Source organism: Sebastes fasciatus, chromosome 17 (assembly GCF_043250625.1).
Source record: "Sebastes fasciatus isolate fSebFas1 chromosome 17, fSebFas1.pri, whole genome shotgun sequence".
Classification (NCBI taxonomy): Eukaryota; Metazoa; Chordata; class Actinopteri; order Perciformes; family Sebastidae; genus Sebastes; species Sebastes fasciatus.
In genome coordinates, this window is record NC_133811.1 from 26,437,434 (window position 1) to 26,549,455 (window position 112,022).

Consider the following 112,022-nt stretch of genomic DNA (forward strand, 5'->3'; position numbering starts at 1 on the left):
ATAACTAATTAAAACCAAACTTATCAGAAAAATACACACTACAACACTTAAACATATATCAACCTGATGAGAACTACCTAAAATGAATTTGACGCGTACTTTGACTTTTTATTTTTTATTTTTGCCCATGTCCCATCGGCTAACATGGAGGGAGCTGGCTTTATGATGTATACTGCAGCCAGCCACCAGGAGGCGATCCAGATGTTTTGGCTTCACTTTTGGGGCGCTGTCATGTCGTCCATCTTTATATACAGTCTATGCTTCAAACCCTTTCAGGTTTTCACTTTTGAACATCAAATACACACACAATTTACTTCAACTGCTTTCAGTATTTACACTTGCACTTAACTAAAGCTGACATCGTCTTTCAGTTTACATTCTTGAACTCACTAAGTTCTTTCAGGACTTCCACTTCAACTGACACTTCCAGCTCAGTTCATCACCTAGACTTCGTCTAACATTTCAGCTCCTTTCAGTGTATGAGCTCCTCTAAAGTCCCACAACTACCACTGTTCATGTGCAGTACACTTCAATTGCTTTCAGTGACACTTCAAGCGACACTTTAACTGACATCGTCTTTTAGTTTTCACACTTGAACTGACACTTACTAATTTCAGGACTTCAATTTCAATCGACACTTTCAGCTCAATATATCACATACACTTCGTCTGACATTTCAACTCCTTTCAGTGCTAGATCTTCAGCTGATCTGCACTTTCACTTCAACTGATACAGATGTTGTGATTCAGTCAATGCAAACACTTAGATTGACACTTAAATTTCATTCAGTGCTTACACTTAAACTGAAACTTCAACTTCTTTCACCAAGAAGTTTTATTTTGAAAAGCCTGGAGCGGAAATTGACACGTGTTGACGGACAATCATAGGAAAACACACGAAAAATAAGTTGTTCAAAGTCGTACTGAGCGTCACGAAAAAAAATGGAAATTTGTGTCCATGTAGACGAATCAACAGACACGAAAAGATTCCATTTTGTGACTATTTAAACTTCTTAAAGTATTTGTAATTCAACCGCCACTTTAACTTCAACTGTTTCGGCATTTCAACAAATGTTAATGTTAATTTCAAGCTGCAATATTTCAGCAACATTTCAAAAACATTATTTCTTTTTTTCTAATGTAAAAACCAAAATTAATATTGGTAAATGTCTGAGTGTTTTGAACCCGAGTTATTTTTCATTTCCCTCTTGAGTGAGTTTGGCAGGACATTCGCAGAAGCTGAGCTGTTGGCCGCCCTTCCATGTCTTCTGTTGTTGTTTTCTGGAGGCCTCAATGGGATGGGTAGTTTGTGAAATGACAGGACATGCCAACAAATTGCATCACTTCTGGCTCGGCGGCCAAGGACAATGCCATGCCATATGCCAATCGGGGGGGTCATGGGTAGAGGGATGAATGGGTCTCATTTCCATGTGCTCCCTTCGAAGCCTGACCCCCCCCACACACACACACACCCGACTCCAAACTCTCTGTTACAACCACACACACGCACACACACTCACACCCAAAAAGCCCTGTCGGGAGGCTGCCTTGGCCAGTGGTGTGACACAGACATACGAGCTGACACATCAGCCATTAGCCAAAACAAAACATCCAGAGATTCATTTCAATACGCGGGCGGGCTGGAGGAGCGTCATTGTCTCTGCTGATCTTTCTGTTCCTGCAGTCGACAGAGTCATCAGAACGACACTGTACACACACAGATTATCTTCTGTTACTCAACGTCTCATCAAGACACAAATAGTCACAAGCTTGACTTTTTCTTCTGAAAACTTTTTATTTTGTATTCAATCTAGTTTCTACTTTGCATTTATTTTAGGTTTACTTTCTTTTTTGTATCTGTTTCGTACCAATTTTGTATCTACGTCCTCCTTTGTATCTGTGTTGTATCTATTTTCAACATACTTCCTACTTTGTATCTACTTTGTGTCTATTTTGTACACTTTCTACTGCATCTATTTTGTGTGTGCTTTGTATCAGATTGTACGTACTTTCTACTTTTGTATCAACTTTCTAATTTGTATCTATTTTTTAAATACTTTCTTCTTTGTATCATTTTATCTACTTTCTATTTTGCATTCATTTTGTATCTGTTTTGTATAGATTTTGTGTCTACTTTCCACTTTTTTATCTACTTTGTACTTGGTTTCTATTTTGTCTATTTTGTATCAACTCTCTAAATTGTATCTACTTTGTGTCTATTTTGTATATACTTTCTATTTTGTATCAGTTTGTATGTACTTTCTACTTTTGTATTGGTTTGGTTTCAACTTTTTATTTTGTATCTATTTTATATCTACTTTCTCATTGTTATCTTTTTTGTATACTTTCTACTTTGTATGGTTTTATCTACTTTCTATTTTGAATAATTTTGTATCTACTTCCTCCTTTGTATCTGTGTTATCTATTTTGAACATACTTCCTACTTTGTTTCTATACTTTGTGTCTATTTTGTACACTTTCTACTTCATCTATTTTGTATATACTTTTTATCACTTTGTATGTACTTTCTACTTTTGTATTGAATTTGTATCAACTTTCTATTTTGTATCTATTTTGTATCTACTTTCTTTTTTGTATCATTTTATCTACCTGTTTTGCATTAATTTTGTATCACCTTTGTTTCTGTTTTGTATCCATTTTGTCTACTTTCCACTTCTTTATCTATGTTGTACTTGGTTTTGTACTTTATCGATTTCATATATACTTTCTACTTTGTATCAGTTTGTATGTACTTTTCTACTTTTATATCGGTTTGGTTTCAACTTTTTATTTTGTATCTATTTTGTATTTTCTTTCTGCTTTGTATCATTTTATCTATTTTCTATTTTGCATTCATTTTGTATCTTCTGCCTCCTTTGTATCTGTTTTGTATCTACTTTGTATACATTTTGTTTCTACTTTCCACTGCTTCATCTACGTTGTACTTAGTTGGTACTTTGTCTCTTTCATATCTATTTTGAACTCTCTACATTGTATCTATTTTTGATAGAATGCTTAATGCAAATATTGAAGTTGATTCATAGAACAAATATTGAAGTTGTTGTATTAATCTTCTGTTTGGACTAAAGTTAGATAATTACTGACAATCTATTGTGATTTATTTTTTGGTTTTACCAAAACAAATACTAAATTATTTTTCAAATAAGATATCTAAAAGTCATAGTTACTACTACAAAATGATTTCAGTGAAATTTCAGTATTTTTTACCAACAATTGCTCTGATGTATTTTGAGATATCATTACTATCATTCCTGTTCCAAATGATCTTGTTCTGCAGTAGGACAGCATCACATTTCGTAAAGTTCACTCCTAACTGTGTCTCTTTTCTGTGTCTTTGGGATCACAGATTTAAATAGTGTGCGGTAATTTGACCAGGGAGTGAGGAGCAGTGATTTAGGAGCTGTTTTTTCGTTGACATGATACAAATGAGGATGGTACTAGAAGGTCAAGCATCCTGCGCCATCGCCATAATCGTGCTAATTGGGACAATATGTGCGTGATAAATCACCGCGGCCTGGCATCGGATCCTCTAATCGCTTTAATTTTGTTTGTTTTTATCATTACATTCACCACTGTCAGTTCAAAGTGAGCTTTTTTTATTGTTTTCATTGTTTAAAGAGATGAAGTTTTGTTGCTGACCATATGTTTTTTAAGAGCATATGTTCTGCTGAGGGAGGGGAGGTGGGTCGGGGGGAGGAAACTGTGAAAGGGTTTTAACCTTCTACGTGGGGGGAAGTTGTGCGGTTAATACTCCAGCCACCTCTCCACTGGGCCGGTGCCAAGTGTTCCTCCAGCCTCGGCTCTATGAAGGGGGGGGGGGGGGGGGGGGGGGAGGACGAGACCCCACAGATGCTTTCTCTCGGTCCCCTCTACCTCGCAGCCAGATGCCAAGAGGATAAACTCTGGTAGCTTCAGGACCACAACATCAAGGTTGTGTCCAAAACCGGAGCCTGCGATATTAGTCATGGAGAGGGCGTGATGTATGATGCCAGTTTATGTTCTGGCTCAACAACATCTGAAATCACAAGACAATACAACATAAAACAAGACAATAGAATGATAATTGAATATAGTAGTAACGTAATTAACGAGAGAGAAGACGGAGAGCGCGTCAAAATGTCTGACTAAACTTTTACTTAAAGCTGAAGTAGGCGAGATTAGAGACAATATGATTAAAAAAAAGTTATTTTTATAATGCGATTGCTATATCGTGACAGACAGTAGTTCATGAAACAGGTAACCTGAAAAAAAATCATGTGCCTCTGTGTCCTCCGGTGCTCCTAACGGCATCTGCAAGATTTCACAGACCGGAGGAAAACAAGCAGTAAGAGCTGATCTGAGGTCTGCTGTCCAGCTGCCGTCTATGAGAGCCGGCTGTCAATCACTCGCGAACTCCAACCAAACGGTCAAACTAGGCAGCGCTGATCAAATATGAATCAATATTATGTTACGTTAATGCCTATTTCTCTCCTCAAATGTTTTCAGAATCATCTTGTAGTGCACGGTTTAGCTGTAAAATGAGAAAGTTTGTGACGCGGCCACCATTGTAAAATCTGTTGAAGGAGCGCCAAGTACCAAGCACAACCAATAGGAACCGTCTCTCTCTGAAATGACCTGTGATCGGTCATCATTAGATTTTTTAAAGCCTGAAAACAGAGCCATGAGGAGGAGCAGAAGTCTAGTTATCTCTCAGAACACTTGAATTACAATATGCTGAAAGGTTATTATGGAATTTTTGCCAAATGATGCCAAAAATATTCTGCCTGGTGCCACTATTTAGGCAAAAAAAAAAAGCTGATTGACTTTGGTGACAGGCGTGGTTAAGGTTCAGATTATTAGCCTAAAGTTTATGGCTGTTATAACCATTAATAAACATTTTGACCAGATGAAAATCGACCTCAGATCAAAACATCTATTCAGATTTGTGTTTCGGAGTCGGCGTGCAGGTGTTACTCTTCTCCCCAGCGCTGTTTTCCAACTGCAACTTGCACCTGCATGCAATGTGCATATAATTACGCTCCTTCTACACATACAAATGCAACAAACGGAGCTCAGTTAAGAGAGTAATTGGAGGCTTCCAGCTTTGCTAATTAGCCGTTTTGCAGAAGTCTGCCCAGAAAGTTGTTGCTGTGAGAAAATCAGAAGAGCAAATACGGGATATTGAGCGTAGAGAAAGTACCATCTTTCTTTGCTAAAGCCTGGCTGGTTTAACTTTTTCTTTTTTTTTTTTCTTTTCTTGGCAATTTGATGTGAACTGATGCTTCCTCTGGCTCTGCGTCTGTCTCGTCAGAAAAGCTGTCTCACACAAATGTGGGAACATGTATAATTCATAATTATACATGCAGATTTATTCCATCAATCTTACATAATCTTTTTCTCTCTTGTTTTTTTTTGTTTTTTACAGATAACTATGGGGATGGAGGGAGGGATCGGGGTAGACAGGGAGGAGGGGGGGAGACCTGTGGATGATTAGCTTCTTTTTGTCCTCTGTTTTTTCTCTGCTTTATTTTCCCTGAGAAGATTAAATATTTCTGCTTGAGAAAATCTTTTTAAGCGGCCACTGACTGCTGTCCTGGCCCCCTCTGTCACTGCCTGAGCACACAGGGTCCCCCTCCAAAAAACCCACAGTTCTCCCCCATTTTGTCATTCCAAAATGTGGTGAAAAAATGTAATCTTCTAACAAAGAATAGAAAAGGGTGGCTATAGAGGAATTTTTTTCTGCAAGTGGCCTCTTTATTGGGTGGGGGATGGGGCTGGCGGAGGGCTCCTTCACAGTATCCACACACAACAGGGCTCCAATCTGTCAAATAATTAGCCAGTGTGGGAGGACAAAGGTTTTTATTTGCCCGAATTTCATACATCACTGCTTGAATACATCATCACTGTATTGTGACGGGTCATGGGAACTTCAGCTCGGAGACGGAGAGACGGAGACACGGAGAGGTCTAGAAAACTGATAATGAAAAGACCAAACTGAATGAGGGATCTATAAAGATTTATGTCGTCGCTTTAAAGATATCGTAGACAAGTTTTTATGTTAATCTGAAATAGTGCTCGTTTTGAAATGTTAGCACAAAACTACTTAGAAAAGCTGAGTTGAAGCCGATGATTGATCGATTGAGTGATTAAAAACTTTATTTATACAAAGCAAACTCTCCAACAAACTCTTTTAAAGAGTTTCCTGTTTAGATTTGTCTATCGCACTTTGCCAAAGGCTAAGAAGACGTCTTCAAATTGCTTGTTTTGTCCGATCAACGGTCCAACAACCAAAAAATATTCAATTTAAAGCAGCAAATCCTCACGTTTCAATAGCTGGAACCAGAAAATGTTTGACAAGTTTTGCATAAAAACATGACTGAATTTTATCAAAATACTTTACACTTATGTTTTTAATCGATTAATAAACTAATAATTTCAGTTCTAACTGGCTTTCGTTGCATGTTGATATTTATTAATCAGAATAAAGACTGTTTTAAATTAACAATACATACAGAAAACATTTCACATTTCTTTTTATATATTTGTTTGATAAATAAACAATTTATTTATTTATATTTATTTAAATATATAAATATATAATATAATTTAAACAATTATTTACATATTGTTGTTAATTCATTTTGTCTATCAACTAATCAATTGATTGACTAATGATTTCATAGAAAACACAGTAATCAATTAAAGATGACAACTAAAAAATTAAAAGTGACAATCAGCTTGTGATGGTAATCTTTCGATGATTGATGCAAACTGTGAGAGAATAATAATAATAAGTGTCCAGCTGAGATTCTCAAACACTTTGGGGCCCTTAAAGAGGAGAACATTTCACAAGGACCCCCTCATAATTGTAACACCAATTAAGCATAATACTTACTACCATTTATACTCTTAGATGCTGTCGGAACTATTTGTATTCTAAAACTTTTCAACCTTAATACTTCATAGTGATAAACAGAAACACATTTCAATTTGAATCATGTTAAGATAAGATGATATCATCCTTTATTAGTCCCACAGCGGGGACATTTTTAATACCATTTATTTACCTTTAAACAGAGGGGGATTTTTATTCAAATTGCATTTGGACTCAACAGCATTTATAGCCTTTATTTCGAGTAATTGATGAACAATTTCAGAAAATGAAGAGTAGCAAGACTGATAAATAAATCCACATATTTAAACTTACTAGTTTAAAGCTGACTTCCAATACATGCTTCAACTTAAAAAGAATGAACTTATTGCTGTATATGTCACAAACATACTAACGTGAGTGGAAGTAATGGACAAAATATGCTTGTTTTATAGCTGCAAATTGTCCCCATCTGCAGTTTTAAATGATGCAGCACAATTTTATAATGAATAGCAAATTATTTTGCAGACTCCCTGACAGAGTGCCATGGATCCCACTTTGAGAATCACTGACAGAGGGGACAAAAAAACACTGACACAAAATGAAAAGAGGCTCCTCAGATTATAGACTATTATGGGATTGTTTTACCTTGAAACAAGAGTGCAAACATATAGTCTCACCTGAGGGTTATTCAACAATTTGCAAAACATAATTAATTTAAAAAATAGTCAATAGTAAACACTATTGATAAAGACTTCCATGTGACCCCTCTGACCACAGATCAGCACGACTAATTCAAGCAGCTCCTCTCATTAAGAGCAGAGGCGTTGCAGTGACACTGGAGTGAAGTATTTAGTGTTGTATGAGGAGGAGGAGGAGGAGCGCTGCTTCATCCTCCACCACCATGTGTGTTTATTTGAGGTGTCTGTCAAAATAAGCTCTGTTCTTTTTAGATATTTAGACCAGCGAGTCGAGGATTGAACTGCAATTGAAACTCTTCTTCTGCGGTGGTTTTAAAATCAGAAGTTAATCAGGAGTTGATATTGTCTGCTTCTTCTCTTTTCACCTGTGAGTTCCTGTGTGAGGGGGAATAGATCCTCTGTGTGGCCATTGTTTGGTATGATTGCACCGGTCCATCACACGTTTCTCTGTAGGATTAGATTGATCCGCTGGCTGGAGGTGAAGTCCTGGGTGTCTGTACTGTACCGAGCAACACAACAACCAGGAGGGGTTTGTGGTCCTGCAGCTGCTTTTGTCCTTTTCTTTTTTTTTTTTTTTTTACAGGGAACTGAAATTAATTACAGGTTTTAGGCAACTGGGAGTCATTGTGTGTGTGGTGGTGTATTTTTTGTGTTGTTAAGGGGGTCTCTGCAGGTGGAAAATGTTGACTTGATAACCCTGATGATCCTTTAGCCTTAAGATATTCCTTTATTAGTCCCACAGTGGGGAAATTTACATTTTTTTTTAGAAAAACATATAAAAGGAAATACTAAGTCTCTTTAAAGGGGACACATCATGCCCATTTTCAGGAAAATACTTTTATTTTCGGTTTCTACTAGAACATGTTTACATGCTTTAATGTTTAAAAAAACACATTATTTTTCTCATACTGTCTGTCTGAATATTCCTGTATTCACTCTCTGTCTGAAACGCTCCGTTTTAGCGCCTGTCTCTTTAAGACCCCCTCCCAAAAAAGCCCAGTCTGCTCTGATATGATTTGTCCCCTAAATCGACTAATTTGAAATTGCATTTTCATCAAATAGCCACGACATTGCCATCACGTCATCTGTATTAGATCTTGGCTCAGTGTGTTTTTTATGTTAAGATTTCACTTAGCTTTACATCAGAACAGAGCTGGTTGAGTCTCGAGCTTCTGCATTTTTTTATGTAGATATAAGGCCCACACATGCACACTTTTAATATCTGCCATGTAAAGAATATTATTTACAGTATGTTTCTGCTTCCACCAGGACTTGCAACACTGTAAAATGCTCCCTTTAAAAGTTCCCATTTGATTTTATTACATATTACATTAGAGAAAGTACAATGCTTCGAGCCCCTTTTGATACATTCGCACCTGACTGAGAGAACATTTTAAAGGTGCAGTGTGTAGGATTTCGTGACATTTAGCGCCGAGGTTGCAGATAGCAACCAGCTGAAACTTCCAAGCATGTAGTCCAGGGGGTCAGCAACCTGCAGCTCCGGAGCCACATGCGTCTCTTTAGCTCCTCTCCAGTGGCTCCCTGTGGATTTTTAAAAATGGAAATGAATAACTGTTTTTTGTTTACATTTTTATTTTTATTTATCATTGTTGTAGGTCTATGGTACGATGATACGATGGAGTATTAAGGCCACTTTGAGGAAAAAAATTAATCTGAGATGTCGAGAATAAAATCATAATATTACAAGAATAAAGTCAGAAGTTTACGAGAAGAAAGTTGGAATATTATGAAAATAAAGTTTTAATATTATACGACTTTTTTTCTCGTAAAGGTTTGACTTTATTCTGGAAATCTCAGATTTGTTTCCCTCAATGTGGCCCTAATACTCCGTAGTACATTGTCTCTTTGGCCCTCACTGCATTAGACTTATATACTATAAACTAAGACTATAAACTGTGTTACCTTCATCTCAATGCTCAAATGTTTTGGGGCTCCAGACAGATTTTTTGGCCTAAAATGGCTCTTTTGATAGTAAAGGATGCTGAGAACTACGGTGGCCGATGCGAAAATGTGAAACTCTGAATGTCCCTCTCTAGAGCCGGTGTTTGGTTTGTCCGTTCTGGGCTACTGTAGAAACATGGCAGGCGGCTCCATGAAGAGGACCCGCTCCCATGTGTAGATATAAACAGCTCATTCTCCTTCAGCTGAAGGTAATAAAAACACAACAATTGTTATTATCAGGTGATTACCCTCTTAAGATGTTACACACTGTTCCTTTAAAGTCCCAGTGAAGCGGAAGCTACTGCGTCTCTGTACTGTGAATATTCCAAAGTAAAGAGAGGGATTTAAATCAAATCCTTCGCATTTGATTGGACCGCTAAAATGTGGGCGGGCTTAGAACGTAGCGTGATACGGAGCCTCTACATACGCCTCCCTTGTTGCTAAAAGTCACAGATTGTTGATGGATAGATGTCATGATATTATTGGTTGGTACTAGCTTATGTAAGCACGAGTCATATTTTGTTTTACAGAAAGAAAAGATGATTGGATTTTGATATGAAAATATTTTTATTTTTTTTGCATATATTGTTAAATAGGTGCATAATGTGACCGGGGTGTGATCTAAAAAGGCATTTTTCATTTCATCTTGATTTTAAAGGAAGCATTCAACAGTGTTGAAAGTCAGAGATTGTGTGTTTTTGCAAACTGATTCACTGAATCATTTTGTTTAAAGTTTAAAATAAGATCATATCATTACGTTTTTCTGGTTTGATGGAGTTTTTTTGGGCCTCTTTAAAGCACATTTAATATTTTTGTTTGTCTATGTTTACAGATGATGACGTTCTTCTTGACTCCTGAAATGTTGATATTTGTTTGTATGGAGTCATAGGAGTGCCATAATACAGAATAAACCTGTAAAAGAAAATAAATGTGGATACATAAAGTCAGTATGTAGTCCAAGCATAGGGATAATTTTGGAGTGCATATTGTGTTTTGTGAAAGAGGAAGAACAGATTGTGAACTTTATAATGTCACATGTTTTAACACGTGAACAATAGCGATGCTGCACTTTTCCAAAAGATGTGTTAACATTATTCCGGCCTTTTTCTTCTTCTGTTTATTGCTCTGAATAAAATCATGAATAAAATCCAGACTGAAAAGCGGAGCCCATAAAATCAGAAAGTTAAACACACTCCTAATTGTCATGTGTGACTGAGTGACATTCTCAAATCTCGTCTCGGACTGAATGTTTTACTTTCTCCCTTCGTCTTTTCTCTCTCTCTCTCTCTCTCTCTCTCTCTCTCAGACTGATTTATATACACAACATGTTGCACAATGGGAGCCTTGTTTGCTAAATGGGATAGCCTTAATGGAGACTTATATTTCCAGGATTATATCTGTATTCAGTTGCAAATGATTTGGAGGGTGGAGGGGGGATGGAGGGGGGGGTCGTTTCAATACTCTTCCTCTGTCTATGAATAATAGTATCATTTGAATTAAGTGGACACCTGGTGCAGTGGGTACGGCTCTGAGGCGCGCTGTTGACCCGCTACCACTGCCAACTTCCCTTTTTCCCAGCCTGTCCTTATCCGTCCCTCCGAGCCTCCAATTTCATTCTCCCTCCACAAAATGCCACACACTTGTAACTTTAGTCTCCCTTCGGCAAAAACTTGCTCTCTCCTGAAAGGCGAAGGAGGGAAAAAAACTTTAAGAGAGAGAGGGGGAGGATGGGGGAGAAATTCTTATCAATCTCCTCTTAGATTTGGGCAAAGTCATTTGAAAGCGCGGTGTAATGTTTCAGGGAAAACTTCCAATTAAATACTGTAAAAAGATAAAATAACAGTATCCCGGACCTGCCCGTCGCTGCTATTAAAGCCCCCTTTTGTTGATTTATTGTACATTAGCCACTGAGCCATGCAGGCAAGGGGACATTTCAGAAGGGATTCTATTTGTATGCATCCTGCGTCGGCTCCACACACAATCAGGCCTGTATTGCGTTTTGCAAATTTATACCAGGATGTAGGTTTAGAGTGTTTCCCCCCCCCCACCTCTCCCTCCCCTGAAAGAAAAAAGAAAGTTTTTCAAGTAAGTGTCTGCTTTCATGAGCACAAGTGATTGAGGCTCACAAACAAAGCGTTGTTTCTAAACTCACAGATGTACAGCCCCGCCGTAGCTTTGTCCTCCGCCCCCGAGAAGCATTCATAGATTTCTATTAGAGCACAACATCGGATTGTTTGGAAATACTTTTAGAGTGGACATCCAATAATAACCCCCAAAGCTTTCCCAGGGCTGTATTTTTCACCCAAGAGGAGGAAGGAAAGAAAGTCTTTTCTGCCCAGATATCAGATAAAAAGGAAGTAGCCTGCTTTTATTTTCATTCTTTCCTCGTGATTTGGCTTTTGTGCAACGTCCTGAGAAACTAATGAGACTTTTCTAACCCAAACCCTCCTTCAATCAAGAGACAGCAATAATATTTGGCACTTTAAACTTTCAATGAGATCAAGATAATGTGCTGGTTTCAGATATTTTATACTTTGCTTATTTCCTAAGAAACTTAATGAATATTTGTAGTGAAGGAACGTACATTTACTTTAGTTGGAGTTTGCTAGAGTGTTTTCTTATCCTTTATAATTCTACCCCACTACATGTCCAGCGTAGTCGCGCAGCAGTTTGTGAAACAGTCACATGATTTAATGTATTGATGCATACAGTAGACACAAATTTCACATTTTCTTTGTGATGGTCAGCACAAAATCAGTTCGTATGTAATCCACATAATTGTGAACCGGGAAGTATAAAGAGCGACGAACGCCACGTAGGGAGGAGGGCGGGGGGGATTGGTGGGTCAAATAACACATGACATTCGCTCAGGAGACCTGCGTTCATGTCCCGTGGGAAACCACAAGTCAAAGATCATTTATTTGTCACGTAACAATCTATTATTTTTATTTTTTTAACCCAAACCATGATCCTAAAGCTAACTAGTTTTTGCCACATAACTTCCGTACTTAAGTTACGCCACTTCCGGTATTATTATGACCCAAACCACAATCTTTTCCTAAACCTATCTAGGTTGGTTTGTTGCCTAAACCTAACCAAGTCGATCTTTTCCTAAACCTAACCAAGTCAATCTTTTCCTAAACCTAACTAAGGCGTTTTGTTGCCTAAACCTAACCAAGCCCATCTCTTCCTAAACCTAACTAAGTAGTTTTATTTTGAAAAGACTGAAGCAGAAATTGACACGTGTGTCACGTGTTGCTGGACATTTATAGGAAAACGCATGAAAATGTTGTTTTGAAAGTCGTGCTGACCATGCCAGTTTTTCCTTGCCAAAATTTTAAGTTTGGAGCGTTATTTAGCCTCCTTCGCCACAAGCTAGTATGACCTGGCTGGTAACAGTGGATTCCTTAGGAGCCCGCTACAAAGTCCAAAAGTTTGATCGCATTAAAGAAATTAGTGGCGTTAAAACGAATTTGCGTCAACGCGTTATTATCACGTTAACCGTGACAGCCCTAGCATTGATGCATCAGTTCTAACAATCTGCCATTTTTCTGCAGAACGAGTACTTCTACTTTTTATACATTAAAAACATTTTACTGATAATACTTCTGCACTTTTACTGTTGGAGGATTTTGAGGACTTTTATTTGAAATGCTGTGTTTTTACATGAATGTGTTGGTACTTTTACTGAAGTAAAACGATCTGAGAACTTCTTCCCCCGTTGGACATTTAACTAAAAACAACATCCAAATAATGCAGACAATTTGAACATAAATCAACTAATAGTGCACGAACATTTCAATTAGTTTGTCTGAAATATGTTGACATAAAGGTTATTTTAGTGATATTCTGACAACAGATGACTCTTTAACTTGAAGAAAGCCCTGATGTCAGACAGCTCAGAGAAAACACAAACACACACCTTCAGGAAGAGGTAGAGGAGGACGGTCATGTTCGAGTTAGATGACAGAGGAACAATTATCCCTCTAATTCTCTTGTCGATACAGTTATGTCTTATGCGGTCGATGGACATGTAGTTGTTATCCCTGGTCGATGCCGAGACACTTCATAACACACGTGAGCGTGATAGAAGCTGATATCCTGCGCTGACACCTCCTGATCCCCATTTAGCTATGATTGCAGGCGTTGGCGTGAATCTGGTTTGGCTGGTTATGGATTAGCTACTTTGGCCCCTGAAGTGGCTGCAGTTGATGATGTGATTAAATCAATGATCATCTCTCCGAAGGCTCTTTGATTCCTTCTCGTTTGGCTGCGCAGCAGCACAGAGCAGCAGCGGGACAAATTACACACCTCAAAGGCACGACGCGCTCACTGTCTGGATATCGAAATTAAAAAAAAAATTTATTTAATTTTAAAGGAGTGTAAACAGTACATCATGTACAAGTAAGAGATTGTAATGTTTATAACATTCAGGGTTTTGAGGGATCTTGGCAGGTGATCATTCTTCACCTTGTGTGATCATTTAAAATCATTTAAACTCTAGGCCCACTTGCAGTCCAGTTTTTTGAAGGGATTTTCAGAACTTTTAGGATTTTTCATTTTTTTTTTTTTTTTAAAGGATTTTTAGATTTTCGGGGTATTTTTAAAGATTTATAAGATTCCTAGTTTTTTGTTTCAAATTTCTCTTTAAAGCTGAAGTAGGCGAGATTGGAGCAAATATGATTTAGAAAAAAATATTTTTATAAAACGGTCGCTATATCATGACAGACATGAAACAGGTAACCTGAAAAAAATCATGTTCCTCAGTGTCCTCCGGTGCTCCTAACGGCATCTGTAAGATTTCACAGACCGGAGGAAAACAAGCAGTAAGAGCTGATCTGAGGTCTGTTGTCCATCTCCCGTCTATGAGAGCCGGCTGTCAATCACTCGCAAACTCCGACCAAACGGTCAAACTAGGCAGCGCTGATCAAATATGAATCAATATTCTGTTACTTTAATGCCTATTTCTCTCCTCAGATGTGTTCAGAATCATCTTGTAGTGCACGGTTTAGCTGTAAAATGAGAAAGTTTGTGATGCCGCGGCCATTGTGAAATCTGTCGAAGGAACGCCAAGTTCCGGTCACATGACCGGAGCACAGCCAATAGGAACGCTCTCTCAATGAAATGATCTGTGATTGGTCAAAGTCTCCCGTCACGGGGCTGGATTTTTTAAAGCCTGAAAACAGAGCCATGAGGAGGAGCAGAAGTCTAGTTATCTCTCAGAACACTTGAATTACAATATGCTGAAAGGTTATAAGGGAACTTTTCACACAATGATGCCAAAAATATACTGCCTACTACAGCTGTAAGGATTTTTTATTGAAGTTTTGTAATTTTGGGGATGTAAGAACTTTAGGGATTTTAATAGCTTTTAATGTATTTTTTAAAGGATTTTTTGATGCATTTAAAGATTTTCAGGGTTTTTAGTTAATCGTTTAAGATTTTTTATTTTTTTTATTTTGGACTTTTTTTTTTTTAAGATTTTTGGGAAAATGTTTAGTTTTCAGTTGTTTTTTTTGGGGATGTTTAAAGGGTTTTATGACTTTTTAGGGACTTTTTAAAAGGTTTCAGGGTTTAAAGGTAATGGAGTATTCAAATTTAAAACTTATTTATTATTTGCCAAGGGAGTTTTAGGTTTTGCTTAAGGATTTTTAGTTTTTTGGGGGGAATTTCTAGAGATTGATGCAGACTTTTATAGCTTTTTTTTCCGATGTAAAATCGTCTCCAACGTAAAATCTTTTGTCATCAACTTCTCTACGTCTTTTAAACACATCTCCTCCTTTGTGACTGATATCAGTCTAATAATGAAACTCAATGCATTTTACCAATATTCTTTTCTTCACGAAAATAAGTTATTTTGTGCAGTCGAGACTTGTTAGCATCCTGACTAAATCTGCATCATTTCAGTTGTTTTACAGTTGTAAAACGTTTCTTTTCCTCCTCCATAGACGATGACTGAGCACTGCTGCAGCTCTGCCTCAGTGTTGTCTAGACTACAGGAAATGCAAAATTGCATTTGTTTACAGCCTTGCGGAGCTCAAGGCGGGTGGTGGTTTCAAAGTGCAGCAGCCGGCGAGGATGGCAGAGAGCTGGTAGAGAATCTGCAGCGAGCAGGCCGGATATGAGAGAGGGCTGGTCTGCAGGCAGCCAGTGAGGCCAGAATGAGCTGTAAAACTGTTGTAAAGCAGATTGGACTCTTTTTTTACAGTTTGCTTCGCATGACATTTGTTTTTCTCTCTCTCTCTCTCTCTCTCTCTCCACTCCCCCCTCCTATCTCCTCCCTCCCCTCCTCTCTCTCTTTGAATGGACCGTTTGACGCACATTCTGCCATTTTGTGGCGCAGTCCACCGTGTCATTGCTGCAAGAGAATTAGAGAGTGATGCAGGTAGAAACAGAAACGTTTACTGGGTTTAACTGAGGCCACAGTGTGTAAGAAAATCTGTCTCTTTCTCTCCGTTTCATTTCTCCGTTAACACCCGCCCAGGCAAAAAAAGTGACAGCGAGCCTGGGCAGTATCATGATATCAGCCGGTTCCTACGCCTCAGGACCAGACATAACACAAACATAATCCCGATGACAGATACTGTCAGCTGTCTGGCTGTCTGGCTGTCTGTCCATCCAGCTATTGATTATCCTTCAGCAGGAGGTCATAAATGACCCATGATCATCTGGCTGAAAAACATATTCCCAACATCTGACCTGTCACTAGAGGTTAATCAAATAAACCACGCAGGCCCTACGGAGCATGACTTTGCAATTATCCGTAACTTGCGCCTCCCGTGTTGCTTTTTATTGCATCATTAATACGTGGGAAGCCGCGATGACAGCTGAGGGTGATGGCAACTCTAAAAAACACTGCTTGGTGTGTTTTAGTTGCGTTAACTTAAAGGGGCAACATGCAAAATCTGATCTTTTAAAAGAACGTGTCACGGCTTTAATAGAGGAAGAAATAATGCCAACAAATGACAAGTTTACTGTCTATCTTAACTCCAATCTCGACAGTGACTTTCATGCCAAGATATTTATTTATTTATTCATAAGGAGACGGACGAAATCACCTCATCATCTGCTGTGATGGATGAGGATGCTGTTGGGAATAAGAGATGTTAATATCAGAGAAAGGAGGATGGAGGGATGCCGTCATTCTCTTTATGTCTCTTCCCTTCAGTGCCGCCTCCTCAAGTTTGTTTGGATGGAATTAAGTACGCTAAGAAGAATATGTCATAACTTTAACAAAGGCAGCATTTTGCGTGTTTTTTCAGAAGGGCGTGAGAAATTTAGACTGTGACAAACTGATGGAAACTTGAGAGGAAATTGAAAATTTCCCTCAGAAAAAATGTGGATGCTGGTAAAAGTTGTTTTTTTTGTCCCCATTTCTTAATATTTTGTGCAATAAATACATTCTTCACCATATCCAGTGTATAGTAGGAACATATTGCACAGATTTTACATCAATTCATTTCAATTCAGTCCAACTTTATTATCATATACAGACAACAAAACATAGTCTTATCATTCTAAGGTAGTCTAAAAGTACCTAAAAGTTATCACTTGAAATGTGCACTGTTTATATCCACAATTATTTAGATTTGCACAAGTCTACATTTAGATTCTCACTGTTTAATTAGCATGTTGATAACCGGCTTTGCAGAATCTGAAAACTCCAGAAATCGTTAGTTATTTGGTAACTGTGGCTCTTAAACTTTAAGGATTGTTCTTGATTTCACCTTTAGCCAGCAAATACTTAATACTAATAGTACCTAATTGTAACTTATTAACTTAACTTAACTTATTGCTGCGTGTCACAATCAGAGTATCTATTGACCAAAGCTAACGTGGATGGGAGTAATGGACACAATAATCTTTATGTTATTGCTGCAAACGGTCCCCCGTCTGATGAGGACCAGCAGAGGAAGATTCTTTGTTTGTTTTTTTGTTTAAAATTTCTCTTATTTTTTTAATAGCTTTTAAGGAATGTTTAAAGTATTTTTTAATGCATTGTAAAATATTCACGGTTTTTAGTTTATTGTTTAAGATTTTAAGGATTTTTATTTAGGATTTTTTTTTGTTTAAAAGTTTTAGGGGAAATGTTTTTCAGGTTTTTTTTAGGATGTTAAAGGCTTTTTATGGCTTTTTATGGCTTTTTTAGAGACTTTTTTTAGAGACTTTTTTCAAAATGTTAAAGTGTCTAAATGTAATGGATTATTATTTGCCATGGGAGCTTTAGGTTTTCCTTAAAGATTTTTACTTTTTGAGAATTTTAGAGATTCATGGGGTCTGGCTTTTTCAGGAATTTGTAAAGGCGTTTTAAATATATATCTAAGGTGATTTTTTTTAAAGTTATTACTTGAAATGTGCACTGTTTATATCCACAATTATTGAGATCCAAAAAAGTCCAATTAGCATAAGTCTACATTTAGATTCTCACTGTTTAATTAGCATGTTGCTAACCGGTTTTGCAGAATCTGACTCTGCAAATGATCAATAAATTGTTAAATGTGGCTCTTAAACTTTACGATTGAAAGGATTGTTCTTAATTTCAACGTGCAACAATGACTGCTTCAACTGTAAGTATGATGAAGAGCAGCAGAGGCTGAAACATTGCTGATTAAACCACTGAAAATAATGATAAATAATAAATAATAAACATCTCTGTAACGAAGGCTGGCTGTCCGCTGTGGCTACAACGAGTAAAATAGAAAACAATCTTACCCACAACTTTGAAAATCCGATCCTGGTGTTTTGGGTGAAAAAGTGGTCTCTCGCAGCAGGCCTGAGCCAGAATGGGAGACCAGCAGCAGTCAGACTGTAACCCTGGGAATGTGTGCCATCTTGCATGATAAATATCAGTGATGTGCTCCAGGCTTCAGACTGTTACTCACAGGAAGTCACTGTTTGAGTGGGTTTACACAGATGGAGACCATTCTTAGTCAACATTCACATAAAAATCAGTCTGGGCCCTTTTTAGTTTCTGTGTTTTTTCTCGTTCTCCCTTTCATTGTGTGTAGACCGTGGCGGAGACTTTGCTGTTTTACTGGGTGGGAGACGACACCTTTATTTGTTTGAGAGCTTTAACTTCGTATTTCACAAGGATCTGCAACCTCACACAGACATGAGTAAGCTCTGCCTCGTCATTCATGTCAAGGCAAAAGATTTTTTTATCCCATCTGGGAGGTACAATTCTTTAAGACTACTATCTTGTAGACAGACAACTGGTTTCAATTCAGTTTTGTGCTCCCAACTCTACGGAAGCTCTGAGAGGCAAGTGAGAAAAACAAATGGTGATTCAGGTGATCCATTTTTTTTTTAAAGACTGATCTAAATTGTTTTCTCTCCTGTGTTTATGTCTTAGGAACAGAGGCCTGTACTACGAAGTGAATTGAACGTACCCAGGGTATATTCTCGTTATCTGGTTTAACTAACCCTGACAACCGAGATCCCGCTAAGCGGTCCTAACCTAACCTAATCTCAGAAAGATCTTCGAAAAATCATCCTATTTTCTCCTATATAGACTTCGCAAATGGGTCACCAGGATGTTTTTTTTCTCACTTGCCTCTCAGGGCTTCCGTACATCTCTGATGATGTGGCAGGACAAACTTTAGGCTGTGGTTACCAGCAGTTATTGGCCTTCTGGTCTATGTCATGAGGACACTCTGGTGTGCTTTAGGATGAATTTCCTTATCATTATTCTGTCCGCTGTCTGTCTCCTACTGAGAGGCTAAAACATCTTTATGTTGCTTTAACGTGTCAAAGACGCCTGCGGGGCTCCTCTTACTGCTTCAATGTGTGTTTGTGCCACTGGTGGAAGAAGTATTCAGATATTAGGCCATTTTATATGCAGCAGGGCATTTTAATCTCTAACAATGCACCATTATGTTATGAGTTAATATTAGGGTTCTATTTAAAATGTTTATCTGCTAAATAACTCATAACTATGAGCGTTACGTAAGTAAGAAATACAACAGTTACCCTTGAAATGTAGTCAAGTAGAAGTAGAAAGCTACAGAAAATGGAAATAGTATATAACAATAGTATTTTTAGGATTTTCTATGGCATGTTAGAGATTTTTAAATAAAAAAAAAGAAAAAAAGATTTTTAAGATTTTCAGGATATTAAAAATGTTTAACGTAATTTTAAATAGTCTTTTGTTTTACATGTAAAATATTTAAAGTACGCGGAAACTTTAATTTTTTGTGTTGATTTTGGCGGTCCCTGTGGACAAAAGCGGTAGCATCTCCGAGCACCAGAGTCCCTTTAGAAAACCTCTCATTCTACTGCAGCGGGATCTGACAGTCTTCCCCGCGCAGTCCTGGTTCTGGTTCTCCCGATCCTCCCTTCCCTCCAGCGGGCTCTGCAATACGTCCTGGGCCTCCATCAGCGGGGTGTCGGTGTTGGCTCCCACCGGGGACTCCTGGCCGACTGCAGGCCGGAGGAGGCCTCGCTGGAGTCTGAGCTGAAGGAGTTACTGGTGAACCTGCATGATTTTGGCTGATTTTGCGCAGAATCGGGTCCGGTAGCACCAATGACAAGCATTAACAATAACTATATCGAAAAAGCCAATCTTCTCACGGATGGTCTTTTTTACTGATGTAGGTCATATAGAAGCATCAGGATTAAATTGAGACTGTTTCATAACCAGTTAAAAGTTCCTCACAGTAACTTTAACTTGTTGGCTTCTTTTGTGTCCGGCATCCGTTTGATCATGTAAATCAAAAAGCAATGTTTCACTTCACTTACATGTTTCTCATCAGTGGATTTCCTGGAAAGATAATTGTCTCCCTGATATTCTGTACAGTTTACATGAGTTGCATTTAGGGCTGCCAATCGATTTAGGTATTTAATTGTGATTAATCGCAAATTAATCACACATTGTTCATCTGTTTAAAATGTACCTTAAAGGGAGATTTGTCAAGTATTTAATACTCTTATCAACATGGGAGTGGGTAAATATGCTGCTTTTAGCAAATATATGTATATATTTATTATTGGAAATCAATTAACAACACAAATGCATGACAACTATTGTCCAGAAACCCTTACAGGTACTGCATTCAGCATAAAACAATACGCTCAAATCATAACATGGCAAACTGCAGCCCAACAGGCAACAACAGCTGTCAGTGTGTCAGTGTGCTGACTTGACTATGACTTGCCCCAAACTGCATGTGATTATCATAAAGTGGGCATGTCTGTAAAGGGGAGACTCGTGGGTACCCATAGAACCCATTTACATTCACATATCTTGAGGTCAGAGGTCAAGGGACCCCTTTGAAAATGGCAAAGTACCTCAAAACTGTACTTAGATAGAGCACTTGAGTCACGTTACTCTCCAGCACTGATTGTTGCTGCAATAAGACACCTTCAGGTACAAAAACATGATCAACTGTTTGTTGATTTCTACCTTGAATATAAAACCCTTTCCAGGAACAGCTCTGCCTGTTTCCCAGATTAAGTAATTGTCAATTTGTCAGAGTTGATATGAAATGCTGGAGTTGAAACAAAGGGCTACCTGTGGGTAGTCTGCTTTGTTAGTCGGCTCTCAAAAGACTTCTTACTTTCACTTTGATCCGGAAACATCTATTCTTATTCGAAACATTTGTGTTGTCTAATTGTTTCTGGGATGAGAAAGAGGCGTCCTGCTGCTACATTCAGGACCATCTCCTCTTTGTTTTTAGAAATCTATTGCCTGAAAAGGTTCTCTCTCTCTTTCAGTTAATAATCAGTCCCAACAGGCTCTGGTGTAGTTCATGTAAAGAAGCCGGCGACTACATTACATCGTATAGTTTTCTTCTACCGGCCTCAGATGTAACTCGCTCAAAGTTGTAATTAACTACTGTTTTATTGCTGCCATTGTTGTAATTGGCATGCAAGTTTGTGAGAAGGAATAATTTCCTCTTTTTTTTTTCCCTGACATTTGCAGCTTTTTTTTCGCCGTTAGGTTTGTTGTCATGTAAGCTCGTACGTCAACAAAGTCCCAAACACATCATTATGAAGCTTTTATGTGTAAGAAAGCAGCAGCGAAGGAGGTGTTTTAATCTGCATCCCTGTTTCTCCCATGCTGCTCTAAATGGTGAGATTATCTCAACACCTTCACCGCAAGTTTCCTCCGACAACAACAAGTTCCCTGAAGGAAATATTCTCTTTTCTTTCTCTTTGCCTTCATGTGCTCCAACAAATATTTACACCGAAGTGATATTTATCCAACGCTTTTAGAAATATATTTAATTTTCTTCCATTTCTTTCCACCTCCAGCCAATTTCCTCCTTTTTGATCCCAGTCCGCCGGTATCATCAGCTTCCTCATTTACGGCTTGAAGGCGATCCTGACACCCGGGACGTCATGTGAAACCATGAAGGACAGGAGGCAATAAGTCGGAGAATAGCAGCAATCTTCAGGAAAGTTCTCCATTCACTCTCACTCCCGTAGTTCTCTGTCCTCTTATCCAGCCTTGAAGATAAAGAAAAAAAAAATCAATAGAGAAACACAGTGTTAGATAAAAGCAGAGAGGGGGGAGAGAGAGCCGAGCCAAGTCGGTGTGTAGTGAATTAAAGCGATCAGAAATTTCCCGGCCACTCAGGCCTCAGTCTACATAACCTAACAGCCCTGTCTCGGAGCTGTCTATCACTCTCCGCTCTCTGTTCAATCCCTCTTTGTTCACTTTTGATTTCTTTTTGGTCTATTCCCCCGTTTGCTTTGTGTTTTGGGATGAAGGACCTGCTCCCATTCAGCCGCAATAACTGCTGAGTGAAGGTTTTGGATATTGCGAGGGAGCCTGTCTGAGCTTCCATATCAGCTTTGACAATTGCTGGTCTCTCTGGAGGGACGTGAGGATGGACCGGAGTGATCAGTCTCTTGTTTTTAGCCGTGCTAGCAGCCGTGGCTCTATGGATGGCAGCGTTAGTCGGTCAGTCCACCACTTTGGCCCAGACTGAAATATCCAAACTTCTATTGGATTGCCACGAAACTGTGAACAGACATTCATGGTCCTCAGAGGATGAATCCTTGTGACCTGACTGATCCTCTGAATTTTCATTTCGAACCACAAACAAGTAGATCTTGCTGAAGTTTGTTTTATCTCAACAACTATCGGATAGATCGCCATGAAATCATGTCGACATTCCCGGTGACCTGAAGATGAATCCATCAGACTGTGCTGATCCTCTGGCCCTGTTTCAGACCACCTGGCATTAACATGCATCCTGGGTGATCCGATCACAAGTTTACAGCTAACTAAGTACAGGTGTGAACGCACTCAAGACGCATTGAGATCCAATCGCTCAGACCACATTGAGAGGTGGTCTGGGCCACATTAAGGACCGCCTACTCAACTGACGTCCCGCTGGGATCCGCGGGTCTCACTGTGCTCCTCATGCCTCGCAGCATGGAAACATATAAATATATATATATATATATATATATAGTCGGTACATCTGTATTTTATTCAAATATATCTTATCTACAGGCTACATATCTACAGACTATCAGACTAGGGACGGGAAATGCACTATTATCATATTGTCAGAGATGTGTCCGTGTTTGTGTCCCGGTGCTTTGTACAGAACTGAAACAGGCCCGCCCACCCTCTCGCCCGCCCGCCCGCTCTCCTCCCCGGCTCTCTGAAGCTCTGTACCCCGCTGTTGCCCGGCAAAGGCGGCAATGTTGGCAGCATGGAGGTCCCTAGGGACCGCCGGTACAATAACCTTATATATTTATGTTAATAAAAAGTTAATATAATGTACCCAAATTCCTGAATATGTAGGACATTACTACTGTCATTCCTGTAATCTTACGTCACAACGTCTGCTGTAGTAGCTGTGTGTTTACTACGTGTTTATTTGCATATAAAGCGGGGAAGTGAGATCGGATCACAAGTGGTCACTGGAGACGTATATGTGGAGACGCATTCTAATGCCAGGTGTGAACAGACGTACTTAGAGCTGTCCACTTGTGATCAGATCACCCATGACGCATGTTAATGCCAGGTCTGAACAGGGCCTCTGTCTTTTTCTCTAGTGCCACCATGACGGGGTCTTAAAGGGACAGGCGCTAAAACGGAGCGATTCAGACACAGAGGGTGAATACAGGTCTATTCAGACAGACAGTATGAGAACAATAATGTGCTTTTTGAATATTAAAGTATGTAAACATGTTCTAGTAGAGACAAAATACAAGCACGTACTTAGGAAAAAACATGAAAGAAGACATTAATTATTACCATCAACATGTTATTATTGCCATTGTGAGTATGTTATCATGCTAATGTTATAGCTCAAAGTACCTAAGTATAGCCTCACAGAGCTGCTATAGCTTGACTGTCTCAGTCTTGTTTTTCCTGCTTCTTGTACAAATATATGTCCATCCTCACCCGTCTGTCTCTCAGCTCTCCGGTCCACCTCCTCCACCTCCTCAGGTACCAGATCACATCGGACATGTGATGAGCTGCAGCAGATACCAGGGTCGGATGTGATGCTCTGCAGGACGTATTTCAAAAGGGGTCGAGGTCATATTTCACCGTTTCAGGGCTGAGGCGCCGTCATGTATTAATTAAAATCCAAATACCCCGTATTGATTGTGTTATCAGGCTAGTGCAGCCCGGGCCCGGCGTATTGATCCGGCCGGTGATTTATGATCATTTTCAAGAAAAATCCTTTTGTGTGATTATATGAGGAAACAGAGGCTGAGCTGAGTGTAATTCTTTTAGATCTATTATGTAGCGCGGTGCTGGTGGTGGAGGGCTAGACAGACTGCCACCCTGGAGCCCTCTCCACAAGAGAAGACATTATCAACTAAAACATTGTTATGATCCAGTTGGTTTCATTGAAGAGTAAATCAAATGCAGCAGCAGGCTCAACAGACTTCTAAACGGAGGCCACAGTCTTCCAACCTTTTTAACTGTTGGATGCTTCTAATCTCTGGATTTGACTAAATTCCCCAAATATACTTTAAAGGGTTATAGCTCGCCCAATTCTCAGAAAGAAAAAGCATATTTTCTCACTTATCTTTGGTTTCATTAACCCATTCATATAGTTCAAATGTTACATGCCATGGTTTTTAGGTTGGGCCACCACCTAAATACAATGTAGGTGAATGGATTTTTTCATTTCTATTGCTAGAAAGAACATTAATATAAAATTGACTGAATTACATTCGAAAACATTTAGTTTTTTATAAATCCAATACTAACATTTTTTTTTATCTACTCATGGCAAGTAGGCAGTATGGTTAAAGCTGCAGTAGGCAGAATATTTTTGGCATAATTTGGGCAAAAGATCCATGATAATCTTTCAGAATATTGTAATTCAAGTGTTCTGAGAGAAAACTAGACTACTGCACCTCCTCATGGCTCTGTTTTCAGGCTTTAAAAATCTATCCCATGACGGGAGACTTTGGCCAATCACAGGTCATTTTAGAGAGAGAGGACGTTCCTATTGGCTGATCATTCAACGGAGGAAGCTGTCAATCACTCGCACACTCAGATCAAACGGTCAAACTAGGCAGCGCTGATCAAATATTAATCAATATTCTGTTACTGTAATGTTTATTTCTCGTGTAAAATGTTTTCAATGAAAAAGTTTGCTCTGGCTGGTGGGTGGTGCTTGGTATTTCCTCAACTGATCTCAACATGGCGACCGAAATTGCACAAAATAGGCATTACAGTAACAGATAATTGATTCATATTTGATCAGCGCTGCCTAGTTTGACCGTTTACAAGTGATTGACAGCTGTGAAATCTTGCAGATGCCGTTAGGAGCACCGGAGGACATATGTTTTTTTCAGGTTACCTGTCTCATGTACTACTGTCAGGATATAGTGATTATAAAAATATATATTTTTTAATCATATTTGCTCCATTGCTACCTCCTGCTGATTTAATGCAACTGTCCCCTCTTTCATTTCACCTTAAGTTTCTTCAGCATTTGAAAAATAATTTTATTCCACACTGTCTGATAACGTCATATATATATATATATATATATATATTCTGTATCAGTCCAATGAAATATTCTGGAAGTATTCTAAATGTCTTATGTCGTCATTTTATACACATTTCCCCTCGATTCAACCAAATTCAAATGTATTTACTTTGGAATCTTTGGGATCTCCACTAGAATTTGAAATAAGGTTCTTGGGGTTTGAGCCATGTTTGGCTGCACAACAGTGAAGTTTAAGAGCATAAAATGTAGCTGAACTGCTTCTTAAAATGTAAAATCTTGGCCCTAACTTCTCTTATATGCCATGCACATACTGACCAGTTTCTCCTCTTACTCAGTAAACAGTATGAAGACATATGAGTCTCTTGTCATGTCTTCTATCCTGACATATATCTCAGCTGTGCATTTTTCTCGTAGCCGATCACTGTCTGTCTCCATTAGCTTGTCATATCTCCATCTGAGGCCTCACGCTCTGTCCGTATTCAGTCGCTCTCACATTCCTCAGCTGGCAGCGGCTGACAGGACGCTGCTGTATCTGCTGCTGCGTTCAGATGCCAGTAAATCACAGACTTTTACTGTAATCTTCATATGGACTTAAACTGCACGGTCGCAGGGAATCTTCTCAATTCTGCTGACTCAGAATTTTCACTTTTATATGGACAACACTTCATTCTTGGTAACAATCTCTTAAGCTTGTACACGCATACAGTGGAGCTTAAAATTAACTAAATACATGTTCTACAGTAATGCTGTATGATGTTGATTGGTGTCCAGTAGGGTGGACAAAGTAACAGAAACACCTTGAAGTTCAAGGATCTGAACTGATGACAAATGACAGGAAACACCCTTTACCTTTTATTTCAACACAGTCTCACGGTAGTTTGTGAAATAGTCATGAAATTTAATCTTATTTGATTTGTGTACGGAGACACGAATTTCCAGTTTTTCATGTGATGCTCAGCACATCTTTAAACAACGGATTTTTTGTGCGTTTTCCTACAAATGTCCAGCAACATTTTCACTCCAGTCTTTTCAAAATAAAACTACTTAGTTAGGTTTAAGAATAGATCGACTTGGTTAGGTTTAGGCAACAAACTACTTAGTTAGGTTTAGGAAAAAGTCGACTTGATTAGGTTTAGGTAACAAAACTACTTAGTTAGGTTTAAAAATAGATTGACTTGGTTAGACTTAGTCAACAAACTACTTGGTTAGGTTTAGGAATAGATCGACTTGGTTAGGTTTAGTCAACAAACTACTTAGTTAGGTTTAGGAAAAGATCGCGGTTTGGGTTAAAATAACTCTGGAAGTGCCATAACTTAAGCACGGAAGTTATGTGACAAATAAACAACTTTGACTTCTGGTTTCACACGGGACACCAACTCCGGTCTCCTGGGTGAAGTCCGGTGTTTTTTGACCCACCCATCCAGCCCGACCTCCTCTCTATTTGGCGTTCGTAGCTCTTTATACTTCCCGGTTCACAATTACATAGATTACATACAAATTGATTCTGTGCTGACCATCACGAAAAAAAATTGGAATTCGTGTCTATGTACATGAATCAATACATTACATTTTGTAACTATTTCATTAACTGCTGTGCGACTGGGCTGGATAGTTAGGGCTGTAGCTACCACTGAGCTCATGTTGTCTGTATTTTGGGAATAAGACATTTAGTCACTTGTCTGGTATAACTGGAAGGCTACTGGTTAGTCATTTCCAAACCAAACTAGGGGGAAAAAAACACCCAAATTCTTATCTGTAAAAGCCTCATGTATGATTCATGACCTCAGTATTTTAAAATCCTGGCTATGGCCCTGTTTATATTGTTATCTAAGGCAACAACTCTGCTACTAACTGCCTCATATTTAACTGGAGAGTTGAACCGACGCGTCTCTGGCCGGCACATGTGTGACTAAAGTTCAACAGTTTAAGCTCTGCAGTGGTAGTATTTGTTGCATGACTGTTTATCCTGGTATGTTATTGTTTACAACTCCTGCTTGTCTTTTGTTTCTATTGTTATATTTGTTGTCATTCCATGTGTTCAGTTACTTCCTGCAGCACTTTGATGAACTGAAAAGTTCCATTTAGAGTCATCTCTTCTTGATTTATTGAACTTGTTCAGACACGTCTCTGCTGCTCATCATAACTAAACAATATAATAATTGATACATTTGTTCCTCTAACAGATGTATACGCAATGATTAGATTCAAGTGGTGCTTGAGGCCGCGGGCGGAGTCTGCGTTAGTGCATGTGGGCCAAGTTAGAATCTGGAAGAGATCATGGTCAAGTAGTAGCTAGTTTGATTTTGTGTGCCGACGCTGGTTACAAAGAATCAATATCGAATCAAGGAGGGGTGAGTTCCCAGATAAGCCCCCTCTCGGCCACTCTGGCTATTCATCATAAGTCTGTAGAAACCTGATAGGTCAGAAGAAATTATATTCCGGCAGGAGTGGGGCCTCCTTATCTCCCCATAGCAGGGGAATAGGAGACATGCCGATCAATACCAGGCTGTTGTGTAGTACTTGCAATTATCAACAGCTGATTCTGTCCTCCCCCAGCTGCATCTTTTAATACCACATAATTACAAGTTTTGGGACAATGCCTGGTGGAAAGGGATTACAGCTTTGGTGAAGTATGCTCCATTCTTCTCTCGGCTTTGAAATAGCTACGGTCTGTAGAAGAGGAGGATCAAACAATAACAGATTTTATTATACACTTCATAATCTGATAGTTGGCTTCATTTACAGCTGGGATCTTTTGGTGACAAATAAGTGTTTTGATTGAAATGTATGACCTGTAGTTGGTGATTTCTAAGCCATCTAACCACCAAAAAGTTCAACAAAAACTACAAAAATGAAGGCCTAATTTTCTTCCTTCAACACCTTATTCTCACCTTATTATCTTTTCAATAAGATTTAGGGGAACCAAATTATGGAGTAGCGTTTCACATCTATTGAAAAACTGTTCATCTGTCAAATGTTTCAAAAGTCGCTTAAAGGGTCATTTAATTGCTGTTGTGTAATTGTTTTTCCCCCCCTGTTGTCCATCTATCTTTTTTTATGTTTTTTTAATTTTTTCACACTCACAATGTTGTTTTGTTACGATTACCCAGAAGTCTTTATAGATATTTAAATCAATATCCTCCTCACAAACACTAATTTGGTTAGGTTTAGTTAACAAACTGCTTAGTAAGGTTTAGTAATAGATCGACTTGGTTAGGTTTAGGCAATAAAACTACTTAGTTAGGTTTAAAAATATATCGACTTGGTTAGATTTAGGCAATAAAACTACTTAGTTAGGTTTAAAAATAGATTGACTTGGTTAGGTTTAGTTAACAAACTACTTAGTTAGGTTTAAAAATAGATCGACTTGGTTAGGTTTAGTTAACAAACTACTTAGTAAGGTTTAAAAATAGATCGACTTGGTTAGGTTTAGGCAAAAACTACTTAGTTAGGTTTAAAAATAGATTGACTTGGTTAGGCTTAGTTAACAAACTACTTAGTTAGGTTTAAAAATAGATCGACTTGGTTAGGTTTAGTTAACAAACTACTTAGTAAGGTTTAAAAATAGATCGACTTGGCTAGGTTTAGGCAATAAAACTACTTCGTTAGGTTTAAAAATAGATCGACTTGGTTAGGCTTGGTTAACAAACTACTTAGTTAGGTTTAGTAATAGATCGACTTGGTTAGGTTTAGGCAACAAACTACTTAGTTAGGTTTAAAAAGTCGCTTAAACAAACACTAACCATACACTTCCCCGCAACACAGATACACACACACTTTTCTTTTTTTATATAGTTACTGTATTGTTATTGTTGTTATTATATATATATTGTCCTAATGTTTGTTATCAGTATTATGTAGTCATATTATTTCTTTATATTAATCGTGTCTCTAGGTGGAGGCTTCAGATAAGCCCAGTGGGTTTTTTGCCTCTTCCTGCACTTTAAATTATTCTTTTATTTATTTTTTATGTTGTAAAGTCTTAAATTGTGCAATAAAAAATAAATAAATAAATAAAAAATAATAAAAATTAAACTCCACTCCATAAGTTGGTTCCCCCTCCACATACACCTCTGGTCATCACTCAAAGGAAGACTTCAACTTCGAGACATTTTTTTTTTTCTGCACTGTAAACAATTGCTGTTAATTTACAGCAGGATTTCAACAGTAATGATCTGTTATTGCTAAAAACAGTGCTTTACTATTAATACAAAAGAAAACCTGTTAAATTACTTTAACTGAACTATAATGCATTCTTAAAAAACATCAATTTACTGCTGATCAACTGTCTAAAGTATCATCAGTAACAGTTTCATGCAGCATTTTTTTTATTCTGGGACCTGATCTGCACATGTGAGGCTTGTACATTGTACATGATTGGAAAATCAGTGAATTAGCTTTATTGTTCTTCACTCACATGTTGTTATGGTTTGCATTCTGTGCTTGTAGCTAGAGACAGACATTTTGGGAAAAGTGTCAACAAGTCTATTATAGCCTTTTAAGTGCCTTTAATTGTATTTAGTGTGACTATTCCTATGTCTGTAACCTGCTAAGTCTATTCATCTAGGCAAAAAATTATGTTTATTAAAATGTATGTAAAAAATAAATAGTGCATTAAAAAAAATCAGTAAGATAATGTAAAAGAAAGGTGAAAAACAGCTATATAAAGTATCTTTAAACAGTAAATTAACTGTAAAATACTGTGAAATTAATACAAATTTTCATTAACAGTACAAAGCTGTAAATTTCAGCGACAGTATAATAATGTTAATTTTACAGTAACATAAAGGCAACCCTGCTGCCAGTTCTTTACTGTTATTTTACTGGGAAATTCTTAACAGTGTAGATATTATGGCGCCAAATAGTGGGAGGTGGTAACAAATGAAGCCATGGCTCCAACACCTCCTGTGGTCTCCTGGTTCCTGGCAGCAGCCTATCACAGCCGGCTGAAGGGCATCTAATGATGGACCGGAGGAGGAGGAAACCAGGAGAAACAAACCAGAGAGGCTCACTTCCGACAGACACCAGTTTCAGATCGGACCTATCTGCAACCTGAGAGAGGCTTTTTTGTTTTTACGCACGAAGTTTGACTTTTACGCACGAAGTTTGACTTTTACGCACGTGTTTAATCTGTCTTTTACGCAAGAAATCACCTCTTTTAACGCATCGATTCTGGACTTTACGCAGCTTCTTGGAGACTCAACATACAGCCTATCCTCCTGTGGAAGGAGAAACTGCTGCTGCTGGTGTAGCTCTGCTGTTTTAACTGTGTGAGAGGAAACAGATTCAACCGAGACATCCATCCATCTACAGCTCAAACTGGAGCGACTCTTTTGACACAATTATTATTATTTTATTATTTTATTTAAAAGGGACCATGTACAGTTTAAATGTCACCATTTGATGCACCGTACCAGATTATAGCTTTAAGCTAATTCACATCTGTAGTCCACTTGGCAGGTCAAAAAACAAAGAAACATACTACAGTCATACAAGAAAGAACACACAAAACGCAGCTACACACAACAGCACATCACAAAGTATGCTTGTCAAGTAAAAGCAAGTCATGCAGACCATGGAATAAAGATCAGTGAGTACAGCGATGAGCAGCTTTCAACAGAAGTTGGTTTTGAAAATAATCTAAAATTCTCAAAGCTCAGTAAATTATATTTCTCCAGTATTGCACAGTGATGAAAATGCAGTTGTTTTTTATCCAGAGTTTTTAGAGTTTGTTTGTATAAGGACTCAATCACTACACCGAGATGCATTTGGCCACAAAATTAAACCCAAAGACTGCTCCAAAAACCACTCACTCAGTGATTCCATTATCGGACTAAAGCCATGCCGGAGCTGCTCGGAGTTGTGCGTAAAGACGCAGCCGCGCACCGGACAGGAAGTTAACTAATAATCATTATTAAACCTCATCCCTCATTTCCATATCCAGCCTGAGTTGTAGCTGGACCTGCAGCCAATCGAACCGCAGAAGGGCAGCAAGTAAAGAGTCGTAAAAAGCATTTATCCTCCTTCCTCCATCACAATCACCATCACACTGTGACATGCGCAATCTGCACACCGTGGATCTGCACATCGACACCAGCAGCTCCTCCACGCTCATTTCACCGACCCGGCTGCCTCCGAAAGGTCCCAGTCGCTGCTCGTAGATGAGGAGTCTGTGGAGGAGGAGGAAGACAGCAGCAGCAGCAGAGAAGAGTCAACATGTCCCGTCGCAAGCAAACCAAACCACAGCAGCTCAGGACGGAGGAAGACGCGCCTCGGAGAGGAGGACTCCTCGGCTCCTCCACCGATGATGGTAGGTCAAGGCAGCTTTATTTGTAGAGCACATTTCAGCAACAGGGCAATTCAAAGATCTTTACATAAACATTCAAGAACATTGCAACAAAGTGCAAAAGAACATTAAGACATAATTAAAACAGTTATAAAAACATTAAAGGCTAGAAAATAAAAACAAGCTAAAAATAAAAGCTAGGATAGAATATAACACACAAGAGTAAAAGCTCTAGTGCAGTATATAAGATGATTATCTGGTTTAATAAAGGGCAGCAGCAAACAGGAAAGTTTTAAGCTTTGTTTTAAAATAACTTAAAATGGGTTTTAGTGCAAAGAGCATGTTTAAGATAATTTACAATGATAGTAAATTAGTGACTCTAAAATATCTGAAATGGTGGATGAGCTCTACTTCACAAATTAAACTGATTTAGGTGCTTTTACTTTCTGTTTCTGCCTCACTCTAAATTTAGCAAAAAAACAAGTTATTCATTATTTTATTTTTTTTTACATTATTTAGTTTTCAGTTTTTAAGTTAAATGAAACCTTGTTCGTAAAAAAAAAGTTTTAGTTGTAAAAAGTTTATGATTTGGTGACGAGAATTTTGAATGGTGTATATTTTAATTAGTTTTTAATGTTTTATAAAAACAATCTCATCCAGATTTAGGCAAGGCAAGTTTATTTATACAACACATTTCATACACAAAGGCAATTCAAAGTGCTTTACATATATAAAAGCAAGATAAAAAAGCACAAAGTGTACCAGATAAAAACGAGTAAAAGAATATAAAAGTATAAGTTAAAAGAAAAAGGATAATAAAAACAATCAACAGTAAAGTGCAGCTTTAATATTTAATATTATGTTGACACAGAGTGTAAACAATACAAAACGATGGAATAACAGTGAATTCAATTACTTTCATATTTCATTTATGTTTTTTTCAGGGGATAAATGGAAACAAGGCCTGTTGTGGATGACTGTTAAATCCACCAAGATACAGAATACACCCACGAAAATAAACTCTAGAAATAGATATATAATAAAGATATATGTTAAAGTGTTATTATTAATGCAGAGGTTATTCTGTGTTTAGGCTCGAGGCCTTCCTGTCAACATTTTAATGAGAAACATTTAGGAAAAAATAATCTGAATTGAAAACGTGGCCTTAATGAAATTATTATTTATGATCATAACAGTGTATTTACCTGCATGTGTTTCACTGTTATTGCTTTATTATTAACATTAATTATATTTTCCGTAAAAAAAACTATTTCATAATTAATATGAAAAACAAAACCGATAAAATTAAATTAATCTCAACATCCAGTATTTCTTAATCTCAACGTGTATGAAATAATTATTAAAAATGATCATCCTTATTTGTAACCAGATCTCACTTCTTCTTTATCACACTGCCAGCCTATGTTATGCTACACCAGAAGCCTATAACATAATTTTTAATATTTTAATATTTAATTAAACAATTACGTTTTCTCCCAGTGCATGTTGCAGGAAAGCCTGGATGTTATTTGAACCTTTTAATCAACATTAACAGATGAGCACTAACTCACACCAGCACCGATATTTTAACCATAAATTAACCTTTAAACTATTAGATATGTGTTTATCCCAAAATTGGCTGAATTTTGAATTGAATTTGTTCTGCGTTCTGTAAAATCTAGTGCAAATGCTTTGAGGAAAAAAAAAGTTTTACACTGGCTTGACCTGACAGTTCATACATTTAAATGAATCTGAATTAATATAATGTAATATGATTTGGTTCATGTGTATTTATTTATATCAATATCAAACTTGCTCATCATTTATGGAGCCATTCTCAAAAGGCCTGAAACCCAATTCCACGCATTCATTCTAATCATGCTCGCCACAGCACTTGTTCCATGTTGGTCAGTGATTTATTTATTATCATTTGTGGCTGTGAAAAGGTGTCGAGTGTGGAGGAGGCCCTCCTCACTCACTCAGGCCCTCCCACAGCCCTGCAGCCAGGCGGGGGGCTCCGCCACTCGGAGATGGGCTTTGATTGAGCCTGCTGACTTAACCTCTGTCAGCCTCACCCTGCGAGGGGCAAGTGCTCCATGTCTGGATCATAATACAATTAGTACATGTGAACCGCTGACCTCTGCGGCCCCGGAGGTCACGCAGAGAGGCGGAGAGGCATTAACGCCGGGCTAGTGAGAGGCTATTTGCTTTTCAGCTGCAGCTTCATGATTTTTTTTTTTTCTTTTTCTTTTTCTCGTCTCATCGCCAAACCACACAGCGAGAAACAAGACTATAAATCTGTTTTCTGCTCCCCAACGTTACGGATTGAGGAGCGAGGGGTGACATTTCTATATCAGTGTTATTATATTTGGAAAATGATATGCAGAGCTTTAAGTCAAAAAGTGATCTTTTCTTTGTTTTTGCTGGAAGTAAATGTTACAAAGCGCAGACAAAATCCTGTGCTTGGAAGTGTTTTCACTCCTGTGTTTGCTGAATCGCCTTGGTGATCTTCAGACCACCCACATGGCGAGACAGCGACTCTCTGACCAGTTTGACTCTCAAATAGATTTGACCCAGTCAGCTGTTACACTCCTCTTCTGTGAACTGAAAAAAGATCACTAAATATTTGTTTAATTATCTCAGATATGAGACATTTGAAAGCTACATCTATAACACTTATGTATTAACAAACATATCACTCATTAATACAGACACACTGTGTGTTTGTTGAGTGTACTGGTTTAACTAAATACACCAGACGTCCCAGTCCGGTTGAGCTGGAGCACACTGGGTCTCATTCTTTAAGGAGGTGAAACATGGTGATAACTGGAGTGTATTGACTTCACTTGGAAACACGAACACACACACACACACACACACACACACATTCATGTTAAATTCAGCACAAAGACGTGCACGTTTAAATTGTCCACATTTACTGTGTTTAAGAACAAACACACACACACACACTAGATTTTATAATTATGTGGCGGAAAGAAAATTATTTTTAATAAAATACGAAAATTATTATCACATTGCAAACAAAAATATTGAATGGCAAAATAAATCTGAATTGTATATTCACACCTAAACCTCATAACATCCATCTATAATATGTAAATTGTTGTTCAGGAAAAGCCCGAGTGTATGTTACAATAATTTAATATATTGATTCGAACAAATCTTTCCATCCTGGTGTTACTGTCTGTTTCCTAATGGAGCTAAAGCCTGAATACATGCAGCAGTGATTCTAAAGAGTCACATCTTAAAGATCAAGAGTTTTATTGTAAATGTCTGACGTGTTGTGTACAGATTTTATTTTTACCAAATGTAATTATTTGATTTAAAAAGTAAAAGACGATTGATATTACAATGAGTTAGGACTTAAAGCAACAAATCCATATATTATATATATCCTGTTCACATCAGGATTGGTTATTGGCTTCTTTTACTTTTATTTTCCTGTAAATGTGGAGCTTGATTACGGTGTAAAAGTTGCAAATCTTGCACATGTCATTCAGGTATCTACTGTAATAGAAACAACATCATGTTGTCTATTGAAGCTGTGATATTATATCATTCAAATTAATACACTTTTGATTGTGTTGTTGATGCAGAATCACAAATTTGTTCTCCTGCTTCAAACTGGAATCAGATGTCTGTGATTTACTGCATAGAAACACACTTCAATCACTTTTCTACTCAACTCCACACAAACATGTTGTGAACAAAGTGTGGAAATCGCGCGATTTTTGTGCATAAAGATGAGACACATTACTGAAATGTATGAATGCACACACACACTCACACACACACACAAATCAATATACTGTATGGGATTTCATTATCTGTCTGAATGCACAATCGAGAGGTCAGATCACTTCATTGAACTTCATTGATTTTTCGGGAAGATTATTAACATCTGCAAACGGGGAGGGGGGGGGGGGGGGGGTGCCAGTTTAAAACCTCTGGCAACACTTTAAAGCCACGTTATTATTATTATTATTTTGCTGCTGTAAATTAAGTCTTTATTTTCCCGACATCTTATGTTTACATTTACAGTCATTTGTAGTATTTCTCTATTACATTAAATATTCATGACTAAATAAGAGACAATCAAAGTTTAAGTTTGGGGTGAAAAAATCCTTTGTTTTTATTTATTATTTGCGTTTTACTCTCAAAAACTCAGCTGATCTGGCAACATACTGTATGAACAACCCACCAACTGGCATCAGATTTTCCTCCAAAACGGTTTTACCTTTGGCAGAAAATGTTAATTTTGCTGTAAACATCTACTGTAAATAGTTGGGAAAACTTTGGCTTTACCTAAAATCTAGTTTCAGATATAGATAGAGAAAAATAAGTGCCTGTTATCTGCAGTTAAAACTTGGAACTCAGATTTTCGTTCAGTTTCCTTTTCAATAGCTCCATAGTTAGAAAAAACCCATTTTCAACACAGTGTTACATATGACGTATATACAATACTTTGTGTTTGGTGAAATATAGAAATATACGTTTTTTTCTTTTACATCAAATTATGTTTCTAGATGCATCATTTTATAAAAACCTCCTCGTAACTCAGCTTGACATGTTTGTTGTCTTTGGACACTTTGGGATCTCTGGTGGAATTTCAAGTCCAGTGGGTTTGAACAATGCTCGTTCACACAACACGAGCTTGGAAAGATGGACTCTCTGCTCCGTGTGTGGCGATTAATTACAGTGTGATAAAGGAAAATGTGTCCCTCTGGTGAAATATTAGGACGATAAAAGATCAATTATGCATTCTTAATCTGTATTTTTTTGTCGTGCTTCCAGGCGTCGTGGAGGGCATGGAGAGAGAGGAGACCGGTGGCTGCCACAGCAGTGAGGAGACGCACATCTGTGACAGATGTTGTGCTGAGTTCTTCACTTGGACTGAACTGAGGGAACATCAGAAAGTGTGTGCTGAGGATAACTTGGTGCTGATAGTGAAGGAAAACGACGGGATGCCGGCTCCTGAGGAGTCTCCTGTCGGACCCTCTCCGGTTCCCAGCGTGGCGTCCAGTGACTCGTCTGCGGCCGAGTCCACAGACGCTGGCTTTGAGCTGGGGGAGACGCTGGTGAACGACAACGACAGTCTGGATAACTTAGAGGAAGGCTTGGAGCACGATGAAGCCATGGAGCTCGAGCGTCGCCCACAGGACAAATACACCACAGCCTCCAGCCCTCGGCCTCCGGTCTCAGCCGAGTCTACTTCCCCCCAGGTGCCAGCTGCTGGCGGCTACGGCGTGCCGAGTACAAACGTGACGCTGGAGATCCTCCATAGCACCAGGGTGGCCGTCGCTCAGTTCTCCCAGGGGCTCGGCGGCAGTGGCGCTGGAGGGAAGGCAGCTTCAGCGGCCATCCCGGTGATCCTGGAGCACCTGCTGGCTCTGCAGCAGCAACAGGTTCACCAGCTGCAGCTCATCGAGCAGATCTGCAGCCAGGTAGCCATCATGAACAGACAGCCAACGCAGGCGGCGCTAAACCCCTTCTCCAGATCTCTGTCTCTGGCACCTTACCCTTCTCAAGTCCCTCCTCCCATCCTGCCTCTGTCAGGAACGATGCCCTCCACCATCAACGGACAGGCTGCTGTTTCTTTGTCCTCTGCTCTTGAGAGGTCACTCAGCCTCCCCTCACAAACTGTGTCCACCTTTAGAGATGTAACATGTACCTCAGCTTCCTCAGAAACCCCATCTTTCTCCAGCTGCAGCAGCGGCAGCGCCATCTCCACGTTACTGCCTCCTTACAGCAGCAGCATTAGCTGCTCTCAGACGCCCAGCTCCTCCAGCCCGCTCCCCATGGGCCAGAGCGGCCTCCTCGGCTCATCCTCCAGCCTGCCATTTCTACCTCAGAGCCCCCCCAGCAGCGTCATTTTCCCCAATCCCTTGGCCAGCATCGCCGCCACAGCTAATGCACTTGACCCCCTCGCGGCCCTGATGAAGCACAGGAAAGGGAAGCTGCCTAGCGTGCCCCTGTTCGAAACGAAGCCCGGCCCGGAGGAGCCCTTCTTCAAGCATAAGTGCAGGTTCTGTGCCAAAGTGTTTGGCAGCGACAGCGCTCTGCAGATCCACCTGCGCTCCCATACGGGGGAGCGGCCCTTCAAATGCAACATCTGCGGCAATCGCTTCTCCACGAAGGGGAACTTAAAGGTGCACTTCCAGAGGCATAAAGAGAAGTATCCTCATGTTCAGATGAACCCCTACCCGGTGCCAGAATATCTAGACAATGTGCCAACGAGTTCTGGGATTCCCTACGGAATGTCCTTCCCTCCAGAAAAACCCATCTCCTCGTGGCTGGACAGCAAACCTGTTGTCGCAGCTCTGCCAGCCACTCTGGGTCTTCCGCTTTCCTCCACTATTACCAGTATCGGAGGCTCAAGTGACCCTGTAAGTGTAACAGCATCCGTTAAATCTCCCCACCAGCCGGCTCCTGGTGAATGTGTATCTTTGTCACCTAACCACAGAGGCAGTGAGGCTCATTTCTCTCCTGTTTCAGAGTCTCCACAACCGAACCGTGAGACAGAAGCGTCCAATATACTGAAAACAGAAGGGGTGCACCTGCCCCAGAACTGCTCCCTGAGACTGAGAGCCAACCCAGTAACAGAAGCAACAAGCACTATGATCCCTTCTGTAGCCACCACACCCGAACCCGCCGCCTCGGCGTCCCCCGTCTCCAACTCTCCGCCCCTCTCCTTCAGCTCAGACGACACTAAATTCCCAACCGTTGGCTTCCTGGACTCTATGCAAACATCGGAAACCTCAAAGCTCCAGCAGCTGGTGGAGAACATTGACAAAAAGATCACAGACCCCAACCAGTGCGTCCTGTGTCACCGCGTCCTCAGCTGCCAGAGCGCGCTGAAGATGCACTACCGCATCCACACCGGGGAGAGGCCCTTTAAGTGCAAAGTGTGCGGCAGGGCGTTCACCACCAAAGGCAACCTGAAGACTCACGTCGGCGTCCACCGGGAGAACCCTCCCGTTCAGGTGCAACACTCGTGTCCCATTTGCCAGAAGAAGTTCACCAACGCCGTTGTCCTGCAGCAGCACATCCGCATGCACATGGTCGGGCAGATTCCCGACTCCACCCTGGTGGACGGGCTTCAGGAGATGGACAGCGATGTCTCCTTCAGCGAGAGGAACTTTGACAGCCTCAGCAGCAATGACAATGACCTCATTGATGATATTTCAATGGAGGATGATAATGAGGAAGAGGAAGAGGAGGTAGAAAACATGGAGGAAGTTGCAAATCTTTCTAAACCCCTGATGTTTGAATGTAATTCTCCTCCTAAGTCCACCATTGTTTCCAGTATAGCAGCACTGGAGAACCAAATGAGGATGATTGACTCTACTATAAACCTAAACCACTGTTTTGGTCTGAAACCCCTAACAAACGGTTTTAATCACAGCAGCCAGCTCAACGTTAAATACTCTTTATCAGAGAAAAGGGTGGAGAACTGCAGTCCAAATGTGTCCGAATCCTCCCGTTCACCTTGTGTATCAGTGTCTCCGATTCAAAGCAACTCAGAGGGCGTGACGATCAAATCACCGGCAGTGAACGACACCAGGCCAGAATCCCGAGAACCTTTGGCAGCCTCAGTGAAGAGAGAGCAATCTGAGTCTCCTACCTCTGCATCAGAGCTGAGAGGAATACAGGCCGGCAAGCTGTGTGTGAAAGAGGAGACGCCTTATAGTATGTCATTCCAGCTGAGCAGAGAAAGAGGTACTTCAGTGTGTTGAGGTTGTATTGAAAGTTTGAATAATGTTCCATTTTAAGGGAGGAAAACTTCACCTCTGCACTCTCATCTCACCTGCAGGTCACAGCATCCCCAGCCTGGTGACCAGCACGTCATCGGGCCTGATAAAGACCGAGGTCAACGGTCACAGTCACCCGTCCGAGAGGCAGCACCCACCGTTCAGCGTCCACATCCCCCCTGCTTACGTGTCCGTCGGCAGCCCGGGGATGACCTCTCTGCTCGGCCCCGTTGCTCCCCGTCGAACGCCGAAGCAGCACAACTGCAACGTCTGCGGGAAGAACTTCTCGTCGGCCAGCGCCCTGCAGATCCACGAGCGCACGCACACCGGAGAGAAACCGTTCGTCTGCTCCATCTGCGGCAGAGCTTTCACCACGAAAGGCAATCTGAAGGTAGATAAAGGAGGGTTTTCTCTCTGTTGTGATGAGATATAGGGTCCTGCACAGCTTCAGCTAAAATAAACAAATTAATCATCAATCAATTTTAAAATTACATTTTTGTAATTCCACTACAAGTGTAGTGGGTCTATCTCTGCGTTGTGTTGTATAGTGGATAGATAAGACCACACTTCCTTCTCTCAGTATTTTAAAGCAAGGCTGCAACACCATAACCTCCCTGCAATTATAGAGGAACAAAACATTCACATGTTTTCTTGCGTAAATGTGTTTTCTGAGGGAAAGGTCCAGAACGAAAAGAGAAAGTAAAGCCAGTTTTTAAATTTAAACTGCTGTTAAACTTCCTGTTTAAACACAGAACATTCCCCTTTCATCAAAAAGTGTACAAATTATATACTGTACGTTACTACATATTTATTCTCATGAGAATACACGTACACTTTAGCAAAAGTAAGAAAATTAGAAGCACCAGAAATGTTAACGTTAACTTTCAAAATAAAAGGGAGTGTTAGTCCACATAAGATTCATGATCTTTGTTTCTAGGTCTTTTCCTCGCCTCTAAAAAAAAAAAAATTAACAAAAAAAAAATCTGAACGATAACCTGAATATTTTTTTATTTAAAATGAATCACGGTTATTTGCATGATTGTCCATAGTTAATCACGATTAATCGCAAATTAATCATATTTTGTATCTGTTCAAAATGTACCTTAAAGGGGGATTTGTCAAGTATTTAATACTCTTATCAACATGGGAGTGGGCAAATATGCTGCTTTATGCAAATGTATGTATATATTTATTACTGGAAATCAATGAACAATACAAAACAATGACAAATATTGTCCAGAAACCCTCACAGGTACTGCATTTAGCATAAAAGATATGCTCAAATCATAACATGGCAAACTGCAGCCCAACAGGCAACAACAGCTGTCAGTGTGTCAGTGTGACTAACCGATGATTAAACTCATTCAAAAACCACTAGTGGAGCTATCACACTGTCAGATCTTGTAAACACAGATGACGATGAAATGTCTTTCCAAGTCAAACAGATGCATCTGAAACTTTTTTACATTCTGTTTGAACCTTTTCTGGCGAGTATTTACTGGACCACTCATGCTAAACATGTTTGAAATAAAAGCCTCCACTAAATCTAATGTCTTTTTATGTCATCTTCAGGTTCATATGGGAACTCACATGTGGAACAACGCACCAGCCAGGAGAGGCCGGCGGCTGTCGGTGGAGAACCCCATGGCCCTGCTGAGCGGAGAGGCCACCAAGTTCGGGGAGATGTTCCAGAAGGACCTGGCAGCTCGAGCGATGAATGTAGACCCTGGATTTTGGAACCGCTACGCGACGGCTATCGCCAACAGCCTGGCCACGAAGAACAACGAGATCTCAGTGATTCAGAACAGAGGCATCTCTCAGCTGCACCCTCTGACTGCAGGCATGAACAGAGTGAGCACCGCAGGAAGTCCAATAAGCAGTCTAACCAAGACAGGCATGGACCTGGGAAATAATAGGCATTTTTCTATGCTGATCGATGACAGCAAAGAAATTGGAATCAATTGAAAATAAAAGATGAATGGAGACTTAATACTTATGCAATCTATTATGGACATTAAAATATTTGTAAAACATCTTGTTTGTTCTTATGTATTATATATAGACTTAAAAAAAAGAACTTTTTATCGATTGACAGAGAATTGTAGGGTATTCACATTTTGCTATTTTACTTTGCAGTCATTTGTGAATGTTTTTTTTTTTTTTTTCTAAATACGTTGTTTAACCTGTACCTGGAAATTCCTACGGTGCTTAGACGTACGGTCGCTCTGAAGAAGGGAACATATGTTCAGATCAATAATGCAAAGAGTCTGTTATCTCCTCCGGACAGCTGCCCAACGCTGCTAGCTGGTGCAAAGCACAAAATATGCTCATAAATACCCACAATTACCTACGACTTGTCAATGTTATGGTGAGAACTGTTGGACCCGAATAAAAACTAGAACAAGCGGTCTGTATGTTCAATTCACTACCTCACTCTGTTCAAACACTGAAACACTTGTCTTCATGTTATTTCACACACTAGAAATTCTAAGTTCTAAGTTCTTTCTAGTAGAAAGTTTGACTGAACTCCTTCATTTCATTCAGTTTCATCTCCATTACTACTTTTGCAATCTTTACCTCTCTCTTGACTTGATGCTTTATGTACGTAAGCAAGTAAGCATTTTTTTCTGGGAACAAACAACTTCTGGATAATGATAAACAGGAGAGGTCAAGCATGTACAGACATGCACTCATAAACAAAATGCATTTATTGACTTCATGAGTTTTTTTTGTATGTTGTTTATCTTTTACGTTCTTGTTGAATGCCTGCAGCAAAACTGTACCCTTCTCAAGCTGCAGCATATCCATAATAACAAAAATAATAATAACCCTCTGAACAATGCAATTCTTGCAGAAATCGTCAAATGTCAAAGGTTTTTGATACCAAATCACAGCATGGCTTTTTCTATGGTGTTCCTCAAGGTCTTGGTGTCTTAATGTGGTATTTTAGAGGGATTATTGATCATCTTTTATTAATTCTCGAGTGGTAAAATTTTTTTAAATTTTGCACCAAATCTGTGTAACAAATGGTATCAACCCCAAAAATTGCTGCAACAACTTATGGGACATAATAAAGCATGGGGATGACCATCATATACTTCCATTATATTACTCTCTAACCCCTTATACACTTTTACAATTTATTTTAACTAATTCATTCACGTTTATTTCTGATTTATGACTAGAAAAATTTGCTGAGCTGCATCTCAAATTAATCTTCAGGTTCCAGTAAAGACCCCCTGTACACCCCTGAAGAAGACAAAAACAAGTCTATTGTGGGTCTCAGAGGGATAATAAGCTACTTTAGAGTAAAAATGGTGCAATCAGTTTTCAGTTTTGTGTAAGTTGGTGTTTTTTTTTTGTTTTTTTTAAAAGATCTCTCTCTCGAGACTTTATGATATAAACGGCTATACATCCTGCTGTTCATCTCCAACTGTGAGAGGATGAATAGAGACAAGTCATTTTCACAGTCGACCTCATAAATTATGGGGAGCACATCATCAAAAAGTGAACGATTTTTAGATTAATCTAGAAATCGCTGTTACAAATTATTTTTGGGAGACACCAATTAAAAAAATTTATCTGGAATATTATCTGGTACCAAATTAAAAATAAATTTAAGTATATGTATAAAAAAAAAAAGTCAACTCAAAGGTTCACTTATTAGCTTTTGAGGAGCTTTCAACCGCATCTCACCGTCTTCATCTGCTCTAAATTCAAAGGATAATTTATGCTGCATTCTTGACTCTCGGAAAAGCGGAAACTCCCGATCGTTACATTCAATCAGGACCACTTATGGTAAGAAGACACTTTATTTGTTTATTTGTCTTAGTTTTATAAATCTATTACCTTCAAGTGCTACGTTATGCTACAGCGACAGAATAACGAAGATAAAATAAAATAAATACACCCTTTATGCTATTTCTTCTTATCGTTAATTTTATATGTTTATTTTTATGTTTAAGTGAAACTATATGGAAGGTTTTTTTTGGGGGGGGTTTTTAAGTTTTTATTTTATGTGAAACTATATGGAAGTTTTTTATATATATATATATATGGAAGTTTTTATTTTTTAAGTTTTTATTTTTTATTTTTTTTTAAGTTTTTATTTTTTTTTTATGGAAAAACTTCCATAAAAACTATAGCTAGTTTTACTTGAGAGATGTAAGATAAAAATCCAATAAAGTGCATGGAAAGACAGAAGGAATAGAAAAAGAAATGTGTTTCATTCTGAGTTTCTTTATTACATAAAATCCCTTAAAGTCATGAAAAACACAAATGCATTGAAACTTCTTAGTATAATAGAAGAATATGAATTACAGGTACAGCCCCATAGCCCTTAATTTAATTTATTATTATTTTCATATATAATTTTACATATTTTATCTGTTCTTGTTCTGTATGCACCTTGTCCTTTTACTCTAATGCAAGGGTGCCCAAACTTTTCCCTTGGAGGGACAAAACTGGAACTCAATGTTGGGCCACGGGCCAAAATTAAACACCTATTTTATTGTATTATTAAGATGCAAAATGGTGCTAGGATCCCAAGTTCCCTTAATTGAATATTTTTTGGATAGTAAGCCCCTTAAAATCCACCTGCTGAATACAATTGGGGTCATTTATGCAATTTATGCATTTCCAAGACTGTTTAGGGACCCCAGTATGTAGAAATATTAAAATACACCATTTTTAGAATAGGCAAAAATAACACATTTATACTGCATTCAAAGAACTTCATGTTTTCCCCCAAACTGCATAGGATTATTATAAAGTGGGCATGTCTGTAAAGGGGAGACTCGTGGGTACCCATGGAATCCATTTTCAGTCACATATCTTGAGATCAGAGGTCAAGAGACACCTTGACAAATGGCCATGCCAGTTTTTCCCCACCAACATTTAGCCCAACTTTAGAGTGTTAGCCTCCTTCCTGACAAGCTAATATGACATGATATGGTACTAATGGAGTCCTTAGGTTTTCTAGTTTCATATGATGCCTCTATCTTCTAACCATAAACCCGAGCCTGGTACGGCCTCCAAAAGACAGTAAAGTCGGTTGGGTCTTTTAATAAAAAAAAATAATTTGCTAACATCTGTCGGGCCAAATCAAACCTGATGGCGGGCCAATTTTGGCCCGCTGGCCCCACTTTGGACAGCCCTGCTCTAATGCAATGATCTATGAGCCATGTTGTTTGTAAATTTGAATTTGTTAAAAAAAAAAAACTTTGTATGCTGATAATTTGAAATGAAGACTATTTGAAAAAACAACAAAAAAAAAGGAATAGAAAAAGAAAAAGAAGAAAGGTTTGCTGTTTTATTTACTTCTTCTTATCGGTGGTATTTATAGTTATGACATTTCTGCTCAGTAAGTGAAAGCAGCATAAACAGTTTTTTTTCAATCATGGGGAGCACATCTTCAAAAAGTGAAGGATTTTCAGATTAATCTAGAATTCACTGTTGAAAATTATTTTTGGGAGAAACGCCAATTTAAAAATGTATCTGGAATATTATCTGGTACTAAATGAAAAATAAACAAAGTAAGACTAATTCTTAATTTAAGTATATGTAAAAAAAAAAAAGAAAAAAAAAAAGTAAACTCAAAGGTTCACTTATTAGCTTTTGAGGAGCTTTCAACCGCATCTCACGGTCGTTTCCAAAGGATCATTTATGCTGCATTCTGTGACTCTCGGAAAAGCGGAAACTCAAAACCGTTACATTCAATCAGGACCACTTTTTGGTAAGAAGACACTTTATTTGTTTATCTGGCTTAGTTTTATAAATCCATTACCTTCATGTAGGCGCTACGTTATGTTACAGCGACAGAATAACGAATATAAAATAAAAAAAATACGCCCTTTAATGCTCTTTTACTTACTTCTTTTTTTTATAATTACGACATTTCCGCTCAGTAAGTGAAAGCAGCATTAACGGGTTTTTTACGTGACGTCACGATGTGTACTGCCCAGCCAAGATGTCCGACAGCATCCCGTTGAACCCGGTACGGAAAAACTCGAGGAGGATCCCGTATTACAACTCAGCCAGACTCTCAAGGTACGGAGGAGGGTAGCTGGGGCTGTTATCTCCGGTTACGAACTTAAAACACAACCGGTTATCTAAGATATTACCGTTTAGCTGCCTCGTTTGTTCCCGAGGCTCGTGTTTGTGTTTAGGTCGGAGCTGTTAGCTTGTTAGCTTGTTGCTAACTAACGGCTGCTGACAGCTCCTCGCTAACTGACAGCTCCTTCACTGATTCTCTCTGACAGCTGCTTTGGTTTGCTCTCACCATCACACATAAAGCTACTATCTATGCTGCCTTTTATAAGTCCTATACCACAATCTCTTTAACCTCTTAGTTAGTGACGAGATGTCTGTTGACAGCTCCAGTGCTCAGATCCCCTCCTGGCATTCAAAGTCACATGATGGCTTCTCTGTGTTTGTCACATGTTATAAAAGATGTCACTGTAGCTGATTCACCAGCTTGTTCATCTTTTCAGACTGGACGAGATGAGCTCATAAAGCCTTCAGGGTCAGGCATGGACAGGAAGTGATCTAGTCGCATGACCAGGTACTTTTAGACCAAGTAGTAGGTTGTGTTGTTTACATCATGTTACATCATAACAGTGAATATGTCTAAGTGGGAGCCCACTGCAAATGTGTATATATATATTTATACCACAATTGGCTTTGAATATAAGCAGTTATTCTTGAGTTGTGATAATGTGTGTATACCTCACATTTAAAGTTAGATTACAAGACACACATAACACCTCTGCCTTTCTGTATTGCCTTTCTCTTGCTCTCAGTATTAAAGGTCTTTTCATGTCTTTTACATTATAAAGCATGTTTAAAGGGACTGTTTGTAAGAATCAGAAATGCTTGTTAACAGCGACACTTGTGGCCGTTAAGTCAACGAAAGTCAGCGTCGGGCTCACGCTTGCTCGCTCTACATAGATATGAACGAGCATCGCTCAAAACAGTGAGGTGACACACGTCAGCTAAAACCACAATATCACTCTATATTTCACCTGCTTGGCAGTAATGTCTCCCCGCGTACTACGACCGCGGCCAACACTGTTTTGCAAGACGGGCTTCACTAGACATAACTTTGCGGTTTTGGTGCTTCCGTGTAGTTTGTGTTGGAGTCTTGTCACGAGCGCGCATGGGACACCGACCCGGGTGATTTATACGTGTAAGAAGTTACAAACCGTCCCTTTTAAACTTAGACACCCATAACACCTCTGTCTTTCTGTATGCCTTTCTCTTGCTCTCAGTATTAAGATTCATGGGACAGTTAATTGGGCCCTGGGGGGGGGGAACTTGTCTGACCTTGCTGTGGAGGTCCTGACTGCAGGCTGCTGGGTCAGCTACAGCTACAGAGCAGTGGTCCTGAAGCTGTTAAAGCTACATTACAAAAAAGCTTTTCCACCGACACACAAGAAGCAATAGTTGGCAACAATGCTTGTGCTTCAAACGTTTTTCACAAACCAGCCCACGTTTCCACTGGAGTTAGAGTTGAAATATTATGTAATCAGACGTGGGAGTTCTATAGCAAGAAACACTAGTATGGCTATTAATGTAACTTGTTGGCAAGACCCAACGGTGTGTAAACAAGACACACAACAGTAAAGCAAAGTTGGTGGTTGCCTCAAGCACAGTGGTTGCTGAGGTCAAAGCCTGATTTGACAGAGTTGATTTGCAGGTTGTGTAATCCCTTTAGTCTTGTCTTTTTAAGATGTTCCACTTGTTATGGAAACTTTCCTCTCATATTTACTGGTATATGTCTTTGATTTTCTTTGCAAACGTTTCAGTTAACCTCTGACCTGTCTTGAGGCCTGCCCAGTACTCAGTAAAACTAATCTGTTTGAAAGAATTTTCCTCTCTTCTTGCTGCTCACTTTCTTTCTGATTGCCATGGGACATTTTTAGGTTTATGTGGTGACATTAACCCACTCTCGACTCAACGTCATGTACCTTTTAGTTTTAGACCAGAAGAAGTAAGGGTTAGCCTTGAGTCAGTTTCTCTAGGTGAGGTCCATTATTTTCATGGTGGATACAGTGAATCAAGATTTAGTTATGGAGCATACTATTCTTGTCTGTCTCATGGTTTAAACCACCATATATACTCAGGTTTTCATTGTTAACATCACAGGGAATATGTTTGGTTTAGCGAAATGTATCACCGTAAGTTGCTTAGCATTGAGTGTGTTAATATTCCTTGTGTGTGTGTGTGTGTGTGTGTGTGTGTGTGTAAAATCATGTGTGTGTAATCATGTGTGTGTGTAATCATGTGTGTGTAATCATGTGTGTGTAATCATGTGTGTGTAATCATGTGTCAGAAACTAGTAAATCACATGATCCTCTCATTCCCAGCAAGCTCCCACCCTCCCACTGGAAGAATCCATACAGTCAGAACTGCATGTCTTCAGTTTTATTCTCGAGTCATTCCAAGTATTTTTATTTTTTTAAAAAGCATAATCTATAACGGATATATTGATATGGGATCATAGAAATAGAAAGGAAGGTTTTACAGACAGCTTCCTAAATCAGTCAGAGGATTTAATGTTCCAAATTTAGAATGAAATCATCTCACCACCCAAGGATTTTATTTATGCCGTTAAGTCAGGTGTAAAATGAGGTTTATTCCCTGCAAATGTTTGCAAAACAATTGTTGAAACAAAATGTTGACCTACTCTCATTCAGACAGCAGTGGATGAATCAATAACTTGACAATAAGTTGGTTGACAATTTTACAGAATGTTATGGAAATCTTACTTTGTTTAAAAAAAGAATCTGAATCTAGGATAAACTGTTGAAATTATGACTTGGATATACCAAACTGCTGTTTGGGGGGGATAAAATGCTGGAATTCAACAGAGATATTACAGTTGATAAATAGAATAATCTGTGTTTGGTCCAATATAAATATTGTGAGATATTCAGACTGAATTGTCATTTTTTTTTCACTTCATCATTCATGTCACTGTTGGAATTGCCGACAAGGTGGGGACAGAGATTCAGAGGTCAGGAACCAAACTTATTTAAATTAATATATAATTTTTACTCCACAAGATAGAATATTATTAGTTGTACAGCAGGGATCTGGGTTGTATGTAGCACTACAGATGAAGTAAAGCATGCTTTGTTGTAAAAGTCATTAGTGTTTGGTTTGACTGGGGTAAGACTTTCATATTTCAGGCTATGTCACATGATGTAGTGAGATACTGAAATGTATTTAAGAAAAGTAACAAGTGGCAATCCACAAATCCTCCCTGAGTAATAGTGTTACAGAGCGTTACTCTGGGTGTTTCTCAAAGTCCACACTGGCTATCATGGTGCGAGGATAGATAACCAGTTGTTTTAGGACTGGAAGTCCTCTTAATCACTCGGCTATCATTATCTCTCTGGTTCTTAACTAAAAGTTGCAGGAGCTCTCAGCTGAAACAGAAAGTCAGGCTGCAGCAGCTTCTGCATGTTTTGCTTCTGCATGATGAGCAGCTCTGGAGGGCCGTATCAGTGAGAACTAGTGTGGATGGTTGATCTTAAGCTCATAATCCCGCCGCTGATGCTAGTTTCCTGCTTGTTCACGTGTACATGTTTTTTTGTAGGTACAAGACACTCGTTCATGTACAGCGGAGTGACCTTTCAGCCTGCTTAAATTCCAAAGTTTTCCAAATTTAGGTTTTCTTTTTGGGCAGCCTACCCCAATAGATCTGCATCCACCCAAAAACATGTTCTGTATTTATTATGTTTTCCTTTTAGAACTCTGGAATTGACGTTTAAGGTGCATACTGATTGAAACTTTCCCAGGATTGTGCATTTGCATGCAGTTGAATGATATGAAAAATTTAATTAAAATCACAATTTAGCTTGCATGTGAAGTGATGTTTTGCAGTCAGCTTTCAAGTGCTGGGTGTTAAAGGATAACTTTGTATTTTTCAACATGGATTATTTTATTTTCCCATGTTGTTGTGTCCAAGTGACTAATGGGCACAACAATTTTTGAAATTGGTCCAGTATTGAAGGAGAACGCTGTAACCGGCAGTCGCGAAATGAGCTGCAAGTTTCAAGTGAGCAGTGTCAATGTAATGTTACGTCCACTAAAAGTGCTTGTTTTTGCCTCTGACAGGCTCAGATTGTTATTATAAGTGTCTGACAACATTATGGAAAGGATCCGACAGAGGAATGAAACCTTTTTCTTACCTTTCCCTTGATCCGGTCTGTCCCGCTCAAGGAGAAGTCTCGTTGTGAAATCTGAATATCCGTATACTCTGGCTCAAATGAATACAGACGACCATCGAATTCAAATACCTCATCCACATTGTGGAAATCAGCAAAATATTCAGCCACGACATTGGCGCTTTCTATAGTCGAACACAACAAACTCTGATCGGCTGGCACTCCACCACGGATGTATTCCACTATTCCACCGTTTTCACCTTGCCAGATTTCAGAATGAGACTTCTCCTTGAGCGAGACTCTTTCCATAATGTTGTTGTAATGTTATAATAACACTCTGAGCCTGTCAGTTGCAAAAACAAGCACTTTTAGTGGACGGAAACGATGGTGCCAGCTCGCCCTGAAGCCCATTAGCAGCTGCCGTCTACAGCGCTCTCCCTCAATACTGGACCAGTTTCAGATATTGTTGTCCCCATTAGTCAGTTGGAGACAAAAACATGGGAAAACAGGGTCCAGGTTGAAACATATCTGTTACCCTTTAAAGCTCCCTGCCACAAATAACTAACCTGTGAGAAACACTGTAATCACACAACAGTAATGTTAATTCACTTCAGTGCAAAATCTACAATGTACAGTTTGTACACCTCTGTTGTTTAATTCATTTATGCTTCATTTGTTGTGTTGTGAATCAGCTCTCACAGAAGTCTTTGTACATTTCAAAACCGGGGTGTTATTTTTATCTTTTGCTTTTCTCACATTCACACCCCTGTGTGCACAAAACACAAAAACATAAATCAGCAAATATTCAGCCTCAAGTCTCAACACCTGCATTTACCACCTTCTCAGACTCTCACACCAGGCTTTACAAAATCAGGAGAAGTGATATAATTAGAACAAAATGCCCCCCGAGTAGCCTATGATTTGTTTTCCTGTATATTGGAGTGTTTTTTTCATTGAAAAAGTGGTTGCTTGAAATGACAGCGGTTAGTAGCCTGTGCTATAACGTGGCAAGTATTTTGGTTTTGAAGGTCTTCTAATGTCTATTGAAATATATCCGATATGAATGTTGATGTTTTGGTGTCTAAAATGTCTCATTGGGCTGCGTCATTGTGATCAACTGTGACAATAGTGAAGTAGGCAGCTCCCCTCACATCCCATTAACATCAGATTTGGGTTTGCATCATCATTAAATTGGCAATATTTCATAACGTTGTGTGTATTCTTGCTTGTTTTAAGCCAAAAGATCTGTCCTGCAAACCAAACTGAAGTTATCATTCAGACATTGAGCCGATAGCAACCTATTTATTTTCTTCAGGAAACACAGTATATATATATATATATATATATATATATATTGCTTTAATGCATTTTTAAGCTCCGAGAAAACAAATGGAAAAAAAAAAAAAAAATCAGTATGGAGACCTGCTTGCCATGAGTGGAAGTGTGGTTGTGCATGCAGAAATATTACAGTGTGAATATTGTTGTTGGTGCTTTTCAAGCAGGTAAAGAATAGTATAGGCTACATGAATGGGAAATGGCCTTGACTTTATAGTAACCAAGAGCGTAGCTCTCCTTATAGTAAACCTGATATCCCCTTTGGTATTCAATACTCATTGTGTTCTACAGCATACAGCGTATTACAAAAGATTTTCATCTTCACTTTAAGTGCTTTTATGCTTTTTGCAGTGTTATGTATACATTCTTTCTGTGTGTTGTGCGTGTGCAGCTCGCTTTTTGGTTTCTGGTGACTTATAGAGTCCGTATTGTGAGTGTTTCTCTTGTTAGGCTACAGACTGTCTTGATTCTTTAGAGGGGCCTCATGAATAAGACATTACCTGCTTTTCAAGAGTGTTTCCAGTATGTCTTTTATAATGGGAATAGGAGACGTACGCTACAATACTTAGTGATGGAGGAACTAGGCCGACTACTGTACGACTAACTAGCTTTAATCTTTGCTTTTGTTAGATTCTGGTGTCGAGCATTCTCTCATTCTTAAATCATGACAGTCAGCTGACTACTAAATGTCCATAGTTTGGCCACACAGCCTGTCTGTACAGTACATGATGTATAATTCAGCATCCATGTGGATTAAAAGAGGAGTTTATCGTAATGAGTAGAGTGCAGGGTTGTGTGTTGGGTACATTTTAAATGGTAAATCATCACGATGGAGTTCATATCTTTTTGGATGTGTTATCTTTATTCACCTCAGGGCTGGAACAGTGTCTGTAATTGCACCTTAATGCAAAATGTTATCATTCCTCATTCAAAATCGTGGGTCCTTTTGAACACAATCTATCGCATTTCCATGTTCACTTTCTTTATATTTGACTGTACTCTGTCCTCCTCACAGATACTCTTTAGAAGATGAGCCCTCTAACCTGGACGAGATGCCTCTGATGATGTCGGAAGAAGGCTTTGAGAATGACGAGAGCGACTACCAGGCGCTGCCCCGGGCCAGAGCCAACCGGAGAAAGAGAGGCCTCGGCTGGTTCCTCCTAGGAGGATGGAAAGTCCTCTGTGGCAGGTATTTCTACACTTTTTTTATGGTTTTATTACAACATAATGACTTACAGTATGTTAGTCATCTGTGTGTAATGACTCAAAAACATGACGCACAGATCACACTCTAGTCTCATGTGGCTGGACCTTTTTTCCCTTGCTTCCTTTCACTCCTACTTCTGTTGCTGAAACAATGTTTAAACAAAAACTATTCAATATTCTAAAGAAAGCTTCTGCCTCTGCTACATGTTTTTACCTTTTACCACATACTGCCTGGGTGTCCTTGGGTGTTGTGAATACAAACTTTAAAGTTAGGGTTGGTAATGTTGAGAAACTAGCAAGAGTACGCTTGATTAAAAAAATTATCCAACAGGAAAAACCCAGCCAAGTGTTGTCAACTCTTTTCCAATGAAAGTAGCTAGCAGCACTAGCTCCAAAGGTCACGAAATCTAGCGAGAAAGCGGGCAAAGTCGGGAACACTGACAGTCCGTCCCTTCAGGCCTTCGCTGAAGCCACTCCCCCAAAATTATCATTATGGACGTAAACAACGAACACAACGAAGGCAGGTAGTCCGTCCAATCATTTCAGTTGGCCCGAATGAAATGATTGGACGGGTTTTAGGGATGTCACGGTGAGGACATTTTATTTATATATTAATATTAATTAATATTCATATAATATTTAATTGCGTTTAATCGCATGGTTGTCCATAGTTAATCATGATTAATCGCAAATTAATCCCACATTTTTTATATGTTCAAAATGTACCTTAAAGGGAGATTTATCAAGTTTTTAATACCCTTATCAACATGGGAGTGGGCAAATGTATGTATATATTTATTACTGGAAATCAATTAACAACACAAAACAATGACAAATATTGTCCAGAAACGATTTATATTTTGCATCCTATCTATAACAGATCTCTAAACATAAAGGGTATTAGTTAAAGTTTTTATTGTAAAATCAATGTTAATCATAATCTGAGAATGGTTGCGAGGTCAGGTATTTTCCAAGAGAACTACATATATATATACACAGATATATACACAGATATATATATATATATTGCTTTCATTCTAATAGATTCCTCTGCTGCACTGCAAAGCTATTGTTCTTCCATTTGGACCTTTAACCACTCTGAAAGTTGCCAGTGTTTTGTTATTCTGTAAATGTACGCGTAGTGTATAATGTCAGTAAGTATGCTTGTGACGATCAGTTTGGATTTCAAACGCACCGGTAGTTGTGCATGAAGTGCAAAGAGAGGATAAGGGCATGTTTTTTGGTCGAGTTCCTCGATGCGCACCATCAGTCCAAAAAGATTTTCAGGTCAAACAGAACGCTGCGGTTTATCCAGCTGATGATTAATTTGACAGGTTTTGCCCTCTAAAGATGCTCCTTTTAGAGAGGACTGTTTGTTTATGCCAGAACATTAAAGTGTACCATTTAGAAACACATATTTGTGCAGCACTTCAGTGCCCAAAAAGAAACATTTACTGAACTGAAATTTCATCGAATATTCAGTTTTCCGTGCCGTTGTGTTGTTAGTGGTGCGTCTCCAGTCGAAGCTGCATATATTGATCCCCCCTCCCCATCCCCCCCACTAATGAACAAATCGGATTCTTCACAGCTGACCAGTTTGATGCTTTCCAGTAATTTTATGTGTGCTTAGTGTGGGATTATAAAACACAAATAATTCACACTGAATAAGCCCCGACTGTTCAAATGGCATATTATTTGAATAGCATTCATTTGCTCAAATAATCGCTCTTATGAAACTGGACTCGGAGTGCACAGAGACCGAGGACGTCGAGGCCAACACAAACAAGACTTTTTACCAAAGTTGATTTATTTAGTTTTATGTTTTGCCAACTTGCTTAAAAAGTGGAAAAGCCAAGTCGCTCAGCATGACGGTATACACTGCCACTCTCCCCTCTTTCCCTCCCCCAGGTGCCAGTTTAGGTCATGCTCACAACGAGCTGCTCTCATTGTAATTTACCCCCACGCTACACCTCTGTTTGCATTTGATATCAGATATGCTAGATAAGCCTCTATGTAGTCATTAGCAGGTTGATGGAAAGTCAAATACTTTTTAAAAAGTAAACGTCAATCTGCAATCCATCTCTCTAATCTCTTCTTAGAACTTTGATAATATCACAATAATAACATCATGGTACATCATGTTAGACAGAGTCAACATGAGCTAAAACCAACAAGGACAGATGTGTATCATATTCTGCCATACAGTATGTTTATCTGCGCATGTGTGGTTCTTAAGGTCTATCAGATATTCAGCTCGAAAAGTGTCTGAGTTCAAAAGCATCAGCAATGGAAAGCCCTCCTGGAGAGATACTAACCTTTTCAGATCACTTCATCAAATTGTGTCAAAAGAAGCCTTGACGATCGAATTAACACCTGAAAAAACACTAATGCAAAAATCTAGGGTATGATTATGAAATTATAATTGGCTGGGTCCGGTCTCTGTACATTAATGAGGTACTATCGTAGAGCTCTGGGTGCACACAGACAGCTACAATAGTTTTTTCCACCGTTTCTGATTCAGCAACGTTAGTGCCGTCAGTAGAATCTCAGCGCTAATAGTTTTGCGCTTCACACGAATTTCTTGTGCTTGTTGAAAAATTTCAACTCATCCGGTTGCCCGGCGCGAATTTGTGTCTATTCGTGACTTTATATGTAATTGCGGCGCCGGAAAAATGTGCCTCACGCTTGGCGTGAACTCAACATTTTGGACTGTTTATTGTACAAAACAAGCAATTTAACGATGTCCCCTGGCTTTGGGGAAACTATGAGGAGCATTTTTCACAAATTTTCTGGACTTTTTGTTTAATTGTTAGTTGCAGCGCTATACATTTAGTAGCATGTGGTTGGTGTAATGTGTTTACACTGGATCGTATCGACGTCTTCCCCATCTCAGTTGCTGCGACTGCCTCGCCCATATATGTCGGAGGAAGAAGGAGCTGAAGGCCAGGACGGTTTGGCTCGGCTGCCCGGAGAAATGTGAAGAGAAGTACCCCAAAAACGGCATCAAAAACCAGAAGTACAACATCTTCACCTTTGTGCCTGGGGTGAGTTGGACTGAAGAGAACGACAACCTGTATCCTGTGTTAAGTTCGCTGTCTTTCCTTATGTAACAGAATTCATACTTCACGGTCTGATCTTTGTTCCACACTCAGACGTTATGGCTTTTTTTGAGTCAATATTCCCACTGTTATTAACTTTTATAGTCCCCCACAGTGGCAATTCATCCTTCCAGTTGAAATATGTCGATCCTTTCACAGATTAACAGTATGCAAAGCAGAGTAGCGTGCACCGGGTCTAATTGTTAACTGCTCTGTCATTAAGTTAAGGGTTTACACTGTAGGGGACATTAGAGATCCATCAGACTTCCTTATTAAAAACCAAACGGTTCCATGATTAACAGGACCGCCTTTGGCCCGGGCCATAAAATGTCAACTGTCTGTTAGACGCAGATATTCCCATCGATGGCGAACACAACGGCTGTGTTTTTCTCCCTCCACGTTGAATTATTAAATACACACAAATTGAGTTTAGCAGTGTGCATTTTTCCCTAAAGGTCAGGGGGTTCATTAACTGTCGAGCAGCGTCCATTGATCCCATTGTCTCTGATAATCTGTGACGAGACGCGAGGCTCTCATTATTGCAAACATTATTCAAAATTTGACCTTAGATGAATAGAATACTAAGGGATCCCTGTTGATGGATAGCCCATTAGCAAAGAGCCCTCAGTAAGTCACAGGTGGCACTTTGGTATATGGGATTTAAGAAAGTTGGCCTGTTTTCCCTCTTCGTTCGTTCATTATTGTGCTTCAGTCCTTTTTGTCTGCTGTTTGTTTATTCTGCACCAAATGACATTGTGCCATTTGAAACAGAAGTGTCAGAGTTTCCATTAGGTTAATGTAAAGTTAACAGCATTAACATGTATCTTATTCCACCTTGGAACATGCACAGTAACCCATCCCGCCTGCTTTGTTGTCGCTGCATCCTCTTTGTCTTCTCTGGCAGCTGTCCTCGTCGTCGTCGACTCCCCCTCGCTGACGTGTTCACTCACCTCTCTGAATCCTCCTCTCCTCTCTGCTCCCCTCTCAGGTTCTCTACCAGCAGTTCAAGTTCTTCCTCAATCTCTACTTTCTGGTGGTGGCCTGTTCCCAGTTTGTGCCATCGCTGAAAATCGGATATTTGTACACGTACTGGGCACCTCTGGTAAATACACTTCAGTTATTACACTGTAATGAAACATATTTTGGTCTCTAATGAATATCAACATGCAACAAACGCCAGTTAGAGCTGAAATGATTAGTTTATTAATCCATTAGTTGATTGCCAAGTATTCTGATGATTTTTTAAAATGAAAGTATTTTCTAGTTCCAGATAGTCAAGTGTAAGGATTTGCTGCTTTTCTCTTGTTTTATATTTCTTTGTGAATTGAATATTTTTGGACAGTCGGTCAGGCAAAACAAGTCATTTGAAGACATCCTTCTGGGCTCAGAGTCAGACATATTATGATATGCTTTTTTCACAATTTTTTTGACACTTTATAGGCTGAACAATGAATAGATCAATCACAAAAATGATCTTCAGATTTATCAATAATTAAAATAATCGTTAGTTGCAGACATAAAGCCAATTGTCATCTTTACGACGATGTAGCTAATATTCTGAGAAAAAAAAATCTGAATTATGAGATTAAATTATTTTTTTATTTTTTTTTCACCTACAATAGCCCTAATACATAATCATCGTTCATCTTTTTATCCCATGGAGACGTCTAAATTAAATCTACATTTTTTGGCTTTGTGTTGTACTAATGATCAAGCTGTTAAAAGTTCTTAGAGAAAGAGGTAAAGGCAAACACTTCGTGTTGTTGTGACCTCATTTGAGAATGGACTCAGTAGTTTTTTTTCCAACAGATGTGTGAACCTGTCCTGTGTGTAAAAGTTTAGTTGTATGTTAATGGACTCTGGTATTAATGAAGCTTTCTAAATGATCACGGTGTGTTTGATCTGATCGTACTCCTTTGTCACTCAGGGCTTTGTGTTAGCCGTTACAATGGTGCGAGAGGCTGTGGACGAAGTGCGACGCTACCAACGGGACAAAGAGATGAACTCTCAACTCTACAGCAAGCTCACAGTGCGAGGTTAGTGAGAGGACTGAGGGAAATCCATCCGCACTCCTCCTCGTGCCAGTAACTGTTTGCTGACATTATGATAACGGATATTCCAGCGTATAGTCGAGCTCCCCCTCCCAACCCCCGTGCAATTAAGAGACGGCACTCCACTGGATCTACACTTGTAACAGAAGTCATTCTTCTCGCTGTAATTGCATTGATTTTTTTTTTTTTCTCTCAGTTTCTCAAGACCGTATGATCTAAGATCTGTCCCTTTGTTGAATGTGTGGTGAAATCCCCCCGTGTGGTATCTGTGACCATGGCTGAGCATGTAGCTCTCACACTCTCCATGTGCTCATGTACACAGTTACTGTATGTGTGCTTGTGAGCACAGAAGAAGGGTCGTGGCGGATATTGAGGCAATATAATTGAGAGTGACCCTACGTGCCGTTGTTTTTGTCTATGGCTCTGACCAGAGATGAAAACAGAGGGGTATTACATTATCATGCTGGAGGTAATCAATCTGGTAGAAGGTGAGAGAGAAATGGTATAAAGTGGGTTGTGGTTTTAAGAGTCAGCGTCATTTCCAAGGGCCAGAAATCAATAGCTTCATTTTATTTCATAGCTATTTAAAGATTCACAGCGTATCTTAAAAAGTCTAATTTTGATGTGAAGTTACTTGATCGCTGTCTGCTGTCTTCCCCATTTTTGTCTTTAGGTAAAATTCAAGTGAAGAGTTCAGACATACTAGTTGGGGATCTGATCATCGTTGACAAGGTAAATCTTTAGTGTTTTCTGTAGATATCTTTGAATGCATTGATTTTAAAAGGAAGGGCAGTTTTCTGCCACAAATGTTACTGTTTATTTGCCTCCTGTTTAAGTTTATGATAACAATAGAGTCAACAGCGACTCACCAATCACAAGATGACATGAGAGCATCCTTTAAACCTTGTGCGATTATCTCGCCCGTGTGATCAAAGGGGAAGAAGCTTGTTTGAAAGCAATTACTCTTCAACTCCCAGTTGTCGATGTCATGTACAGTGATACTCAGCCAGGTATGGCTCACACGTTCTGCTGGACCACAGATCGGTAGAAGTGGAGAAATGGGTCACCTCTGTTAGCTGGACGTTCAGATCGGTAGAAGTGGAGAAGTGGGTCACCTCTGTTAGCTGGTTGGCCAACTTTTCTCTCACTGAAATGTATAACTCCGGTGGAGCTTTCTCCGCAATAGATTTGCGACCAGGCAGTTCATATTTTGGATCAAATTGTCTTAATGAGTCTTTTGAATCCGGGCTTTTCAACTACGCTAACCGGCGTTGCGATGTAGTTGTTTACAGCGCCCGTGATTTCTTTCAATTTTGCACTTTTTTTGTCTTAGGGGATTGCCTTGGAAAGCGAGGAAGCCAGAGTGATTTGCTTTTGGGCTGGTTCTGGTTGCTTTAGTCGTGTCTTCCGCTTTCTCCGGGATCCTTCTCTCTTTGCTGCTTCCCTCCAGATCAAAACACGCCAGCCGCATACGTCACACACGCTCGCCCAGGAGACACGTCTGGATGGGCGCGGAGTCTGTGACGTATGTGTGTCTGTCTGTGAGAGGGAGCCATAGGCTGTAGGAGAGAAGGAAATGCCAAAGCGAGTCTCATGCCGGCGGGGTGGCTTTAAAACATTACATATTTTTGATTTTGGGGTGAACTGTCCCTTTAAACCGTATTTGCCTCTTTCCCTAATTCTTCCCATGTTGAATAGCTCACAGCCACTTTAAAGTAGATAGAATAACTTAAGTGGATTTGAAGGCACAGTGTTAATCAGAGTTTTGCTTTACTGTGAAACCGATAATGCACTTTCTGATACTATAAAACTCCCACTCACCTGTTAAGCATCATGTGATCTTCGGTTTCAGCTCATGAAATGTAGCTGCTGCTAGAAAGTTAAATTTCCATTACTGTGTGTTAGACAGACTTAAAAAAAAAAAAAAGCGGTTTCTCCTTCACCCTCTGGTCAAGGTATTGACCTTGTTTAATTATTCAGGAAGATTCAAAGGGCTTTTGCCACAGTGCTCAGTAACACACCGCCATTTGCACTCTTGTTGTTTTGTCTTCTTTCTTTATGTAGAACCAAAGGATTCCTGCAGACATGATATTCCTGAGAACATCGGAGAAAAATGGTGAGCAGGCAAAGTGTTGGTGTAACTTTATCAATGTGAAGCAGGACAGTGCTGAAAAGACGTTAATCATGATCAGCAAAACTCCTCCTGGATTAATAAAGTGAAGTGGTGTTGTATGAGGTACTTATCCATAGTCAGTGTATTACCTACAGAGGATGACAGAGAGCAGGCAGGAGCACCAGCTTCTCTTAAAAGCCACCAGACTCCATTGACAAAAACAGTCATTTTACCGAACAGAATATGAAAGTTGCTGGTGTAACGCTGCCTCGATCGGTTAAGCTAAGTTCACGACTTTCAAAGTCCTCAGATCGTTGTACTGTTTACACTACACAACGTGCGGTCTTGTAATTGGGAGTCTTTAAGTGTTTGTGGTCGTCACGCTACGTGACTGACCGGCGACGGGGGGGGGGTCACACACTACATGATCTTTCACCAGGAGGAATCCCCGATGAGGTCTCCCAACTACGTTTTGTCACAAAAAAAACATGCGAGAATTACACGGTAAATGACGTGACACCATACACGAGACACATTGCAGATGTTGCTTCCACTGGTTTCCACACTCTTTCTTTTTTTTTACTATTTATTTCCTCTAGGTGCCGGAGTCCCCGACAGGTCCAGATATTTAGCATGCTAGATATCTGGAATGTGTCTGCGAGCTTTGGCTCACATCTCGGCTCGCGTCTCGGCTTGCATCTTTGAGCAGTTCACACATGACGCTCGAGCGCCGACGAGCCAACGCCGATTTGCCTCTGATCTGGGGCTTTTGTCGGGAAGCGGAAAATCAGGGCTGAAGTCGTGTAGTGTGGAAACCAGGCATTAGTTTGTTTGTGTTATTGTGAATCCGAACAAACCCTTTAAAACACAAAAGTCACACTACAACACAAACAGATTTTTTTAGTTGTCTATAAAATGTTTAGCTGCTGCCCCCGTCCATTACAACTCCCGTCTGCTTCTTCAAACTGGCGGCGTGCCGACCGTCATCTACTGTAGCTAATACACTGACTATGGATAAGTACCTCATACAACCCCACTTCAAAACAAACAAACTATCCCTTTAAAATGAAGGGACCATTAATAATCATTGCAATAAATGAAATAGTAATGAAAAAATGAAATACCATAAACAGACCGAATGCCCTACTGTTGAACTTTCTGTGCCCCGTGGCACTTTAACGAACTGTGTCAAGATCATTTGGGTGAGAAATGTGACTTTTCCCCACACGTCCAGTCCTTTGACATCATCTCTAAGTCGGCCTGTGATTCATATGATTTATGTCACATCCTTCTAGTGACTGATGATGCAAATTCCAATTAATCAATGAGCTGCGTCAGATATGCTCTTTTCTAAGGGGCATCGGCAGGAAATGTTCTGAGGACATCATTCCCATCAATCTCTGATGTGCCAATATGCTTGGCAGGGAGTTGTTGATGTCTTTATGCCTCTAACACAAACACACACACATAAACACATCTTTATCTTTCACACATACAGTACAGCCTCATGTATTTTCACATACTCGAGCTGAAGTGCCACTGCAGCAGAAGGAAAGCATGAATCATCCTCCTTGTGTTAATGTAGTCCACCATGGTTAACCCTCCAGGGATGGTTTATAGCTGCCCTTTACCCTCTCTGTCAAATAGTTGCTCTCATCCATCAGTTTCATATGTAATATTACCTCCGATCAATACAGGTCACGACTGTTCAACGTTTATCGGACCTTGCGGTGTCCACAGCAGCCACAGATGCTCTGGGTTGTGCTACAAGCTATAATATGCTGTGCTGTTGGCGATTGACATATGCTAGTTTATTACAGCATTTCTTTACAAGATAATTGTGTTTTCATTTTTTTAATATACTATGTCTCACAAAGGTGTGGGACATTAAGCGTAATGTGCAATATTTAACCTCTTCAACAACACACCAGTATCCCCTGCGTCCCCACTGCCGTAACCTAAACGCACTACCCACAATCAGATTAATGGGAGGACTGGCGTTTTTCGCTGCAACGCCTGATTTGGTGTGAATGCAGCGAAGTTGTCGCAGACCATGTAACAGACGCAACAGTCTTGATAGCATTTCTCTCCTTTTTTTCAGGTTCATGTTTCATCAGAACTGACCAGCTGGACGGAGAAACGGACTGGAAACTGAAGGTCGCCGTCGGCTGCACACAGCGACTACCTGCAGTGGGGGTATGGATGCATTACGATCTAGTGAATCTCTGGTAACAGACAAACCGATGGTGAATGACTGACTGAGTGTTCCGTTATCACTAAAAGCATTGCTCATCAAATGAAGCTGTGCGGCTGTGATGGAAACCTAATCACTGATGACAGACAGCAGGAGCAGTCTGGACCTGACAGCAGCTTCCTTTTAACCGGAGGCGATACTCAACACTTAAGATTTAAGTTGAGTTGATGGTGTTTTTTTGTTGCCACTTAGTGTGATCAGAGAATTAAAGTTTCAGCGAGTCATTTGATGATTGAGCCGTGGCATCCGTATTGGGTTTCAAGAGACCTGAAGATAGCAAGAGTTGTCTTCACTTTAGCCTCTATTCAACCTTGTTACCATGGTATTCCTCAGATTGGGAGGATTGATTCTGAGTATTTAATAAAGTCTCTCAAACTGTCTGGAGGAGTCGAGACGGATCAGTTTGATGCTGATTGTGTGATTGTTCTCAGGCAGAAATGGATGCTTCATTTCTTTAATGGTAAAAATGATTAGTCTGCTGTTCCTGAATACTAATGGATCAGGTCATGCTGTATGTACTGGATAGTGATAGTACTTTGACATTTCCATAAAACTAGGTGGTTATTAAGATAAGTAAATGATATCATTACCTCCCAGCAAGCATGCTGATGCTGCGGGAACCAACGCACGGGCATCGATCACAGGGACGTCCCACACCAACACACATGGACGTACTGAGGAGAGATGCTGGACAGTGCTGGTGAGCTAGCCAGATGTATGGTGGACTGAGACAGCTGGAAGCTCCGCTTGAAAGCCCGTCTGAGGACGACCCAATGATATCAATTCCGATAGTTTGTACTATCACTCTTTCCATCCACTACTATTGGTTTTGTTTTATCAGTCCTACTTGTATTAGCTATTACAGCTGCTAGGCTATTATTGTGGCTGCTTCCGTCTGTCTGTCTGTCTGTCTGTCTGTCTGTCTGTCCGTCCGCCCCCCCCCCCAGCCGGTCTCGGCAGATGGCTGCCCGCCCTGCGCCCGGTTCTGCTCCAGGTTTCTTCACAGTAATCGGGGAGTTTTTCCTGGCCACAGCGCTTGGTGGATCTTGTTGGGTCTCTAAACTATGGTGTACTGTCTAAGACCTGCTCTATATATAAAGCGTCTTGAGATAACTTCTGTTGTGATTTGATGCTATACAAAAATAAATTGAATTGAATTGCCCTCCGCTGAGGAGGTTTGTTGGTTTGTGTGTTTCTTAAGGAAAATCTACCAGCCAGATTTTCATGAAACTTGGTGGAAGGGTGTAGCATAGGCCAAGGAAGAACGCATTACATTGGGGACAGTGGATCCAAATCACAGGGCGGCTACACACATTATCATTTATTCACTTATGGAAACGGCCTTGGCGGATGTCTGCGCTCTCAGAGTTTCCTTCTAGTGTATTTCTAAAGGGTAACTTCGGTATTTTTCAACCTGGTCCCTGTGTTCCCATGTTTTTGTGTCGAATGGGGACAATTATTTTTTGAAATTGGTCCAGTAGGGAGAACGCTGCAGCCACCAGCTGCTACACGAGCTGCAGTGCAATCGCTCGGGGCAACTCCTCACCGTCAATGTACGTCTGACAACATTATGGAAAGTACCCTACAGAGAAATAAAACCTTTTTCTTACATTTCGCTCGATCCGGTCTGTTTGTTTTTGTGTCCTACCAAGTCTCGCTCAAGGAGAAGTCTCGTTCCGAAATCTCGCATCGCTTCCACATCGTCGAAATCGGCTAATAAATATTCAGCCATGACATTGAAAATCTTTTATATAACGCTAAGCTACGCTTTCTGTACTCCAACACAACAAACTCTGACAACACCGGCACTCCTCTCTTCAACTCTCCTTTACGTTTTCTTCTTGGAACAAGTCGCCTCTCACGAGATTTCAAAGTGAGACTTCTCCTTGAGCGAGAAAAATGTTTTATTTCTCTGTAGTGTCCTTTCTATAATGTTGTCAGACACTTATGATCACATCTGAGCCTGTCAGTGGCTAAAACCAGCACTTTTAGTGGACGTACATTGACGGTGAGGTGTTGCCCCGAGCGATTACATTACAGCCTGTTTAGCAGGTTCCTTCTGCAGCGTTTTCCCTCAATACTGGACCAATTTCAAAGCGTGTTGTCTTCATTATTCACTTAGACACAAAAACATGGGAGAACAGGGTCAAGGTTTAAAAATACCGAAGTTAACGAAGAAAAACCACCAACAACTTGAGAGTACATTCAGTACAGTGAGTGTTATCATTCCTCTGTGTCTGCTCTCAATCACTAAAGAAGTCCAGTGTGTTCAGCAGCTACATTGATCTCTTTGAATGCACCAAGAGTCTCTGAGCTTTCTTCAGTAAAACGCTGGAGCAACACTACTCTCCATTGGGGGTTCAGTAAAATAATCTTCCCTGCTCCTCTTTAACCGCTCTGCCCATGTTCTCACCAGGAGAACACTATCTGAGCATGACTGAGGGCCGCCTGGCCGCTGCAGAGGCTGCCAGCCTGAATAATTTAATATTTACAATCAATTCTGTTCCACTCGGGGCAAAAAAAAAAGAAAAAAGGCTGGTGTTAGGTGCTTGACAGGCCAAAGGCTGCAGTCTTACTTGTTGGGAGGACTGAGAGAAACACATGATTGAAGTCTTATGCTTCAGTGTTTATTATTGTGTCGTCTTTTGTGGTTGTTTCTTTTTTTTTCTGCATATTTATGTAATTTCTGTTCGGTTGAATCCAATAATATCCAATATTTATATAAAAATAAGAGGGTACAGGTCCATTTTGCACCAGAATTGAGAAATGAGAAAATGCATTACATTTATATCTTTTGACAAAAATAAAATCTTAACCGAAGGTCCACTTACCATCTTTTTCCAGTCTACATTTTCTCCCTGACAACTGAAGGACATGAGATGTGAATGTTTCTCTATTAAGCGGACCTTGAGTTAAGATTATTTCATCAAACTAATATTTCCAAGGTCCGAAATGAATTGATTCATGCTCAAGTCATTATAGGAGTTTAGTTGACACTCAACTAAAGTGATTTTAAAGGGTTGCAACTGCTAATACACTGACTATGGATAAGAACCTCATACAACCCAACTTTAAAACACCGAACTATCCCTTTAATGTATAAACTACAAATATGAAAGCATACTAAAAGGTGCAAAGATCACACACAGTACCAAGTCAAAATGTTTTTCCTTACAAGCACAAAAACCTGTGTTAATTCATTAAATAAGTTCTATATTAGTTTATTAATACTGAATCCTTCATGGCCTCCCTCTCTGTCACCTCTCTTTGTCCCAGGATCTCTTCTCCATCAGCGCCTACGTCTACGCCCAGAAGCCTCAGCTGGACATCCACAGCTTCGAGGGGAACTTCACAAGGGTACAGTAGCTCGTTGACATTTTTATAACCTGTTAAACGCATGCAGAGTTTGTCCTATAGAAACTGGATTGACACAGAAGATGTGTATCACCGCAGTGTGTTGACAAGCGGCGACAATGAGCAGCTTGTGTGTCCATCCGGGCCTGTTGTTATCTCCGGCAGGCGTACCTCTTACATCACAGGCAGGTTCTTGCAGCTCCAGCTCTCCATCCATCCCGTCTTGCTTGTTGCTCAGTGATTTTTTTTTTTCTTCTTCTTCTTTTTTTTTTTTTTTTTATTAATAGCAGATTAGCGCAGCCCCCACAGAGAGGAGAGCTCCAGTACAAAGGGAGGCTTTGTGGCCCGTCTTCACTCTTGGCCACACACCAGGCTTAGTGAGCGAGCACTTCCTCCGCTCATTCATCCTCCGCGGCCTTCCTTTGCATAGCGTGTGCTTTTAGTCCGAGCAGGATGGGAAGAAAAAAAATGGGTTCCCACAGATCCGCAGCAAATGAACTTACCTATTTATGAGGGTTTCTTTTTTCCCCCTGAGACGGATATGGTGGCTTTGTTTCTGTTCTGTGGTCTTTTATTGAGACCCTCTGCAGTTATGAACACCGGAGCGTGATGCCAATGTCAGAGCGGTCAAGCACTCCGCAAACTGCCATTTATTTTTCATGCACCTCTTCCCATGTTTGAGTGGATTGACAGGATGTGGGTGCTTAGGTATCATAATTATCATATCAGGCAGGCAATTTGAGCCGAAACTGGAGCCTTGACTCTGCACTCCTGACTCCAGCCATTTTCAGCTTTGGTCTTTATTTAAGAGAGAGGGGGTAAAACGGGGGGGGGGGGGGGGGGGGGGTGAAACAAGAGGCTCTCCGGGGGCTTATTTATCACTGAAATCTCATCTACGTGCACTCTCTCTACTGTTTTTAAAAGGAGCCTCTATCGCCATGCCAAATCTAGTGAAAGTATTGATAAAGGGACCACTGTATTGCTACAGTCTGCACAACTGTGTCAGGTGCTTGTGAAAATTAATGGCACAGCAGAGCCGGGCCATTCCGGTCAGGCTGTGTGCGTGTGCGCTCTCAACTGAGCTCCTTTTCCTCAATTCTATACAGCTGCAAATTGTGTTTTCAGGGGAATTTTGTTTTGCCCAAAAGAGAGATTAAAATTGCAAAATAAATCCTTTAACCCTCTGAGACCCACAATAGATCCGTTTTTGTCTTTTTTTTTAGGGGAGTACAGGGGGTCTTTAGAGGGAGATAGCAGGTCAACGGTAGATGTCACATAGAAGTGGGGTACATCATCTGAAAGCTGAGAACCTGGAGATTAATTTGAGATGCAGCTCAGCACTGTGTCAAATTGTTCTAGTCATAAATCATAAATAAATATGAATTAATTCATGAATTAATTAATTAAATTAAATTTTGAAAGTGAATAAGGGTTTAGAACATTATGATTGAAGTATATGATGGTCGTCCTCATGCTCTATTATGTCTCATAAATTGCAAAGTAATATCTTTCCTTTTTGTATTACTTCTCCTGTAGGAAGACACAGATCCACAGATCAACGAGAGTCTGAGTATTGAGAACACTCTCTGGGCCAGCACAGTCGTCGCATCTGGTAAGCGAGCGGCAACTTTTATTTCAAGTTCGTTTCATCTTGAAATGAGGTGTAAGATTTTTCATGATGATGTCTCGCAGCCGCAGTGTGTTGTCGGATCCCAATAACTGTAACACTGTGGAGCGGCTGACTGTATTTATGAATTTATGTGGTGTTCTATCTACATTTTATGTACTTGGGTGAAAGCCCAAGATTGCGTCCTCAAATGTTTTGTTTTGTCCACAAGTCAAAGATATTCAGTTTACTGTCATAGAGGAGGAAAGAAACCAGAAAATATTCACATTTAAGAAGCTGAAATCAGAGAAATTTTGGAACTACTTTAACCGATGGACAGCCCTAGTTTATATTATAGTATTAGTATATATTCACATAAATGTAGTTGATGGCTGAAAAACCGGGAAACAAAACCAGTTCCAATCCCCGCTCATCATCGTACGTTATGATTTAAGGGATTCTGCTCACACAGAGATTTACAGCATTATAAGCCTTGACAGCGTTTGATTTGATACTGCTCTGTGTGCTTGTCTGAAGAACTCTGAGAATACCCACAGTTGAGGTAATCGTCCCTCGCTCCAACTTAGCGATTCCCCACAGAAACGCCTGTGTCAGTTGAGAGTGTTTGTGACGCTCCCAGCGATGGCCGCACCATTGATTTGCGGTGTTGCTCTCCCCTCTGGCCTGACCTTGACCAGAAGAACAAACACACACACACACACTCGCTCACACAAAAAAGCCTGACTTCGACCCCTTACATCATCTCTGCTCGGGAATGTCATTGTCCCTCACAAGCCTCCCCTTGACAGACACTTCATCGCCTCTACAGTGGCATTCTGGGCACTTGAACACTCTCTTACAGGCCCCAGTCCAGCTGTGACAAGAGAATTAGTTGTTCGCATATTCAAATTGAAGCCCCTCTGCATGCTGAGCCACAAAACCATTTGTCACATCGCTCAATATTTCTGAAGTGAGAAGTCAACGAGAGCAATTCATCACCTTTTCTCCTCACTTTCTCCTGTAACCGCTGCTCTCTCTCCTCTTTCTCTGCTCTTCACTTTCCCCCCCTTTTCTTTGTAACTTTCTTACCATTTTTTATAGTTTGGGGATTTCAGGTTTATTATTGCCTTTGCTCTCCCATTAAGCTCATTTAATATTAATGACTCATTAATCCCCTGTAATAAGGCCAGCGTAATGAATTGGCAAATAAAGATGGCAGTGTATTGATCAGGTTTTATGAGCTTCCATAGGGTGGCTGAAGGCCCTGAGAGTCTGAGCGTATTAAACTCCTGTCTGTTGGCTTGAGTGGCAACGAGACAAAACTGCCTCAGCTCGGCCTTATTGTGTTTCCTCTCATGCACTTCATCTTGCTTGACCAAGACGAGTGTGTGCATGTATGTTTGTGTGTGTGTGTGTGTGTGTGAGAGGGAGATGGTGGGGGTGGGGGTGCAGTTAATGAGCAGCATTACTTTCCTTGTCTCTCTCCTTGGCAGGCACGGTGATAGGGGTGGTGATCTACACAGGCAAAGAGACCAGAAGCGTACTGAACACATCCTCTGCCAAGAACAAGGTGAATACTTTTGAGTTTTTGTATTTATGCAGGGAAGACTGCAAGTTTTTGTGATTTTGTTTGATTTTTGGTCACAGATGCTTTAAATGTTAAGATATATGTATATATTTTTTTAATAACAAATGATGTCATTAGTAGGGAGATTAATAGTTTGGTGTATAAAATGTCAGAAAATTGCAGAAAAAGCCCGCAACAATTTACTAAAGCCCAACAATCCAAAACCCAAAGATATTCTGTTTACTATCACATAAGTACGACGGCGCATTAGGGCCATTGTAGGTAAAAAAAAATAATGATGACGGAGCTGGGGGAGGCGGGGTAATATTCAGAGAAAATCTCTCTGAGATTAAAGTGACAAATTTACGAGAAAAAATAGGATTGTAACACGTGGAACCGCCAGGCACAGTCTGAATTTGGTTGCTCCTAAATTTGTGTTATAATGATAAGGAGGGCCTCTGAGCGAGGTACAAGTCCTGAAAGATACATACAGCTATGTTCCTTAACAACAAAAAACGAATTTCTTAATTACCACGGTTTTGCGGTGCTCTATTTTTTATTTTATTTTTCTCGTAAATTTAAGACTTTATAATCTCGCAAATTTGTGTTTTTTTCTCAGAAATCTGCCACTTTAACCTCAGAAAATATCTACGTTTTTTTCTCGTACATTTACAATTTTAATCTTGGAAATTCTTAATTTTTTCTTGGAATATAAGCCCCCTCCATAATATATATATATATATTTTTTTTACCTATAATGGCCTAACAGCCATCACACATAAGGAAAAACAGCAAATCGTCACAGTTTACAAGCTGATTGATACTAGGTCATTTTTTTTTATTCATTTTTTGATTACCGAATGTCAAATTAATTGATTACCGAATTGATTACCATCACGGACAACAGTAAAATGCACTTCTGAGTGTATTTTTTCTTTCTGCACACATTTGGACTGATTTTAGGGGGGGGAAATCAAGAATTTTTGTAAGGATATCTTGTTTTTTTATTTTTGATTATTTTTCAAATTAAAATATTTTTCATGCATCTCCCAAAGAAAAAAAAAAATATTAAAGCTTGTTACGTGATGCCAACATAAACATGTTACAAATGTTGTGTAAAAGCTGCAGAGAGTGAAACACCTCGCACAAAGTAACATCTGTTCAAGTTCCCCTCATGCCATCGTTTTTCCCCCTGCTCTCTAATCACTAATCAATCACTATGGCGAGGTGCTTTTTTAACCTTGACTTTCTAGATAAAGTTGGACCTGTCAATGCAAAAGGTCAGCGCCAGTTGCTAATTAACCAAAAGGGAAATTAACTAACCGAGGATTTAAATGACATTTCCAGCAGAAAGTTAATCCCACAGAATCCCCATTGAGTGTTTTGTCCCCAGATTGAGGAGATTAATGAAAATGTGCTTCTAAATATAAGATTTTACCTGGAAGATGGTTGAGCTCGATAGACGCGGGGTCAACTGATAGAAGCGGGCATCAGCTGGATCACAGAAGCAGTGTATCCGCCATGCAATGACTTTTACACACAAAGTTATCACCTACAACGGTCTGCACCAGTAAAGCTCAACACAGCCCCCTTCCTACTGCAGCACAGTTTTGACACCGGCGTCTTTTATTAAGAACGCTGATGTGGCCGGTCGAACGGCGGGGGCCACTGTTTTGTGTAAGCTCGACAGTTGAGAGGAATTCAATATTTCAAGGAGATGATGTCAGAAGTGCCAATATGGAGACTGGAGATTGGGGGAGAAAGTCGATACAGTGTGGCTAAAGTCGCGAGAACGTTTTGGCCTCATATAATCTGTTGTGACACGGGCCAGGACAATGCCTGCACTTGATCAATCTGACAGAACGTCAGATATAGATTCACTCTTTGTCTCGGTATTGTTAGACGGACCTCTGTCTGAGGAAAGAGGCAGAACAATGTCATTTGACAAGAGGCTGCTCTTCAATAAAGATTGTTCATTTGAAGTAGACCCAATACTCTTCACACGTCTCTCAAACTGTGTTCATCTAAAAAAAAAGAAAAAGAAACTTAAAGTTGTTTACTAAGATCTCAAGAATCAATTTCAGTTTATTTTCTTGACTTCCTTGATTTGTCGGTGTCTCAAGCACTTAACAATAAACCACTTACTGACTGAAGTCCTGATATTCTTTGGTTTTATCAAGGAATCACAATTAATCACACATTTTTCATCCGTTCAAAATGTACCTTAAAGGGAGATTTAAGTATTTAGTACTTAAAATATTTTATTACTGCAAATGTATGTATATATTTATTATTGGAAATCATTTAACAACACAAAACAATGACAGATATTGATCCAGAAACCCTCACAGGTACTGCATTTAGCATAAAACAATATGCTCAAATCATAACATGGCAAACTGCAGCCCAACAGGCAACAACAGCTGTCAGTGTGCTGACTTGACTATGACTTGTCCAAATGTGATTATCATAAAGTGGGCATGTCTGTAAAGGGGAGACTCGTGGGTACCCATAGAACCCATTTTCATACACATATCTTGAGGTCAGAGGTCAAGGGACCCCTTTGAAAATGGCCTTGCCAGTTTTTCCTCGCCAAGATTCTGCATAAATTTGTAGCGTTATTTAACCTCCTTCACGACAAGCTAGTATCCCTTAATTTTTGTAGTTTCATATGATGTCAGTATCTTCTCTGAGCCCGCTGCAACCTAAAAATCGCAAGTTGCGTTAATGCGTTAAAAAAATTGGCGGCGTTTAAACAAATGTGTTATTATTGCGTTAACTTTGACAGCCCTAGTTTCAGCTCGATTAATATTCATGTCCTGGGGCTACATCACATTTCACACACAAGCTAAAATACAAGCCACACAGGCAGATCGAATTATTCCTTTCACTTTTAACGGCTTGGAGATGAATGGAGTAAAATATGCACTGTTTTTTTTTTTATTCATTGATAGCATCTTTAGGTTGAGGTAATTGAGTCCTTTTCCCCCCCTTGACTGAATGAATAATGACTTCATCTGATCCCCGGCAAGGCTTGGAACATTTCGACCAGCCATTGTTCAAGCAGAAGGGGATCCCTTTTGCTTTTCAGGCATGCACTGTGCTCTCTGTCTTAATTTTTCTTCATTTTAATCCACCCAAACCTCCCTATTTTTCTCAATAGCTCAACCATGAACCATGTAGTGAGGCAGCGGGGTGGGGAGACACCCTTCCCTTCTCCGTACTCTGCTACTGGGAGTTTAACAGCCACTGATAAATCAGTCACACCGGTCTCCCCAGCTCTCCCAGTCCTCGGGGGAATGGGTTTGGTGGGGGTTTAGGCAGCGGAGGAATTCTGCTGCTTTTTTTTTATACGTGCTTGCCCCCTCCCCTCCTTTTCAGAGCGGTTCCTTTATTTGAGGGAGGAGAGATGTTATGTTCTGCTGTTTTTGTAAGCGTGGTGCGTCAGAAGAAAGCCCTCTGTGTACAGGGCTTCGCTGTGAGCGCTGCCAGAAAGGGGAAGGGCACTTCTTTATTTGACATCTTTTTCCCACATGCTCCATTGGCTGGGAGATACACTCGAAAAATAAAAGACAACTCTGACCCCCTTTTTTTCCCCCCTTCCTCTAGAAAGCCATCTCAATATGGGAACTTTATCTATTTTTGAGGCCTTTTGACATTCTGTTGCATTCAAGGACTTCAGCGTGACAATAATGCAGCTTGTAGTTTGCCACCAATAAACGTATTTATGTCGTACACATGGTTTGCATGATAAAAGCCTGCAGCTAAGAATGTCTTTCATTGGCTCTCTGTGTAGCATATTGTAATGCTTTGGGAGCAGATGGGGAAGTTACAAACAGTCTTCTCTTGTATTAGCTGTCAGAAAACGAATAAGATGATTACTCTAAATCTCCGGTCTGGACTGTAAATTTACCAATTGTGTGATTCCCATTGAAGGAAAACATCACTGTCCTCAAGCGCTGGATTTCTGTAGTCCAACCAGGAAGTTAGCATCGCCCTGGTTCCCTTGACAAAAAGCCAATGGGATTATGTCATCAGGTTTTGGATTATCGCAGATAATAAACTCTGTCACACGTTTTGTTCAGCAAGATAATCTTCACTAATGAACACCACTTTTATGATTTTTGAAGCATGAATGCGATAGGCAGAAGTAAAAAGCTAACGTTAGGCTATAAACGAACTACACCACGGTTGCATGAGTGCGAGTAAACACAATGAGGCTGTAAAAGCAGACGAGTCGGCGTGATGATGTTTAGTAGTCTCATTTTGCCACTTGTTAGCAACTGACTTTTTTAAGACACGTCAAAGCTTCAAAATTACTATTTCAGACATCTAACTAAAAACCCCTTCAAAAAACCCAATGACTTCCAGAGGAGGGAACCAGAAGTGCTACAATGCTAACTCATTTCTGGGTTTTAGGACTCGTTCCTGCAGCGTTCTATTATCTTTATAACCTGCTTAGAGGAAATGAGAAGGACCGTGATGTTGTAACATCTGCTGTTTTGACCTCTGACCTCTTGTCCCCACAGGTTGGCTTACTGGACCTCGAGCTGAACCGCCTCACCAAGGCTTTGTTCCTGGCCCAGGTGGTCCTGTCTATCGTCATGGTAGCGGTGCAGGGGTTTGTGGGTCCTTGGTTAAGCAACCTTTTCCGATTCATCGTGCTTTTCTCGTACATTATCCCCATCAGGTACTTTGTGATTCTCCTTATTCTTTGAAATGTTGTTTCTTTGTTTATTTTGTTACCACAGCCAAATAAAGATGGCTTTACAGTGATGTGTGGTTTTTATCCCGAGCAGAACATTTGGTCTCAAAATGGAAAAAATAGTCCCTGCTTTGAAACCCCATCTGCTTTTTTATCAGAAGACATACCAGATCTTAAATTCAGTTTTTGATGCAGTTTTATTGTTATTAGTTCTGTGATGGATTCCAGCTTTGTTTTATCCCCATGTGTAGCTTGCGTGTAAACCTAGACATGGGGAAGTCGGCCTACGGCTGGATGATCATGAAAGACGAAAACATCCCCGGCACTGTTGTGAGAACCAGCACCATACCGGAAGAACTGGGCCGGCTAGTCTACCTGCTGACAGACAAGACAGGTTGGTGTCCAGACATGCTGAAGAAAGATTACATTTTAAGTAGATGGTTGGTACTTAAAATATAATTCACTTCAAGAGGGCAGCTGGTTTGTATACGAGTATAGGGTGCACGTTCTGATAGCAGGATGATGGCAGCATCATCATACAACGAAAGATCTGTCTTTGAATGCACGTTTATTGTGGCTTTATAGGTTTTACGTTCAACAATAATTATTTCAAGTGCTCAAAAAAAAATATACCATGTATTGCGTAATGAGTGTTTAGATTAGTTTGTTTGATTTAACCTTTTGACCCTTTTATATAATCTAAAGATTTCGAGATATTATTTATAAGCCCAAAAAAAAGAAGCAAATGGTAAAACAAAATAATGCATTAAACCCAATAAGACTCACATGAATCACTGCCTGTAGACTTTAGGGAGATTTGCTCATTAAAACACGAAGACATAGAGAAATAATATAGTGATATATCATATCTTTACATTGAAATTAAGCCACTTAAGTGCAGTTTAATAATAAGCATAACATCTAATCTGATCTAAGACATGTCAACATTGTGAGTTAAAGAAAAGAGCTGAGGACAAAAGTTTCAACAAATCAGAATTTGTGTTTTAAGCCTCCTTCAACTTCATTTCACAATCACTGCCTGATTCTCCACTAACAAATAGCTGCTCTTTACTAATGCTAGACGGCGTGCCAGAGTGATAAACTCCTGCGGTAGCCCCAACATGCTTCTTTGTCTTCCCCCGCTGATCTAGGTAGGAATAGATTAGCCGCAGAGCCTATTTATCCAGGTTGATAGTTAAAGCACATGGAAAGAGGAACAAACAATCAATCCAATAGAATTGGTTAACCCCGTGGCTCTAATGTTTTTGGGAGTTAGATGCCCTCTAATCAGCTTTATGCTCTATCGGCACACATTCTGGCAACCGACATCCATTAAACAAGGCCACTGCCCTCGTTTTTCAAAGTTTTCGGTGTTTTTTCATTCACTCAGTCTTTTTGTATGCAATGTTGTGTCTTGTCTGTTAGTTAGAGAGGACATGCAGTCCATATTGGTAATGAGATTAGGTCAATGAGAAGGCAGTCACACCAACCCCGCAGGTCCCATGATGCATTGTAGGCAGTCCTCTGGGGACAAATGCTCTGCTTTCAGTGTGTGTGTGTGTGTGTGCGCTTTCAGAGTAGCTTTGAATATATGTTATTTTTGCTATGAAGTAGTGGCTGTGTGATTAAAAACACCTCTAATGTATTTTTAACCCTTACAGTGCCCGGTTGCATAAAACCACTTACGCTCTGATTGCCCATACATTTCTATTAGGGCTGTCAATCAATTCAAATATTTAATCGCATGATGTCCGTAGTTAATCGTGATTAATCGCACATTTTTTTGTCTGTTTAAAATGTACCTTATTTGTTAAGTATTTAATACTCTTATCAACATGGGAGTGGGCAAATGTACTGCTTTATGCAAATATATGTATATATTTATTATTGTAAATCATTTAACAACACAAAACAATGACAGATATTGTCCAGAAACCCTCACAGGTACTGCATTTAGCATAAAACAATATGCTCAAATCATAACATGGCAAACTGCAGCCCAACAGGCAACAACAGCTGTCAGTGTGTCAGTGTGCTGACTTGACTATGACTTGCCCCAAACTGCATGTGATTATCATAAAGTGATTTGTGACATTAGAACTGAGTCAGCCACAACCCTAAAAATCGCAAGTTGCGTTAATGCAATAAAAACTAGGGCTGTCAAAGTTAACGCAATAATAAACCGTTAACGCTAATTCGTTTTAACGCCACTAATTTCTTTAAGGATGCCTTAAAAAAAAAAAAATTGTTGCATAAAATCATCATAAGGATATCAATAGGCTGTTGTACGGGAAAAGTGTTCCCTTATGTGTTGCTAGATGATCCTTAGTAACAACTTTCCTTTTCTAACATAGAAGTGGACGTAGTCACTGTGACATCACCCATTGGTTTGTGTATTTGATGCTTCTGATAGGTCTTAAAATGAGGTGATATAATAGATGATAACAGAAATAAGAGTAATCATCATGTGAAGAACAGTATTGGAGGAGTAGTGTATAGGTGATGTCATTTCTTTCTTTATGATTTGTTGGTTTGTCTAAACTGGTCTTGTGAACTGCAGGCACTCTGACACAGAACGAAATGGTCTTCAAGCGGCTGCACCTGGGAACAGTATCCTACGGCACCGACACCATGGATGAGATACAGAGCCACATAAAAAAGTCATACGCACAAGTAAGATTTATTACTCTCATTCAATCGATTGATCTGTCGATTTATTTTGAGTATATTTTTAATTTTTCTCATAAATTATTTCTTCGTACATTTTTCTTTATTTTATTTTAATTTTCTCATAATTTATTTTTTTGTAAATTTCTCTTTATTTTATTTTTGTTTCCTCATGATTTATTTCTTTGTACATTTTTCTTTATTTTATTTTTGTTTCCTCATGATTTATTTCTTTGTACATTTTTCTTTATTTTATTTTTGTTTCCTCATGATTTATTTCTTTGTACATTTTTCCGTTAACCATAAAAACAACCACCATCCAGAAAATTGTAGCGTAGAGTTGTGGTGCTCATTTGGGAGTCGCTCAACTTTCTCCCTTTTTTTCCCTTTAGCAATACAAAGTTATTTATTACATGATATCAAATCTACATGATCCAGCATGTAAAACTAAACCAACTAAATAAAAGCCAAACTTGTCACAATATATAAATGTGTTTCCAGTAAGGGACGGAATACATTGAAATATGTTCACTCATGTCTTTCCTGCGTATTCACGCCTCTCCCTGTAGATCAGTTTAACCAATATTTATATTTCGCTAAGGATAAGTTTTTCCAGGAAAGAAGCCCCTGTTGTTCATTCATCACGCCGTGTCCCTGAGCGACTCTTCATACTGTAAGCAAGTGTTTTCCTCGCTGGGTGGCTCAGATCTGGCTGCAGTCTTGACAGAATGATATTGTTCGTTCTCAGCCAGCTCCAAACAGCTGGTCGACACGGAAACCATCTGCCCCACACCCTTATGTGTAATCTCAGCTAATGAAAAATGACTAGTCTTTTTAGAGCTGCAGAGCAGAGCAGAGCAGAGCAGAGCAGAGCAGAGCAGCGATGCCTCAGTCCAGCTGATTTTTTACTATGCTGCTTTTTCTTTATTGTCACAGTGACATCATTACAGGACGCTATTATTGTTTTAAGCACGATTATTATTTGAACATTATTCCACCCAGATTAGGGCAGCAAATAACAGTTATTGTAATTTTTTTTTTGTGTTTCCGTGGAGTTTGTGTTGGAGTCTGAGTTGTGGTGGCGGCCGGTTGTTTGTTGGTGTTAGTTATTTTAGTTATTTTATAGTTGCAGATTAATTTTTTCAACTAAACTAGTTGACTAGAGTCAACTAATCGATTAATTGTTTCAGTTCTAATCCATATGTGGGCATCTTTAATCATCTATCAATTCTCTGGGACACATTAGAATAAGAATTAATTGCAATTTTGCAATAATGTTGCAATATTTAATCATGCTTTTTATACGTATTTGTTACATATACATTATAATGCATATACATTAAAAGTATTTAAAAGATTTTTTTAAATAATAAAACAACCTTAGTTACTGTTTCTTGGAGTGTTGTTGGACTTGTTGATTAACTAATATCAGACTACCTAATCCAGCAATATCATCAGCCAGGCTCGTTTTACATACAGTAGATCAGCTGTCTAATAACTCCGCTGTGCATTCAGTTACATCCTCTAGGATGTAACTGAATGCACAGCGGAGAGTCTACATGTAGCTCAGACACGAAACATAAGCTAATGACGTCTCCATTGATCTTCCAGTCACTCTTGATGAAGGTTGTCATCTTTACTGTACTCCCCGTCGCCTCTCCTTCCCCGCCTGGCAGGATTGAAGGTTAATAATAAGCCAGAATGAAATGCTTCAGTAGAGCGCGTCGCTCCCGTCAAAACGCAGCTGGCTCAGTGGGCCGTCTGCCGGCTCGCTAGTCACCACCCAGTTAAACTGACGGCTGATGTCAAAACAGCAGAAAACACATAAAAGGTCCTCAAATCAGATATGACAGGATAAAGACGGGGATACACCACTTCCCCTCGCCGTGTCATTTAGCTTGAAAAGGGGTGTCACAGTGAACTGGCTGTGAGTGTACAGTAGGATTACATCTTGTTGCCTACAATACGCAGTCTGAAGAGATTGTGTAATATATTTCATATGCAGTTATTCAATGTGTATGTATGCTAATTGGTAATCGTATTTAATCATTAGGCAGCTTATATCGTTATGTTTGGTTTGTAGTCGTTTCTCTGGATACCTTTTGTAGGAATCAACCATGAAAATTAGACATTAGCTAATTAAATGTAATTTGCAAATGTTGGTATACAACCCTCATATTTTGGCTCTGATGGCATGATGTCACTCTTAATACAACATTTCATCTTAGGTCAACCATATTTAGCTCATACGTGTGTCATAAATAGATGTGACTGAAATGACATAATTTCTTTTAGTCACAGATTATTTATTGACTCACATTATTCATTTTGATGTCAGGTGACCTCCAAGCCCTCCAACGGCGGCACCGGTGACTCCACTCCATCGAGGAAAACCCAGACGCCGGGCCCGAAAGTCCGTAAGAGTGTCAGCAGTCGCATCCACGAGGCCGTGAAAGCCATCGCCTTGTGCCACAACGTCACGCCCGTCTACGAGTCGCACGCCATCGTGAACGGAGAGACGGAGTCTGCTGAGGCCGACCAGGACTACAGCGATGACAACCGCACCTACCAGGCCTCCAGCCCCGATGAGGTAAACATACAGATACGGTGAAGAGTTTTAGCACCTCCAGCTTGAATAGAAAACAAGCAGGTTGAATGGTGTCCACTGGGTTCAGTGTGCTGCACTTATCCAAATCTGTGTTTCAACACCTCTGATTAAATATTTGCAGAGGAACATGCACTGTACGACGGCGTGTTAGGGTCATTGTCGGTAAAAAAATTCAATTATGGGCTCCATAATTTAATTAATGAAGGGGATGGAGGTAATATTCAGAGATTAAGGAGATTCAAGTTATACATTTACAAGAACAAAACTTGGATTTTCTCTGAGATAAAAATGGCAAATTTATGAGAAATAAAATCACAAATTTGCAAGATTATAAAGTCTGAAATTCACAAGAAAAAAAATCGGAAAAATGCCACCACCGTCTGAGTTTTGTTTCTCCTAAAGTAGTGTTCTTATGATAAGGAAGGCCTCTGAACGAGGCAACGGTCCTGAAAGATACATATACATGTTTTCAACCTGATATCTGACACATTTCAAAATGTTTCAGATCAGTCTTGTTGAGGATTTGTGAATGATGTGGATGTCATTAGCAAAAAGTTCAGTTCCTTAGACTCTGTTCTTTTTTAGACATTGTTTTTTTATTCATATCTTCAATGCTATTTTTCAGACCAAAAAGACAAACCATAAAGAGCCTGAACCCATACGAAGGTCACACCTTTGCAGGTTGTTGACAGTATAGTTAAACGTTAACATATGCTTTTTGCTTTTTAAGGCCCCATTTACACTTGTCATTTTAAAGTGTCTCATACCCGGATTAAATATAATAATAAATAAACATGGGAGATTATCAGGAGCAAATCCTCTGTACCTCTCTCTCTCCACAGCTTCCTCTCTGTCTCAGTGTTTTATTGGTGATCCTAAATAACCCTGCTTTGTCATAATAGTCATTTCATGAACAGAAATTCAGAGGTCGTGAACTCCTCGTAGAGGTTAAGCTATTTAATCATCTGTATTCGCTTCCTGAGGATTTACCGCTCCGACTGAAGGAAGAATGCAGCGCAAAAAACGATCCCCAAAGGCGTCATCCCTATGGCTTCCTCTCCTCCGGCAGTTTCTCCGTGTAACCCAAGAGTCTGAGCTTTTATGGCTGAAGGTGCTACACAGCCTGTTATAGATATATATTTATATATATAGCCCTTTCTAATAATACTAAAGAATGTATCAATAGAGAAATTGGATGCTGATGATAATTGAATAAGACGGAGAAAGATTTTTATCAGGAAGTTACAGTCGGTATTTGTTTAAAGAGATGTTCAATGCGTATTGAAGGGTTGTTAATCTTCCCATACACACCCATTTGTAGACATGTTTATCACCCATGACATGTGAAGCTCCGTAAAAGCCTTTGTGAGACTTGCATACTTTGTGTGGATAACCCCCGAGTCTAGAAGTCTAGCAATCAAAATGAAGATAAAAAGGTGGCGAAAGATAAATCTCAGTTTTCCATTTTGCCCGTCCTGAGTTGATGTATATATTTATTTATATCCCTGCTCTCTCTCCCCTCTCTCCCCTCTCTCCATTGTCTCACACTGCTCGGATTGATCAATATTTAATTTTCTCCCAGAGACGATGAGAGGTGGAGGTCTGTGATTGTTGGTGGAGCTCTCCCTTCCCCTTCTACTCTATTCTTTGTTCTGTCTCTGTCCTTTTATTTCTCCCCCCTTGTCTCCTCCTCGCTCTCATTGACTGCAGCATCAGATCTTGATACGGCGCTCCTCCGCTAGCGATAGTGTTGTTTGGCCCCGGCTCTCCGCTCAGCCTCGCTCTAATGTAATGAGCCATCATTAAGGAGATGAAGTGGGCCGGCCACCGAGGTCAGAGCTAGGGGTCATCTGACCTGCTGGTCAGCCACGCCGTGAACAGAGTCCTCCTGTAACCTTTGACCCCTGTAATAACAGACGAGAGCATTTCACTGTAGCCTTTAATGACTTGTGTGTGACTCGTGCTTTATCATTTCCAATAGGATGGAACTGGCAGATTCAGTGAGTGTAGCATACGGGAGGAAGACAGTGTCTGAAATATGCAGATAAAGTATAATTCCTTCAGTTACTGTTGAAAGTGATTGCCAGGCTAGAAGCCACGCTTCAGCACCATGATTTTAAATAAAAGCATTGAATTATGGTGCTTCCATCCTAATTAACTAATTATTGAACAGATGAAATAAATACACATAAAATAAAACCATATGTAAAAATACCGACCTATATACTGAAGCACTGATGAAAGTGAATATTGTACACATTTTGTCTTTCAAAATACTTTCTTCTTCTGCAATGAAGCCTCGCTCTGAAACAAATCGCTCAGTGATCAGAAATGCACATGTCAATAAACTGTCATAGAACTATATATTAATATTTATTTTTTACACTTTCACTGAGTTAAATCTTTTAACCTACTTCAGCCCTGATCATACTATTAATAACTATTAATTCATTATCAGAAATAACCCTTCAAATGCCAGTTTGTTTACATAATGCCACTATTGTTACACCTAATTGTTTTAGTAAAAAAAAAAAAGGAGATATTATGAATTATTTTGACTATAGTTATTATCAGAGGAACATAATGTTGATGGATTATCACATACTGGTAAATGTAAACTTTGAGTCAGAATATTGTTTTGAAAGCATTTAAAAAAAAATGTAATAGCAGCAGATAATGACACCTGTGGTCTTCCCGTCCATTTTGACCCAGGACGACCACAAATGCTATAGATTTGAATAAAACACCCACAATTCAAAGTTTTTTTTTTTTTTGCAAAGACCACAGTAGTCCATGTTATTTTGGGGCAATAAGATTAAAGAAATCCATATTTATGATATAATGAAGTTTGAAAACGGGTCAAATTTGACCCGAGGACAACCGGAAGGTTAAGCCAGCCTGACATTGTCATAAAGTAATCTTCCCTTTTACTGTCGTAACACGTGATTCACGTTCAGTTGGTATCAAAGTTGACAAAGCTTTAAATAGTTTCTGTAGAGCTGATAAAGTAAATTGAAGAGCTAAATTCAGGATCCTCAGCACATGGTATATGTGTGTGTGTGTGTGTGTGTGTGTGTGTGTGTCTACATACGCACACACACACGCCAGGATAATGACACACAGATGTGTGTTAAGTAAATATAGGCAGCTCCTTTTTTACGGAGCTCAAAGGGGGAGCCGGAGAAATGATGGGGTATTAACAGGAAGTTCCAATTTGTAGGTCAGAGTATAATAACAACCTTTGAGTGAGCAAATTGAAAATGAACCCATTGAGGATTGAGTCGTGTGCAGCTGAACGCTCACTCGTGGGGGCCGCAGTTCCTGCTGAGGAGAGAAAGAGGAAAGAGAAACAGAAAAACACTTATCTGGAGCTGAATGAGGAGAGCTCAGCAGCTCTGGAGGATAGCGTAACTCTCTCATGCCTTGTCTTTCAACCGCTCAGCTTTATGGTCTGCATTTGATTTGGATTTTCTTTTCTACATAAAGTTATTTCCTGTTTTATATGTGGTAAACAATGATCACCCTAAGTTTTGATTATTTATTTAATCATTATTTTTATTTTTTTATTCATAAATGTATTTTCGAAAATCCTCCCCATAGAAATAGAATAGGAGTAGAATGGACATTGAACGGTTTTCCGTGGTCATTTGACTGGTACAAAAGAAAATGGTGATTGTTAGTTGTTATGGTGACAACACATGTCAGTGGGCCGTAAAGTGTTGTCTCAGCTCACCCGAAAGAGAATGGACGCAGGGACGGATGGCTGATTAGTTAGCTAGTCCTTCTCCAGGGCCACCAGCCCGCTCTCTGGCTCATTTTCTGTAACCAGTGTAGCATTAAAGCATGGCGGAATTAGCAAACTAGCTAACTAGCCAGCTTTCCGCTAGTTAGCTGATGTCATTCACATACACAACAACAGGAAATAAACTGGGACACATTTAGTATGTTTACGTTTAAAAACTGTGAAATGGTCTAAATATTGTAGATTTGTGACATCACAAATGGACAGAAATCCTAACGGCTTGTTTCAAACGCACAGTTTCTGAATACGGGCTGTGTGTATTTATCTGTGGATTGAATGTTTAGATACTTTCACAGTATTTATATATCACTTAAACCTGCTTTATGATATAAAAGACATGAAAATCTCACTTTTTACAATATGGGACCTTTAATGCTACACTGGTTACTAGCCAGCTTTCCGATAGTTAACTAGCTATCTTGCTAATCCCATCATGCTTTAAATGCTACACTGGTTACAGAAAATGAGCCGAACAAAGTTGTAACTAATCTGGCATTAGCGATGTGCTTTCCTCCGCTGTAATAAGAGTGCGTGGATGAAGCAGTAAGTTGTTAACTTTAACTTATTTACTCTGGCTTTCTATGCTTCATAACGTGACTTATTACTCCTCTGCTTGCTTTAGTTGTTACTGCATAACCCTCACCTCAGTGAGTTCAGTTTATACGGAAGTTAGCCTGCTACAACATGGTACACATAAAAATAGCCGCCGCTCTGACCTTCCTGCTACGTTGATTTGAATGTGAATGTGCGTTGTATTCTATGATCCCCCACATTTCTTGCTTATTCATTTCTCAGTATTATGTAATTAAGTAAATGCCAGAATACCATGCAAATTGTGGGTTAAATGCATTTTACCTCCATCCTATGCCCTTGTGTTGTATGAGTCAGGCTTTTGAAGTTTCATTGGCTCCTGAATTCATTCACTCCTTATCCATCCAGTCAGTGTGAAATGCTACGATTTATTGAACATTATAGCATAAATTCAATTGTGTAGGGGGTCAAATTGTCAAAGTGTGTGAGCAGTTTGTTTTCCTGTGTTTCCCTCAGGTGGAGCTGGTGCGGTGGACGCAGAGCGTCGGCCTGACCCTGGTGAACAGAGACCTGACCTCCCTGCAGCTGAGGACTCCTTCTGGACAGCATCTCTCCTTCCACATCCTGCAGATCTTCCCCTTCACCTCCGAGAGCAAAAGGATGGGCATCATCGTCAGGGTGTGGAACTTATATATAACAATACGATGTGTGGATGCTCTGTCCTTATGTTGCTAAATCTAATGTTTTTGTGTCTTTATACATTAAATGTGCAGGATTTACATTTTGTTCAGATTGAGTTTTTTTTATACCTAAAATACCTCATAGAACCATACTTATATATATATTGTAGTTGTTTTGGTGTCAAACCTGTTATCACTGTGATGCGCTTTGGCTGCTGAAGTTGAACATGCTGCATGACGATTGCTGTAGAAATATATTGTTTACATTTTTCTGCACTCGTAGACAGGAGATGTACTAATTATCATTTGTAATTTGATTCAGGAGGAGGCGACAGGAGACATCACTTTCTACATGAAGGGTGCTGATGTTGCCATGGCGAGCATTGTCCAGTATAACGACTGGTTGGAGGAAGAGGTAAAAGCTGTGTTGCAAATCTATACTACACACTGGGGGTGCGTTCACGCAATAACATGTACACTGTTGTCTCATAAAGACAATTAGGAGCTTCTAGAAGCTGTAAAATACAACAACAAAAAAACAAACATTTTGCTCTTTGTTTAATCGTCCGGTTGAACCCAGCAGCCATGTCTCATCTTAAAGTGTCTTTTAGCAAAACCTTAAATCTTCATCTGCTCACTTAAAATGAGCCCCTCTGGATGAGAACATTGACAATACTAGAAAAGTGCACTCAGCAGAGTGCAGATGGTGAATCTCACTCAGTTGTCCCTCCCAGCTCCCTTACAGTCAAGATGGCAGCGAAGATAATAAAAATGGGGATTTATTCATCTCGTATCGTTCCTAACTTTAGTGGATCATAACATATTGGGTATGGAATTAATCTGCAGTTGCTCCGGTTCAAAAAGAGACCAAACTTTTATATGAATGTCAGTTTTTGAGCCATGGCAAAGGCCAAAATGTGGCCTGCAACCGGTAAGGTTTGTTTTTAGCCAGGCCGATTGGCGGAAATGCCTTTTGTTTCTGAAGCAGTCAGAAGCAGAGATTAATGTATACATTATCACACACAGTGATATTTTTTTAGTCCAGTACAGTCCTGTAATCAGGACATTCATGGAGGGACACATCGGGGGTGGGCCTCGTCTAAACCAGTCTGGTGGTCGAAGGTCTCGTCTGCATATGTTCATAATTATATTGGCATTATTGAGTCATTTAGCACTGGGGGCAGCGTTTGATTTAATTAGTGACCTACATAAAGTTGAAGTAATTACAGTATGTCATATTCTTGAACAATGGTGCTAATGATGTGGCTGTAATATCCCGCTGTCAAATCAGCCGTCGCTACGGTTACTCTGCCTGTCAATAACCAATCAGCAGAACAGATTCGCCCCATCGGTGTTTCATATCAAAAATAAACCGCCATCCATCCCTTTGTTTTACTGTGTCCTCTGAATCTCACCAGAGGCTATGTTATTCACTATTGATTTCTTTGGGTGTTGGTAACAATATGCTGCTATTGACAATACTGTACATGGTGAACTTATACAGCAGCCGCTCTAATAGAACAGATGATGTGCCCTACGCTTGTTTCATCTTTATGTCTTTTTGTGGAAAATATATGAACACAAACGTTTAAATAACCAAAATCTCTAAAAAAAAAAAAAAGTATGTGTATCTAATATATAGTATATCTCTGTTAACTAACTAACATCATCTTCTTCTTTCTGTCAGTGTGGGAACATGGCCAGAGAAGGCCTGAGGACGCTGGTGGTAGCCAAGAAGTCTCTGTCTGAGGAGCAGTATCAGGACTTTGAGGTATGGATGGACACCACTGTACTTGCGATTTGACTCTGCTCTCCAAACAGTGCAGTCATTTTCTTCACTGAATATCATGTTTTCTTGAAATAGAACTAGAGGTTAGAGGGCTGTCAATCGAGATCGGGATTAATCACAAATTAATCACACATTTTTTTATCTGTTCAAAATGTACCTTAAAGGGAGATTTGTCAAGTATTTAATCCTCTTATCAACATGGGAGTGGACAAATATGCTGCTTTATGCAAATGTATGTATATATTTATGACTGGAAATCAATTAACAACACAAAACAATGACAGATATTGTCCAGAAACCCTCACAGGTACTGCATTTAGTGTAAAACAATATGCTCAAATCATAACATGGCAAACTGCAGCCCAACAGGCAACAACAGCTGTCAGTGTGTCAGTGTGCTGACTTGACTATGACTTGCCCCAAACTGCATGTGATTATCATAAAGTGGGCATGTCTGTAAAGGGGAGACTCGTAGGTACCCATAGAACCCATTTACATTCATGTATCTTGAGGTCAGAGGTCTAGAGACCGCTTTGAATATGGCCATGTCAGTTTTTCCTCGCCAAAATTTAGCACAAGTTTGGAGCGTTATTTAACCTCTTCGCGGCAAGCTAGTATGACATGGTTGGTACCAGTGGATTCCTTAGGTTTTTTAGTTTCATATGAAGCCACTTCTAGCTTTAAAACGGAGCCCGCTACAAGGTAAAAATCGCATGTTGTGTTAATGCGTTAAAGAAATTAGTGGCGTTAAAATGAATTTGCATTATTATCACATTCAAATTGACAGCCCTAGTATCAACATAATAGCAATGTGAGTGTTTTCTGTGTCTTTAAAGGTTGAACAACTCTGTTTAGCATTCCCTCTTTTAATTCTGTTGTCTTTGATGAGTTTATTTCTCAGCCTCCTGGTCTGATGCAGCCCCTTTACCCCACAATTCCTCATTTTGTCTCCCCTTTCCACCTCCCTCTACGCTCAGAACCGCTACAACCAGGCGAAGCTGAGTATCCATGACCGAGGCCTGAAGGTCGCAGCTGTGGTAGAGAGCCTAGAGAGGGAGATGGAGCTTCTGTGTTTGACCGGTGTGGAAGACCAACTGCAAGCAGACGTCAGGCCAACGCTGGAGCTGCTCCGGAACGCTGGCATTAAGGTAAGCAAGGGAATAAACACTTCTACCAGGTGGTACATTCTGTCTGTCCTGTTACATATAAACCTCACACACCTCAACAGTGATTCAGGGTTGTAATCAGATACACAACAAGGAGGGAAATGCTAATCTTTTATTGGAAATGAATTGTATTTATGCGTCCATAAAACCGGACAAGACATCAACACTTTAAGTTGAGTTGCAGTTTGCTCTTTTGCTTGTTCAAGGGATAGTTTGGGTGTTATTGAAGTGGGGTTGTATGAGGTACTTATCCTACTGACTACTGTCATCTACTGTAGGTAATAATGCTGACTATGGATAAGTACCTCATACAACCCCACTTCAAAAACACCCAAACTAGTCCTTTAATGCCACATCTTCAGTCAACTTGTATCTTGTTTTCCTGCTCAGATCTGGATGCTGACGGGGGACAAGCTTGAGACGGCTACGTGCATCGCCAAAAGCTCCCACTTGGTCTCCAGAAACCAAGACATCCATGTCTTCAGACCGGTACGCTGTTTCGCTTTCCCTCTTTCCCGGTGCTCTGATGTTATCATAATGCGCCTACGTAATGGGAGATGACAAAAAAGCCTCGTGGTTAATTTGTACTGTGTTGCTCTCGAGCAGATCTCGAGCAGAGGAGAGGCCCATCTGGAGCTCAACGCCTTCAGAAGGAAACATGACTGTGCTCTGGTCATCTCTGGAGACTCCTTAGAGGTACTACAACACAGCACACAGCGACATTTCCCCGCGCAGCAGATGATGCTGAGGATGCAGCCAAACAGGCGATGAGAGAATAAAGAAGTACTTTTCAGCCAAAACTAATACTTTGGAGTTCAACCGAGGCTTTGAGGATATCCAAGAGGAAAACAAATCAAAACATATTGGTCATGAAACCGATCCGTGTTTTCACTTATATGGTCTACAAGCTTTGATTAATCATGGAAATACATCTGGAACGTTTAGTGTCTAGTAAACTGTGTTTTCCGTCTCTGTTGTGCTGCAGGTGTGCTTGCGGTACTACGAGCACGAGTTTGTAGAACTGGCGTGTCAGTGTCCGGCGGTGGTCTGCTGCCGCTGCTCCCCGACTCAGAAGGCCCAGATCGTCACGCTCCTAAAGCAGCACACAGCCAACAGAACCTGTGCCATAGGTGAGTGTTGGCAGACGATGTGGCAGAAAGCATTACAATACAGGACGGTTGTTGGCTCCAGTCCACAGACAGCCTGGGAAATTCTGTCAGAGGGGGGGGATATCTGTGTAGATGAACCCACTGAGACCCACATAGAAACCTTTTTGGTTTTTTTAGGCGGGGACAGGGGGTCTTTAGGGGGAGATAGCAGGTCAACAGTAGATGTCACATAGAAGCGGTGTACATCATCTGAAAGCTGGGAACCTGAAGATTAATTTCAGATGCAGCCCACTAATTTATTTAACGCATTAACGCAACTTGAGATTTTTAGGTTGTAGCGGGCTCCGTTTTAAAGCTAGAAGTGGCATCATATGAAACTAGAAAACCTAAAGAATCCATCTGTACCAACCATGTCATACCAGCTTATCAGGAAGGAGGCTAAATAACGCTCCAAACCTACGCTACATTTTGGTGAGGAAAAAACTGACACGGTCATTTTCAAAGGAGTCCCTTGACCTCTGACCTCAAGATATGTGAATGAAAATGGGTTCTATGGGTACCCACGAGTCTCCCCTTTACAGACATGCCCTTTTATGATAATCACATGCAGTTTGGGGCAAGTCATAGTCAAGTCAGCACACTGACACACTGACAGCTGTTGTTGCCTGTTGGGCTGCAGTTTGCCATGTTATGATTTGAGCATATTGTTTTACACTAAATGCAGTACCTGTGAGGGTTTCTGGACAATATTTGTCATTGTTTTGTGTTGTTAATTGATTTCCAGTAATAAATATATACATACATTTGCATAAAGCAGCATATTTGTCCACTCCCATGTTGATAAAACACTTGACAAATCTCCCTTTAAGGTACATTTTGAACAGACAAAAACTGTGTGATTGATTTGTGATTAATCATTTTAATCGATTGACAGCCCTAATATTACTGTAACACACACACACACACACACACACACACACACACACACACACACACACACACGAGCAAATGAATATATTACCTTTTCTCCACAAGATGGCAGTCAAAGCTCACTAAGAGAAGCAAACAGCAACGTCTGCTACTTTTATAAGCGCAAGCATGCATTGTAAAATAATGTGTAGTTGTTGTTGTTATTTTTTTAATGTGTGTCTTGTTTGTTTTTTTTCCATTATGTGTCAGGTGATGGAGGAAATGATGTCAGTATGATCCAGGCTGCAGACTGTGGTATCGGAATTGAAGGAAAGGTAAAGGCACAGCGACTACAGAGCTTTTCATTTAGACCTCAAGTGTGATCCTGGATAACTGTAACTCAATTCAGTCACAGATTTTCTTGAACAAACATATTAAGCTCTCATTAAGCAGCATATCTTTCCCAGAAGGCCACACGTCTTACTAAATTGTAAAGAACTTTAGCGGCACTAGAACAACCGTTCACGGCAAGAAGAGGTGTCTCATGATAACTTCCTTTGGAACTCAAATTAAACATACGGTATCTGCCCTTATTTTCATTTTTGAGGTTTTTTATCAGATTCTTTAGAAGCAGATGGAACTTATATACTTTGATGTTTTACAACCCAGCAGCAGCAGCGTTACATTTTTCTACTTGTGTGTAAACAGGAAGGGAAGCAGGCGTCTCTGGCCGCAGACTTCTCCATCACTCAGTTTAAGCACATCGGTCGCCTGCTCATGGTTCATGGCAGGAACAGCTACAAGCGCTCTGCGGCGTTGGGTCAGTTCGTCATGCACAGAGGCATGATCATCTCCACCATGCAGGTACAGACGTCATTAAAAACACTCACAGAATATGTATTTGACAAAGCTTGTTTTGCTGAATGGAGGTGAATAGAAGTGTGGTGTCACCTCGTGATTTAACAGAACATTTTGGCCGATTTTATTTTATGACTTTTATAAAGTCTTATTGTTTTCTTCTTGATGTCTGTTTTCAATTACTGCTCTTGTTTTTAATTTGTGCTGGGTGCTGAAGCCAAAGACAATTTTCCACAGAGTGGACAATAAAGTTCCTAAATAACTTAACTTTATGACACTATTTTTGTTTTCTGTCCTCAGGCTGTCTTCTCCTCCGTGTTTTACTTTGCCTCTGTGCCCTTGTACCAGGGTTTCCTCATGGTTGGGTAGGTACCTTCTCCAAAAGAGGACTTATTGTTTTGGTTTTATATATCACCTCACAGATCCACCCAGTCTATCCAGTGGAGCTAACTCACTAGCTATTGTACTCTCTAAGTTTAGCATCATAAAGTTATAAATTACTTAAAGGGAGAATATGTAATTGTTCCACATTAAAATGTCTAAAAACAACTAGACGGATGTTATTTACGCAACGTTGTTTGACGCAACGTTGTTTGACGCAACGTTGTTTGACGCAATGTTGTTTGACGCAACGTTGTTTGACGCAACGTTGTTTTACGTAACGTTGTTATACGTAACGTTGTTATACGTAACGTTGTTATACGTAACGTTATATTTTTGACAATGTGAGCATGTACTGTTGTCACCTATCCTCTCCATCTAAACCCCACTTCATTCTGTGCAGGTATGCCACCATCTACACCATGTTCCCGGTGTTCTCCTTGGTTCTGGACCAAGATGTGAAGCCAGAGATGGCTCTCCTCTACCCAGAGCTTTATAAAGACCTCACCAAGGTACAGTGCCCTTTTTTTAAATATATATATGTTTGACAGAATAAATTCCCTTTATCTGCTTTGTCTTCCCCTAACAACTTATCATGTAGGTTCTGTATGTTGCACTCATGGATGATATTTCTCTCTTTCAGGGGCGTTCATTGTCTTTCAAGACTTTCCTCATCTGGGTTTTGATCAGCGTTTATCAAGGTAAGGTGCACCAACTCATTACAACAGTTATATTATATATATCAGTGATTCTCAAAGTGGGGTCCGGGGTCCCCCAGGGGGCTGTGGCACTTTTTTCTTTTTTACAAAATGCTTCATAGTTCAACAATAATATTTAAATTTTCAAATCTACAGTATAATCAGCACAGTCGCCAGGGAAAAAAATCTTGGCATTGTATATTTCTGCAACCCACGGATATGTTGAATCTGGACGTTTTTGCATACAGTCAGAGCGAAGTGATGTAGTATATTGTACCATTATTTGAAAGTTACGTGGTATAATAATGAGTATATCAAGCATGAAAGTCCGGAGACCGCTGTTCGTGTCCCACGTGAAACTAAAAGTAAACACTGACTTTATGCTTTTTACGTAACGTTCAACGCAACGTTGTTCAACGCAACGTTGTTCTACGCAACGTTGTTTTACGCACCGTTGTTTTACTCAACGTTGTTTTACGCAACGTTGTATTACGCAACGTTGTATTACGCAACGTTGTATCAAGCAACGTTGTATCAAGCAACGTTGTATCAAGCAACGTTGTATCAAGCAACGTTGTTTTACCTAATGTTGTTTGACGCAACGTTGTTTGACGCAACGTTGTTTGGCGCAACGTTGTTTGGCGCAATGTTGTTTGGCGCAACGCTGTTTGGCGCAACGTTGTTTGACGCAGCGTTGTTTGACACAACGTTGTTTGACACAACGTTGTTTTACGCACCGTTGTTTTACGCAACGTTGTTTTACGCAACGTTGTATTACGCAACGTTGTATTACGCAACGTTGTATTAAGCAACATTGTTTTACGCAACGTTGTTTGGCGCAACGTTGTTTGGCGCAACGCTGTTTGGCGCAATGTTGTTTGACGCAGCGGTGTTTGACGCAACGTTATTTTACGCAACGTTGTTTGGCGCAACGTTGTTTGGCGCAACGCTGTTTGGCGCAATGTTGTTTGACGCAGCGGTGTTTGACGCAACGTTGTTTGACGCAACGTTGTTTGGCGCAACGTTGTTTGGCGCAACGCTGTTTGGCGCAATGTTGTTTGATGCAACGTCGTTTGACGCAACGTTGTTTGACGCAGCGGTGTTTGACGCAACGTTGTTTGACGCAACGTTGTTTGGCGCAACGCTGTTTGGCGCAACGTTGTTTGACGCAACGTTGTTATGCATGCAATGTAACATTACGTAAGAAAGTCAGCTAAGGGCAGTTGTTATTTATTTACGATAGCTACGTTGTAACGTTATTATTTGAACACAAACCATTATGTTCTTTTCTAACCTTAAGTAGTTTTCTTGCCTAAACCTAACCAATCACAACGTTAACCTCGTGTCATTGTGCGTTTCTGCATGCGTGATTCGAGGCTGATATGAAACGATTTTTTTCGTTCAGAAACGTCCACATTCAACGTATCCAGCGGTTTGCAGAAACATACATTGCCAACATTTTTTCCTGACGACTGGGTTGCTAACATAGATTACGTTCTAATCTAACAAATCTATAACTCTTAGAATCTGTAAATATGTTACACATGTCTAATATCTCTCTAATACATTTCTCTTATGGTGTTCTTTCACATAACTAATACTATAGAAGTGTAAAAAATAGGCTACGTCAAATTATTCCAAGGGACATACATGAGGGGGTCTCTGCTATATTCTCTATCTTTAAAGACTCCGTAGCTGAATAAAGATAGAGAACCTCTGATATATATAACAGAGGCGACTCCAACATGACCGTATCTGTACAGAAGGAGCAGTCTGCTACTGTCGACTGTCAAAGCAACTCTTCAACCACCGTTTTCATCATTTCTACTGCGTCTTAATACCATGGACCCCGGGCCCCTTCAAACTCCGGGACAGTCAGTTTCTCAGTATCTAAGGTTTCCAACCGCCATCCGCTTCTACATGCAGCCTTTTGTCCGTCCAGTAAATCGATATTTCTGGAATCGCTAAGCCATGCAGCGTGTGAGAAAGATCTATGTTCCTGCTCGAGCGTGACTTCCTGACAGCTCGAGGTTTTTTAATTAAAGGCCAGTACCAGGTCTGTGGGGAAGGAGGGGGGGGGGGGGGGAGATAGAAACATGAAGACGATATGAGAGGAGGGAAATATTAGGCACCAATCTAGCTTAATTTATTACAGAGTATGACCTGCTGGAATGCGCCGCATGGAGACTGTATGAAAAAGTAATTATGTGATCGGTTATAGGCCATTAAGCTCAATTTGTGTTGTGTTATAATGAAATGAAGGGCTATCAAGATACAGTAGGCGCCTAAAGATGAGTGAGTGTCTGGACACTTCAAAATGTGAGACGGCACTAGAGCACATTTTACTCTCATAAATAATGTTATTGAATCAGCCCTTATCTGCAGACACATTAATCCTTAACTCAACGTCGCAGTCAGCTGAAGCAAAGAATGCATGAAGAAATATTGTCTGCGGGAAACGACTCAAACACACACGCAACCCCTTTTTCATTTGGTTGCAGTCGAAAAGTCTGTTTTGCTTAGGAAGGTTACTAACGGAGTGAAATGACCAGTAAGTGGCAGTCATGATAAGAGCTGGTTGAATCCTCTGAATGCTAAGGAAAGGTGCTTCAATGCTTCCTTTCTTATCACCTTTAGCATAGGATACACTGGAGCATCCTTTACCAGAGAAAAAAGGGAGAAAAAAGTCCCACAATTCCCTTCTCTTCAAACAAGTCATCTAAATTGGTGTGGCAACCATTTGTTTTTCTTTGGCGCCACCAGGCGGCATCCTCATGTACGGCGCGCTGGTGCTGTTCGAGTCTGAGTTTGTGCACGTGGTCGCCATCTCCTTCACGGCGCTCATCCTGACCGAACTGCTGATGGTGGCGCTGACGATTCGCACCTGGCACTGGCTCATGGTGGCGTCCGAGTTTTTCAGCTTAGGCTGCTACCTGGCCTCGCTCGCCTTCCTCAACGAGTACTTTGGTAAGTATCCATTTTTTCTGCCCAGCTTATGTATTGATGTTTTATCTTTTTAAAAACTTCAGGAATTAAAAGAAAAGCAGAAATACATTTATGAAATTAGTTTTGAATAGTTTCATGTGCCCGAGCTTGATGAGTCCAGAAATAAATACGAGAGGAGTTACACAAGACGATGTTTTTGGCACAGCAGCAGTTAACTTTTGTTATCAATTAAGTTAATCAATTTTGTGACATTTTTCCACATAAAATGTCACAAAATAGAGAAAAATGCTCATTAAAATGTCTCAGAACCCAAGATGAAGTATTCAAAGATCAGTTTACTATCACATGTGACAAAGACAATCAGGAATGATTAAAAGGTTATTAAGATAGATGCCATTAAAGGGATAGTTTGGATTTAATTTTAAGTGGGGTTGTATGAGGTACTTCTCCATAGTCAGTGTATTACCTACAGTAGATGACGGTTTACACGCCTCCAGTTTGGAGAAACAGACAGGAGTTACCGCACGGGTATGTACTGCTGTGGACGGGGACAGCAGCAAGACCTATTTTAGACACCTAAAAAAAATCATTATCAGTTTAAGTATACCCTATATTTAGAATATTTTCACCACTACCTTGCCATCAGACAGCCCTTTCCGACGGGGCACTGAAACCGTAATGCTTTCTTACAAAGCCACCAGACTCCCTTGAAAAAAAACAGTAATTTTACCCCGCAAAACAACAACAACAGGAGTTTCTGGTCTACCGCTGCCTTGACCGAAATTCACCAAATTCACATAATAGCACAAACAAACTAACCAATAGAGACAGCAGTAGAACAGCAACTGGTGGCTTTGGTGAGAGCATAGATGGATATACAACGGCCTCCGTTCCCCATCGGAGAGGGCTGTCTGATGGCAAGGTAAAGCGGTGAAAACATTCCAAATATAGCGTACACTTAAACTGATATTGAGAACGCGGGTTGCTAGGCTACCGTTGTCTCAATCGGCTAGTTAGTTTATTGTGTGACTTTGGAGTTCGGATTCACCAAAGTCACACAATAACACAAACAGACTAATCGGTGGAGGCAGCGGTAGACCAGCAACTCCCGTGTTCTACGAGGTCAAATTGCTGTTTTTGTCAAAGGAGTCTGGTGGCTTTGAAGAGAGCATAGATGCATATAAAAGTTTCAGTTCCCCGTCTGAAAGGGCGACCTGGAGGCAAGATGAACCGGTGGAAAGAGTCTATTCTGTACTTGTACTTCTTTACACTAACTGGACTGTACGTGGCCCCTGAACTAAATGAGTCTGACACCCTGCTGTAGTAGAACGATGACTTTACTTGTGGTTTGTTGAGTCCAGTGTTGAATGGACTGAGCACTTCAAGGGGCCACAGTCGTCTTCACTGCACCTGCTTTGTGTTGATTTCCATGTAACACTACCTGACAGCCAAAGTGTTGTGCAGTAGTTCAGCACTCAGCTCTCTGCTTTTATTGCTTCCCCCCCTTCCTCTCTCTTTGTCTCTCTCTTTGTCCCTCTCTGTCTCTCTGTTCACTGCTAACCTTTGCACTGCACTCACTCTATTTCTGCTGCATTTCTTTTGCTTCTATATGTTGGCAACAGGCATAGGCAGGGTGTCCTTTGGAGCTTTCCTTGGTAGGTGTGCAAGCCCCGTAAATCAATCTCGCTCGTCATCCCCTCTCATGCGTCCCGTCTGCATTTTGTCATCTCTGTATGTTCCGGCGATGTTTTACCTTAATCATCATTTTGTCTGTTTTTATTTGAGTTTGTGTCATTCCACTGTTCATTTTTAGTGTTGTGACAAATATTCAAACTCCCAACATGTTGTGATTCAACACATCGAGATCAGCATTTGACTTTCAAAGCAACTGTTCGTGTTGTGATCAAGTTTCATCACTTGATTGAATGCCCGTTCTCCTGTTCAATCACAACACAACACTAAAGACGCGTGTACCTGAGCTGTGTTTCTTCTGTTTGCCCTCCCAGACTTGTCGTTCATCACGACTTGGCCTTTCCTGTGGAAGGTGTCCGCCATCACGCTGGTCAGCTGTCTTCCTCTCTACATAATCAAATACCTGAAACGCAAGTTTTCCCCACCGAGCTACTCCAAACTGTCCTCGTGAGCCAAACGTGGATTACTTTGTTTTGTAGTGCTTCTCTGAGCTTTCTATTTTCAGCACTTTTTTTTTTTTTTACTCACTGATCCTCAGTGACGGACAGGTAAGGAACCACTGGAACCAAACGGAGAGAAATTTCTTTGGATTATGTCACTGAGACTTGGGATTACTTGAAAAAAAAAAAAAAAACGGAGCACATAAAAAAAAGACTATAAAAGGATGGATTGACTCTCAAACGAAGGGCAAAACAGTGCAAGCGACTGCACTTAGAACTCGACCCCATTTTGTCAGAAAGGGTCAATCTGCCTTCTTTTGTTTTAAAGCATTTCAAACAAATCGGCCGTCGTTTTATACAAGTTCTGATGCATTTGTTTCAATGTTTGAATTTTTATATGCGGAGTTCAGACCTTTTTTTAAGTGTTATTTTTTTATTCCAGGTATTAATTACAGTTGCTGGCCTGCGTCTTTGAACGGAGTTGAGTTGCTGTAAAAAGAAAAGACTGATTTATTTTAAAGGTCCCATATTGTAAAAAGTGAGATTTTCAGGTCTTTTACATTATGAAGCAGATTTAAATGCTATAAAAATACTGTTAAACTATCAAAACGCTCAATCCACAGATAAATACACACAGCCCGTATTCAGATATTGTGCTTTTAAAACAAGCCGTTGGGATTTCTGTCCATTTGTGATGTCACAATATACAAAATTTAGACCATTAAACGGTTTTAAACGTAGCCATACTAAATTTATCCCAGTTTATTTCCTGCTGCAGTGTATGTAAATGACATCAGCTGACAGGAAGTAAACATGTACTCAATCCGTTGCCTAGCAATGCAATGCCGTTGAAATGCACTGAAACGGAGCGTTTCAGACCGAGGGTAAATACAGGTATATTCAGACAGACAGTATGAGGAAAATATATATTTTTTTAACATTACAGCATGTAAACATGTTTTATTAGAAACACTAAATACAAGTATGAACCTGAAAATGAGCACGACATGGGACCTTTAATGTTTTCCTGTGTGACTGTAAATAAAGCCTTTACTTCCAGCTGCGATCACTGCTGCTGTAAAACCTCACCGCGTTCAACTCTTTAAAATTTACGATGACATTCACAGAGAAAGTGCTGATGGGCTTCAAACTGAACCTCTGTGCGTTTGCTGCTTTACGTCCTTTACATTTCTTAAGACAGCGAATGACATCATTATCTCCGTAGTATAAAAACCAGCACTCCATAGCATCATTGAACGTATTGTCAGCATATTTGGCCTTGATTATACTGCATAATTTTATATTTGCGATGTCTGTCGGTGGCCACCAGCCCTCCTGGCAGCTCGCTTTGTGCCTCATTAGTATGTCTGTTAATGTGCTGAAGCTCACAGCATTGGATGTTTTAAACAATCAGATGGTTTTGTTAGTGTTTGTTTTGGTTACCTCTGCAGCCAGATCTGAACTTCCGGGAGCTTGTATTGTGCTGCTCTTGGATTTTTCTGAAGGTAAAAATACTTTAAAAGTCACAACGAAGGACCCTGAATCACTGATGAGCTGTGTATTTTTAGGCCTTTATTGACAATATGCCTCCGCTGGGCTTCTATGTGACTTTGGCCTGTAGCGGACGTTGACATTCAGCTAAGGAGGAATGAGTTTTATCATTCGCTCCACGTACTGTAAGTGTTTTTGAATATACAGTCCAGTAAACGGGAATGTAGTCTAGCTATGTTTATTAGTCAGGTTGTCATTTCTCTCTGAATCATAATTGAGTTAAACTCAGGAGGATCATTCCTAAACAATAGCTGTATTATTTAGTTCAAATCGTGGCAACCTTGCTGTAAAAATGTAGCTACACTATATAAGGAAAACAAAAGATGTAGTTATTTGGGAAAGAGTTGGTGTGACTGCGACACTTTAATGCAAAATTGCATTTAGGTTTTAAATTTTCTTATGAAGAGCAATTCCAAATGTTGATTCCTGTGTTTTCTGTTGCGATCTTTTGTTCCGTGTATGTGATGTTGTATAAACGTTTCTTTTCTCGTCAACTTGCTTTCCATGTCCTACACTATGATTTCTAACAGTGTGTATGTTATTTATAATATTGTTATTGATTACTGAATAATAAAAAGAGACGACCAATGCCAAGAAGTTCCCCTTTTTTCTATACGTCTGCAGGAACAGAAACTCAAAAGACAGTCGAGGTTATATTCATCATGGAGTTCGTCATGTGGCCACTAGATGGAGATAGAGACTAAACCCTCGACTGAAGAGGATGTGGCTCACAGTAAAGGAGCATGAAGTATTATTGGTGAATACGGTGTAAATATGGCGTAAATATTGCTGCTCTGCTGGGATTATAAATGCCACATTTGATATTGTGGAGGGGCTCATAACTGAATATGAAGATTTTAAAAACCCTCACGACAACAACTGCTTTCCAGTGCAGTAATATCATTTAACAAATGCATATTATTAAACTTTAGAAACCTTCGTGACTGTGGAGTTCCCATTGTTCTAAATTGACATGTTTCCAAGGCAATTTAATGAGAAATTTATTTGAAAAAAGTACATTTGGTTCTTACTTTCTGCTGCAACAAACCCAGCAAAACATAAAGCTTTGTGTTCATTAAACAAGAGTTGTTTTTACTAGGGCTGTCGATCGATTAAAATATGTAATCGCATGATTGTCCATAATTAATCGCACATTTTTCATCTGTTCAAAATGTACCATAAAGGGAGATTTGACAAGTATTTAATACTCTTATCAACATGGGAGTGGGCAAATATGCTGCTTCATGCAAATGTATGTATATATTTATTATTGGAAATCAATTACCAACACAAAACAATGACAGATATTGTCCAGAAACCCTCACAGGTACTGCATTTAGCATAAAACAATATGCTCAAATCATAACATATCAAACTGCAGCCCAACAGGCAACAACAGCTGTCAGTGTGTCAGTGTGCTGACTTGACTATGACTTGTCCCAAACTGCATGTGATTATCATAAAGTGGGCATGTCTGTGAAGGGGAGACTCGTGGGTACCCATAGAACCCATTTTCATTCACATATCTGGAGGTCAGAGGTCAAGGAACCCCTTTTGAAAATGTTCATACCGACAAGCTAGTGTGACATGGTTGGTACCGATGGATTCTTTAGGCTTTCTAGTTTCATATGATACCAGCATCTTCACTCGAGCTTTAAAACTGAGCCACAACATAAAAAAATGCAAGTTGCGTTAATGGGTTAAAGAAATTAGTGGCGTTAAAACAAATTTGCGTTAACGCGTTATTATCGTGTTAACTTTGACAGCCCTACTTTTTACACATATCAAAGCCCTTTGAAGCACTCGTTACACACATTTATAACAGTCACATACTGACAGCATTTAAATCAAAATGTTATTTTAGTAATACCAGTAACTCAAGTACTGTACTTAAGGTACTTTACTTGAGTATATCAATTTAATGCTACTTTAAACTTATACTGAACTACATTTCAGAGGGAAATATTGTACTTTTTACTCCCCTCCATAAGATTTCACAAACATATACACTTATAAAATACAACATATTGTTAACGGGGACCTATTATGCTTATTTTCAGGTGTATACTTGTATTTGGGGTTTCTACTAGAACATGTTTACATGCTTAAATGTTAAATATAATAATAAAAAAAAAAAAACGCTTTTCTTTTCTTATACCAAACTCTTCGGACTCCACTCCAGCTCCGCTCGAAATAGCTTTGTTTGAGGGCGTGCCAAACTAGCCGCTAGGCAAAGTGTGTTACTTGGTGACATCACCACGTTACGGAAGAAAAGGCGGGACTTCAAGCAAGGCGTTTCAGGCAGTTCAGGAGCAGTGTTTCTCCCTTTGGTGTGGACTTTGGGCTTTGTAACTTTGCAGACTTTTTACATGCACAAAAGCGTAATAGGTTCCCTTTAAAGATTTAACCTGCGGTTTCCAACCTTTTGTGGCTTGTGACTCCTGACTGTGTATAAAGCAGTGTTTATTTGAGGGCCCTCGTTACACTTCTGCGATAACGCCATGGATTGGGACGGCGTTATCAGCTGTAACCACTGTATGAGAGCAGTGCAGAGCGGCAGTGATTAGCTAGCCAGTGGGGCACGCTCACATTGGGATACACATGCACTACTATGCACGCGGACTGGCTACGTAAACAAAGCACAGAAAAGCTCGGATTACAACACACAGAGCGGGCGTGATTTCATTCTCTGCTCAGGTAGACTTTACTCCTCTACGTCTTTACATCTTTACATAGCAAATAGTTGTTTGTTGCTATATTAATGTTCTTAATTCCGAATTTAGCACCTTTAAGCTTTTTAAATGAAAAGGAGAAGGAGCAGATGTAATTTAAACATTTGAAATTAGGCAGTTGAACCTTTTTGTAAGAAAAAGAATACATATTGGAAACAAATTATAATTCAAAACAGAGTATTTGTCTTAAAACATATCTGGAGGGATCTTTAAGTAATGACGCCTCACTGTATGTAAAGAGAGCCATAGTTACAAAACAGTTTGTGCTTTTAAATGTGAACACTATAGAGGAAGATTTAATGTATACAGTAAAAAATAAATAAAGATATATATTGTAATCTAAGGCAGTCACGGAGCAAACAGACAATGTGTTATCAATTTCTCCCCGCAGAGGAGGAAGTACTTTGTGGGATGGAGGAGTGACCCAGTGATGAATGTGATGGTCCGCTGGCTTTAACATGTTAAGAAATGTTCTCTTTCATCTCCTCGTTTTCACTTTGTAGCTGCGCATCCACGAGAGGGAAAGAAGTGCTGTACTACAGCTTGTATTTAACTGTTCCTACAGTATGTGCGTCTATGGAAGATCATTGTGGTGTGTGTTTCCAAAGCAGCTGCAGTTAATGTGCTGCATGAGGAGCTTTGATGGACCGGATAATGTTCATGCGACTAATGATTTTTATTGTACTAACAAAGAACAGTTTGTCTTTGTTGGAACGATCTTCTTTACTTGTCAATTTTGTGTATTAATTTATGGTTTCTTGATGAAACTATGTGACGTTGAGATTGGTTTGGGTTTTCTTTTCATTATGACATTTTAAGGAAAAAAATTAGAAACAAAACTTCCAAAGTGGTTTAAAAAAAAAAACAACATAAAATACTAAAGCCAAGACTATAATACAACTCTTATTAAAATTCTCTGAAATAACCAGCCGGTTCGCACGAAAAGGCGTATAAATGCCACAATAATATGCAAAGTACTCCTTTCTTGATTTCCGTGTGTCATTTGTACTCCACGTATCCTGTACTGACTACAATGTAAAAGCATCCGCACATAAATGCTACGGTAAGAGTTAGTGACGTAGTATAAAAAGCGAGAAAGACCACTTATGGTAAGCGGGTGGGAATGCGGATGTAAGTTACGTTAGTGACGTTTGATATTAACGTGTGTATTGTGTAGTTAGGTTGCGTTGTTTCCGTACGTATTTTACATGATGTTTTCCCAAAACCCAACAAACAACGAACTTTTAACCAGGAGTAGGGAGGCTAATTCTGAAAAAAATTCTTAACCGATAACCGACCCTCGTTAACTGATTATTAACCGTTAACCGACAAGATTAGTGCCTCGCATGCAGCGATGCACCAGCTGTAAGAGCACAACAGACAACTGAGTCCCCAGTTCACCCGTCAGGAGAGCTACTGTAGCAGCCACGATGCTGCGTTCACTGTCTCCAGTTCACCGTCTAGGAGTGTTACCGTAGCAGCCACGATGCTGCGTTCACTGTCTCCAGTTCACCGTCTAGGAGTGTTACCGTAGCAGCCACGATGCTGCGTTCACTGTCTCCAGTTCACCGTCTAGGAGTGTTACCGTAGCAGCCACGATGCTGCGTTCACTGTCTCCAATTCACCGTCTAGGAGTGTTACCGTAGCAGCCACGATGCTGCGTTCACTGTCTCCAGTTCACCGTCTAGGAGTGTTACCGTAGCAGCCACGATGCTGCGTTCACTGTCTCCAGTTCACCGTCTAGGAGTGTTACCGTAGCAGCCACGATGCTGCGTTCACTGTCTCCAGTTCACCGTCTAGGAGTGTTACCGTAGCAGCCACGATGCTGCGTTCACTGTCTCCAGTTCACCGTCTAGGAGTGTTACCGTAGCAGCCACGATGCTGCGTTCACTGTCTCCAGTTCACCGTCTAGGAGTGTTACCGTAGCAGCCACGCTGCTGCGTGTAGTGTCGCGGACATGCAGCCACTTTCCCAGTAAAAGTCTCCACCGCACATTTAGTTTAGTTTAGCAGGTTGTCAGCTGTGTCTCTGCCCGGCGTAAGTGTAGCGAGTGTCCGTCAAACTGTGTGTATTTGTGGTACGTTTAGTAGTAGCCTTGCCGGAGGCTTCGTGCTCGCCGCCGCCACACACGTGCAGTCTGCGTAACTTTAGCGAGTTTCCAACAGACCGTGTGTGTGTTGGCTGTGAGTGTGAGGTTGTTGGTGGCGTTATAGCTGTGAATGGAAGTGTAGCAGTGTGTGTACAGTTTATTTTTTGGTGAATAAATGCTACGAAACTACAACTCCTCCGCTCCGCTCAAGCGAGCTGGAGAGACCGGAGCCGACTTCCTGTATCCTGAAACTCCGGCTCTGCCTCTTAAGGTGGGCTGTTAAGGTGGACCAGCTTTTCTCCTTAAAGTGACGAGCCGCTCCTCTGAGCCCCTCAGCTTTTTAATTCATTATTAATATTTCTTTTAACTGTTTTAACCGATAGCGTTAATCGTTAAAATGCTTAATGTCGGTTAAACGGTTAATTATTAACATCCCTAACCAGGAGACTCGTGTTCAAGACCGTTGTTGACCGGTGTTTTGTTTTGTAAGTTGCATTATTGACGTTGGCACGTGTTTTTTATTGACATTTGTTACGTGTTTTCCATAGTTGGGTCACGTTGTTTCCGTACGTATTTTACTTAGTTCACATACTTATTTTAAGCCCAACCGTGACGTTTTCCCTAACCCTAACTGGTTTTCTTTCCTGAACCTAAGGTTGTGGTTTTCTTGCCTAAACCTAACTGCGGACGTTTGCGTAGCGTACAAATGAACACACAAAAAGCGGCGTACAAATGAACACACAAAAAGGCTAAATTGCGTTCTCATGACATGCGGAATGTCCATGTAATGTTGTGGTATTTATACGCCTTCCTGTGAGACCGGGTTGGAAATAACAGACTTAAAATGTAATACAGATTTAACAAATTTGAGCTGCTCGTGAAGTTGATTCCGTACTTCAGCACAAATAGTACTGATTGACTTTTCCCGGTCGTTTAATTCTGGATTAGACTGCAACGCTGTGCTCAGGTTGCTCACGTGTTCATAGTCATAGAGTGTAAGATGATACATATTTATGTATCAGGGAAACTCCAGACTTCTAAGTGTGAGTGAGGATGCCTATACGGCAGTGATGTGTTCACTCGTCTGTACGCCCCTCGTCACTCCAGTCGCAGCTTTTCAAGTCCGTCTGAAGGCACAACATTTGTTCCTCAGTGAGGCAGGAAAACAGAGAGCTGGAGTATTCCTAGTCATCCGTAAATAACTCTTTATATAGAGAGAGGAAGGATGAGGCTAAGTGCTCCGGTAGTTTCATGTGTCCAGGGAACTGAAAGACGCTCTTAATGATGAAAAACAAAATACTGGTCACAGGAAAGAAAATGTTCTTTAGATACAGAGAAAACAACTGTCACAATAATATCAGAATATGAATATCATGAAAATAAAAATAGTGACTATTATCACTATGGTTCAGCTCTAATACGTTGAATTAAGAAGGTTGTTTGTTAATTTACAGTATTTCTCCATTTAAACAATGTTATATTTATTTATTTCTGTTCCCAAGAATACTAATAACTGAAAGGAATTGAGAAAAGTCTGAGATATTGGACATTATTTCAAGATGACAGTATATAGGCTCTCTTTCACCATTAAAAAAGGCAAATCTATGTTTGTATAAGGGCTGTCAAAGTTAACGCGATAACGCAAATTAATCTAAACACCACTAATTTCCGAATATACTGGCCTCATATGAAACTAGCAAACCGAAGGAATCCACTGGTACCAACCGTGTCATAGTTGTCGCACAGGAGGTAAAGCTTAGGCATGGCCATTTTCAAAGGGGGCTCTTGACCTCTCACCTCAAGATATGTGAATGAAAATAAGTTCTATGCATAGTTTTTATGCTAAATGCAGTACATGTGAGGGTTTCTGGACAATATTTGTCATTGTTTTGTGTTTTTAGTCACTTTTTTGGACAATCATGCGATTAATTGCGATTAAATAATTTTAATCGATTGACAGCCCGACTGTGTATTCCTCAGCTTTATAAAATCATTACCAGAGCGCATATACAATATATCAGTCACGTTTTCTTCTTTCAGTCCCTGCAGCACTTTGGCAGTCAAATGTGTTTACATACATTCAGTGCATACTTTATGTAAAGCCTACACTGATGAGGGTCCAACCCTGAACTGCAAAGCCAACATCTCTGAGCCTTTATTATCTGTAGTGCAGAAACACAACAGTGGAGCTCTTACAGCTTTAAAATGGAAGTTTATAATGTAGTGTTTCATCTCTTGTACAACAAATTGCCATCCGTAACTTAATTTGAAGCCCTCCAGGACGCCGAGGCGTTTTTTTATAAAACACTTTCATCCAACCCATAAGTGGGATACAAAACACTTACGCAGCGGGAATTTCAGATGCGTGGAACATTTGTAAAATGAGTATATATTTTTTCACATTTTTGCTGCTCTTTTTATATACTGGAGGGAGACGTGCCATTATGCTATCTGGTTACTAAGCGGCTAAGTGGCTTCTGTAGCCATATTCCATCTGACTGAGGTTGTTCTGAAATTCCACAGCACCCTGTTTGAATTAAGAAACAACAACCAGTAGAGATAAAGTTACTGGTAATGATATTCCCTGACTGGCTTGATGGGGGAAGAAGAGTTAAGATGTCTTGAGGAAGACTATTCCAGGGAAAACATGCAATTATTTATACATATACAAAATACATTACAGTTGCAATATCAGCTAGTGCGATTTAACAGCTAACAGCGTCTGCATCTTTGCCAGAAAAAGATCTCCAGATGACTTTTCAAACATTTTGTTCTTTTATGGTGATGAATTTGAGGAGTGGGGCGCTGACCGCAAGTTTGTTAGTGTGGTGCGAAGTGTTCAGTGAAATTACTCACAAGAAATAAAGCTTTCATTTGTTACTCGTCAACTCACACTTCAACTATTTTTTTCTTTTCAACTGACAGTTTCAGACACTTCAACTGACTGTTTTCCCTGCTAACATACCAACTGGCATTTCAACGTCTTGCTCTGGCTCTTGAGTTTCAAATGAAATTTAAATTTTCTTTCACTGTTTACTGTTCAATTTACATTTCAACTGCATTCATCTCTTAATCTTTAAATGACACTTCAACTGCTTTCAGTGCTTACTGTACACATCAACTGACACAATTTTTTACTCTTCAACTGACGAGTTACTTGAGTTACTTCAGCTGGCATTTTGTCAACGTACACTTCAACTACTAGCAGTGGACACACTTCAACTGTTTCTCGCACTTCAAATCCAATCTAAATTTTAATTACTCATTTTTTACTGTTCAACTTACATTTCAACTGCATTCATCTCTTATTCTTGAAATTACACTTCAACTGCTTTCAGTGCTCACTGTACACATGAACTGACACTATTTTTTACTCTTCATCTGACAAGTTACTTCAGCTGGCATTTTGTCAACGTACACTTCAACTACTAACAGTGGACACACTTCAACTGTTTCTCGCACTTCAAATACAATCCAAATTTTAATTACTCATTGTTTACTGTTCGACTTACATTTCCCACGCTTCGTTGTGCTTTCCTTAACAGTTCAACTGCTTTCAGTTACAATTTTAGTGCTTCCATCTCTTCCAACTATTTAAATTACACTTTATTTGCTTTCAGTGTTAACTTTTCAAGTGGCTTTCCAGCTGCTTAGAATTTGACTAACATTTCAGCTGCTTTCATCCTTTACTCTCCAGTTAACAGTTTGACTGTTTTCGCCTTTTACTTTAGAAACAGACATCTCAACTGCCTACAGGGCTTAAACTTAATACTACATTTCAGTAATTACACTTCAGCTGATTTCAACTGCTTTTGGCTCCTACACTTTAACAGAAACTTTAAACCCTTTCAGTGCTTCCGATGACACTTCAACTGCTAAAGTACTTCAACTTCAACATCTTCCATACAACCTCTCACATGCAATCAATTAAAATTGTAAGATATTTTTTCCTATTTCAACTATCTCTGGCACTTCAACAGGAATTTCAATTGCTTTCATTGCGTACTGTTCAACTTGCACTTTAAGTGCTTTCACCTCTTACTCTTTAAAGTACAGTTCGTTTGCTTTCAGTGCCAACTCATCAAGTGGCATGTCGACTGCTGTGAATGGCTCTGAATATGACTAACATTTCAGCTGCTTTTCATCTCTTTACTCTTCAGCTTACATTTCACGGTTTCAGCTCTTACTCTTCAACTGTTTTCAGTTCTGACAATTCAACTGCCCTACAGGGCTTAAACTTTAAAATGCTTTCAATAATTACACTTCAACTTCAACTGCTTTTGGCTCTCACTCTCCACCTCAACTGCTTTAAGTGCCTCAACTTTAACGTCAACTCCTGCACAACATCTCACTTCTGATTTGTCATTTTTAGTTTATTTATTAGAGTGAATCACACATAGCAGTGTTCCTGTCCACTTCCTCCCACTGGATGATAGTTTGTAGAGTCTAATTATCAAATGTTCAATGTTCAAAAAGCTGAATCCACAGGTATCTTTATACTTGTTGTGCTTGTTACAATCAGTAAAAATGCTTGCAAGGATGTTTTTTAGACCAGGATCGTGTAGGTGTAAACCTCCTCATGTCAACAGACTGCTTCACAGACCCACCTCAGTGTGTACCACACGCACTTCCCTGCAGCTACACTAGCTCCATTCTTTATTTATGTAAACGACCGTGGGCACGTGGAGCCTGTGCAGCCGTGACCAACAGCTGAGAGATAGTAATGTGCTGTGTTCCTCCAGTTGCTCAGTGTTGTGCCGGAGTTAACGCCGGCTTTGGGACGTTAGGGAGAGAAAATTAACCTCCCGGCCTTCTGCGAGCGCTCCCTCGGCTATGAAAACTCCTCCCTCGGCTGTAACCGAGCAACGGGGCCTTCACAACAGGAAACAGAGCAGGGGATTCCGTCACAGCGGCGGAGCAAAAAGGAGAACATTGATGGGAGACAGGAAGTCTGACTGTAAGAACGAGCAGGGATGGTGGTGGGTGTGGTGCGGTGAGGGGGTCACCACTCCTCTGACAGGCCGAATAACACTCAAATATCCAACAGGCATTTTTAGAGGTGCAAACAGTAATAGCTCAAACTGACTATAACATAAATACAAGGTTGATTAATACCAGTGACTCAATATTCACATCACCAGGTGGTGAGATTTCTGGCGTCCAAAACTCAACATTTCATTGCAGTGACAAAAGCTGCATTATTAATGTATTGTTTTTGCGTGGTGATATGTAACACCACACATTTCTGTTTGATCTCGGCTCTAACTACCTTTTCTTGTCATCTCCCGTGTCTTTTCAGGTCACTGGAAGCTGTGCCAAAGACCCTTTTGAAGTTTTTTTTGCCCAGGATTTGGTCGCCAAGTAGAGGTTACAGATTACTTAATGTCCCCTGAAACCAGTTTTCTCGGCACAGTCTGAACTCATGGTCAGAGAATATTTATACTGTTTTATTATTCTACATCAAGAAACACTTTATAAAATAGCAATTATGAGCGCACATATGGCGAGAGGGGTGTGTGAGCGGGCCTCGGAAACACAAAGACGTACAGTAATATTCTTTTTTTTTTCAGTTTCCTTCCAATTCATTTTTCCAAAACAAACAGGTGATTCAGCAGCGGGGAAAGCCAGCATTTTGGGTTGTTTCTTAGTTTATGAATAACTTACAACGCCGTCCAATGTTCCATCGTGTTTTTGGTTCAGACACAAATAAAGCCAGGCACTGGATTCCGAGGGTTAGAACTGTGGAAAGAAAGGCGAGTTGAGGTCTTTTCCACCTCGTTGTTGGCCAAACCACGTCATACCGGGCAGAGTATTCGCAAAGTTTGGCAGTGGCCACATACGGGATGGCAAACGACAAAAATGTGTGGGCTTGTGACAGTGAGACCACCCCTAAAACCCCTGAGACTTTACCCCTCCCACACTCTTAAAATGATACACAGGCACAACTTTGGGAAACACAGTTGGGCAATGCTCCTGGCAGTGGCGATCACAGTCAGACGGGGGGGTCAAAAATGTATTTAAATGTTTCCTGGACACCAGATGATCTACAGTCTGATTAAATTAGCAATGTGATTGTGTGTCACTCATTAGCCAAACAGATTGCACCATAAATGATGCGGTGTAAAGCATATTAGTTTGTGTTTGTGTCACTAAGCTGCACTTGAATTAAGTTAAGGTCACGCATTGGCACAGTGTGAAGGTCTCACTGTAAACACACTTATATTGTGATGGCAAAAAGCTATTTTCACATGGGAAACCTTTTTAAGTCTTTTAGTTAAACGGATGCACTTGGGCAATAATGACATGCAAAAAAGTGTGCCACAGGGTCTGTACACTTAATTCATGGTAATAAGATGTTCTTCTGGGGATTAAAGTGGCAACTCTGTGCCAGTTCATCGCTGCCCATCCAAGTTGCCCAACAATTGCCCTATGTATCACTGCCTTAAACCCTCAATACTGTGTGTGAAAGGCAGTCTTTGTATTAAAGAGCAACTTAACAGCAGCTGAAAGCCTTGTTTTCGCTGTCATCCAATGGTTGAACTTTGCTTCAGCGATGTAGACATGTACTCAGCTATCCTCAACCCCTGGGTCGGGGCCAGTGGGCCTCAGAGCGCCATCTAGCGGGCCGCGGAGGTACTGCCAAGTGGTTAGATTAACTTCAAACTCTGACGGACGCTATTCTGTCTTTCAGAGGTTGTAGCGGGCTCAGTTTTAGAGCTAGAGTAGAGATACTGGTATCGTATGAAACAAAAAAAAACGAAGGAATGCATTGGTTCTGTGTCATGCTAACTAACTAGCGCTCCAGATAGACATAACGATACATTTTGGCGAGGAAAAACTGGCGTAAGGGGGCGGTATTGTACCCGATGAATGTAAGTCCAATATTCACTTTCTTTTAGCTCCGTTTATGGTCTCCACCAACCTCTGAGGGAAATATCTGGCTCTTTAGCTACTAAATGCTCACCAGCTAGCTGCTAACGTTTGGTGCTGGGCAGGTAGAGACTCAAGACTTGACATGGACTTGTCTCAACTGACCTCTGAGACTGGATTTATACTTGTCCCATGAGGCTTAAAAACAACTCCATTACTGATCAAATTCTGCATTTCGTGTCAGTAGTGAAAAGCAACTTGTTGATATCAAAGGGAGTCTTCTTCACGCTGTCGCGTCTACATTATCAAAGCAGGACGTTGGTGTTGTTTCTCATTATCTACTGTGCTCTTCTTTCAGTTGTGGCTCTGGATCCATCCGGTCTGTAGTGGCCTGTTACCAAGGTGTCCACTAACCAGCACCAGGCCTGGCTGGAAAAACTACGAGCCCCAGCACCGCCCTGACGTAGAACGGTCCACGAGTCAATCAGCAGTGGAGCTATTTATTAACTGCAGACGGGTGGAAGTGTTTACTGCAGCACATGTTTCAGTTACACATAACTTTGGAGTGGCAATCCCCCCTTGTGCCCCATTTAGGCCCCCCCAGCCCCCATGAGAGATTTCCATGAGGTCAAAGAAACGTGTGGGGTTCTTCAAATGACTGGGGAGCCACCGAGCCACGTCCCCATGATGAAACAGACGGCTAGGATTTCACAAGTGCCGTCACTCCCTCGGATACTCTGTTGGAGGGAGGGCTCGGCCAAAATGAGATCCCAGTGGGTGAAGAGGGAATATTGCTTTGGCTGTGGGGCACGCATGCCATGGTGTTGCACAATGGAGTCAAATGTGGATTAAGAGCTGATGTCCGAAACAGTTTTTCTACAAGCAGTTACTAATATCCCAGAAGGAGGAGGGAAAGAGTTATACTTTGAAGACAATCTTGAAGTCTCTGGGTTTAGGAAGTAGTTGGTACTTTGATATCGAAAAGGGGTCGAAAACGTGCGCACTGTCAAAAGGATTTGATGCAGTACACTTTGCACCTTTTGCATTTTGTAAAAAAAAAAAGACAAATCTACATCTTACATTCGCTCTTATGTTTCTTGGCCTTTTGCAGGTTTTAATTTTCTTATTACTTTGAATGAAAAACACGCCTTTTAAAGGCTCTCTATATGATATTCAGAGCATTAATATAGCAGCAAACAACTATTTGCTGTGTAAAGATATAGAGGAGTAATGTCTACCTGAGAAGAGAATGAAGTCTCGCTCCCTCTGTGTGTGTTGTAATCAGAGCTTCTTTGTGCTTTGTTGACTTAGCCAGGCCAGCCACACGTGAGCGTGCCCCATTGGCTAGCTCACAGCCCCTGCTCTGCACTGCTCTCATAAGGCGGTTACAGCTGATAACACCGCCCCGACTGACGGCGCCGTTGTGGAAGCGTAGTGCCCAGGTTCCCCCACAGCTTAACACTGTTAGTCAGTAGCTGTTGTTAGAGCTGTTAGAGCTGTTAGCACCATTAGCTGCAAGCCATGTTGAGAGTCATAGGGAGGCAATAGAAATGCTCTCAATCTCACACTTAGCACCTTTAAATTAGACACTTAAAACAACTGTAGACTCGTAATCTTGGCATCTTTTTCTCTGTTTTCATTAAGATCGTTAAAGTCTCAGATGCAAGAGCAGTCTGCAACATATTGAGCCTCTCCAAATGCACCTGCATAAGACATATTGGATGTGCAAGTCCCAAAAGAAATTTAAAGAAGCATACCACGAACCAGAGTGAGAAGACTCTGCTGCAAATACGTAGTAGTAAAAGACAACAATGACCTTTAAATGAAGACGCATCCTAACACTCCCTGGCTGAGAGTGGCAGTGACACTCCAGTCCACCACCTCTAAGGATCAAACCACCAACCAGGGCCAGCTGATAAGATGCTGTAGTGCAGCAATGCAGCTTCCCACCTCCAGGGATGGACAGACTATTTTAGAGAAGCCACCATGTGACTATTGTCATCACAGAAAACCACAAGCCGGCTGCCAGCTGCTGAGAGGTCCAGACCCGCCAAAGATAGCAACAACCCTGCCTGCCTGCATGGGACCGAACGCGCCGAGGAGAGAGAAGCCGAACGCGCCGACCGCAGAGAGCGGCCTATGGAAAACTTTATGAAGATTCTCAGTTCAGCGTGTCAAATGACTGGGTATATGACTCGATTTTTATATAGTGCGTCTATGAAAGTATGGATAATTATGTGTTTTGTGCCCCGCAGACGTGCAGTCTGTCAGGAGGAAGTGGAGGGCAATTATTTGCCTTTGCAACAACTTGTAATCCCCATGAGACGCCCATACGACATCTGAGGGATGTTTTATATATGTCTCCTGATGCCACATATGTTTTGGCATGTTTCCCCCTCAGCTCACCTGTCCTTGTTTCTGCTGCAATCTGAAAACCCAGCAGCCTTTAAAGCGGCAGTATTTTTATAAAACGGTCACTATATCCTGACAGTAGTACATGAGACAGGTAATCTGAAAAAAAATCATGTTCCTCTGTGTCCTCCGGCGCTCCTAATGGCATCGGCAAGATTTCACAGACCGGAGGAAAACAACCAATCAGAGCCGAGCTGGAGCCTTGCTGTCTCTGAGCAGCTGTTAATCACTCATAAACTCCGATCAAACGGTCAAACTAGGCAGCGCTGATCAAATATGAATCAATATTCTGTTACTGTAATGCCTATTTCTCTCCTCAAATGTTTTCAGAAACATCTTGAAGTGTACTGTTAAGCTGTTAAATGAGAAAGTTTGTGACCCGGCAGAGATCAGTTGAGGAAATACCAAGCACCGCCCACCAGCCGGAGCAAACGTTCTAATTTTACAGCTAACCAATACACTACAATACAGTTACAGGAACAGAATATTGATTCATATTTGATCAGCGCTGTCTAGTTTGACCGTTTGATTGGAGTTTGTAAGTGATTGACAGCTGCCTCCGTTGAATGAACAGCCAATAGGAACGCTCTCTCTCTCTGAAATGACCTGTGATTGGCCAAAGTCTCCCGTCACCGAAAACAGAGCCATGAGGAGGAGCAGAAGTCTAGTTTTCTATGTGCTGAAAGGTTATTATTGAATTTTTTGCCCAAATGATGCCAAAAACATTCTTCCTACTGCCGCTTTAACCGAACATCCTTTCGGCTGTAACCGGTTGATGAATGGCTCATTCACGGTGAAAATGGCAGCAGTTTAATGTAAAACGCTCCTGAGGATTAGTCTGCACATTAATCTTGATTTAGGGGATTCCAGCAGCAGCACGTTGATGACTCCATTGTAAATGAAGCCAAAGGCGGAACAGATATACTGCAGATAAAGTGGGTGGAAACTGCAGATTAATGCTCATTAAGTCAGTCATGGATAATGGGGGACATAGTTTGAGTTTATTTTAACATCTGTCAGCCAACAAATCATAGTGTTTTATGTCGTGCTGTGTCATTTTAAGGCAAGACAAGTTTATTTATATCGCACATTTCATACACAAAGG

At 40.1% G+C, this 112,022-nt stretch overlaps 2 protein-coding genes and 1 long non-coding RNA gene across 5 annotated transcripts; 2 read left to right on the top strand and 1 right to left on the bottom strand.

Moving 5' to 3' along the window:
- Positions 1-1,476: 1,476 nt before the first annotated feature.
- Positions 1,477-18,419, bottom strand: LOC141754308 (uncharacterized). Its single transcript, XR_012590594.1, has 3 exons — positions 18,246-18,419; positions 3,739-4,035; positions 1,477-1,706 (listed from the first exon to the last, which is right to left on the bottom strand). It is a non-coding gene; the product is annotated as an uncharacterized LOC141754308 (long non-coding RNA).
- Positions 18,420-30,444: 12,025 nt separating this feature from the next.
- On the top strand, positions 30,445-41,936 carry sall3b (spalt-like transcription factor 3b). The gene is made up of 4 exons (XM_074612925.1): positions 30,445-31,778; positions 36,570-39,494; positions 39,589-39,917; positions 41,099-41,936. Exons 1-4 carry the CDS (start codon positions 31,685-31,687, stop codon positions 41,489-41,491), a joined length of 3,741 nt encoding a protein of 1,246 aa, XP_074469026.1. The 5' UTR covers positions 30,445-31,684; the 3' UTR covers positions 41,492-41,936.
- A 3,500-nt stretch (positions 41,937-45,436) lies between these two features.
- On the top strand, positions 45,437-97,408 carry atp9b (ATPase phospholipid transporting 9B). 3 transcript variants are annotated; one of them, XM_074612935.1, is made up of 31 exons: positions 45,473-45,574; positions 46,018-46,088; positions 52,049-52,222; positions 55,133-55,283; positions 56,326-56,439; positions 57,265-57,373; positions 58,062-58,120; positions 59,453-59,504; positions 61,603-61,697; positions 65,032-65,112; positions 66,646-66,721; positions 68,209-68,285; positions 72,812-72,972; positions 73,239-73,381; positions 75,548-75,660; positions 77,993-78,244; positions 83,112-83,273; positions 83,598-83,690; positions 84,963-85,046; positions 86,042-86,212; positions 86,621-86,719; positions 86,837-86,926; positions 87,216-87,360; positions 88,519-88,583; positions 88,957-89,112; positions 89,407-89,471; positions 89,891-89,999; positions 90,131-90,188; positions 92,949-93,152; positions 94,754-94,786; positions 95,138-97,408. In XM_074612935.1, exons 2-31 carry the CDS (start codon positions 46,081-46,083, stop codon positions 95,272-95,274), a joined length of 3,336 nt encoding a protein of 1,111 aa, XP_074469036.1. In that variant the 5' UTR covers positions 45,473-45,574; positions 46,018-46,080; the 3' UTR covers positions 95,275-97,408. The 3 variants fall into 3 exon arrangements, with proteins under 3 accessions (XP_074469034.1, XP_074469035.1, XP_074469036.1); XM_074612933.1 differs by lacking the exon at positions 46,018-46,088 and having other exon boundaries at positions 45,437-45,574; XM_074612934.1 differs by lacking the exons at positions 46,018-46,088; positions 94,754-94,786 and having other exon boundaries at positions 45,437-45,574.
- The last annotated feature ends 14,614 nt before the right edge of the window (positions 97,409-112,022 follow it).

Coding starts and splice junctions, on each gene's coding strand:
- sall3b (XM_074612925.1), top strand. CDS start 31,685: ATGTCCCGTCGCAAGCAAACCAAACCACAGCAGCTCAGGACGGAGGAA. Junction 31,779..36,569: donor CGGCTCCTCCACCGATGATG/GTAGGTCAAGGC, acceptor TCGTGCTTCCAG/GCGTCGTGGAGGGCATGGAG. Junction 39,918..41,098: donor CCACGAAAGGCAATCTGAAG/GTAGATAAAGGA, acceptor TGTCATCTTCAG/GTTCATATGGGAACTCACAT.
- atp9b (XM_074612933.1), top strand. CDS start 45,495: ATGTCCGACAGCATCCCGTTGAACCCGGTACGGAAAAACTCGAGGAGG. Junction 65,113..66,645: donor TCGAGGGGAACTTCACAAGG/GTACAGTAGCTC, acceptor CTTCTCCTGTAG/GAAGACACAGATCCACAGAT. Junction 89,472..89,890: donor CAGGGTTTCCTCATGGTTGG/GTAGGTACCTTC, acceptor CATTCTGTGCAG/GTATGCCACCATCTACACCA.